Genomic DNA, 143,651 nt, shown 5'->3' with positions numbered 1-143,651 from the left:
ACAAAGGAGGCAAGAATAATCAATGGAGGAAACACAGTCTCTTCAATAAGTGGTGCTGGCAAAACTGGACAGCTACATGTAAAAGAATGAAATTAGAACATTTCCTCACATCATATACAAAAATAAACTCAAAATGGATTAAAGACCTAACTGTAAGACCTGAAACCATAAAGTCCTAGAAGAAAACATAGGCAGAACACTCTTTGACATAAATCAAAGCAACATTTAAAAAAACCTGTCATCTAAGGCAAAAGAAATGAAAGCAAAAATAAACAAAATGGGACCTAATTAAAATTAAAAGCTTTTGTACAGCAAAGGAAACCAAGCAAAGCAAAAAAGACAATCTACTGAATGGGAGAAAATATTTGCAAATGATATGACCAATAAGAGGTTAATACTCAAAGTACATAAACAGTTCATACAACTCAACACACACACACACACACACACACACACACACACACACACACACACACCCCCAAACAATCTGATTAAAAATGGGCAGAAGACCTGAATAGACATTTTCCCAAACAAGACATACAGATGGCCAACAGGCACATAAAAAAAATGCTCAACATCATTAGTCATCAGAGAAATGCAAATCAAAACCACAATGATATACCACCTCACACCTTTCAAAATGGCTATCATCAAAAAGTCTATAAACAACAAATATTGGTGAGGATGTGGAGAAAACAGAACCCTCTTACACGTTGGTGGGAATGTAAATTGGTGCAGCCACTATGGAGAACAGTATGGAGGTTCCTCAAAAACCTAAAAATAGAACTACCATATGACCCAGCAATTCCACTCCTGGGTATATATCCAAAAATAAAAACCAAACCAAAACCACTAATTTGAAAAGAGACATGCACCCCAATGTTCATAGCAGCATTATTTACAATAGCCAAGAAATGGAAGCAACCCAAGTGTCCAACAGCAGATGAATGGATAAAGAAAGTGTGGTATATATATATACAATGGAATACTACTCAGCCATAAAAAAGAATGAAGTGTTGCCATTTGCAACAACACGGATGGACCTAGAGGGTATTATGCTTAGTGAAATAAGTCAGAAAGACAAATACTCTGTTACCACTTATATGTGGAATGTAAAAAACAACGAATGTACATAACAAAACAGAAATAGACTCACTGATATAGAGAACACACTAGTGGTTACCATTGGGGAGAAGAAAGCAGGGAGGGGTGAGATGGGGTAGGTGGTTAAGAGATACAAACTATTAATGTCTAAAATAAATAAGCTACAAGGATATATTGCATAGCGCAGGGAATATAGCCATTATTTTATGACTATAAATGGAGTATAATCTATAAACATATTGACTCACTGTGTTGTATACCTGAAACTAATATAATATTGTAAATCAACTCTACTTCAATAAAAAATAAAATAAAATGAACGTCTTCAAGGCAAAGAGAGACACTGCTGGCGTATTAGCCAGGGTTCTCCAACAGGGTATATAGAGATATAGGAGATTCATGCTAGGAATTGACTCACGTGATTATGGAGGCTGAGAAGTCAGAAGTCCCACCATCTGAGAGGCCCAGGAGAGCTGGGGTGTGATTCAATCCAAGTCCAAAGGCCTGAAAACCACAAGCACCGACGTCTGAGGGCAGGAGAATATGGACGTCCTAGCTCAACAGAGAGAGTGGATTCCCCTTCCTCCACCTTTGGTTCCACGTGGGCCCTCAAAGAATTGAACGTGGTCCATCACCTCGGGGACGGGGGTCAGCTTTCCTCACCCACCGATTCAAATGTGAATCTCTTCTAGAAACGCCCTCGTAGCCACAGGCAGAAATCATATTCTACCAGCTACCTGGGCATCAGTCAGCCCCATGAGGTTGACACCTAAAATCAACCATCACACAAGCTGAAGTAGCAAGAGAGAAAAAGGGTCAGGGTTGGGTTCAACGGTCACCCTGTTAGATTCCAAGACTTTTCACCCTTGGCTGAGACAGGCCGGTGGTGATGCAGGAGGAAAGAGTTCGGAAAGGATGTGATTCTCTCCGCGTGGATGTGAGTTGTGTTTTTATGAAGAAGCTGTAGAAACACTCAGCGTCTCAGAGGCAGAAGATCGGGGTGGGGAGCTGAATCCCTTCGTGGCTTTTCCAACGCTTGTAAAAACAACTTCATGGCACCTCAGACACGCCAGCATCCCTCCGAGGTTGGGGTCCCAGGCCCATGTTTCCGCGTTTTAATAATCCCAGCCGTTCCCTTTGCTGCCTCAGCCTCGGGGATGATACTGTCAAGTTCTCTTTACCTTTTGAGTCGCCAGCATAGCAATTTTATACCTTATGTAACTATATGTATCGAATCTTCTCCATTCGCGTACCTGGCGTGGGCTGTCTTCTGTCTGAAACACGCCCTGCACCTTTGCAGTTTGTGGGTGTGAGCGAGTCCATCCTGGCCTGGAGAAGTGGGGAGGGGAGCCCAGTGGAGGCTGGAGGATACAGGTCAGCGAGGAGGGAGTCTGGAAGGCAGTCTGCGTCACTCCTGCTGCCTGAGGCTCTGGGGCCACGTGTGATCAGGGGCCTGGGTGGTGTCGGGAGAGGGAGGAATCAGGAGACCTCTCCTCTCTCAGTCCTGGGCTGCATTGGGGGCTGCATGTTGCATGCTTCACTGCCTCTTCTGGCCCTTCTGTGTCAATGTCCCTGCAAAGAGCCAAGTCACCAGAGCAGGTCTAACTCCCGATCCCACTGCCTGCCACCCGCCACTGCCGCTTGTTCCCCGGTGACTTCAGTGGCCCTTGTTAGGACTGGGAGAGTGGCTCTGGGGTCTGGCCTGGGAGAGATTGAGTTCCTCCATGCCCGGTGCCTGGGTCCTGTCCTGACCACCAGTCCTCAGGGAACTCCAGGTCCCTTCTGCAAACCCACGCCCCCTGGACTGCCCCGACCTGTTCTCTTGGCAGCTCTAACTGGTTCTACAGGCTGAGGCTGCCTGGGCTCAAGCTGGGCCCTAGGGAGGTCTGGAAGCTGCCAGAAAAGTGAGGGCCTTGTGGGAATGAGGCAGGCTTGGAGGCTCCCTGTTATGTGCCCCCGAATTCCCATGTTGAAGCCCTAACCCCTCCCCCAGCACCTCAGAACGTGACTATTTGGAAACAGGGTCTTTACAGAGATGATTTGTTAAAATGAGGCCCATAATCTGGCTGGTGTCCCTATAAGAAAAGATTAGGACACAGGGAGAAGCCAGGAGTGTGTGTGCCCAGAGGGATGGCCACGTGAAGAGGGTGGCCGCCTACACAGCAAGGAGAGAGGCCTCCGAGGAGACCAGCTGTGCTGACACCTTGATCTCGGACTCCCAGACTCCAGACTGAGACAGTGACTGTCTGTTGTTTAAGCCCCCGTGTGGTGCTCTGGTATGGCAGCCGGAGTGGACTAAACCGGTCCCCAGCATCTTCTCCAGCTGATTTGAATCCTCCTTGCGCTGGTTTCCCTCTGTATTAGTTTCCTGCGTGTGACAAATTACCACAAACTCAGTGGCTTCAAACAACATAGATGCATTCTCCGATGGTCCGGGAGATCAGAAGTCTAGAACCAAGGCTTTGAGGGGCTGGTTCTTTCTGGAGGTGTCGAGGAGAGTCCGTTTCCTTGGCTTTTTCTAGAGGCTGTGCAGTCCCTGGCTCATGGCCCCTTCCTCACCTACTCCACCATCTGTGAGCTCCTGCTGCTGACCTGACCCTCCTGCCTGCCCCTTGGAAGGAAAAGCTGGTGGTGTAGTTTCAGTCCAAACCCGAAGCAGGGGAGCTGCTGTCCGAGGGCAGGGAGGATGGAGGCCCATGTGCGATGACCCTGTGGTCACACTGGCTATAATCCAACCGCATAACCCAGGGATTCTCCCAGCTCAAGACTTTTAGTTTCGTCATATCTGCAAAGTCCCTGTTGCCTTGTGAGTCCCAGGTCCTGGGGATTAGCATGACGTCTTTGGGGAGGTATGGTGTGGTTCAGCCCCACTCCCCTCTCCATTCCGGCTCCCTAACTCATGCCTCCTTACAAATCATCAGAGGCTGCTGGGGAAGCAAAAGATAGGAGGTGTCCCGGCCTCCCACCCAGCCACTGCTTCCACATCGTCCCCACTAGGCCTCCACAGTGGGGGGCCAGTGAGAAGAAAGGCCTCGTCCTGCTCTGCAAGTCCATCCGCTGTAGCACAGAAATGCTGAACGGCTAAAAGCAGTGACTTAAAGTCAGGCTCTGGGCATTGCCCTCTGAGTGCAGGTGCTCAGCCGGCAGGGGCTTTCACGGTGCCCGAGAGGCCCCGCAGGGGAGGGGTGAGTGAGCTGGTTACCAAGTGGCTCTCTGGCCCCTTATCAGCGGTGGGAGCTTGGAGGAGTCACCAGAGCCCTAAGCCTCAGTGGCCTCATCTGGAAAATGGGGACAACGGTGCCTACCTTACTGGGTTGTCATGCGAATTAATTGGAAATTTCTTTTTTGCATGGAAAGAGCTCAGCAGAAAGCCGAGCACTTACTGAGGGTTCAGCGAATGCTGGTCATAATGAGGATATTCAGAAACTCTGCTCTTTCGTCTGTTCAGCCCTGCAGCATTCGGGGAGCTGACCAGGCCGTGCGGCTGCTGTGTGAGTGTGCATGTGTGTGTGAGCATGTGTGCGTGTGTACAAGGATGGGCGCTATGAGGCCGTTGAATCTCCCAGTGCGGTCCTGATTTCCTGCAAGGGCCCCTCACAGACCTCTGCCCCAAATGTGGGCTCCTGACAGACCTTCCTTCCCTCCCCCTTAGTTCAGGCACTCCACTCCGATGAGAGGATACTGCGTGAAGCTGACTTCATCCCTCCACCCCGAGGCCCCCGTGTATCCTCCGGGTTGACCCAGCATTAGTCACCCTGCGTGACTGCTGAGCTGTGCACCGGCCGCGACGCACCCCACGTGCAGACAGAGGCTCCGCGCTCCTGGAAGGTGCCTGGGTGTTAGCGCCCCGTGGTGCGCTGGGAGGGGTGTGTGTGTGTGACTGGGTGAGCGGCTGTGTGTGAGTGCACATAAGTGTGAATATATGAGTGTGAGTGAGCGTAAGAGTGTGAGTGTGCAACGGGCAGGCTGCGCGGGGCCAACCCCCCTCCGGCACCGAGTGGAAGCAGCCCCGGGGCGGGGGCGTGAGCAGAGTGCACCGGGCTCACAGCACCTGGAGTCTGAGCGTGAACCTGCTCTCCTCCCCGATGCTGGGGAACCGACCCCAGTCTCAAGTCACTGAGACGTAATTTCAGGCTCCGCTATCCCGCTGCCTCCGTGGAGGCCCCGGTTTTGGGTTTGCGAAGGATGAGGGAGGCCGGGACTTTCTGGGGAGCGGACGGCGCCCATGAAGGAGCAAAGGCCACGGGGTGAGACTCACCTGGTCCGTGTGGCCTCCGGCAAAGGTAGGCCGCCCTGCGAGCTTCGGTTCCTGATGTGGAACCAGGCCGTGGTTCCCGCCTCCCTGGGCGCAGGAGAGGATTCAGTGAGGGGATGTCGGTGGGTTCCCATCACACAAGAAAGGGCCCAGCGCCCTGCTTGCTCAGCACTCAGGTCCCTCGCCTGGCACAGCACCTGCAGCCCTGCTCTCCCCCCACGCCCATCCCGTGCTCCCCTTCCCCTCCCCCTCTGCAATCTCTGCACGAGGAGGCCGGGAGAAAGTCCTGCCAAAAAGCTCCCTCAGCAGGGCGGAGGCGGCCCGGCCAGGTTCCTGTTTGCCTGAACCAAAGCCGCAAGGCCTTCAAAGGAACCTAGCAAACCCGGATGGAACGGCTTGTTTTTTCCCACACAGAAGGAGAAGGAGACAGAAAAGTGTGCGAAGTCAGGCTCCACTAAGCTCACAAAAGGCTTTTTGTTCCAGCTGAGACGGGTGAAAAAAATCACAGAATTGGGAGAGGGTGTGTGCTTGTTTCTCTGCTTTTAGTGTTTAGGTAAAACCACCTGGCTTCCCTCCCCATCTCCCACCCCGAGTCCTCTACCAATTAACCCTCTTCGTCTGCCGTAGAGAACGCTAGAGCCACGCAGCCAGCAGGGATTTCTGAGGTCTTTAGTCCAGCTGAATTTTAATTTTCCAAACAATGATACGTGATACTTATTAAATTATATAGCTCTGCAGTACTTGTGCATGTTTTGTATTGTTGGGAGTGATGCAACTTAAGGCTCCTGCCTCAGGTTAACCAGCTGGTCCCCGGCTGAGCTGGGGCTGGAAGCAGGTCACTTGGGACTCAGGTCGGGCTTAGCCTGGGATCCTCCACTGTCATTTCTGAACTGATGTGGACAGTCTGCTTGTTCCCGACCCTTCTGTCTACAGTAAAGAGAAATCTATATTAAGGTTTGTTTGTTCCCATGAAATCATAAATCCCTCTAGGCAGGTCACTGTATGCCCGGCACCCCTGAAGTTGTGCAGCGCACAACCTGTGAGAGGGAACAGGGCGGGCCTGCTTCCAGGGTTAATCCAATAGTGTCAATTCATCCCTCTGACATGCATGGAACAATGCCCTTGGGGGGAAATTATGCCTTTGCTCCTGAGACTGGAGCTCATAATGCACATAATCTAGTATAACTGGGCCCAGCCGTGTGGAAAGAAACGAGGAAGTAAGGGCTTCTCAGTCCCAGACACCCTGGCTGGGGAGGCCCTTGTGCTCTTAGCCAGGCTGGGCTTAGGGGGAGGTGGGTGTGTGGACAGGGGAACCATCCTTAGGGGGCAGACAGGAGAGTGTTTCTGGGGGGCTCTGATGGGGCAGAGCTCTCAGGCCCAAGGCAGCTAGAGAAGGAGGAATTCAGTAGTTTCTGTCTTGACTCAGAGGCAACCCTGTGAGTTTATGAGCTCTCCTCCCTCTCCATTATAAGCTCCGTTTCTTCATCTGTTAAAATGAACAGAGCTCTCCTCGGGCTCATGTGCAGGCCCACTGTCTACTGGGCCACGGACGAAGGCCCTGGCCTTGTGGGAAGAGTCTCAGAAAGGCAACCTTGCCATGGCCGCAGGACCGAGGGCAGAGTAAGGACTAATGGTGAGAATTTCTGGAGGGCACATTTTATCCCAATGGTGGGAAGAAGTTTCTATCAATAATAAGAAAACCCTACAATCGAGGTATGGACTCCCTGGCATCTCGGCCCTCTCTGTCCCTCCCTAACTGAGCTACTGCTGGGATGTGTGTGTGTGTGTGTGTGTGTGTGTGTGTGTGTGTGTGTGTATAGCTTAATGACACATCAAAAGTGTGCTGTGCAATCACATTCATGGTAAAAAAAAAAGGAAGCTTTTTTGTCCTCAGGTTCTGTTAAAGTAGATATATCTTGAGCCAACCAAACACTGACCCCTGACTACCGAGTTCCACCCCAAAATCAAGGCTCAGTGGACAACCCAGTTAAGCAGCGCTTCTCTAAAAGTGATCCCTTGGCCAGACTCACTCGTGTCTGGGTATGTCCACATTGGAAAAGCATTCCTACACCGAGTTGCTACGTTGATCTGCCAACATTGAGTGGGGTAGGCAGACGAGCGTTAACTTCCTTTTGCAAAAGAGGAAATAAATACCTTCCCGGAGGTTGCATGGCCAGCAAGCAGCAGGCCTGGGAGAGGAAGGCGGGTCTTCTGGTTCCTTCTACTAAGCCTTGTCCCGGAAAGGAGTGGGCTGCCTCGGCAGTTGCTGCAGCTCCAAGCAGATAACTGTGGGACCAATCCTGGAAGAACCTCTGGAGCCCGGATTTGTACTGTCAAAGTGTCCTCCTGCTCTGGTCGGGGCAGAAGTTTGAGGAGCATAATTTGGCACTGTGCATGAGAAACTTGAAAGATGCGCTATGATTTGACCAGTTATTTTCATGGCTAAGAATGTACCTTAAAGCAATAATCAGAAATGGACACTAGGTTAAAAAGTTAGACATAGGATTACCATATGACACAGCAATTCCCCTCCTAGGAAATAAAAACATACGTCCATAAAAAAAATGTTATATGGGAATATTCATGGCAGCACTGTTTATATTTGCCACTCAAATGAAAACAAGCCAATGTTCGTCCGCTGTTGAGTGGATAAAATGTGACATATTCATACAAGGGAATATTATTCAGCAATAAAGGGAGTGAAGCCCTGACACTTCCCACAACACGGATGACCCTGGAAAACATTCAATGAAAGAAGCCTCTCACAAAAGGCCATATACTGTATGATTCCATCTATATGAAATGTCCAGAACTGTCTCTATAGGGAAATTGATAGAGACGGAAAGTAGATTAGTGGTTGGTTAGGGCTGGGGCAGGTGAGCGGGGAGGAACAGAGATGGGCTGCTATGGGTATAGGGCTTATTTTAGGGGGAACAAAAACATTCTAAAATTAGATTGTGGTGATGGTTGTACAACACTGAAAATACTAAAAAACATTAAACTGTACACTCTAAACAGGTGACTTGTATGGTATGTTATTTGTATCTCATTAGAGCTGTTTTTAAAAAAATGGACACCAGGATGCTGTTCTCAGCATTTTAAAATAATAATAGCAAAATATTTAAAAATAATCCAGATCCCTAGGAAAAACAAATAATTAAAAAATTATAATATATCCATAGATGAAATATAAGCAGTCAACAAATATATATATATTATAAAAAATAAAATATAAAACATATGTAAAGCATGATCCCAGTTTTATCTAATTAAAAAAAATTAAATGTTTTATTTTGAGATAATTGTAGGTTCACACTCAGCTTTAAGAAATAATACAGAGAGGTCCTGTGTACCCTTCACCAATTTTCCCCAATGGTAATGTTTTGCAAAACTATAAATAGTACAACACCACAACGGATACTGACATTAATACATAAGGCACAGAACGTTCCCATCGCTGCTAGGATCCCTCAGGATGCCCTCTAAGGGCTATGCCCGCTTTCTGTCCCCATTCCCATCTTAACTCCTGGCAATCCCTAATCTGTTCTCCATATCTATAATTTTGTCATTTCAAAAATGTTACATAAATGGAATTGTACAGTATACAACCTTTAGTGATTCAATTTTTTTCACTCAGCATAATTCTCTGGAGATTCATCTAGGTTGTTACATGTATCAATCATTCATTCCTTTTTAGTGCCACGTAATAGTCCATGGTGTGGATGGACCGCATTCACCCAGTGAAGGACATCAGGCTGTTTACAGTTTTAGAGCATGACAAAGCTACTATAAACATTTGTGTACTTAAAATTTAAATATAAGTTTTTATTTCTCCGGGATAATGCCCAAGTGTGCAACTACTTGGGTTGTATGGTAGTTGCATGTTTAGGTTTTCAGGTTTTTTTTATTTTTTATTTTTTGCGGTACGCGGGCCTCTCACTGTTGTGGCCTCTCCCGTTGCGGAGCACAGGCTCCGGATGCGCAGGCTCGGCGGCCATAGCTCACGGGCCCAGCCCCTCCGCGGCATGTGGGATCTTCCCGGATCGGGGCACGAACCCATGTCCCCTGAATCGGCAGGCGGACTCTCAACCACTGTGCCACCAGGGAAGCCTGGTTTTTAGTTTTTTTCTTAAGAAACTGCCAACCTGTTCTCCAGAGTGGCTGTACCATTTTACATCCCTGCCTACAATGCATATATGATCTAGTTTCTCTGCATCATTGTCCATGTGGTGTTGTCACTCTTTTTTATTTCAATCATGAAGATACATAATGATGTCTCATTGTGGTTTTAATTGGCATTTCCCTAATAAATAATATTAAGCATCTTTTCATGTGCTTATTTGCCACCTGTGCATCCTCTTTGATGAAATGTCTCCTCATGTTCTTTGCCCATTATTTGCTGATTGGATTTTTTTTACTGTTGGCTTTTGAGGGTTCTTTACAGATTCTAGATACTAGTCCTTTGTCAAATATGTGGTTTGCAAATATTTTCTCCCAGTCTGGAGTGGACATTCCTGACCTTAGGGAAAAGCACTCAGTCTTTCACTGTTAGGTATAACGTTAGCTGTAGGCTTTTGCAGATGCTGTTTATCAAGTTGAAGAAGTTCTTCTCTACTCCTTTTTTTCTGATGGTTTTAAAATTATAAATGAGTGTTGAATTTTGTCAATTTTCTTTCTGTATCAATTAATATGATCATGTGAATTTTCTTCTTTTGCCTATTAATATGGTGAATTGCACCAATGAATTTTTTTAAATTTTAATTTAATTAATGTTTTTATATCCACCAATGGATTTTGAACATGGAACCAGTCTTGTACTTCTGGAATAAACCCCACTTGGTAACAGTGTATAATTCTTTTTAGATATTGTTGAATTCTATTTGCTACTATTTTAAAATGGATTTTGCATCTGTAGTCATTGAGGATATTGGTCTATAGTTTCCTCTTTATTTGTGCACTGCTTTTGGTGTTAGGGTAGTGCTGGTTCCATAGAATGAATTGGGAAATGTTCCTTCTCTTCTCTGTAAGAGATTGTATAGATCTTCTGGATCTGTAGATTTATTTTGGGGGGAGTTTTAAAATTACAAATTCAATTTCTTTGACAGTTATAGGGCTCTTCAAATTATCTATTTCATTTTGGGTAAGTTGTTGTAGTTTGTGTTTTTCAAGGAATTGGTCCATTTCGTCCAGTTGTCAGATTTATGTGGGAGAATTGTTTGTAGCATTCCATCAATATCTTTTTGATGTCTCTAGGGTCTGCGGTGGTATTTTATTTTATTTTGTTCCTATTTGTAATTTGTGTCTTCTCTTTTTATCTTTGTCAGTCTTGCTAGAGGTTTGTCAATTTTATTGATCTTACCAAAAAACTAGCCCTTTGTTTTGTTGATTTTCTCCATTTTTCTGTTTTTAATTTAATTGATTTTGGCTTTTCTCTTTGTTATTTCCTTATTTCTGCTTTCCTTGGATTTATGTTGCTCTTCTATTTCTACGTTCTTGAGGTGGGAGCTTAGGTTATTAATTTGAGGTTTTTCCTCTTTTCTAATATATTCACTTAGTCCTATAAATTTTCCTTGCAGTGCTGCCTTAGCAGTGTCCCACAAGTTTCAAAGTATTGTGTTTTCATTTTCATCCAGTTCAATGCGTTTCTTTAAAATTGACTTTGAGACTTCCTCTTTGACCCATGGATTGTTTAGATGTGTATTTAGTGATTGGAGGTTTTCCTATTATCCTTTTGTTATTGATTTCTTTTTGTTATTTGATTCCATATGGCTGGATAACATATTCCGTTAAGATTTTTCTGAACATGTTGAGATTTGTCTTCTGGGGCAGAATATGATCTATCTTGGTATCCATATCTTGGACTATAAGAAAATGCGCATGGAGGTACTGTTACATAAAATATATAAATTATAAAATGTATGCACAGTGTGATCCCAGTTTTATTTTTTAAATATACACATATCTACATGAGAAAAATCCTGGAAGGCTATACACCAAATGTTGACTGCTCTTTATTTTCTTCCTTATCTTTTTCTGAATTAAAGTTTAAAAAAATCTCGCTTTTATGATCAGAAACTTTTTTTTTTTAATAAAAAGAGCAGTGGCTTGTGTATAGGATATAGGTTCAAAACACTGGGCTATCATTTACTTAACACAGCAATCCAGCCATCTCAGTTATTCTTACTGCGCTTCATTTTCAGCATCTATAAAATGGGAATAATAATATCCAAGTTGTTATATTAAATAAGCCAGAGCCAGCATTTGTTAAAGCCCTTGGCAAATGCTAAGAACTGTGTACATGTTACAGTGATGTTCTTCTCCTCATGAGGGAGCTGGGCTTTTTAAATCTCTTGGGTCACTACAATGATTTGCTTTTAAGCGTCCGTGATTCTCTCACTGAAGAGCAAATAGAAGGACAATGGCATTAAAAGGAGTTTGAAGTGTGCTGTGCCCGTGGGTAAGGTTCTGCAAAAACTGCTCTTCTTCAGGTATTTCTGGAAGCCTTTGCATATAATTGGGATTATTAGGTAACTAATTTGGATTTTTTGGGAAAGTTCCAATTTGTTCTTTTAGTGTAAGAGTACTTACCGCACCATGTAATTTCATTTCCGGTGAGGAAAATATGGATATTAAATCCAAAGATTCACCCGAAAGGGGAAGACAAATCCCCGGATGTCTGCCATACACCTTCCTCCGGACTCTCCCCCTGCCTTCTGGGTCCGTAATCCCCAAAGCAGGTGGCTGTAATCAAGAAGTTCCCAAGAATCAGGATATCAGTTGGATTTTATAACCCAATTTCCTAGTGGCCGGAAGGGAGTGGAACCTGCAGGTGTGTCAGGGAGGGACCGAGAGCTCTGGGGGTGAATGGGTTCCCTCCACTACCACTTAATTTAAAGGTCCTTCTCCTCGCCTCTCTGTGACTCCCAACCCCCCCACCCCTGCCCCGAGCTGGCTCCCAGGGGACTTGCTGCCCTGTCTCTCACTGTCTCCTTGGGAACCTCCAGTCCTGAGGCTCAGGCTGGGTTCTCCCTTCCCTGACCTACACCCGTATGTTCAACATTGTACATTTTATTACTTAGATGACTATTTATAGGTGATAGTTTTGTGTCCATAGACCCTGGACCGTACATTTCTTGAGGACAGGGACTTTGTTTTCTCTTTATGGCTCATAGAGGGTGTTCTAGTAGAACCTGTTAGTGGAGTGGTGAACATATAGGTATAGGTTTCCGTAGAAAGTCAGACAAAAACAGATAGAATTAGAGGGAATTAGAGAAAAAAACAGAGTTAAGAGGGATTTCCAACTAACCGACATGTTCTTCTCCATCATGTCTGAGACAGAGGACATCCCAAGAAACCCTTCCCTCTAGGGCAGTGCCTGCAAACACAGGGGCGAGGGGCCCTGGACCAGCTCCTGCTGTTCCTGGCCTTGCTCCCGTCCTGCAGCCTGAAGGGAAAGGCTGCTCAGGGCTTTCAGGCCACAGGAAGGAAAAACAGACTGCAATAAGGCTGTGTCCCGAGAGCAAGTTCTTAAACAACTACTGAATAGAGGGGAAAAATATGTCAGGATGAAGTGGAAGTTGGTTGTATTTGGAAAGAAGTGGAAGCTCCAGGGAAAGATGGGGGCGGGCGGGAGAGTCCAGAGTGGGATGTGAAGACCAGAGACAGAAGTAATTGAGGGAAAGCTTAGAGTAAAAGGAAGGAGGGATGGAGGGGGCAGATCTTAAAGTAGAGAGATGCTGGTGACAGCAGGGGAGAGGAAGAGAGAGAAAGAGACGGAGGAGAGAAGACAGGGCAATACAGGTCTAAACGAGGGAAGAATGGAAAGAAAACGATGAGAAGGCTTCGAAAGAGAGTTAAACACATCGAGAATCAGAAACAGAAAACCGACAGCACGAGAGGTGTGGCAGAGAGAAGCCCACACATCAGGGGATGGGGGGGCATGGAGGGAGAGAGGAAGTTAGATCTAAAAACAGGGTACAGGATTGGCATCACCACATCTTTTCTTGGCATTTAGGAAGAGCCTGATTTAAATGTTTGCGACTCTTGGACACAGACCCGAGGTGACCTGCGGGGCCGAGAATCTCGACCGCTGAGATGACTTCTCGGAACATGTAGACCTTCCCCCAGACCTGCACTGACCTTGAGGAAAAGTAGACTCAAGCTTCTGCTTCTGGACCCTCGTAGGGCGACTCCCTCCACAGCCCGGGAGTGTCCCTGCAAGGTGCTTGTCTGCACAACAAGGTGTTTGTCTGCACAACAGCAGAGACCAGTCCTGATGAAGATGCGATCCCAGATGAAGGAAATGTCCTTTTCCTCACCTACCACCTCCCTTCCAGCAGGTCGACGAAGGTTAGAATTGAGAATGTTGGTGGGGCCGGATTCCAGCATCCAATTTCCTACGCCTTGTTGAAGTCCCCATGTTCTAGGTTAAAGAAATCTTGTTTTTAGCCAGTTCTTTGGAGTTTCCTGACGTCCCTGCATTTTTTTTAAACAGAGCGCTTGCCTGTTGCAAAACCTCTTTGCCTGTTTTTGTTCCCTTTCAGTGGAAACCTCTCTTTGGCGCCAGAACTGAGTTTCCTCACAGGTTTTGGGTTACAAAGAGTCCTCCTCCAGTCCCGGAGCGTCTCCGCTGGGAACACTGTATTATTTTTTGAAATTGTGACTGTGCAGAATCTGAGACTTAGATGAGGCCACAAAGCCTCCAGATCCAAGAACTGAAAATTTACTTTCAAAATTACGTAGAGGACTTTGGACCCAGATTTTTGTTTGGAGAGCCTGGTTCTTGGAAATGCAGCTGGTATCTCTTGGGATATCTTAGAAAAGCTTTCATGCATAACTTCAGGCGTTTACTTACCAACCACCTATGCAAAGCCTGTGAGAGGGGCTTCGTGGAATACAGAGACTCCCCCCACGTAGCCGATGCACCTGCACAGGTCAATTTTCTCATTCGGTGTTCTCTGTAGGTCTCTCAAGATCTGTGCTATTGTGAAACTCTTTTTCACCCCTGATCAAAATCTTCCCTGTGGATGTTTAAGACCATTTCCTGTGGCTCAGTTCTTCCTGGAAAGGAAGACTATCTTGTTTTTGGCCATGCTGCACGGCTTGTGGGATATTACTTCCCCTACCAGAGATCAAACCCGGGCCTGCAGTGGAAGTGCAGAGTCCTAACCACTGGACCGCCAGGGAATTCCCAGAAGACCATCTCTTTACCAGCTTCTGCCTAATCCCCCTCTTTCTGAGCTGAAAGACCTTAATCCAGTCCCTCTGGAGTATTTTCTTTCCCTCCTTTGGTGGTGCTGATGGTGATGGGGGAGGGGTCCGTGGGGAGAAGTTACAATCTCAGCCCAGGCTGATGACACATTCTGGGCTGTTAGCACCTGTTTTCCAACCAGGTCTGTCGCCTTGGCTGCGATGGCTCAGGGAGAAGTTCTGGGGCTTCCAGCCCGCTACAGAAGGGGTACTGAGGATGGGGCCTGAGCTGGCCCGGCTGGAGACCTCCCCTGCAGGGGCGAGGAAGTCCATGGGGATTGATATCTTTAGGGTGGTCATTTCCCCCAGTCAGGGTGTAATCAGTACCAGCAGCGCTTTCTGGAGAAAGAAGCTCCCCAAAGAAAAATCCGAAGTTGTGTCAACGGGCTGGGTGGAAACAAACATCAGCCCCTCATCAGAGACCCTGCTTTGTCTTCAGTTTGGAAGGATGGAGGGGTCTGAGTGGAAAAAGAGTCTGGGAATAGCAGCCACTCCGCTCGCTGGTGGGCACTGGCCTCAACTGGCAGGACCGCACGCCTGGGGGCCAATGCTCTCCCATCCTCACTGTGGTCCAGGGCAAAGAACCCAGGGACGCACCTCCCCTCTGAAACCCTCTCCTCTGCTTCCGCCACTCTGCTGGCTCCTGGCACCTCTTCCATCCGACCACATGCTTCCGTCTCCGTGGGCACCTGGTGCCCACCATGTTGCAGCCCTGCCCTAGGAGTGAAGGACAGCGTCGGGGGCAGGACTGGGCACGTGGTTCAGGGGGCCCAGTGCAAAACGAAAATGTGGCCCCTGATTCTTAATAATTGAAAAATCGGTAGGAATTTCTGAGAAGGGTGGCGACAGCCTAGCATCGAACTAAGCTCGGGGCTCTTCTGAGCGTGGGCTCTGAGCGATGCCTTGACAGCTTGGATTCTGTCTCCAGCCTGTTTCTCCCCACACTCCATCCTCTCCCAGCTGCCTCGATTCCTGCGGCTTTCTAGGGGCACCGATGACCCCCAGATCTTCCACCCAGCCTGGCCCCAAACTCATGCTTCTGGAATGAGTTTGGAAGGCCCATTACCTGAAAAATCAACAAGACGGAAAAAAAAAAAAAGGAGTTTATTATCTTGTCCCTTCTCCCGTGTCCTCCAGCCGTCAAAATGAAACGGAAATCCTTCTCTCTCTCAATTCTCACTTTCAGACAAGGATTATGCCTTCAGCCCAGGTGCCCGAGTCCTTCTGGCCTCTTCCTTTCCTGAATCCCACCAAGCTCTGTCTAGTTATCTTCTTAACCCATTTCCCTCTTTCTGCCATTCACTCCCTGTGGCCACTGCCTCGTGTCACACCCTGTCCTCTCTCGCTTGGGCTGTCACCCAGGTTTCATGACTTGCTTCTGTTTACTCCACCTCTAATCTTCATCTTCAAATGGCCACCAGCATGTTTTCTCCCCCAAATCAATCCCCTGCGTAAAAGTAACCCTTGCCTCCCCACTGCCTGCGGTGTGAAGACCAGACCTCTGAGAAGGGTGGGCAGGTCTTCAACACCTCACCATCCTGCCTCCCCACAATGAGCTCCAGTACCTCTGGTTGGAACACACTTGGTGTCCCCATCCATCCATCCATCCATTCATCCTTCCTTCCTTCCTTCCTTCCATCCAACCTTGCATCCATCCATCCATCTATCCTTCCTTCCATCCATCCATCCATCCATCTATCCATCCACACACTTGCTTTGAACAATGGCCCTCTGCCAGTTCTCTGCGAGGCATTCGGAGATGAAGTTGATGAACTCAAAGAGGTGACAGCCCCGTGGGGAGATCACAGATCATGACAATATCACAAGGTAAATGCAGAGGTCACAGGTCTGCAGCAAGTGTCACAGAGGACAGAGCGAAGGGATCTGACCCAACCTGGAGGGATTGGAAAGTCAGCCTTCCTGGAGGATTGAACAGGATTAGAAGGAAGGACAGGAGGTGATCGCTCCTTTGTGCCTCTGTGCCTTCTCCCATGCTGTACACTCAGCCTGGGAAGAGCAAATCCAGGCCTGCTTACCCCCCCACCCCATCACACTGCCTGGCTGCTAACAGGACTCAGCTGGTGAGTCACCTGTGTGTAGTCCTTCCCTGCCCTCCCCTGCCCCTCCACTGGCTGGACAGCCGAGGCATTTCCTCCTCCACACATCCACTTTCTCCTCCACCCCCCGGCACTGTCTTGTAACCACTTCTTTACTGATCTTCCCTCCATTTGTGGTGAGGTCCTGAGTCTTAATCATCTTTGTGTCCCTTGAAGTCCAGCACGTACACACACGCACACACACGCTCAACAATATTTGTCAGATGAGCAGCATATCACTTGCGCGCATGTCTGGTTTGACCAGGAGCTTCATTCTTAGAGGTGCCGTATTCAGCACAGGGAGATGTGGCCCCACCGCCACAGGCATTGGTCACACCTGGCTAGGGCTCAGTGACACATCGACAAGAGAGACTTTGAAACGCTTAAGCATGTCGAGAGGTGAGGCGGCCTGAACGTGTGTCACATAAACTCTGGAGGGAATTAGAGCTACTTTGCAGAGGAGAGAGTGTAGGGCAGGACCTGATGGTCTCTATAGCTGTTTGAAGAACTGACAGAGAGAAGGCGTTCATCATATTTTCTGGGGCTGTGGAATCTACCCAGGATGTAGGTAGAAGGAAGAAAGACACATTTCAGACCCACATAAGGAAACACTTTCTAAGGATAAGAATTATCCAACTGTTGGCCAATTGACCTTGAACTCTCTGATGGACACTTTCAAGGAGATGCAAACCAGCCGTCTCTCCGGGGCGCTGTCATATTTAGGCCTTTCATCCTGGGTGGGAAATCAGGCCAGATAACTCCTAAGGCGGTGTACAGACCCAAGATTCTTCAAGTCTAAAATTTTATCTCTACCTCAGGCTCCCTGGTAAGAACGTCACGTTGCATTCAGTCGGGGGGATGGAGAGATCGCACCCTCAGGTTTTGAAGCACTGTGCGTTGTCACGCCGACTCCAGTGACTGTTTTACTTCTCAGAGGCGCTGAGATTGGGAGAGGTGAGTCTGCAGTACCAGAGTCCGGGAAGCGGCAACAGAGTGCATCAGAAGGTGTTTTTCCATGTGGCAAGATCTCTTTTCTCCTCGGATTCTCTCAGAGTCTAGTGTGTATGACTCATGAAATCAGAACTGGACCAGGAGAAAACCAGTTCGGGGACTCAGACTAAGACAAGAATCTGTGATACCCCTAACCCCGCCTTATACAGGGAGTATTGTGCACTTGTTGGGCAGCTGTAACCAAGAGCCACAAATTGTGGGGCTTAAACAACAGAAATTATTCTCTCCCAGTCCTGGAGGCTGGAGGTCCAACATCAAGGAGTCAGCAGGGCTGGTTCCTCCTGAGGCTGCTCTCCTGGGTACTAGACGGCCGTCTTCTCCTGGTGTCCTCACGTGATCGTCCAACTGTGTCCAAATTTACCCATCTTGGGAATTCCCTGGCAGTCCAGTGGTTAGGACTCTGCACTCTTGCTGCCCTGGTTTGGGTTCAGTCCCTGGTCAGGGAACTGAGATCCCACAAGCCATGTGGCATGGTCAAAAAAATAATAACGAAATAAATAAAAACTGAAAAAACCCTCCACAAATTTCCCCTTCTTAGAAGGACGTCAGTGTTGGGACCCAACCTAATGGCCTCACTCTAACTTGACTGCCTCCATAATGACTCTATCCCCAAATAAGGTCACACCCTGAGGTTCTGGGGGTCAAGACTGCAATATGTGAATTTGGGGGGACATAATTCAACCCACGAGGACATGAGTCTCTTATGATTGCCCATCATCACCCCACGATGTGAGTCTGGGGGGAGGCAGCATTCTCCCACAACAGAAGCTTGGAGGCCCAGACATTCCCGAGCTCCTCTCTCCAGTGACAAAGGCCTGGGCCCAGCTTTGGCCAGAGGGATGCCTGCTCAGCACTGCGAACTGATTGGCATCTACTGTCACGAAGACATGGGCCAGGGCAGAACTCTCTCCTGGTGACGGCGGCCTCCTCCAGTTCCTTGGGGCAGCAGGTGCCCCACACTGCATTGCCCTCCAGTGCCTGGGCAAGGGTGGGGGGCCACGCGGTGAGGACCCCATGCAGGGCCCAGGGCTGTGGGAGGCTTCACAACACTCCCTCTGCAGCCATCCAGGCGCTGGCACAGCGGCTCTCATGGCTCCCTCAACACCAGCTGATGTCTGTCTTCTCTATGTGTCCTGGCTGCCCACACCCTGCCCAGCAGCTGTTCCCACTTGCAGGCCTTTCCCATCGACGTGCCTTTTGCAGCTCTGCTGGAGCCTCAAGACTTCTGCAAGGTCAGGCTGCCGTCAGTCTCAGGCTGCTTGCTCCGAGAAGCTTCTCTGTGATGGGGGGAAGGATGCTGGCTCTGGAGCTGGTCAGACCCAGGTTCAAACTCTGATTTACTAGATGCGTGATTTGGGGGAAGCTATTTAGACTCTTGAGGCCTCAATTTTCTCTAAAATGGGCTCATTAAAGCAGCTGCCACACTTGCTTGTTTTGAGGATTTAAGGAGCTGAAAATGCAATGCCTGGTGAGCAGTTCACACCGTCCGGTCTCGGCATGGAAGCCTGCCTTCAGTGAGACCTGAACATCTATCCTGGGAGCCCTCCAAACCAGCCTGCAGGGCACGTGATGGATGAGAGATGGGCCAGCTCGGTGTCCAGGGAGATGAGCTTTACCCACGGGCTGGCAGTGTTGCACGAGGTACATTTCCCCGTGGCGGGTGGGGGAGGGTGGGGTCCCTCCACCAATGCTCAGCTATCCCAGGCCTGCAGGGCAGCACCAGGTGACCAGCCAGGACATCCTGGGCCCACCTGACGCTAGACTCCAGATGCCACCCCTCCTTCTGTACCAAGGGCCTGGCTCCTTCCCCTCCCTGGAGATTCTGAGGCCATTAGAAAGGTGGGAAGAGTAGAGGAGGTGCTTAGGGGACAGTGTGAGATTCCTTCACTGACTGTCTCCACAGGTACTGTCTCCCCGGGCATGGAAACCCGCCATCCTTTCTAGGTCAATTCAAGCGCGTCTCCCAGGACTAGCCCCAAGACGTTTCCGTTCCCCACGCTTGGCGGAAGGTGCCCCAGCCCCCCAGCCCCTGACACCTGATCAGAGGGCTAGGGGAGGCCTTTAACCGGTTGCTTCCCCTCTGGGTGGGGGGACGGGGTGTCCAGGCACCTGAGAACCTGGTTGCTATAGAAACAACCACCCAAAAGGCAGGATGGTGGGGAGGTTGGCAGGTGAGTTGGGCCCAGACCTTTTTCACAGACAGGTTTTTTTTTGCTTTGTTTTTTGGTGGAGAAACACATCTTGTATTCCTCATTCATATTCATCGTGGGCAGCCTCCACCCCACACGTGAGTTTTAATTTTAAATTTCTCCAGGGGAACAACGGAGTCATTTTTAGCAGGCTGGTTTGGGGAGACTTTGAGCGGCCCCTGGAATCCGCAGGAGCCTGCGGGGCTGAGCTGTATTTGATTTAAAATTGGAAACAGGAGGCAGAAGAGTGGCTTTATATAGCCTGGGAGGTCCAGGAGCCCTGCACTGATTTATGACAGGCCTGCCGAAAGCACATGGAAGCCGAGGTAATATTTATAAATTCCTTCCCCAAGGATGGATGGAATGTTCTGAGCTGCAGTCAGAAAGCACCTTTTTGGGGGATGAAGGGAGGTTAAGTCCAGTTATTCGTGGACTGAAAGGAAAAGGGAACTTGAGCATGGAGGGGCTGCTCCAAGTCTGTTCCGGAAACGCGGGCTGCTCTGCAGGCCTGGACTCCTCCCTCAGGTCCTCAGGGCCCCACTCCCAACCTCCTCCCTCCCCACTGCCCCGTCCTACTCAACGAGGCCAAGGACCTACACCTGGCAATTGCGGTGACCGCACTTTACCAACAAAACGTCTATCTAGGTGTCTGGGGACAGCACAAGTCCTGGCACTGTGGGGAGGGAGAAGGAAAAGAAGATGGAGTGTGGCGGGTGGAGAGGAGGCTGAAGACAGACGCGGGTGTGGCCCAGGAGCCCGAGTCCCTGGCCAAGGCCCAGGTGTGACGGGACACCCGGAGTGGGAGTGGCCGGTGCCCGGCATGGAGGTGGGCACTGTGAAGGGTTCGCCTGGCTGTCAGCAATCGTGAAGGACTTGCACCCACTGCAGTTTGGACACACCGACCAAGGCAGGGGACCCCCAGATTCAGAGAGCGCCACCCTCTGTGTGCCCCTTGGCTGGCATCCCTGTCCCTAACCTAGCAGTTTGGGAGAGCGTCCAGCCACGTGGCAGAGCTGGCTGATGGCCTTGCTTGAATGAGAAAGGACAACAGAAAACATTAAAAAAAATTGTGTCAGGAAAGTAAAACCCAGGGGGGCACATTCAGCTCTGTGGTCCCCTCAGCCTTGATGCCTGATTCCCATCTGCACGCAGAAGGGAGGCCCGTGTATCACTAACCTGTGTGTGCCAGTCCCCCATGGGATGCACTCCCCCCCCGTGCTCCGGGTCACGAGAGCCAAGCTGGAAACTGGAAACAGCAGGCGGTGGTCTGAGGGGCTCTGCTGTCCCTGGGGTCGAGGGAGAAACTGTCATCTTGGTTCCAGTCTATTCAGACCCCTCATCCGCAGCCTGGTTTCTGGGTGTCACCGGCACACCCACGGGAGGGACAGGAGGTCTTTCCAAAACCAGCTGCGTTCCTGCCCTGGCCCCAGGGGTTCTCATGACAGGTTCTAAAGCCAGTTAAATGCAGGCAGGGTGGTTCCGGTGTGATGCCAGGAGGCCGGACAGAGATGCAGAAAGACACCTCACCCCTTCCAGCTTAAGTGCTGGCAGGCACACAGGTCCCCATACTTCAGGGCACCCACCAGGACAGAGGGGATTGAATGCCAGCTCCCCAGCCAGGCCCACACTGGCAACTGTAGACCCGTGGACACTGTGCTGGGAGACCTGGAACCTCCCCTTCCTTACCTCTGAGCACACGATCCATGAAAGACACAAGGTCCCTGGGGATGACGTCAGTGCTTCTTTTGGCAGATGGGACCATGATGCACATCTGAGCCTCTGAGATGACAACGGGCTTGGTTCTCTGCTCATGGCACCGGGGCAGCCACGTCCATGGCACCTAGACGTTCCGTCCACTCTTACGGGCTTGCTCCCAAGCCTGCACCTGCAGGAGTTCAGCCACCCCCGACTGTTGAGGCTATGGAAGGATGAGCCCAAAGAGGCCGAGCCTGCAAGGCCCCACGGTCAGAGCACTGGTTTCTTTTCCTGCACAAAGGGGGCTCTGCAGCTGCCCCGCCGGGGCCAGTTCCCAAACCAGACCCCGGCTTTTCCCTTGGACTGTTCCGACGGGTGGAAATACAGAGTGTTGGTGCTGGAAGGATGATAGCAATGGTAGCTGTCATTTATTAAGCACCTACTGCATACCAGGCATGTTAAGATGATTTCTGATCCTCACAAGTGCTGGAGGAGGCGCGATTCTCATCATCAGGTCACGGTGGAGGCCGTGGAGCTCTAGGGAGGCTGTGAGTGAGATCAGGGGCACAGACCTGCATCCAACTCCAGCTCTGCCCCTTACCAGCTGTGGGACGGGTTGCTTTCTTAAGCTCTCGGTGTCTCGGCTTCCTCATCTGTAGACGGGGAAGCTGCAGAGGGTGGCCCCCTGTAGGGTGGTAGTGAGTCACTGCACAGGCAGTGTGCTCACAGCAGGGCCCGGCGCCCAGGAAGGGCCGCCAGAGTGTCAGCTGTCACCATGGGGAGGACGAGTGATTTGGGCCCAGTCGGCAGGGCAGCAATAACTACATTCCCAGTCTGTCCGGCCCCAGAGCCCATGCTCTTCCCTTTACATATGAGGAAATGTGCATGGTGGGGAGGGTGTCAGGAAAGAGGACTTGTCAAGATGGGCCAGCTGCTCTGTGACTGTCCCAGGGCTGGTAGCCCTCTCTGATAACCCCAGGTGTAGTGTCCACCCCACGAAAACACTGAAATAATCTCTGACAAGCCCCTTCGGCCTTGGGGTTATCTGATGCCACCTCTGGGAGCCAGGGTTTAACGCGGGAAGCACTGTCTCTTGCTTTTGCACCACACGGGCCCTCTCCAGCCCTGACTTTCTTCAAACCGCACTTCCCAACAACTCGATCATGAATGTAAGAAATCCATGAACACAGACCACTGTTCCTTCCCCACCATAATCGACTCAGATCTTAGAAGCTCTACATGGATTTTTAACCACCCTTTGCTGCCAACTTCTCCATTTTATTTGAAATAAATATTCAAGATTTACCTTGCCTAGACTCCTCTCTGTTCGCTACGCCCATCAATACAAGATTTCACCACACTTCCAAAAAGCACAAAAAGAGAGATTCCTGCCTCTTTTAAACCCTGAACTTAACAAGGATCATTTCCACTGGAACCAGAGAAAAACAGACGTTTTCTTTATTCCCCTGTGGCCTCTTTCTCCCTTTCAAATTTCCCTCCAAGAAGGTGAATACAAACGTGTTACAACTGACTCCCAGCTTTAAGAGACAAATCACCTCGCCGCGGTTTGGCACAGAGACAGAAGGGAACAAGAGAGCGCAGGGGAGTCGGGGGCGGGGAAAGGAGGTGGTGTTTCTCAGGAGGCCAGACCCTGGTTGTCAGCCTCCAAGAGTGCCCCTCGCCCCAGGGCCCTGGTCCGCAGCGGATGGAGGTACCGGGTGCGCTTTAGGGATCCCACGTGGAGGGCTCCCGGAGGGCACACCGCGCCCTCCCTGGGGCATGAGCGGCCAGTGAGGCTGTGACCATCCTCCTGCCCTGGTCGGTGCACAGGGACATCCCTGAGCTTCTGCTCCCGAGGGATGGAACATTTGGGGTTTGCTGGGCTTGGGAGCGGCCTGTGTCATCCTGCAAGGAGAAGGTGGGGAGGTAGGCAGGAACGAGGAGAGGAGAGGAAAGGGGGACAGACAGCTGGATCAGGTCCACCAGCGGAGGAGCAGTGCCCGGAGGGGCCGGGGGAACGGAGGCAGGTCCTCCGGCGCCACGTGCAGAGCCCGGACACCCTGGGTGGGGATGGGGGTGGGGGTGGAGGTGGGTCTGTGGCCGCCCTTGGAAACCAGCAAGCGCATGAACACCTCGTAGCGTACCAGCTCGTCCCCGTCCACGTCCGCCGCCCGGATCATCTCGTCCACTTCCTGGTCTCTCGGCTTCTCGCCCAGCCGGGTCATCACGTGCCGCAGCTCGGCCGTGCCCATCAGGCCGTTGCCGTCCTTGTCGAAGACGCAGAAGGCCTCCCGGATCTGGTCCTTGGCGTCCCTGCCCTTCACCTTACGGGCCATTAGGCCCAGGAGCTCGGGGAAGCCCACGGTGCTGCTGCCGTCGCGGTCCAGCTCGCCCACCAGGTCCTGGAGCTCGGCCTCAGTGGGTTTCTGGCCCGGCGATCGCAGGACGGTGCCCAGCTCCCGCGTGCTGATGGCGCCGTCTCCGTCCTCATCGAAAGGGGAGAGGGCCTCCTTGAACTCGGCCACCTGCTCCTCGGTCAGCTGCTTGGCCCTGACCGTTGCGGGGAGGAGGTCCTGCACACGGACGTGGCCGGGCGCCGGGAGGTGGCCGGGTGCAGGGCCGGCGGCTGGTGTTCTGGCCCCGGCTTGACTTGCTGGCGCTGAAGAAGGAGCTGGGATGCCCCTCACCGTGCACGCGCCCGGCCCTGCGGTTGCCTGAAGTCCAGGTCCTGTTGGAACAGGAGTCCAGGCCCAGGCAGTGGGCCGGCCGGCTAGTTGCACTGACGCCAGCAGCTCTGGGAAAGGCTGGGCTCTCCTCCCCACCGCCCAGAGTCCCCGGGACCAGTGGGGACACCTCCAGAGAGGCTGGTAGACAGCCTCTAGAGAGATGAGTTCTGGGTTTGCCTACCGGAATCCCCCCGCCCCCCCGAGTCTTCACACCCTCCACTCAGTGAAACCACTGGCTCTGAGCTCTTCCCTGCCTGCAGCTGAGGGTTTTGGCAGGAGGAAGAACAGAGGTTGTCTTTGCCTGAAAAGAACTCCCTTTCCTTTTCTTTGGTTTCCGAAGTCTGAAAACCTTAGGGTTCCCAAGAGGGTTTTCAGAGGAGGAGAAAAGAAAAATATTTTTTCTTTAGATAGAAGCAGGCTGTCCCCAGATCCTCCAGAGGCTCATATGTATTCCAACCACAACACAGCTAGTTAGCGAGGAAACTAACAGAAACAAGCAAGATAATGAGATACTTTCAATAAATGCTATCAAGGAAATAAAGGGTGGTGATGGACAGCAGGTGGGGAGGTTACTTCTGCAGCGATGGTTGCGGAAGTCTTCTCTGCAGAGGTGGCACACAAGGGTGACCTGAGGGGGAGAAGGGGCCTTCCAGGCGGAGGCCAACAGGTTCCAGGTCCAAAGGTGGGAGAGGCTCGGTGTGGCCAAGGGACAGAAAAGAGGCTGGTGCAGCTGCAGCCCAGGGTGAAGGGGAGAAAGCGGGAGATGAAGAAAGGAAGACAAGCGAGATTTGTCAGAGGCGAGACGAATTCACGTTTATCCTCCAATGCATGGGAACCCCTGCACATTTTAGCAAGGCCATGGCTGAAAGTCTGAGCTTCTGGTTTCGGGAATGGGAATGGACAGAGCTGAAGAAAGGGGTGTTTTTAAGAGGAGGTTCTCGAGAAGGTGAAGTGGGATGCCCACCAGGCACACACGCTCGGAGCTCGACTCCCAGGAAGCCCGGGGAAGGACCAGCCACGGAGTGAGAAGAGGTGGCTTTGCCTGTGGGAATCCATGCAGATCCAAAGTGGTGAGACCCAGAGGAGCCAGCGAAGGACGGAAGGGGAGGAACGAGGCCGGATGCTGCCCGACTTCGAAACTTACTGTCGAGCTGCAGCGATCCAGGCAGTGTGGTGCTGGCTGGAGAGCAGACAAGTAGATCAGTGTAACCAAATAGGGAACCTAGAGAGGGACCCCTATCAAGAGAGTCACCTGAGCTTCGACAATGGAGCAAAGACGGTCTCTTCAACAAATGGTCTGTAGTTTGAGTTTGGGTTGGGTTTAGATGATGACCTGTGAAAGAAAGAAATGACAAACTGAATGCTTTAGTCCTAATGTGTCTCCCCTCAAATTCGTATGCTGGGGGGATGTATTCATGAAATGCTGCAAGGGCAGGAGCAGGAGAACCACTGGACAACGGCGTGTAGCTGACAGCGCCCTGGGGAACCAAGGGCCAGCATCACGATGAAACTTGTGCCTGACACTGTCCCACTGATGGACTGCATCCTGCCTCACCTACGAAGGGTAAGTGGACAACAGGTATCTGCAGGTTTCTGGGTCATGGCCTGTGTTCTTCAAAAAGACACGTTGAAAGGGAGCTCAGTAAGGGTTTTAAACAGAGCTGCTCATGACTCACAAGGCACAGGGCTGTGACAACTAAATTGTTGCAACTCGCTGGTTAGGAAACTATGACAGAGGGAATGTTTTTAATTTGCTAGGCTTCTGTATTCTCCCCCTGCGGCCTCTCAGTGCACTGATTCCTTTCCCTCCAGCATATACTTGTGGTCTTAGGACCTATTTAAACATTTCAAAATTACTGGGGACTCTAAAGAGCTTTTTAAAATGTCTGTCAATATTTACTGGGTTTGAAATTAAAACTAATAAAATTTTAAAATATTTAAATATATTTTTATGTATTTATAACTTTTAAAAAACAAATTAAAAAACCCATTACACGTCAATACAAATAACGTAGTTTTATAAAAAAATTAATTACACTGTATAAAAAATAAGAGTGGTACCTAAAAACATAATTTTGCAAATCTCTTTAATGCCCGGATTTATGAAAGCATGTCTGCTTCCGCACTTGATCTGTGGGAAGATGTTTTGATGTGAAGTGCATGATAATCCAGCTTCACACAGCTATGCACAGCTGGCAAAGGAGAGAGCATTTAATGACCCTTTCAGGTAACTGTGGTTATTCTTCGTCGGTACCATATCAAAATTTGACAGGCGGTAGCTTCTTAAAGGTTGGTTGTAGTGTGAACTCTGAAACCATGCCAACGAACTTTTCATCCTGTTCCATTAAAATCCATCGCTCACTCCTGTGCTTTGAATGGATCTTTTACTCATGCATGATTCTGTGATGCTATGCATTGGTCATTTGGAAAATCCTGAGTTCTGCAGATCTTCTGCATGTTGAATCATTGCATGTATAATTTTAAAAAATCACATTCATTAATATTACCACCAATCCCATTAGAAAAGTCTTTAAGTATTGGGAAGTCTCAAGCTCACAGTGGCAAATACAAAATCTAGAAAGTTCTAATTTTCATTTGGATGCTGAAATTTTATTATTGCAACAAATACTGTCAGTTATTTTCCTTGAAGTGCTAGGCTCACTTCATCGCTTTTTGAGAAAATGCCAAATACCAAGTCTGAGTAACCGCAGTTTGTCTATCAGCTGTTTTTTCCCAAAAACTGGTGTTCCATGAAAAAAGCTTACCTTGTGACTTACGTATGCACACAAGTGCTTTTCTTACAACAAATCATACTAGACTACGCCGCAGAGTATTAAGGATGTGCATGCAAGGGTTGAAATAATAATTTTACTACTTCTGCAAGAACGTCCTTAAATGAAGCTGGCTTTTTAAAAACTTGAGACCATGTGGCGGTGAAGGCTATAATGACTGCTGGTACAGGAGCCTTGATTCTTGCTTAGGGGCTGGTGATTTCACCCACCAGTGCTCTGAGCTCAGTGCAAAAAGCTGACACGGTGAAAGTGGCAAACCGTGTCTGGTGTTACGAGAATAGTTGTGACCACCCAGGCTTCCTGAAAGGGTATTGGGGACACCCTCCCCTCAAATGGACTCATGGAACACACTTGGAGGACCACAGTGGTAGAGTTGAGAATCAGGAGTGAACCCGGCGTAGAATTGCCTGGGCTGGAGGTGAGAGGCACCGAGGATGCTGGGATCCTGGTGGGAACAGCGGAGTTGGCCTCACAGAGTATAGTGTTAATAAGGACCTCAACAGACCCACAACAGGGGAGGGCCTGCTGCAGCTATTCCTTAGAAGAGCAGATGACCCAAGGTGCTGCCTTCCCCCCTGAAATGGTGCTACTACAGCTTCTGTTAAACAGAATTTGTGCCTCTCCTGCTGGGCGCTATAGAGAAAGATATAGATTGGGATGCTTAGTCTTTTCAACCAGCTCCATTCCTGTGCCCTCCTAGAATGGGTGTGGCCACGGGCCTCTCTCTCTCCTTCTCTCTCTCCCTCTTTTTCTCCCACCCCCCCATTTCCATACAGCCACTCACCAGCCCTAACATTTACTTATCTACTTCCTTTCCCCCCAGCAAAATGCAAACACCTTGTCTTAGTGTTATCATGTTGCTATAACAACATGCCACCCCCTGGGGGGCTTGTTAACAGCAGAAACTTATTGCTCACAGTCCTGGAGTCAGGAAGTCTGAGGCCCGGGGAGGCCTGGCGGGGAGGGGGGGGCCCTCTTCCAGATTGCAGACTTCTTGTGTCCTCCATCACTGGATGGAAAGGACCTGGGCTCTCTCTGGACTCTCTTTAAGGTCACTAATCCCATTGATAGAGGATCCACCCTCCGGAACTCATCACCTCCCAAAAGCCCTGCCGACTAATACCATCACCTGGGGGTTAGGATTTCCACATATGAATTTGGCGGGGGCACAAACACTCAGAGCATAGTACACCTTCCCAGTGGAATATTTATGGGTCAACTGCCTGTTCATTGGGCAGTTACTCTGTGGCAAGCGTGTATCAGGCACTTTCATTCCTATTGTCTCGTGCCTCCACGTTACAGATGAAGGATGTGAGAACTAGCAAATGCCTGAAGGTCAGATGACCAGCAGGCTGAAAACTCAGGAACTAGACCTTCCAATTCCTACAGCTCCCCGCCTGTGGCTGTTTTCTTCACGGTTCTCCCCAACTCAGTCTTAGACCTTCTTACTCGGCACCTGGAAAACCCACTCGGGAGGCGGGGGACTCACACGCAGTAGGTATCCTCCATTGCGGGAAATGTTGGGACACACCTGCTGGTGCAGAGCCCTCCTGCCAAGCTCCTTGGGGACCCACCTGCCAACTGAGCCCCTGCATTTGATGTTTGGAGAGACCCTCAAAGTTAACATGACGAAGTGGAGCCGTTGGTCCTCATCTGAACCTGCTTCCCCTCAATCTCCCCATCTCTTAAAAAAAACCCGTCCGGTTGTTCAGAACCAAACCCAGAGCCACATTCCTCCCTTTCTCTCACACCTCATACCCCATCTTTCAGCTTCACCTCGACACATCCTCTGCGCCAGGCCGCGTCATCTCCAGGCAGGACCACGGCCCCAGCCTCGTAATGGGTCTCCCCTTTTGTGGTATTCTTCAGTGATGTCATTTTCTGCTGAAACGCTATAATGGGCTTTCTTTGGGTTTCAGTAGAATCCAAACTCCCTACGGTGGCCCTCTTGGCCACATCACCACAACACTCTGCTCCAAGCACACTGGCCTACTTTCTGCTCCTTGAACGCTCCCATCCTGATTTCCACCTTGGTATCTCTGCACGAGCTGCTCCATCTGCCTGGACACTCTGTCCCTGACCTTCAAGCGGCCGCTCCCTCTTGTCACTTTAGTCAAAAGTCAAATATCACTTCATTGCCAAGCCTTCCCCAACCGCCCACTTCTAATTAACCACCCTCCTCCACCTCATCCCTCTCCTGTCTTATTCTTCTCCTTTATTTTCTTCATAACTTTTACTTCTACATTGATCTTGCCTGTGGACCTGCTTCCTTTCTGTTTCTTCCCATGTAATTTTCACAAGAGGCAAGGCTGCTTCTGATTTCTTCCCCTGCCAAGCCCTCTGCGGTTAGGATGGCCCCCGCGCCCAGGAGATATTTGCTGAATGAACAGAGTACAGGAGGGTCCGCCTTGCCGCCACCTGCAGGAGGATTGGACCCGTGTCTCTCTTCAAGCCCTTCCCTGTGGTTCAAACCCCATGGGGTGCCTCAGATGCTCTTGCCCAGGTGCCACTTTATCCACTGTGTGGTCTGTCATCTCCCCTTACTGTTCGCAGGTTTGCCGAGTGGCTCTGTGGGGATGGGTGGCCTCTGTGTTGACCCCTGGGAGCAGCTGCTGATGCTTTACCTTCTGTACCTCCACCTGTGGCTTCTCCCCAGTTTCACAGCCCTGCACTGATACTAGAAAGGTACACCCCGCCCCCATGCACACAGTCGTGCTGTCTGGGCCTCAGGAGGATGGACTTACCTCCCAACTCCCTGCAAGCCGTCTGCTACCTAGCACTTTTGTCCGACTTGCTCTTTATTATGGGATGCTGGCCTGGCTCCTTAGAGAGGCCCGAGCACAGTCAGGGTGATGAGGCCTGGCAGATCCAGCGGAGAGCGGACTTCTCCCCTCAAAGCCGAATGTCCGACTGGCGTGAATCTAGAGGGACCAGGCGGAGGAAGGGCTCAGGACGGAGGTGGTAGGGGTCCTGGGAAGCGGAGCGTGGCCCAAGGACCTGGGGTAGGGCCTCCATCTTCTCCCCTGTGGCTTTAGGGACAATCTGGAAACTCCCAATAGCTCCTTAGGGTCTCCCCGATTCCAACCCACTCTTCCCAGGGTGAGTGCAGGGCTATCCCTCATCTCAGGCTGTCTTTGGGGTGTTTGGTCTCAGCAGGTAAAGTTCCTACCTCTGACTTTCCATCCCTAAATCTCCCAGAAATGATGAGACACGCCTGGGTTTGTGGGGGGCATGCAGCTTGCATTGCTGTTCTGGGATCTTTACAGTTCAGTCTAAGAAGCAACAAGACTGACAAAGACAAACACGGGACGTGGTGATGAGACACCGACAGTGGAGTTCAGGCTCACCTGGGGACAGCGGTGGCCTCTGTACCGCGCACGTATTCTTGACCAGCTCCTCTACTGCTTCTTACTTTTCAAGGCCGGGAGGGGATGGCGACGCTTTGCTCTACTTTCCGACTTCCACTGACCACGGGAAAAGCAATACTTTCTTAGTCACACTCGTTGCCAGGAGAGGGTCTTCTCAGCTGGGGGGATGGGGGGGCTCCTTGTGTGGGAACCAGGGGTCCTGGCCCGTTCTCACCTCCCACCGAAGGCCGTTCCAGCCTCAGAGCCTGAGCCAGCTCTGAGAATGACGTTTGCTCAGTCTTGGTCTTGTGTGAATCATCAAGATTCCTCCAGGCCTGTCCCGGGCTGGGCTGCAGTTTCAGTTCAGGGAGGAGACCACTGATCTGGGATCGGAGCTGTGCATCGTTGAACTGAAGTCTGACAAATAACCAGGTACGTCATCTTCCAGGACACAGGCACGGCCTTGTGCCTCCTACTCAGGGATCACACGCTGCCGGGTGGTTCGCGTTTATGATTCGAGGCCTCACCTGCGGAATGAAGTCCGCCGAGTGCGGAGGCAGCCAAAGGCCTGGATTGTTCTGAGCGTTTCCTGGGTCTTCCTGGGTTGGCGGGTCCTCCTGGCAGGTCCTGCTGCTTTCTCCAGGCGTCTGGTCTTCAAGTCAGCCTCCAGGGTACACCCCGGGGCCCCACCTGCCTTTAATCCTTCCACCTGCACCCTCAGTCTCTGGGGGCCTCATCGTGCTTTCATGCCCAAGGCGACACAGGGACATAAAGTGGCCTGTGTTTAACTGCTGAGAGCCACTTTGGTTAATTCAGGATTAAACCATCACCCAAAACCTAAGCACATCGGTGCTAAATCTCACAATAAAAGTAGCCGAACAAGTCAAAGTCTGCTTTCCTGGGAAAAGGACAATGTTTTGTGACTCCTGAGGGCTCAGTAATCTTTCCCAAGTAGCTCGTCCTGCAGTCACTCACTGCCTGCCCTGTCCGTGGGCAGGGGAAGGGGTTCCGGGCTGGCCCCGGGGCAGAGTCCAGAGGAGAGCAGGCTGGAGGGGCCAGGGCTCACGTGTATGACCCGCGCGCCTTTCAAACTTGTATCTGATGTTTTGAAAAAAATTGACAAACCGAAACGATTACCGGGACTGATATTGCGGAGGCGCTAGAACTCCGTGCTACAAATCTTTTGATATCAAGACGCACTTGGTAAGTGGTTAAGGAGGCCCGTCTGTTCCTCTAAGTCCCCATCGCCAGGGGGTGGGTGGCTGGGTGGCGGTGGTGCTAATTACATTGAGGAGAACAAGCTGCTCTCCCCCGAGGGATCTGGGACTCACTAAGAGGCTGGAAAGGTGTTGGTTCCAAGTTCCAAGCCTTTGAAGTTTACGGTGGTGATGAAAACCTTTGTGTTTAATACAGGAAGATGCGTGTGCGTGCGCGCGCGTGCGCGAGGACATGCACGAGGCTCAAGCCTTCATGTGTGAATGCGTGTACCTAATGGTGAGCCCGTGAGGTGTGGAGGAAGCAGGAGGCTTGGGGCGTGAGCTGGGCACCTGGACAAGCCATCAGAAGGAGCAAAGTGGCTTGGAAAATCACAGTTCCAGCTCCCCTTGAGGTCATTCATCCAGTGGACTTGAACTTGGTCTCGGAGACCCTTGGACTCTGCAGAGGTCCTTCCAGAGACGCCAAGGAAGCAGGAGAAGGTGAAGCGGAGCAACTCGATTTCCTTCCTTTCCCCACCGCCAAGCAGGAAAGTCTGCTTTTAACTGCTTCATCTGTGTTGGGCAAATTGCAGCTCTCTGGTTCATGGTTCTCACCTGTAAACTGGGCGCAGCGTGGCCCAGGGCACGGTGTGTCAATGCGTGGAAGGTTCAGGAGGGTAGCTGGAACAGTAAGAGCCCAATGAATATTAACAATTATCTGTCATACAAGTAAGATTTCATTTGCAACGTGGCTCAACTGCTAATGAAATTCTGAAAGCTACCATCCAGTGCAACACCCTCATTTTCCAGACACTGTAACCCATCAAGTGTGAGCAGTTACCCAGGTCTGTACTACTGCTTAGCGAGGGACAAAAATGGGCCTCGCAGTAGGATCTCCTGGCTCCAAGGCAGGTCCTCTTGGTGCTGCCCAGGACGGCTGTCCTTGGGGAATGGACCCGAGGGCATCTGCAGCTGCAGAGGGAATCTCTCTCCAGCCCTGGTCTCCCTGGAGGAAGGGAGAGTGTCTGGTCACTGCAGGCTCTCGAGGTCCAGCTTGGCTCCGGCACATCTGTTGAATGGATGACAAAGGCTCTGACCAAGGTCACACGGCTGTGCTGGGATAGAATTCAGGTCTCCCGGGACGAGTGACCGACCGGAATTGGGTGAAGGTGGGGGTGGGGGGGGCTTGGTGCCACACGTGGCCTGTGTGATGGGGAGGATGGGGCGAGAGGGCTTATGACGCTGTGTCATCAACTGTGTGGTGGCAGCATCCCAGGGAGAACCAAGGTCCAGTCCTGGCTCTGAGAGCCACCAACAGAAAGCCCTCCATGTGCCCACCTGGGGACGTTGAGACAGGAGGGGTGAGCTCAGTGCAGGGTCTGTCTGGGGACCTGGCACCCCACCCTCCAATACCCCCTCCATCCTCCATTTCCTCACCCAGACCACAGGCTTCGTGCCTGATCTGAGTTCTTGGGAGAGAAGGGACTAAAAGCTGGAATCGCTATTTTCGCTAGTGGGGCACTAGCAGAACCAACATTTGTGCGGTCTCTGTAACCAATTGGATGCAGGAGAGACGGGCCTCCTGGCACCTGGGAAAGCTGGCTGCTCTGTGGTCAGCTATGGAGAGCATCCCCGGGCCTGGGCAGCCCCTGACCCCTAGACCTGATGGCGTGAAGGCCAAGGCAACCTTTCGGAGGGAAGCCTTGGGAGAGAAGACCCTGGGCGGGCACTGTTTTCATTCCAGAAAGGACATGGACGATGCATGACACGTGAAGTGCTGGGGAAGGGGAAGGTGCTCTGGGTTGGGAGGGAGCTCTTCATGGTGGCCAGTAAGAGAAAGGGCCCCCCAGGCTGTGCCCCAATCCACCCAACACCTTACTAAAAATGAAACAGGGTATTCCAAAACTGTGGCTTCTAGATACAAATAAAGTCCACTTGGAGGAAGGAATTGCAAATGCATCTCAGGGGAAAGTGGTGTAGCTTGAGGAAACAAACAAAAAACTGTGAACCCAATATTTAGAACTGGTTTAGAGCACTTTTCACTGTAAATGATAACAGCTTGGAATATACTCCAAGGGAAATGGGCCAGTATAAATGACAGGCTCTACGAACAAGAAAAAGAGAATCACGTAACAGCAAACACCTGCCTTTTCTGATCCTGCGCGCTGTGGAATCAAGCAGGCGAGTCAAGCCAGGATCTGGGGGAGGGCGTGGAGAGCAGGACAAGGAGAACTCCGGCCAGGACAGAACAGAAGGATGTTAAAATTATAATAAAACGGAGGACCAAGGAAGGAGAAAAAGCTCCGCTCTCTTTTCAAGATGCCAGAAAGTGGTCAGGCATGCTTTTAAAAAGTGAAGAAAGCTATGAAAGGAGAGTTAAAGGCTAGAGCTCTTCAAAACACCTGCATTGTTTCCACCTGTTCAGCAAGCACAGCCATTACTAACACGGGTGAAGAAATTGGAATAAAATTAGGGGAAAAACCTCAAGTTCAAAGGAATCGGCGGAGCCAGAGACGAGGGTCTCAAGATAGGAGGTCAAGCTAGAATGAGAGGGCAGCTTGTCACACAATGTTCCGGAAGATAGGAGAACAGTGGTAGACTTAATGAGTACTGACGGCTGCAGGTGAGGCTGAAAGGATATTGCAAAATGACGGCGTTCTCGGTAAAATTGTTTCCAAGGGCTTCATAGAGAAGTCCTGAGAACCGCCTGTGTACCAAATCCATCGACCCAGTTAGCTAATTTAAACTGTAAAACTGACTCGAATCAGGTAACCAGCATCATCTGGGCTGTGCCGCCCAGCCAGGTACTTGGTGAGAGGCAGAGAGCGGGGATTGAAACACATCTCCTTCAGGCTCGTCTGTGGTCTTACCATCAATCCACAGCCCCCGCCCTTCTGCCAGAGCAAAGCCAGGCCCCTGAGCAGAGCTGTGCCCATGCTTTGCCACGGTTCATGCAGTCAGGTGTTGATGGAGTGGTCGAGCCTGGCTGCCAGCTCTCACCAGGGCTCCAAGGGCTGCGGGGGCAGGGCCTGGCTGTCCTCAGCGGCTGGCGTGTGAAGGTCGGTTATCAGAAGCTGAGCTGTGCCGTGATGCGTGATGCGGGACAGAAGGGGTTGGGCTCTGCAGTCAGGCAAACCCAGATGCAAATTCCCGGCTCTTCCATGAACCTGTTTTGTGACTTCTCTGAGCCTCAGTTGCTTCATCTGGAACATAGGAATAAACAGTGAGGACAAGATGAGATCACCCTTTAGAGCCCTTTGCATGGCACCTGGCACACAGGAGCTCAGGTGTGAATATGAACGTCACCCTCTCCCCCAGATAAATGGGGCAGAGGCATAGGCGTGGCTCTACCAGGTTAGGCAATGAGGTGTTGACAGGCGGGGATGGATGTCCAAGGAAAGGGTAAAGCTGGTGACAACTGACATAACTGAACACAGATGCAGAAGGTCCTCATCAACCCATCACCGAGGGTGGCAGAGTACCAGGGGCCGTGTTGTATCGTGTACAGAGCTCTTCCTCACTGTCGACCAGTTAAAGCTGATACGAGGCTCCAGAGCAATTTCCCTAAAGAAAGAAGCAGTATGAGAAACACATTCTGTTTCTAGGAAACTTGGTTGGCTGGACAGGATTGTGGCAGAGAGACCACAGCTATGGTGGCATAGAAAGGACTCCTAGGGTCTTATGATGAGGGAGGATGGAAAGGAGACACACCAGCTGTGTAGATAAGACAAAAGCCTCAGGGCCACTTCTTAGAATGTAAAAGAGTTAAAAGAGTTACGAGAGGAGGTGGGTGTAGGAGTGAATCCCATCAGAGGAAAAAGAAGGCTGAGATTCGAGTTAGGGGTGAGAGGTAAAGGGCGTCTGGATTGGTGAGACCGTGAACCACGGCCGTTGGGAAAATTGCAGTGATGGATAATCACTGCAAATATGTAGATGGTTTTAATAATTAAACATCTGTCCAAGAAGAGACCTGGAAACGTATCTGTGGCTTATGTACAGGCTTTGGAAGCAAGATGCTCAAGGGACCCAGGGCGGTGGTGCTCAGACGCGGGATAACAATAAGGGTGGGTGAGCTTGGGAACCATGAGATGGCTGGTGGGAAACAGGACCCGACATCTACCACAGGGGAGGCGAAGTTACCTGCCCCAGCCTTGCGGGGAGCCAGCCCCGTACCCACAGCTTCCTGGGTCCAAAGGCAGTGATGAACCACCTGCTCTGTGGCCTCGGTGGGAGCCCTGTGTTCAGGGTGCGGGCCCAGCAGGGCTCCTGGGAGGGCAGCCCGATCACCCGCCATCTCTACTGGCCTGAAGAAGGGCGCGGAGCCAGGGTTAGTCTCCCGGGACGACAGCGACTCCCACACGGTGTCCGCTCTCGCTTCCCGGGGTGGATCTCCCTGGGCAAGGGCAGGGCAGGGCCGTCCCCGGGGAGACTGGCACAGGGGGAGGGACGGGCAGGTCCCTGCAAGTCGGGGGAGGCAGAGGAGCCTCCAAGACCTGTCCTGCAGGTTCCTCGGTATTTCACCCACAAAACCCAAACAGCAGTGGACGCACTGGCGTGTATTCCCGGGTCAGAGCCCTGGGAAGCTGAAGCCACCTGCCCTCGCGCTGGCTCTGGAGGCCTGCACACCTCCCACCAACACACACTCATGCACACACGTCACTCTCACACAGACACACGGCTACTGCACGTGAAGCCTCTTCCGCCCCAAGGGCTCACCCAGCCACCCTGGAGGGGGTCACCCATCCTGTCACAGCTGCAGGGGACTCAACATCCTCCAGGAAGGGGATACCCCTCTTCCTGCAGGGTCCCCACGGCCCGAGCTCTTGATCTAAACTCTGCTACACAGAGCAGTGGGCAGAGATGAAACAGGTAAGACCGTGGGTCCAGGGAGTTTCCTAAACGGGTTTCTGCGCTTGGGGCTGACTTAGTAAACCCACGAGCCAGGCCAAGTTCACAGCTTCAGCCACCCGATTCTACATCCTCCCACCCCCTGGCATCTTCAGGGGCTGCCTACTCCAGCCCAGTGCTTTCCAGTCTTCCCGCAGCTCCCAGGCAGGACCCCTCTGAGATCGTAAATGAAGGGTCCCCTCCTTCCTGGTGTCTCTGTAGAGAACCCTGGTCTTAAGAGAACGGAATCAGAGAAACTAGGGAGCTAAAGGAGGAGTATTCTGCAGGGACAGGAAGCCTTCTCCTCAGCTCTGAAATCACACTTTGAACATTCAGTTAATAAACAAGTCTCAGCACCACCTGTGCACCAGGCTCTGCGTGCAACTGGCTCCCCGCTTTCCCGAAGCAAAAAGGCAGGCAGCCGCATCCCCGCCTAAGGATCTGCCAGCCACACTGGGCTGGAGGGCGATGACGCCCGCAGTGCCATTCTGGGAGAATCCCACTCAATTCTACCACCATCTGCCCTCCACCAGCCCCGCCCCATGGGATGAGAGCTGGCCAGCAGCCCCGAGAGAGCACAGGAACGCTGGACACAGCCCTTCCACTCCTCCAGTGTCTGCCATGTCCACTGAGGGAGGCTCCTCTCCCCTTCCCACCCGTCTCTAAAATTGGGAAAGCCCTCTTGAGCCCCCCTCCCCAGCTTGGCCAGGGTCCCTGTGAGAGTCACATGGGCAAAAGCCTCTGGGGTGCCGTGGTTGGCCATCGGGAGTAGGTGAGGCCCGGGGTGCCTGCCACCTCTCCTGGGCAGACCGGCCGCTCCAGTTCCTGCATTTCTCGGCTGTCCCTCCCTAGGAGGAGGATTTCACCCTAGGACGTGGGGTGGGGAGGGAGTCTTCTTGCTCCCTTTGCTCGGATTTTCAGAAAAGGAGAGGTTCCCATCCTGTGGCAAGGCTGCCGCTGGAGCTCTGTCCTCACGCCGACAGAGCCTCGGTCCCGCCGCTTGTCCCAGCTCTGACGTGAGCCCCTTGGGCGGGTTGGCAGCAAGCTCTGTAGAAGGTGCGAGAGACATGGCTGAGCAGCTGTCCAAAGAGCAGGCAGCCGAGTTCATGGAGACCTTCCACAGATTCGACAAGGACAAAGACAGTGCCATCAGCACCCAGGAGCTGGGCGCCGTGATGCAGGAGCGGGGCCTGAACCCGTCAGAGGCCGCGCTGAAGGGGTTCATCGCCAGGGACGATGCGGACGGGGATGGTGTCATCAGCTCCCAGGAGTTCCTGGCAGTGATAGCCAAGGGGGTTCAGGCCCGGGTCAGAGCGGATGAGCTGAGGACAGCCTTCCACGCCTTCGACCTGGATGGCGACGGCCACATCAGCATGGATGAGCTCAAGCAGGCCATGGCCCAGCTGGAGGTGTCCCAGGAGGAGTTGGACATCATGATCCGGGAAGCTGACGTGGACCGGGACGGGCAGGTGAGCTACGAGGAGTTCGTGCGCGTCCTCATGCTGAAGTGAAGCCTCCCGACCGCCGCCCCCTCCTGCCTGACGCCGGGCCTGCTGCGGGGTCCGGCCCGGCTTCTGAGCCGGGGACGCCAAGGGACAGTCTAGGTGGTGGGTGGGTGGGAGGGGCCTCCCCGTGGGGACCCCTGGCCTCTCCTGGGCCCGGGGTCTGCTCTCTGTCCGGCGAGACCTCGTGTGCTCGTACGACGGGGGTGCTCCGTACCTCGCAGGGCTGTTGTGAGGACCCCAAAGTGACGTGGTGATCGGAATAAAAGGGACCTGAGCTTTGAGGTGGTGATGCTGCGCTTGAATGGGGGGTGTCCAAGGGCCCCAGACGATGGGGTTCTGTTGAGCCTCTCCCTCTTTCACTTGGCCCTAGTGGGGGACACGGCCAGTAAACCCCCTTCTGATGCCCGTGGACGAGGAGGCTGGTGAGCACCACGGGGTGGGAGGGGGATGGAGGGGGATGGAGGGGGATGGAGGGGGATGGAGGGGGATGGAGGGGGATGGAGGGGGATGGAGGGGGATGGAGGGGGATGGAGGGTCTGCCTAAGCTTCTGGTCAGGACCTGAGGCTGGAGCCTGGACCAAGGGCTGGGACATACCTGCACCACAAACGAAGTTTATCATCCTTTGCACGTAGCCAACTGTTCTTCAGACTCGAGCTAAAAGAAAAAGATGCATGTGTGCATGCGTGCATATGTGAGCGCGTGCACGCACGCGTGTGCTTGTCCTGCCTTTGAGACATGGGATCTTCTACAGTGAAGGTGGTGGCCCCGGAGGACCGGCCCTGCCCCACCTGAAGGAGGGCAGGACAGGTGGGAATGGGAAGGACGAGAGGTGCTGTGATGGGTAAGGGGCAGAGGGCTGCACTTGGGGGGGCGTTTCCCAGTCAGATCTGAGGAGGACACGGCTCAGGGAGGAAGGAGCCCCCCCAGACCCCTTGGCTGCAGCCTCTCAGGGCCTTTCTGTGGTGGGGGGCTCTGAAGTGGCTCCCAGGCTGGGGAGCGCCCATGGAGGGGTGGGGGGAGTCCAGAACATGGAGATGGGAGACGAGGGTCTGCCTGCAGCACTGCCCCCCGCGTCAAGCTGAGGTACCATTTGAACTTGGGCTTCTGTGCTGTTGCTGTGTTTTTAAAAAACTCTCTTAGCCGGGGAATTCCCTGGCAGGCCAGTGGTTAGGACTCTGTACTTTCATTGCCCAGGGCGTGGGTTTGATACTTGGTCGGGGAACTAAGATCCTTCAAGCCGTGCAGCACGGCTAAAAGAAAAAAACAAAACAAAACAAAACACAAACCAAAAAAAAAACAGCAACGAAAATCATCCTAGCCAGAGCCAAGGCAAAGGTTCTCAGCGCAGGGTGGGGAGAGGCAGAGCCCGCTTACCTGAGGAGTTATTGCAAAATACCTGCCCAGCACTTTACCATCCCCCTCATTCCGGCACGTGGGCGGGTGAGTGACAGCTCTGTCCCAGTGCAGTGGGAGCGGTATCACGCTACCCAGGTGCAGCTATGGTATCGATGAAGTTTTTCCATTTGGGGACATTTTCAGTGGGTCACTCAGCCTCCCGTGACCTCACAGAGGGCTGCCCCATCCATCCTAGCCCTGACTCAGGGTCTGGCCGAAGTCCTTTCCTCGGGCCTGGGTTGGAGGGTGGGGAGACAGAGAAGAAAGGCAGGAGGCTCCTGTCCCTGAGGGTTCTGGGGGGGAGGGGCTGGAGCATATGGAGGAGATAAGACGGGAGACAAGAAGTGGGGCACAATCAGAGGAGGGGACGGTGGCAGCAGCAGGCACCCATCCTGGATGGGGGTGGTTCCCCCGGGTGCTTCCCCCCCCCAAGAAAGTCCCCATCCTCTTAGGGACGCAGGTCATAGAAGTTAGTTTCTAAATGAGAGGTTCCTAAATGCCAGGCCGGTCCAGGAGGAAGTGTTCCAGGCTCTGTGTGGAAACAAGAAAAATAAAGACGTTTTGACGAACCTAATGTATTCAGTTTCTTAAATTCTGAGAATATGCTCTTTCTATAGTTTGTGTTAAATGTCCTTTCTTTCATGAAGTGACTATGATGGTAAGTGAGTTTTGTGAGTTTTTTTTTCTTTCACGTACTTCCTCTGAAGTGTGGGGAATTCCACAAGTGCCCAACATTAATTTTGACATCTCACTGTCCCGTGAGGCCCAAAGCTCTGAGGACAGTGGCTCAAGTCTGTGGAGTATAAAACTGGTTTTCTTTCCTTAAAAACACTACTCAGTAAACTCCAAGTTCAGGACTGGTGCTTCCTCTGGAGGGGGAGGAGGAGGGATCCGGGAGGCTCTTGATCAATGCCTCCAGGTTTTGCTTCCTAGGCTGCCTGGTTCTAGGATGCTAATACAGGGATGTTACTTTATTCTCCATATTTTTGTGTGTGTAAAATACGTTCTACTGAGAACAATGCAAGCAGTTCATGGACGGTTAGAACTTACAGAGGGAAGGAGAAAGGTAAAGCCACCAGCAGTCCAGGGAGGTGGAGGTCAGGCTGGGGTGAGAGGTGGGACCCCTGAGGCTCATCCCTGCCGAGCTGTTGCCGAAAAGTGTTCGATGGGGCCACAGGGCAGGAAGAAAGCAGCAGAAATATCTCTTCATCTATTGCCTGGGGAACAGAACGGGAATCTGGGGGTCTGGGAGAGGAAGTGACTTACTTCAGGCCTCGGATGAGAGAAGGACCTGGATGGACCGCAGCTGCTTTCCAGGGGGCGTCCCGGTGGGCCCACCCTTGGAGGAAGGAGCCCTGGGGAGGGGTCTGGTGGGGACCAGGGCTTCACCATCTTCTTAAATCTGCCGGCCTGTGTTTTAGTGACTTTCTCTTTACACCGGACACTGCAGGGGACAGAAAAAGAGCTTCACGTTGGCTCCAGGTGGCCTGGATGACCTTGGTGGTGGTGAGGGGGTGGCCCAGGTTACCTAGCCCCTAGTCCTGAAGCTTCCCTGCCCCATCTAGACCCCAAGAGGATAAGGAGAGCGAGCTAGAACCCTCCCAGGAGCCAAGGCGGCTCGAAGTCACATCAGGAAACCGGGGGCTCCGAAAGCCACCTCTGAAAATCCATTTGCTGAGACTAGCTCTGCAAATGGTCCGCTTGCTGGTATTTCCCAATTTCCCAGAAAATTATTTCTAAAGACACTTCACAGGATTACAGGGTTCACATTGGATAAGATGTTCTTAGCCGTTGTTGAATATTTCTCTGAAGTTTTGTTTAGTTTGATATTTCAGTTTTTAGTGTGACTGTGGCTTGGAAATTGTTTGAGTTGCTGTCAGTTCACCTAAACATCGAACGATAACCTGACAGAGATGAACAGTCGCATTTCATTGCCAGGGTGGACGCAGAGCGGAGCTGACCTGTTCGCTGCTGTCCTGCAAACAGGAGCCGACACTCACCCCGAGCGCCTGGAATGTGAATCACACACAAAACTGACATTTGGCTAAGCAGAACTGAACTGATGCATTTACGGGAACTGGTTGGGGTGAAACCACTTTGGTGAAAACAAAACTAATCTCAACTAAAGCAAAAATTCCTCCAAATCCTTCCAGGCATTAATTTTAATGAATTATGCTACCTCTGGTCAAAACAGATGTTTCAAATTCCATATACTAAATAATACATTTTCTTCACTGAATTGTCCCTGTATCTTTTAAATCTTAATTTATATCTATTCCTGACAGGCCTGCTAAGGTCCATATCAAATGCCTCCTCCTCCAGGAAGCCCTCCCGAACAGGACCTAGCATGTTGTGGATCCTTAACATATACCCTTGGAGTGAATGACTAAACATCTCCTTCTTAGTATGAGTCTCTCAAAGTGCATCTCGTATTGTAATTCCTTGCGAACAAGGCCAAGTCTCCTTCCTCAGGACCCCACATAACAAAATAAAACTCATCAACATTTACCCTAGATTGTAAACCCACTGAGCTCAGGGCGTGTGGATTTCTGGATTGGGGTTGGTTTAGTACAAACCCTCCCACCATCTGCACTAGATGCCCGGAGACCTGGCTGGCTCCCTCCCACACGAGGCATGACCTCTGCAGGGAGGAGGTGGCTCCCGTGCTGCCGATGGGGTGAAAAGGAATCTCTACAACTTCACACTCGACGGGAAGATGCGTGACTGGAGAGAGAGGGCACCTTATGCCCCGGCTTCTAAGAACCATGAAGACAGTCCGCATATGATCATAACATCCCAGCTGTTCTGTACTCGGGTTCTCCAGAGAAACAGAGCCACAGAACCGGTAGGGTCTGTAGAGACACGAGGAGGTTTGTTATAGGAATCAGCTCATGCATTACGGAGGAGGCAGAGAAGCCCCAGGACCTGCCTGCTGTGGGTGGAGACCCAGGAGACCTGCGGACGTAGTTCAGTCCAAACCAAAGCCTGAGCCTCGGGAGCTGACAGGGTAAGTCCCGATCTTAGTCTGAAGGCTCAAACCAGACCCATGTCCGAGGGCAGGAGAAGGTGGATGTCTCAGCTCAAACCAGAGAGTGAACTTGCCCTTCCTCTCCCTTTTTGTTCTGTTTGGGACCCTCAGTGGATTGGGTGATGCCTACCCACAATGGGGAGAGAAATCTGCTGAACCCGGTCACATGCTCATGGCTGCTGGACACACCCTCACACACGCACCCATTAACACTGTTTCCCCAGCTCCATTTAGCCCAGCCAAGATGCCACATTAAAGTTAACCATCACAAAGTTCTTTCCCTCTCGGTGTAGGAGGGAAATAGATTCCAGGGCAGGTAACTGGTAGGACAGACAACGATTTAGATGTCAGGCCACTGTACCAGTTGATAAGATTTCAGATCAATGCTTCTCTCTTCACAGTACCCCACTCCCCCCCAAAAAAGAAGTTGTTAAGTGTATGTTCTCAATAGATACAGGCTATGCCCTAGATTCTCAGGAACAATCTAGATAAATTATCCAGCCCCATTTTCTGTCAACCTGTTCAGGTTCTGAGTTTGAGGGTCATGAATATGGCTGCCCTACCCCTCCCCTTCACCCAGGACTCTGCTGGGTGGTCACGCTCCAGAGGGAGCAGCCCACTCCTGGGAAACCAGGGCCCTCCTCCCCCCCTCCCCCGGCATTACCCAGCACAGGTGACCTCACCTGCCCCTCGTGTGCTCTGCTCCGTTATTACCACAACTTGGGAAAGGGCCCGAGTGCCTCTGCAAGCTCGGTCTTGCTCACCTGCCGCTGTTGGCTATCTCGGGCGCTTGGGTCTCTTTCCCACTCAGATGACCCCGCCCTAGGGCACTGGCACGAGCTTCCTGCATCACCTCTGCCCTTCCAGCCCGAGCCTTCTCTATAAGCTGTGATTCTCACTCCTGGTTGCCAACTAAAGCACCTGCAGAGCTTTTGAGAAAGGCCATGTGTGGGCCTCCCCCTCCATGATGTTATGACCCTCTCCTTGGTCCAGGGATCCCGGGCTAAGCCACCTGCTTCATGCTCCCAGGTGCTTGTATGGCCAAGGTTGAGAAGCCAAGAAGAGTATGAAACCCTTACCTGCCCCGAAGCCATGGTTCTGCCCAGTGCCCCAGGCCTGAGCCTCCTCTGGCCCACTAGGAAGGGGGCGCAGTGCTGGGGGGTGGAGCAGGGTGGCGAGCACAGGCTCTGCAGCCCACACTGGGAGGCTGCTGTCACCCAAGTCCAGTCTGAGTCACTTTGGGAACAGACAGTGCTCTGCTGGGTGACCCACGGCCCCCCACCTGCTCTGCCCCCTGAGAGCCAACATGGAGCCCCCACCTTTCTGACCTTTGGCCCAGAAGGAAGTCAGTTCTCGGGGAGGGGATGCCAGTGCTCTCAAGGAGTACTAGTTTTCCTGCATCCAGACCCGTGTGGTCACGACAGCGAGGTGGTGATGGCGGTGACATTCACTCACTCATTCATTCCTCCCACAGTGTTTCCTTGAGCCCCACGCCTCCCCGTGGGCCTGTGAGGATGGGGGGAAGGTCACAGCAGGCTCAGGGGGAGATGGGAGCCGCCCGAGTGTGCAAACAGGAGCCGACACTCACCCCGAGAGCCGGGCTCCTGCTGGAGCTCAGGGACTCCTTTGTCCTTGCATCTTCCCCTCCTTCTCTCTTTTCTTCCTTCACCATTATTTCCTGACACAGCGTTAGGCGCTGGTGATGCAAGAAAGCCTCCACTTTGAAAGCTCCCTGTATTGGGGACTAACGTGAGCACAGATGATCACTGCTGGGGAGGGGGTGCCCACTGGAGAGCTGGTACCCCCTGGGATGGGGACTCACCCTGCCGGGGGCAGAGGCAGCTGGACATGACGTTTCAGCCGGGTCTCTCAGTGTCCAGGGCTTCTAAGACCATGTGGGTAGTGGGCATTTCAGGCCCAGGGAGAGTTCGGGGTTCACTGGAGCCAGGACTGCAGAGCCTGCCTTTTAAGCACCCTCTGTGCCCATCTTTAGGCTCGTGGTTCGTCCTGGTCAGAAGCAGCCTCATACCTTTGGGGAAGGCACCAAACACCCGGACCCCGTGCTTGTCCAGAGAAGTGTGGGCTGCCTAAACTGCTACATAATCCTCTCTCCTCGAAGCCACTGAAATTCTGGAATCTCTGTCTTTAAGGACGAGCCTCCTTCCCAGGGCGATGACCTTGGATGGGCCTGCACTGGCTGAGCTGCCCCTGGGCTGGCCCTGCTTCAGAGGCACCTAAGGTCTGGAGAGAGAAAGGAGCTGGTGGGGCCTTTGGGAAGGGGGTGTGCAGGAGGGGGGCTCTGCTACCTTAGGGACTTTGCCTGAGCTGCTATCCTTGTCATTGGATCTCAGCCCAGAGCGCCTGCCTCACTATTGACGGTCGTGCTTCCACTCCAGGGAGCATGGCTCCGCTCTGTCCCTTGCTTGTTCCTCTGCGTCCACCATTCCTCCCCCCGCCCCCGCCAGAACATGAGTGTCAGGACCGCTGGACTCCATGCGTCCTGCGCGTTGCTGTTATCCCAGCGGCGGGGCTGATTTCATAGGATGGATGAACAGCATAGACACGACCATTGCTTTCATTTCCAGGCGCCTCACCTTCTCGGTGAAGGGTAGAGATGGACTGGAACCTGCCCAGAGAAGGGTGACAAGGAAGACACTGCAGGGGGGGCGTTCAGCCCAGAGCAGGAAGACCCGAACAGTGGCTGCTGCACAGCTGAAGAGCCGCCCCTGGAAAGGGGTTCGGACCTGCTCCAAGCGGCCCCAGGGCCGGCATGTGTGCTGGGGGCAGGGGGTGAGGTGGGGTGGGGAGCCTGACGGCAGCTCAGCAGGATGACGCTCCCGGACCGCAGGGCCACCCGAGGGGTCTGGGGCTGCCTCGGGAGACGGGGGACAGAGGAGTTCCCTAAGATGCTCGGGAGACATTTGGGAAGGACTGTGGAGGAGTCTCACCCATCCCGCGGGTCCTGGGCTGGATGGACGTTGATGTTCCTCCCGTTTCTGAAGTTCAATGGTTCTGTAGTTTGGGAATCGTTTAGAAGGTGGGTCTAAAGATCCTTGTTTTATTGGAAATACTGAGTGTTACAGGCTGCATTTTGTGTCCCCCCAAATTTATGTGTTGAACTCTAATGATGTGTGAAGTTTTCTCTGGGAAACAGACCCTGGACAGAGTGGGGAAGGCCAGGGATGGAAGGGCCTCGGCACACCTACAAGCCAGGTGTGCCGAGGATGCAGACAGCCACCAGCACCCCAAGAGGCAAGGAGGAGACTCTCCCCGGAGCCTCCCGTTGGGAACCAGCCCCGCCTGCCCACAGACACCTGGCCTCCAGATCTGTGAGGACAGAGCCACCAGGTTTGCGGTCACTCATTCCAGCAGCCACAAGAGACAAGTATAAGTGGGTAAAAAGTGTCCAGTACTTGCTCACAAATGCATGTCGAGGAAGGAGTTCCCTGGCTCTCCAGGGCATCGCCCAGCAGAGCCAGCGAGTTTCTCCTGATGCTCAGCGACGTCTGAGCAGCTCCGCCCATCTTTGATCACATCTGGAAAACAAATGATGCAGCAACTGTGGTTTGTTGGGTGAAAACACAGTTTGGGGAATAGCAGGGGTCCGGGGTGGGAGAAAAGTTGGGAGGCGTCAGATGCGAGATTCTTGAAGACCCTCCACTGCGAGGCCAGAGCAGGCGGGGGGACAGAGGTCTCCTAGGCTGTGGGGCAGCCACACGCCAGGCCCTGGAAGTGAGAGCCAGGGGTTTGAGAAGGGCTGGGGGGGGCACCCACCCCCCAACTCCCGAGGCCGAGCCCCCCAGCCCCCAACTCCCGAGGCCGAGCCCCGTTAACCCCGGGCAGAGGGGTTGGGTGGCGGGTGGTCTTTGACGTGAGGATGCAACCCTGTAACTGAGGCCCAGCTGTTCCCTGGGGCTATGGCCCAGGCAAGGACAGGCGTCATGGTCCCTGAGGGGAGAGAAGGCAGGACAGGGCGCCCTATCACCAGGAGAGGAGGCCCAGGGAAGTCTGTGGGCATGGCGGGGTGGGCTGGGGGCACCAGGGCAGAGGCCGACCCAGACTCTCCCCCTACAGCTGCTCAGAACACACAAGTGGCCTCGGGGTTCGGGAAGGAAGGGCGATACATTTGGTGAGGACTTACTCATGCCCACTGTGGGTGCGGGAGCGAAGCTGACCTTGTTAGATCTCTGGCAGAGCTCTTGGCCCTGGTTTGCTCGTTTGCAAAACGGAGGTAGCAACAGCTCTTCCTCTGCGGGCTTTATCAAGTGGTAGTTGGACTCCAAACCAGCTCGGATCTGGTAAAACACGGTGCAGAGGCAACCGCATGGGGCTTCGGTGGTGTGTGTGTGTCTTGTCGCAGGCTCCCGGGTCCCTGCAAGCGTGTGCAGAGCCCATGGGCTTCCGGACCCGAGAAGATGGGCTGATTTCACTCCAACATCTTGGGGTGGAGCCTGAACAGTCCTCGCGACTCCACTTCCTCCTCTGGGTTTTCCATGAGGCAGAGGGGATTTCCTGGCAGGAACCACCACGGTATCTGTCAGGGCCAGTGGGCAGAGATATTGGAAACACAGCCTGTTATCGCTCCCCAGACAATGCTGGTGTCTTGCTCCGTGGTTGGTGCTAGCAAAAAAAGAACAAAAACAAAAACGCTTTTTTGGCATACGTACTTTTAGACCAGAGGATTGTGTTTGCATGTATGTTATGATTATTACGGGGTGGGGGCGGAAGAGAGGGGAGAAAGAAACAGAAAAGTAACTTGTAGACTTTTTTTCTTTTAATTTTTTGGCCATGCTGCGTGGCACGTGGAATCTTAGTTCCCTGACCAGGGATCAAACCCATGCCCCCTGCAGTGGAAGCGTGGAGTCTTAACCACGGGACTACCAGGGAAGTCCTAAACTGGTAGATCTGAAAGGGAGTCCGTTGTTGACTAAAGTTTGGGGCCTGATGGTACCTGAGATGATTTTAGGACTTAACCTGGCAAAGGTAACAAAGGAGAGAGGTGACCTCCCTTTCAAGGCAAGAGTGTCTCGGGCAGGACTTACCGTGTTGCTTTCAGGATGGTGATTGTTATTGTTTCCTTCTGGTTATAGCGAGGGAAGCTGGTTTTCCACTTATAATCACCATCTTTTAAATACACTTACTAAACGCAGAATGTGTCGATTAAAGAATAGCGGGTAGAGAATGGTTAAAAAATGCAGAATTGTGACTGTGGCTCTAAATGACTGGGCCTGGATGTGCTCCAAACCTTCCATTATACTGAGGATGGGCTGAGGCCACGGAAGGGGTGGGCTTGAGCGAGTCCCAAGAGGAAAAGATGAGTGCCTTGGAGAATGAGAAAGACAGAGGATAAGTGACAGTGAGGGATGCAGGAGAGAACTTCACCTACATAGACTCTTCCAGGGGGAGCCGGGGGCAGGGCAAGCGCAGGTGGGGGCAGAGGAGCCCTGGGCCTCGAGCTCCTGCAGGTGCAGCCAGCCTGCCTACCTTGGCTCTCCCCCTGGGGAGGGGGCACAGCACAGGCACTTCCTGACCCTTTCTCAAGACCAGAGGGAGCTCAGAACTCAAGCCAGGGGCCAAAATCTGGCTGCAGCCACGGGGGGACCTTTTTAAAGATTCAGCTTTCAAAACTTCTGATTCATTTCCAAAGGTTTGCAAAAACTCCCCGAGGTCTCAGAACTTGTTTTTGCTCATCAAGAAGAGCACCAGGGACCACTTCCTGCGTCGTGACCTGTAGGTTTCCATCCAACCCAAAGGGAGGCGGAGAAGCAGGGGGTGGGAGGCGGATGGTCACTGTTTGGTCTGAAGTGAGGAGAGAAGAGAGAGGGCTTGTTCTTCGGGTCCAGGGGAGGTGGAGAACGAAGGGCCAGTTCAGTAACTCCAGGAGGGAGTTCGGAAGGCATCCAGAAAATATTCTCAATACGAATGAATAGGTGACAGTCGGCAGGTCATCTGGTAAACCTGCCCAAGCTCTGAAGCCAGGGGCCTAGCCAAGTCACTGCTGGAAGCTTCTAGTGTACACAGAAGTCTGGATGGAAGGGTAGTGAGGAGGTGCAGAGAGAAGAGAGCCTTTCTGAGACTGCCCTGCAGGCTCTCCTCTGCATCTCATTCTCCTGCTGGGCCTCCCAGCACATTGGGGACATGGCTGCAGAGGCTGGGAGACAGCCCTGCTTCTGAGGAAAGGGTCTCTCTGGAGACTGAAGAAAGGACGTCTCCAGGGACTGGGTGGCGAGAGTCCTGCCCGGGCCTGGGGGTGGGTGGGAAGCTGTGTAGCTGAATTTAAGGGGTCCCCTGGGGAACACCAGGTAGAACCTGGAGGAGATTGCAGACACCGCCCAGGCTGGATGTTGAGTTACCGCCGCAATTAGTGCAAGAGCCACCAGAAGCATGAAGGACAGGCCTTTGGGGGAGTGACTACCGTCCTGGCCAGTAGGCGGGGGCAGGTGATGCGTGGGTGAGGGAGGCGATCAGCCTTGAAGCCAGTCCGTGGGGCAGTGCAGCCCGGAGCAGCTCGGCTGGAGTCAGAGGAACGGGGCGCAGCTCTCAACGCAGCAGACAAGTCAGTCCTCCGCTGTAAAGTCAAAAGATTGAGTAAGACCGGGGCTTTCAAGGTCAGCTTGTTTGCTTTGTCCAGTGGGATGCAGGATTCAGGGACAGAGGGCAGCAGGCCTTAGACCACAGCTGCGTCTGGTTGATGTTTATGACCTACTCCCCTGTTTGGGGCCCCGGGAGACGAGCCTTGGTTTCTCTTCCTGAGGTTTGCACTAACCTGCTCTCTCTGGTTTGGTCCAAATCCCAGGGCCTATGAGCCCCCTCGGACCGGGCTCTCCCCAGGTCTCCCCACGACAGCTCCAACCCAGCTCACCTATCAGGGTCTGTACTTACCTATCACTACGATAAGAAGTTCCGTAAAAACTGTTACTAAACCTGGCTCAGTTTGCGTAGCAGCCAGACACCGAGGCACTGAGGTTTGCAGCCGAGAAAGAGCAGAAGCAGCCGGACGACTAGGCTGGAGAACAAACCGCAAATCTACGTCCCCGAAGGCGAGGGCCTGGGGTATTTATGGGGTAAGGAAGCAGCGTAGTCTGAGGCGTGGGGCGTGGCAGAAAGGTGATTGGAAATAAGAAAAAGGTGAGTTTCATTGTTGTTCTGAGCAGGTGTTAAGCTGCAGGCTTTTCCACGGGAGCTTGTTCAGAAGACGGAGGAGTTAGCAGTTCTGAAGGTGGCGTTTTGGGATCCTGATGACAAAAGGTCACTAAGCAGATACTTGTGCATGCCCAGTTGGAGGATCAGTGGTCCTAAGAAGCCTTAAGTGGCTGGGGCTTGAACTAGACACAGCTGACTCCAAGTTCCTGGAAAACAGCTAGGGCAAACATCTTATTGTTTGGGCTCCGTGACATGTGGAGGACGTTCAAGTCTTTCGTGGCAGCAATGAAAGCGAGCTTCATAGGTGAGGGCAGGTACAGGTGCAATGGACTTAACTGGACGTCACCCTCGGCTTCAAAACCTTCATCAACACACACAATCTCACAATTTCTCCAGGAGCAAATCAAAGAGTGGTTCTGGCCCAGCATCTTTGATGAGGTTGCATCATCCAAAGGCTCGGCTTGGGGCGCGAGGTCTGCCCCCCACCCCGTGTCTCCCTCACGCGGTGGGCAAGCTGGTGTTGGCTGTGGGCACGTCAGTTCCTCCGCCCGGGGGCCTCTCCACAGGCCAGCATGAGTGTCCTCACAGCATAGTGTCTGGCTTCCTCCAGGACCGAGTAAGGCGGAAGTGGCTTCAAAGTCACATGCTGTCATGTCCATCTTATTCTGTTGGTCATGCAGACCAGCCCGGATGCATTGCGGGAAGGGGCTGGAGAAGGTCTGAATTCCAGGATGGGGGCTCATCGGAGGCCTGGCTGCCACAGGGCCCTCGCAGGGCTGGAAGTCTTCAACCAGATCGTTTCCTGTAACACTGACTCTTGCTGAGGCAGAGCTGAGATAATTTAGCCTTCCTGGTTCATTTAGCAAACACGTCCGAGCACTTTCTCTACGTCAGGAGAACTGGTGGGTAGGACACAAAGACCAGTAATCTTATAGACGAGTAGAGAAGGTGATGCTCACACTGGAAAGTGTTAAATGTCACAGGGGTAGCCACAGACCCCCAGTGCGGTGGGGACGCAGCGGGGGGATGGGTCTACAGGGGTGTCAGAGGCCTGCAACAGGGGAGGCCTAGCTGGGTCTGAAGGATCAAAACCGAGGGTGATCATTAACTAACTCCATCGCACCTGCCTTTACTAATCAATGTTGTTTTAATTGTTGCTACAAAAAACTTGCTTGTTCTCCAGGCCGCATGGAGCCTAAACAATAAGATGTTTGCTCCATTTTTTTCCAGAAAGTTGGAGTCAGCTGCGTCTAGTTCAGCTGAGCGAGAGTCAGCTGTGTCCAGTTTGAACCGAGCTGGTTAAGACTGGGTGGGACCACTGACCCTTCAACTGGGCAGGCGTGCATGTCCACGTGGTGGGTGACCTTTTGAACGTGCAGAGGCCTGTAGCTTAGTTACGCCTGGGCAGAACGACCATCACCACACCTTTTCCCAATCAGCTCTCCCCACGCTCCCCATGCCTCAGATCACCCTGCTTCTTTAGTCCTCATCCCTTAAGTGCCCTGGCCGCTTGCCTTCGGGGAGCCGGATTGGAGATTTGTTTTCCTATCGCCTCGCCTGGCTGCCTTGCGAATAATCCCTCTCTTTGCTGCAAACCTTGGCGTCTCAGCATTTTGGGTTGCTGTACACGGGGCAAAACAAGCCTGATTCAGGATGAGTAGGAGGTCACTAGACAGAGGGAAGGAGAAAGAGGGGGAGGGAGGGGGGAACAGCTTCCCAGGTTGGGGAGCCAGCCTGGCTGCTGCAGGGGAGGGAGGCTCAAGGTGCCGGCATTTGCCGGGTTAGGGTGTCACTTTTCACTGCTCTGATTTCGGCACCTTATTTCGCATCCCTTGGACCCATGCTGTTCAGCAGGCACATGCCAACAGCTGCACTTGTTTGTTACTGCAACAAAGAAACTCACTGCACAGTTCTCAGAGATCCAGCCCCAGAGGACCTAGCCTGTAAGTTAGAGCAGCAGAGAATGACTGCAGAAATAGTTTCCTCTTGTGGAAAAGATTCACGCCCCTGCCGTGCAGGCAAACATCATTTTGTGCTGCAGGGACTCTGCCCAGTTGCTCTCAGATGGGAGGTGCGGGAGTGTGTATTTACTTGCCTGCGTGTCATTTTCCTTTGTTTTGGGCAAGTGCGCTGCCCGCTGGGATCAGGCACGCGTAGGTCTGAGGGAACACACCTGACTCAGGCCTGCCGGTCCCCGGGCCGCGTGAAGGCGGTGCTGGGTTTCCAGCTACCTCTGCTGCCCTGTAAGAAGCATGTACCTTTGACGCTACGGAAACATCACCTGCTATTTGTCTATCCCTGTGGTTTGTGACGTTTGTCCCGTGTGGGTTTCACTGCTGGCTGTCTTGGGCCACATGTTCCTTTGGGGCAGAGACTCTGTGCGAAGGTGCACCCCGCCCCCGTCCCTTGCCTGGAGGGCACTGAGTACAGGCCCTGGAAACGGGAGAAGAGCAGGAAGAAAGTGGGGGCGAGGGCTCCACCCTACACCTCATTCGCCTGTATCTGCAGCGTCGACCTCAGGGAACTGCCTGCCCTTCCCCCTCCCTCTCTTCCCCGTCATCACAGCTTCCACGTGTTTTCTCTGACAATTGGGTGAAGAGCCAAGCCCTGAGCATCACACCTGGAGATGGCCCGAGATGAACATCCAGGTGGGCCCGCGGGGGTGCCTGGTAGGGAGAAGGCGGACCAGCTTGAACTCGATGCTCCACGGTTGGCGAAGGTGCGCGATGTCAGCTAACAGCCTTTTCCCAGTCCTGGGGCAGTTTCTAGGAGCGGAAGGGGGCCTGGTGCCAGCCTCTCAAGTCACGTTCAACGGGCAGCTATAGCCCGAGCCGCTGGAGGGGAGAGAATTACTTCAACCAGAGGGCTGCAGCCTGCTCCTTCCTCATCCCGTCCCCCAGCGCTGCCGGGGAGGGGGCGATTGGCAGCCCTGGGCCTCTGCCCACGGGGCACGGAAGAGAGGCCCCGCTCGGACTCCAGGCGGAGACACAGAAGAGGCAAGGGCTTCTGCCCGGGGCTGGTCCACCCCTGCTCAGCTGGGACAGAGGCAGCTCCAGCCCAGACTCAACAGGGGTGGACAAACGGCAGTTCGGAGCCCCGCTCACCCAGACTGCGGGCACCCCGGGCACATGCCTGCCTTAGATCCTGACCCTTCAGGAGCTGGAGGTGCGGCTGCCCTGGGTGGGCGGGGCCTGCGATTAGAGCCTGAGACCTGGCCTCTGGGTGCACAATGTCCCCGAGCAGCCGTGGGCTGAGAGCGAGGGCTCCTGGCCCGGTCGTTCAGGCAGACGGGTCTGAATCACTGTGCTAGGTGCTCGCCGGCAATGCGTGTAGAACGTGTGCTCTGTCACCCCAGTTTTGATCTCTGTAGACAGTCTTTGAAGGATGTGTGCTCCTAGTGGCACATTGGGACTGGGTAAGTTTTTTCTTTCTCTTAAAAAAAAAAAGACTTAATTTTCTTAGAGCAGCTTTAGGTTCACGGCCAAATGAGGTGGAAAGTGTAGAGTTCTTGCATCCCTCGGCCCTCATACCCGCGGCCTCCCCCCCCATCACCATCCCCATCCCCATCAGACGGCACATTTGTTAAAACTGATGAACCTGCATGGACACGTCATCCTCACCCAGAGTCTACTGTTGACATTAGGGTTCACTCTTGTGTTGTATATTCTGTGGGTTTGGACAAATGTATAATGACGTGTATCCATCATTACAGTAGCATTCAGGGTAGTTTCACTGCCCTAAAAACCCTCTGTGCCTCACCTATTTATCCCTCCCTCTCCACTAACCCCTCAAAATCAATGATCTTTTTACTGTTTGCATAGTTTTGCCTTTCCCGTAACATCAGTATAGTTGGAATCATACAGCATGTAGCCTTTCAGTTTCCTCCCTGTCTTTTTCATGGCTTGACAGCTCATTTATTTTTAGCGTTGAATAATATTCCACTGTCTGGATGCACTGTAGTTTATCCATTCATCTACTGCAGCACATCTTGGTTGTTTCCAAGTTTTGGCAATCATGAATAAAGATGCTGTAAAAGCATCCATGTGCAAGTTTTTGTGTAGACATAAGTTTTCAACTTCTTTGGGTGAATGCCTAAAAGCATGATTGCTAGATCACGTGGTAGGTTTTGTAGTTTGGTTAGACTGCCAAAACTGTCTTCCAAAGTGGCTGTACAATTTTGCCTTCCTGCCAGCAATGAATGAAGGGTTCCTGTTGCTCCACAGCCTCGCCAGCATTTGGTGTTGTCAGTGTTTTGAATCTGGGCCATTATGATGTTGAATATCTTTTCATATGTTTGCCACCCGTGTATGTTCTTTGGTGAGCTGTCTACTCAAGTCTTTTTAAACTGGTTTGCTCATTTTCTTATTGCTGAGTTTTAAGAGGTTCTTTTTAAGAGTTTTTTTGTTTGTTTTTTGGGTATATTTTTGGGTAACAGTCCTTTATCAGATGTGTCTTTTACAAATACTTTCCTCCAGTCTGTGGAGCCTGTGGGGTCTGAGATGAGGGTATTCTCATTCTCTAGAGGCAATTTCTTTTTTATACTTTCCTGAGTTATCGAAATTTTCCATGATGAACATGTATGATTTTATTTATTTTAGTTTGGGCTGCGCTGCTGCGCTCGGGCTTTCTCTAGTTGCGGCGAGCGGGGGCTGCTCTTCGTTGCGGTGTGCGGGCTTCTCATTGCGGTGGCTTCTTTTGTTGCGGAGCACGGGCTCTAGGCGCACGGGCTTCAGTAGTTGTGGCTCATGGGCTCCAGAGTGCAGGGTCAGTAGTTGTGGCGCACGGGCTTAGTTGCTCCATGGCATGTGGGATCTTCCCGGACCAGGGCTCGAACCCGTGTCCCCTGCACTGGCAGGTGGATTCTTAACCACTGCACCACCAGGGAAATCTGAAACTGTACGATTTTTAACAACAGAAAAAATTATTTTTAGAGCTCTAACATTTTGCTTTGAGATATATACATATATATATATACATTTTGAAGAGCAAATATCAATTCTCAGAGGAAATAGTTAAATCTTCTGGATTGAAATAAGGACTATGCCACTTGAAACTAAATGTGAAAACAAGAGCAAGGAGTTAAAAAAAAGAGGATGTTTGTGCCTTACAAATAAAAACCACCCAGAGGAAGACCAGGAACGAACAGGAGAGTAAATGTAAGGACTAGGATATACAGCTGGCACAGACTATCACTGACCTACTTAAGGAAGACTATTACTGTTATCTAGGGTAGAAACATGACCTTTACATTTATTATAAGACTTAGAAGAGAGCCTTATGTAGGAAATTTACAGTTCAGCCCATCTCCAATTTTCCTTTCTTCGGGTACCATTCTAGCAAGTTGCTAAGATGTTTTGAAGGTGCGTTTTAAAGGTTTCCCTTAAAGACTTAGTGTTTAGGATGATGGCCTTGTTGTTTCCATGAAGTGGAGTACACAAAACCAAGAGATTTGATAACTTATCATGATCTAATTCTTTAGAAAGATCATTCTGGTTGCTGTATGGAGGGTGGATTGAGAGTGGCGAGGAGTGGAACGTAGGGACCAGAGTTTACTGCCCCTCACCCTGGGTGGGATTCTGAATGTGATGTGAAGTCAAGGTGACGCGGCTCAGAGAGTGAGTGGTCATGGCATGTGAGTGAATTAGAGGAATCAAGGGTGGATGGACGGTGGTGTCATCTACTGAGATGGGGGAAGGTTCAGGGTGGCGGGGGAGAGGATTAGGGGTGGACAAGCAGTGGTCCTCTTGGGTCACGTCAAATGTGAGATCTTAGATTTCCAAGTGGGCACATGGGAGAGGCTGCCATGCCAGGTGGCGAGGCTGGAGCTCACAGGAGGGGTGAGGGCTGGAGGTGTCCTTTGGGAATTGTCAGGCACTGGGGACAGTAAAGTCATGGGAATGGATCAGGTTTCCCAGGAGCATAGAAGAAGAGGTCTGGGGACCGAGCCCTGTGGCTCTCTGCCATTTCAGGTCTGGAAGAGAAGGGCCCAGAGGAGAGAAGATGTGAGGGAGGGAGGACTAGGGGAATGTGCTGGCACGGCAGCTGGAGGACGAGGGCCTTCAGGAAGGAAGGTGGTGCCCGCTCCCAGGGACCGAATCTGGAGAATTAACCCAGAGGGCGAGGCCTACCGGGGACGGGAGGGATGGTGGGTTTAAGTTGGCTCTTCTTAGAGGAAGCTGAGGGGTAAGGCACATGCTGCTCGGGGCCACATGGGCCTCAGTGCGAGCTCCAGGTGCTCAGGGCCAGCGTGAAGGGCGGACGAGGCCTGCCAGGAGGGGACCCCAGACAGTGGGAGCCATGGGGACGGACGCATATGGTCCTCGAGCTGTGCCCGCTGGTCTGCCGGGGGCGTGGGGCTGATTTTGCAGAGTGCTGGGAGCACAGCAAGAACGAAGACTCTCAGGGCCCGTGTTTGGGATTTGGCAGAGTGGGGTTGGGGAAGCGCTGGAGACACCCTCTACCGGGAGTGGCTTGTGTCCTGGAGGGAGCAGGCTGGGGGGAAGGCAGGCTGGGTGGGCACCAGGCAGCAAGTTGGGCCTGTATTCAGAGGGACGAGGGAGCCACCTGATCACATAGGTTGTGGGTAACACAGCGGATGACACCAGGCGCTGGTCAAACCTGAGGGTGCGGGTCTCTAAACGCACAGAGAAGCCGGTGTTTGAGGGGAAAGAAAGGGAGACAGAATGTCCAGTTAAACCTCTGCTTCCTAGTTTAGCGGGGGCAGCACCCTGGTTGGAAGGCTGGGACCAACAGGCCTTGAGGCCTCGGCACAAGCAGAGAGCTTAGAGGCCAGGGCCGTGGAGCCCAGGTCAACCCACCCCCCATTTTCTAAACCAGGGAAACGGGGTCACGTCTTTTCTTTCCCTTCACTCCCAACACTTCTGCCAGCCCTGCACCACCCTCTTCCCTTTCAAACTGAAAGAGCACCTGTGGCCACCTGGGTGGGGGGACACCGACAGGCCACCCTCTGCCACCCCTTCCCTGCACCCCAGCTTTAACATCCCCCCACCCCCAGACCTCCTGGGACAGCAAGTTGTGAACACAGTGAGTGGAGTAAACAGCACCAGCAGTCCGAGCCCAGTTTCCAGCTCCATCTTTGTCACCTGCCAGCTATGAGGCCCCGGGAGATGCTTTGACTCTGAGCCTGCACCTGCATAACAAAGAAGATGGCACTCAGTCTGAGAAGTATAAGACATCAAGGCTGGAGAGAGCTCTGGTTTCTGGTTTCCGATTTGAGAACAGTGTCAGCTCCTGGGAACAGAATGAAACCAGTTTCTGCAGAGCTGTGTGAAGAGGTGAACTGACCGGGGTTGTACCTGCTGCCTATTGGAACCAGACACGAACCTCTGCTGTGGTCACTACTCATAACACACTCGTTTCCAAGGTCTGCGGGAGTCCTCCAAGGCGGGTCCTCTGAACCTCCGTGGGCTGGCAGCAGAGGCGGCATCTTCAGGGGACACACACAGGCCGGCACAGGACTTTAACCTCAGCTCTGCTACACACCCGCCGGCTTATCCTGGGCGAGTCATGTGATGTTTCCAGATCTCAGATGCCTCAGCCGGTGAAGAGGGGATCAGACTAAACTCTGTGTGAGGTTCCAGGCCTGACTTTATTGATTTGTCTCTCCTGGCCCTGCCCAGAGAGTGAGGGAAACAAGACCCCCACCCCTGCCCCCAGCAGCAGCTACAGAGGAATCTGAATTCCGTGGAAGGTCAGCTGAATTCTTCGAAGGTAGCTGATTTTGTCTCACTTTCTGGGCTACTCAGCAGCACAAACATTACCAGAGATTGTAATGCTGTCTCCTCTCTTAAGGGGCAGAGATGTAGTTAACCAACTGGCCCTTGCTGGAAATTCTCAGGGTCAGGCCGCATGGAGTCACTTCACTGGGGACCTGGGAACATCTTTCTCACTGCCTCAGCTCAGGGTGGAAAACACGTTCGTGTGCCTGGGAAAGCGGGCAGGTGAAGGAAGCAGATGATGGTAGAGGGAGACATACAGGGAAAGGAAAGTAGAGGGAGGAAAAGGCTGTGTGGATTAAACCAGAATCCAGATTAGTCTGATCCTGTCGCCAAATTGTAACAGAGGACACAAATGTTGAATTTAGGCAAAAGGTTTGTGTATCTGTGAGAGGGTAGAGAGCAAATCATCTATATTTGATAAACATTCTGCCTTTATTTTGAAAAGTGAAGACTGGGGGTTCAGAGTGGGTTAAGAGACTGAGAAGTTGGAAACATTAGGATCCTGGAATTTCATTAAGTTCTTTTTCTTTTTTAACTTCTGCTTTTTTAGTGAAAAATGTCACTTATCTTCAAAAAGATATGCAAAGAATATAATGAATTCTCATGATCTCTCATCCTGTTTAAGCAATCCTGAACTGCTGGCCAATCTGGTTTCATTTTTATCCCTAACCATGCTCCTGCCCTGTAATTTTGAAGGAAATCTCAGACCTCATACAATTTTATTGGCACAGTGGCTAAGAATCCTCCTGCCCATGCAGGAGACACGGGTTTGAGCCCTGGTCCAGAAGATCCCACATGCCGCAGAGCAACTAAGCCTGTGTGCCACAACTACTGAGCCTGCGCTCTAGAGCCCACGAGCCACAACTACTGAGCCCACGCGCCTAGAGCCTGTGCTCTGCGATAAAAGAAGCCCCCGCTCGCCGCAACTAGAGAAAGCCTGTGTGCAGCAGTGAAGACCCAACACAGCCAAATATAAATAAATTTATATATAAATAAACCCCCATATCTAGGGGACTTTAAATATCCAGTCTATCCTGGATATTTCAGATTGTCTTATTTAAAAACAATTTGATTTAGGATCCAAGTAGGTCCATACATTGCAATGGTTTGACATGTCTCTTAAGTCATAGATACCTCCATCTTTCTCTTTCAATTTTATTTTGTTGAAGAAACTGTCATTTGTCTTAATTTCCTGCAGATGCAACTCAGGCTGATTTTCTTGGGAAGACTGCTTAGGTGGTGGGGGGCACCACTGTCAAGAGGTATGCCGTGGCTGGTGGTCTTTATTAATGGCTGAAATCTAGATCCATCAATCCACCAGGGCTTACAAAGTGGTGATATTCTATCATGCCTTCTTCATTGATTAGCTGGGCTACTGCTATAAAGAAAATCTTCCCTTCCTCAGCTGTTCAGTTACCCTGAGATACAGTTTGTAGAGGAAAAGGCAGAATAAATGCTTGATTTTTTTAAAATCAGTTCTCAAAGGAGTAAGTTGGTTTCATGAGATACTCCAAAGGCGATTTAAAAGGTTGTGCTTTTTCTTACAGACTCATTTTGAAGCTATGGATTTAAACATTTATTTGTTACCCTAGTGGATGCTCCCATTGTCTCAAAGCGTGCATGCTAAATAAGATTATGTACCACCAGACCTGAGGAAACCACCATATCTGGTAAGTTCCTCAGACTTGCAGTTGGTTCTGGAGTTGCTCAAATATGCAAGCAAAACCCCAAACTCCTCTGATCTAGGAAGTTCTAGACTCTAGGACTGAGGGAAATTTACTTTGCTAGGATATTCCTCTCATGGGTATTAGCTTCAATGGACAAAGGAATGCGATTCTTTCAAGGGTGTTCGCTAATGCTGATTAAGAAAAGCCCAAGTTTGCAGGTTGAGGTATCACCTACTTTGAATCCCAGGACTTCTAACCCTAACAGACAATACTACCCACCAGTTTCCCCTTTAGGGACAGGCAGGAGTTCTAATAAGGAAGAGAACTGGAGAGATGCCCCCTTTGGTCTGTATCTCAGTCATCAAGACTGACAGATGGGAGCCTTAGCCAGGCATTGGCAGATGGCTGTAAAATGAATTCAGTAACATTAGCATTAGCCATACATATACTGTAGAAAACCAAGTACTGTGCTGGGTCTGCATGTTTACTCAAGCACTAAACATAAAGTAGAGCTAAGCCAGCACAAGAGTGGCGAGTCGCCTCCCGGATCAGCTGAGAAAATGCCAGTCTTAATAGATTCAAGGGTGATTTAGTGACACTGGTGTCCCACTGGCTGACAGTTAATCCAGATACCCGAGCTTCCCCTCCCACCTGTATGCACACATCCTAGGTTGAGCCCTCAGTTCAGAGAGACTACCCTTTGCTCAAAATATACAAACATGCTCATGGAAAGAAGTTAAAAGAAAAACTGTACTTACCTCAACTCAGACTCTGAAGAGTTTAAAGGTAAACTGAAAAGCTAATAGATATATGTCAGTACTTACTATATAGCATTTACATAATGGCTACTGGCTAGATCAGTGATTACTAAGTGCTGACCCAAGGAATGCACTGTATCAGAATCACTAGAGGGGAGTGTTTACAAATATAAATTACCAGCCCTCTACTCCCACCCCCCAGATACTGACTCAGTGAAACAGGTGTAGGAATTGGGGGAGGGGAGCTAGGGGGTGCGGCCCAGTTACCTTTATTTTTTTCAAAGTACCCCTCGTGACTCTGATGCCCAAACAGGCTTGAGAACTACTAGGCTAAATCGTCAGATGTTCTCAAATATAGATGCAATTTATGAAGAGTGTCCATTCTACACAACTATTCAGTTTCTGGGTCTTATTTTTTCCCTTGAGTGAACCCAAGGAAGCTAGAGTTTTCAGTAAAACATCATTTCATTAACAATATTAGAACTACTATTGTTTCTACAACTTGAGGCTGATCAAGGTAATTCTGGAAGAGACTGTATCTTATAACATCTCTACAAATGATTAGAAATCTGCTGATTTTTCAGATCATAACCACTGATATAATCTACACTACTGACTTTGAATTTCCAGAGTTAGAAACCTGAGATACCTAAGTTAAAATCTGAAATTAATCAAATTAATGAGGATGCTTTGCTAATAGCTTTACTATTGTATCCAGAAAGTGGCCAGATGTTCAGCTGTCTTCAATTCAACTGCTATTTCTGATTATAATGTGTTCTAAATGGTTTAATAAGATTCAAAAAACTTGACCTAATTGAATCTTTTTCTCTTACTTTTCAATGAATTTCAAAGGTGTAAGTATTTATGACTTTTTAAAGAACTTTGTGAGGCTTGCCATCACCCCCTTTGCTATACCAACGCATTCTGGCAAACGTCCCCCAAACATCCACCAGCCAAGAAACCTTTAAGGGTGATTATGTGTGTGACTTTCTTTTTTTAATTGTATAATTCATTTATACAGAGAAATCATTTGGATGTAACTATTTACAGTCTTTTTCAATTTTCATTTCCACTGGCCAAATATAGTTCACATAATAGTCAACATTTACTTGAGCTGATCACCATTACAAATGTGCCATGACATAGGGCTTTTAGCACCCCCGCCTTAAAGACTACGATCTCATTTGAACAGAAACATTTCATAGTAAAAGATTCACCAGTCTCTTATGAATACATCTGCCAAAACTGATCTCATATGGTCAAATTTTCAACACATTTTCTTTTCAAACCCATTATTTGCAAGTATTGTAAACCAAGGCAAATACAGTTCACTTCCCTCAAGCCTTCTACAACTTACTACACACTCTCAAGTTTAGCTTTTACTATCTTTCATAAATGTCTGATACAACCAGACATTTTTTACTTTAAGACAAAACTACACTCTTTTTCCCTCTTTTTTTTTTTTTTTAATACTTATTACCAGCCAACTTCCTTCCCTCTTGCTTTTCAGACAATATTAACTTTCCATGAAATCCTTAAGGTGGTTTTCTTTCAGTAGTCCAGAATATACTGAGTCATTTCATGTATGTTCTAACCCTGAAATACTACACTTTAAAAACTGCAATTTTCTTAACTGGCTCAAAAACAGTATGGCTTGATTTCACTTGGTAAAGTTAATATGATTTAAAAAAATACACACACACACACACACACACACACACACACATTTTTAATCAAGGAAGAAAAACACTTTAAAGACATGCCAATTTGAAAAGGCATCAAAGTAAAAAAATAAAAGCAAATACTAAAAACTACTTTACAATGAAAAAATTAAATAATTGGCAGGTTAAATCAATGAAAAATGAGGAATGTGCAGTGAAAAACAAACTAATAAAAAGCATTCCAGTTGTTAAAATGGAAAACCTATTAAGTTTTGTTTTTCCAAGGAACTTATGTTTCAACATAAATTCTGAAATATTGCAAACATATATTCCAAGTAGATCTTAGATGCTGATGTTAAAATTTCAAATTCTGCATGCAAAGTTTATCAAATAAACACTGGTAAAATCCTTGTATTTGCAAAATTTTAAGCTTTGGCCAATATTATAAACATCACAATTGGTATTAAAAAGTGATGGGGCTTCCCTGGTGGCGCAGTGGTTGAGAGTCTGCCTGCCGATGCAGGGGACACGGGTTCGTGCCCTGGTCCGGGAAGATCCCACATGCCACGGAACGGCTGGGCCCGTGAGCCATGGCCGCTGAGCCTGTGCGTCCGGAGCCTGTGCTCCACAACGGGAGAGGCCACAACAGTGAGAGGCCCGCATAACGCAAAAAAGAAAAAGAAAAAAAAAGTCACGATGAATGCAGAATGAAGAGAAAACCCATTTCATAAGTATTTCATTTGATTAAAAATACCAGACTTACATGTTCTAGATGATCTGAGAAAAAAAAAAACACTGCAGTTTAACAGTAATCTGCATATATATCTTTAGCTGCCATTAAAAAAAATTAAAAAATAAAAAACCACCACCAAAACCCAACCAAAAACACAGAAAATGTGAAGACTGGTATTAAGTAACCCTGCAACGCTCCCATACTCACATTACAAGAAAGAACAACTGTACACAGTTATAAATAAAGTCTCTCCCCCGGTTACCACAGAGCTTCCTTTACACCAGTGTCTCTTTCCGCTTGCCACCGACCTGGGCTTTGTCCCTGGCTTTTCGGAGGCCAGCCTGGGCTCGGGGCGCTTTTGTGCCCTTAGCATTGTCTGCTGTGTGCACCGGGGTGCCACTTTCGGAAGCGTCTCCATCAACTTCCACCTGAGTCACGCTGGATGCCGTGGACGCCCGTCTCTGGGCCCTGGCATTGCTGGCAGGGGGGCAGTTCTCTCCGTACTCCTCGTGGGGCTCCGGCAAGCCCTGCAGCTCAGAGGGGCTGGTGGCCTGTCGGGAAGGGGCCATGGCAGCTCGGATACAATTGAACCACTGCTGCTTGTGGAACACATCATTGGCTTGTAGAGTGTGGGACTGGCCTGGAGAGGGGTCTTGGAAGCGAACTCGAAAGATATTTTTAGCTAGAAAAAGAAAAATTAAAAAATGGAAATCAGACTTAAAAAGTTTATTCTAGATAAAGTGAATATGGGTGCTGGTATTTATACAGCATGCACATGTTAGGCAGATACATTACATAGTGCCTAGATGTTACTTATTAGGTACATGTGCTGGTGTCAGAGCAGCACAGCACCTGCCAACTCAAGGAGTGTAATAGGTATAGGATGATGGAACCCATTTCATTTTTAGTTTTTTGTGTGGGGACAGAATTCTTATAGATTAAAACTGAGTTTATGATTATTGAAACTATTTTAAAGCGTGTATTTTTACCTTTATCTGAATTGCTGAAAGCCCCTCGAAAGGACCCTCCCATCCTCACATCTCCATCCTGCAGGTCTTCCAAGACCAGCTCCTGGATTGGGATTGGCTGCCGGTAAACCTGGTAGGAGTGACGCTCGTTTCGTGTAACAGGCCGAGTCAAAACCAAGATGTCTTGAAACAGGAAAATGTAGAGTTTCTGGAGAAATGAGAAAAAAAAAATGCTTCCTAAATATGGAACTTTGTGACGTTAAGTTGACTGAAATCCATTGTAAAAACAACTTGATTTGATCTTACTAATTTCATCAAATTGATTTACTAAGATCCCCCTTACAAATGACTTCATAACGATGGTGATTTTAAAGTTATGCATGTTCTCCTCGGAGAGCTTTTGTCATCACAGACTATATGCAACTTTTTTATCCGTGTGTAACATTAGATTCAGCAGCAGCTGAGCAAACGCTATGCACCACAAAGACCTGACTGTCGGTGGTAATGTGACTGGAAACACCAGGACTATACACCACAGTCTTCTAACAGGGTGAGAATTTAAAAATGTAAGCTGGTAAAAATGTTAATTGTTCTGTTTTGTCCCACATAAATTTAAGCTTTTATAGAACAATGAGGCCTCATGATAGAAATCAGAGATGAAAGATTAACTCTTTTCCAAAAAAGAACCTCAACTTACAAATTGGGCTTCTGAAAAGCACGTAATGAAATAAAAATACCATCCCATGCTTATACTTAGTTCTAGCAGGTAACTTTGTAATTAAGATTTAAAAAATAAGTTTGCTCTCATTCAATCTGCTACAAAAATTTGTTTAGTAGTGCTAAAAACTACTTCTATTACTATAAACTCTGCAAAAAATTTTTTTGAAGGATATGCTTTTTTATTAAACATCATAAAACTAATAATTTATTTAGAAAGGAACCCCTAGCCAAACAAGTTGATTTATGCTTCAAAACTAAAAAATAAATGATTACTGATTCTCCACCAAGACATTTAACTTATTCGGTAATGACAGAAACCAAATGTTTGCTTTACCAAAGCTGGTAACATAAAATCCAGTTACCTTCTTTCAGTATGTGATGAGTTTATTTTATAAACCTGCTTCATAATCAATGTGGAAAAAAATTAAACAGTGAGAAAAGGGCAGTAACTGCTCACTTCATATGTTAGTGTCCAAATGCACTTACATGTCCATTTTTATTTTTCAGTTCCCCATGGCAAAGCAATACTTTGCTAGCTTCAATTCTAGGGTCCTTCTGCTTTTCATCCAGATACTCCAGCTTGTCAATATAATACTGGCATTCTGATTCACCTTTCTTCAAGTTGATATCAGAGAGAACTCCTTGTATTATCAATATCTAAAAATAATTAAAAAAAATCAATGTAGCATTTTCAGCATATTAGTTTATCCTGTTTGCCTACAGGACTAAAATGTCACATTAAAATGATAAAATGTTAAAGCTTGAAGGGACTCTAGAAATCGGGTAATTCAGCCGTCCCTTCATTTTACAGCCTCAGCCAAATGGGTGATTTGCCCAAAGTCACACAGCTAGCTGATGGAAGAGATCAGATTAGAATCCGGTCTTCTAACTAAAATATAAATATAAAATGTGTTATGTATTACACATCTCTTTATTAGTGCACAGTGCAGTAACATACGAGAACTTAAAACGACTACAGAAAACTTCACTGTGCTGATTCAACATGCAGACAGTGTGAGAGTATCATTGTATATCTTTCTCAGGCAAGCTAATATGTAAACTTGAAAAACGTAAGAATCACTTATTGGACTACTTACAGCTTCCTCCAGAAGCTGAATATCAGAGTGGTCTTTTGGAGTGTGTCTAAGAATTTCTTTCAACAGTAAAGGGTATTTAACGAGGCGGCTTCGAGGAATATCTAGGAAGCTCCAAAGATCTAGTTTTCGACTGAAGGGAGACTCAAGACATCGCTGGAGGAAGTCTTGGACTCTTGGATCCTGTTTCTTTTGATCAAGAAGAGCTTTGGCTGCCAGCTGGTTACTGCAGTAGCCTTTGTAGGCATTCAAGCCTGGCAACTGAAGAGTAATAAGAGAAAACAAAGTATAATGAGTTCCTGTTACAATTTAGTCCATTAGTAAGACTGTGGACACAAAACAGAAAACTTATAGCTATTCTTTTTTTTAATCAAAAGCTTATTATATGATCCTTTGAGGTTTATCACAGTAGTTCAGAATCAGTTTAACATTTGAAAAACCAACATAATTTACCATAGAATACTTATAGCTATTCTTGAAAGTTTTAACAAGCTGTGAAAATTCTCCTGCAGGTGATAATGGGGGTTGGATAGTATTTCGGGCCAATCTGAGAATGCCCTTTTTCAATTTCCCTAATATGGCTAAATCCAAACAAAGACTCATGCCTCCTACTTCCCCAGCCTCAGTTACATGCTGGTCTCCTGTATTCCCAGGACACCTGAGCCCTCCTCTCTCACATTCTTCAACAGCCTTGAGACTGGTTATTTACTGCCTGTTCTCTCACTTGACTATAAATGCAGAGACCATCTTTTATCACTGAATCTCTAGTCACCCCTCCTAGAACAGTGGCTGGCATCTGGCAGGCACTCAAATGTTAACTGAGAGAATAAAACAGATAACTGATGGTATATAATGTGGGAATTCTGTCTAAGGAGGAACATATTCTTAAAACAAATGAAACTGCATCATTCATGAAATATTTTTTAAACAGAGACTATAACTTCTACAGCTATGTAAATTTGTTCAGTTTTAACGCCTTATTTATCTGATTTTAGAATCCAGTAACTGGATCAAATCAATGTGATATTGATCATAAATGACAAGTCTGGCATATCTGTATAAACCTATCTGAAGGCAACAACTTGCTACATACCCAGTTCACAAGAATGTGACCAATCTGCTCTACTGTTCCACCAGGCTTGGTTGCTTCTCCTATTCTTGCCAACAAATCTGAAGTGTAAAGAAGCAGAAATGCCAATAGGTTTATTTAAAAAATAATTCAGGGAGGAGCAAGATAGGGGCAGGGGATTAAGAGGTACAAACTACTGTGTATAATATAAATAAGCTACAAGGATATATTGTACAGCACAAGGTATATAGTCAATATTTTATAGTAACTTTAAATGGAGTATAATCTATAAAAAATCTTAATCACTATGCTGTACACCTGAAACTAATATAATATTTAAATTAACTATACTTCAATAAAAATTTAAAAAATATTCAGCACTAAGTTAGAAGTTTAGATTTAAAATTACTTGTTACTGCTGTTCAGAATCCTATGAAAATTAGGTAGCATATCTTACCTTCATGCAGGGGTATATAAGCGTCCAAATCACCAAATATCTGTGTGAGTTCCTCTTCTGACATAATAGACAACTTTAACATGGGGTCATGGTAGGCCTGTCAGAGGGGAGAAATGTGTCACACAAAGAGATCAAGCAAATAAAACATGATGAGAGATCTGTACTTGAATGCAAGCATGACGAACTATGTAAAACTAGTGTGGATTCTATTTTATACATAAAAGAAATTAAAGTATATGTTAAGCCCAAAATAGACTTACTGATATTCATATTTGAAGAGATGCATCTAATAAACCTCATCTAAAAGAAGTATTCACCAGTAGATATTCTCTACTTTTCAACTTCTAAAGGTAAGAAAATCATCCTTTAGAATTTGTGAAATGTAATTTTTAAAAACTATGGCACATGATAGAAAGTTATTTACTGACCTTTCTTGCAAGCTTGAGATCCTCAATTAAATCCTGTTCACCTCGGGACATTTCATATATTGCCTAAAAAAAAATCCAGCAAACATCATAGATCACTCCTCCCTTTGAGAAACAAAAATTACATACAACTGGTATTTACCATTTAACTGACGTTTTGAACGGCGCTTTTTAAAGTGATTCCGTCTGAAAACTAATGCAGAATGGAATCTCAAATTAGCGGATGCCGTAGGTTTCATAATTCTACCCCATCCGAGTTGTTAAACTGGATGACCATCCCCCATCTCAGGTGCTGCTCAGCATGTGTTATGAATGGCATTCAAGTATAAAAATGCAAGTTTATCTTGCCATAGGCATTAGTTTGCTATTCTTCTGGCAAAACATATGTTTAAGAATCAGGGTCGGGGCTTCCCTGGTGGCGCAGTGGTTGAGAGTCCGCCTGCCGATGCAGGGGACACGGGTTCGTGCCCCGGTCCGGGAGGATCCCACATGCCGCAGAGCGGCTGGGCCCGTGAGCCATGGCCGCGGAGCCTGTGCTCCGCAATGGGAGCAGCCACACAGTGAGAGGCCCGCGTACCGCAAAAAAAAAAACAAAAAACAAACAGAATCAGGGTCTATTTTTTTTTAGTTTAAGCCAGTACACATGGTCTTGCTACTGAGCATGGCACACCTCCTGACGTTTGATCTCTCTGGAGGTTAAAGACTGCTTCATGTTGACGTCTAACATCTCCGACCACAGGGCACTGCTTCTCCTTTTGGCGGGCGCCGGGACTGTAGATCTGCTGGATAACTTCTGGGCAGAAGCGGGGGATCTGTTGTCACCACGAAGGGTAAATGACTGAAAAGAAAAGAAAGAGGTGAACGAGAAGAAGGTTTGGAGGATACAGGAATTATTACTTTTTTTCTTAAAAAAAAAATAGAAAGACAAATTAAAAGCAAGGTTCTGAGAATTTCTCTATGCATAAAACAATCATTTATTCAAGCTTCTATCTAGCAGTATTCTAAATATTTATCAGTCAAAATTCTCTCTGGGAATAAAAACTATCAAAGATCTTGCTTTGATATAAGATACAAACTAATATAATGAGGTTATATAAATATTGTTCTGGCAACAATATGCCTTACCAGCACATTCCAAAAAAGGAATGTTATGTTTAAGTATAATAGTAAAAACCTGTTTGTATGACTCAAAGAAAATGCAAATTTTAGGCTTCTATAAAAAGTCCCCTCACTACATTACTTGTCCCTACCTGTATGGTTTGACCAAATCGTCTGACGGCTCCATTTCTTACAGGAGAAATTAAATTTGCCAAGGATGTGACCCGAGCTAGAGGCCGAACTCTTTTATTGCTTGGCTCCTGTGAAAACAAAAACAAGTTATACTAAATGTGTGTTTAGGTGTAATGATTTCAAACAAGTTTGGACAAAGTTAAGCCCTCTCAAAAACCAGATATTTGTACAGTATAAAACGCAGAAACATGGAACTCTGAAAATGAATGTTGTTTTTCATTGTTGAAATACAAAGAACACTAAAGAATAACAGTAATTTATTAAATAATAAATGGTATAAGAAAGGCCAAATATCTGAACATCACTCTGAGAACATAACATACTATCATTAAACAGAAAAAAACCCAAAATTAAAACAAACAATTAGATTCTAAAAACCTTTAGAAGCTTTTAGCTTAATATAGAGAGTAACTTTTAAAAAATACCTCCTTGTTTAGAAAAATTTCAAACATACACAAAAGGGGAGAACAGCATAATGGACCTCATGTACTTAATCACTCAGCTTCAGCAGTTTTTAGTATAACAATTTGTTTCATCTCTGCCTCTACTGAAATATTTTAAAGCAAATGCCAGACATTCTATCATTTTACTCCTGAATACTTCAGTTAGAGAATAGCTTTTAAATGAACACATCTGACATTGGAATGGGTCAGCTAGCTCTAAAGGCAGTGAGGTAGGTCCCTGTTGTGGAGGTATTCTAGCACAGTTAGGACAGTGGTTAAGAGGACACTCCGCCTCTGGAATCAGACTGACTGGGCCCAAATCCTGGTTTGGACACTTGATAGGAAACATCCTCGGTCCCAGTTTTCTCATCTGTAAAATGGGGTTAATATTAGAACTTCTCTTATAAAGGTGTCATGAAGATTAAGGTATGTTTAAAGGGCTCAGAACAGTTCTTGGAGCATACTAAGTTTTACCCATTACTAACATTCTTTCTTAGGAATATTTCCACTTACTATGTAAATGTTGGTATTTATAAATAATTAGATCCTCTTTCATACATTTAATTAACTTCAAGGAAAAATATATACAAATTCAGAGGACATATTATTTTACATGTATTGTTTTTAAAATAATAATAGTATAGCAAACATCATTTATCATTCAAAGACCTCAAAATTTTACAAATTTTTTTATTACTCTAATTTTACTGCTAGGAAAATGGAGGCATACCATTAGGTGACTCACACAGCTATTGAGATAAAGAAGGCCAGATCACAGAACAGGCCTATCCTTTATGATGTCTATGGAGCATAATTATTTGTTTATATTTGGTGCCTTTGACAATTGTGGCATACTTGACAAAATAATTTTAATGAGACTTCAGAAGGATATACGATAAAAAATTATATAAAAATTACCACTTAAAAATGACAGATAAAAAAGTTTTTTTCCTAAGAATTATTTGATGTGACCAATCAAAGAATTGATCGGTCATAAAGAAGAGATGAGGAAAGTGAGTAAAAATAATTCCCTAAGAATAATTCAAAAGTAAAGTGGCAGAAAGGGTTAAAATCCTCTGGAAAGAAACTTAAATGATTTGAATATTCAAAGAAGCAGTTAGACTTATTAAAGCTCCTAAAGGTATATACACATATGAGGAGGGAATGTGACCCACTAAGGTAAGAAGACTTTGTGGACAACCAACAGAGTTCAGGCCCCTGAGTCCTTAAGAGGTGGTGCTGTAGACCAACCCTCCCCCGCCAAAATAATTAACTCCAAAGTAAAACTATGACTATAAAGCCACTAATGTGCCAATGTTAAATGAACCGAAAAAGAAGGCTCCAGGATATGTAGTAAAATGACACTGTGTGGCCAAGGCCATGTGTGGATGCCTTTACCAGACCCATCTGTGCGAGACTGAAGCGACACATGCATGGGCAGAAGGCGGCAGAAGGCATTCCTTTCTCTTGAGTAAAGACAGGACAAAGACGCTTCTGTTTGAATGGGGATATAATTACCTCACAAAGTAAGATATGCCAACGCCAACTAGAAACAAAGCAGTTGTCAGAAAGTTCTGTTCCATAGTTTGGAAAGAGGTTAATTCCTCTTCCTTGTTTAGATCATAACCCATTTGACTTCCTAGTAAATCATAAAATATTTAATTTCAATTTAAAAGTGTTTGGAAAGGTGCTCTTCCCAGTGAATTTGAAAGGAAACGTTAGTTTAGCTGGAAGGAAAAGAATATTTGATATCTAATTTAATACATAAAATCAAAAAATTCTTATCTTTGGATCAGTACAACTATTAATTTCCTGGTAATTTAAAACTGTGATATTTAAAATAAAAACTACAGAATTTAGATTTAGATAATTAAGTGTAAACATATCTAAAGCACCTTTCTGAAACTAAAACTCTGAAATGTGGATTTTGTCTCTTTAGTGTGTCAGGATATAATGCTAATAAGCAGTATTTTGTTATTAAATATGTTCCACAGTCCTTTAGAAACCCACCTATAATCTCACTTCTTCACAAAGAGATGTTAGTCTCAGGGCTGTATCTAATCTAAAACGTCTGGTAAGAGCGCCTGGCTAGCTCAGTCAGTACAGCATGATACTCTTAAATCTCTCTGTACCAAAGTAGTGCTGAATCAGGAAGTACATGGGGGAGGGGATGGGGTGGGAGGACACCTTGTACTTTTCACACAGGCTTTTAAGATCCAAAAGTAACTTTCCTGCCTTACTAAAAGTTCATATGTGATGAATGTTTGGCAGACACAACACAAACTTTTAGCATATATATTTACTTCAAAAGTATGAAGAATTTTAATGAATAAAATAACTCAAAAAGTGTGACTGAAATGTAAAGGCATAATACTGAATATGGCTCACGAATTTCAGGATAAATACATTATTTGAAAAAAATCATACAGACAGCTTTTGTGGAAAAGTGTTATGAACTACGCATTCACAGGTCACCTATAGGGTAGGGACAAAAAATTGTCTCTTTATTGATTAGAATTTGGTTCATGTGAGCTACAACCAAAAGCAGTTTTTCTTTAGAGGTCTAGACGAGCCACTTTATTTTGGTTTGGTGTTTTGAGAGCTGGGATTCCGCCCACCTCTGCCCCTTTGCAGACACAATGCAGGTACAGGGTCTGGAGGTAAAGAAGGAAGAGAGGAGTAGGACTCTACCTATCTTACCATCACCCAGAATAAGGCTTTCATAATGGTTTTGCTGCCGTGGTTGTTTATTTTTGTTTTGGAGCATTGTTAACAGCATTATGGTAAATACAAGAAGCTTAAAGAACGAGTACAGATACTGAAACTACACACCCTCCTCAAAAGACAATCTGAAAACTTACGGGAATAGATAAAGAACACCAACAAGTTGTACATACTCAAGGAACTTTTTCTACTGTAGGCAACCTTTCACCAGGGCTAGAGTTCACTTTACGAACTGTAATATTCATTTATGTTGTTTACTTAGGTTACCTTTTAACCACACTATCTAGTTTAGCCAGGCAATCACATGCATTGTTATAGGGAATCTGACTTGAGACGAGTTTTTAATCAATCTATTTATTTTACTAATCCAGTTGTAGTCAGATTTTATGCCTTAAAATATTTTCTGGATATCTATAAACAGAAAATTGTTAACATCAATTTCAAATCTTTTACTGGAATGTACCTTGCACATAAAAGCAACAACATGGAAAAATTCTGTTGTGAACCCGGTTTTTTTGTAAAACGTTTTTTTTCTCCTAATGATGTCACATAAGAGAATATATTCCAGGAGGGTCTCTTCTAGAGTCAACCAAATCAAGACACACAAAAAAACATGTGTCTGGGTTTACTCATTTGGGTTACTAGATAAATAATTTTCTCCTCTACCTGGCAAGAACTTTAAGAAGAATGAAAAGAAAAAGTTATTTATAAAAAGATAAAGATGAGTTATCTCACAGGATGTCTTCCCTTTCCTCTTAGTAATAGAAATAGTCAAATTTAGTTATTTATTTAAGGCTGTGTTGCTAAAAACCTGACAACATTCCTGGTGTTTTTAATCTTTGGAATAAAGGTATGCCAGAACATGGCTGGTGTCTGATACCAAACAAAAAGACTAGTTCAAAAGACTAGTTCAGTTTTAGTATTTACACTGATGACCACTTTTGAGAAAACAGAAACATATAAACAAAAGCCAAAACCAAACAAATAGAAAAACAATGCCAAATCACACCAAATAAAAGCATACCTTTGAAAGACGGCAGCTATTCTAACTACCAAAAGGTGTGCGTATGTATGATACACAGCTATACTGAGATATACAACACATTGCACATATTTAAAATGTATAATTAGATAATTCTGATATATGTATACAGCCACAAAACCATCACCCCAATGAAGATAAGAAATATAATAATATAGTATAACCATGGAGTGTATATATATTGTGGTGTGCTATATAAATAGAATGCCCACAATTAAGGCAACTATCAAAATTAAATAAAATGGCATAAAAATCACTTATTTTGATAAATGTTCATAAAGACTTTAAAAAAGTACGACTTACGTAATTAAAGCAAGGAGGGCAGAAGCACCTAAATAACGGTTTGTTGGCTGAAATATTTTAACACATTTTGCTTTCTTAAGAACAAAAGTCACACACAATGAACTTATTAGACGTGGAAAGAAAAATGAACACTAGGTCAGATGGCATTTTGTTCACTAGCACTAACTTGCAAGGAAGGGATTCTTATTTTCCTACTCCACAAAGCAGTTCTTAAGACTTACTAGGTAATATAAATAAATGCAGGTCAAAACCCCCCCAAAACCAAAAAACCCCAACCAAACAGAAAACTGTATTAAGCATCAGAAATGTGACCAATTTAACCAAACTGAACAGCATATACATTTAAAATGTTTTTCTTTTGTATAAAAGTTTGTGTACACTCAAGCTACACTATGCATAAATAGTTCCTAAACACATTTCAAACCTGCATGTATATCAAAGTCATACGTTTTAATACTCAGTGAGATCAAAAGTTAAGTTTAACAATATACTGTTAATAAACTGTTAAACATCGTTCAAGTTCCGTGGAGTTAGAAACCTTCCTTTGGCTTTTCAAGTCTCACCTCCTGCTCTCTGAAAGACTGGTTGTTCACATCGAGGACTCGTATAGTCCTTTTAATAGGTAGGAGACCTCCGACCTCATCGTGCGCCACCATGCTTTCCGAGTACCTCACGCCCCCAGCCCAAGTCCTCCCGGAGTCGGCAGCCTGCAGGGAAGTTCCCGGCTCGGCCCGGCTCGGCTCAGCTCGGCTGGGCGCTCAGCTGCCCCGCGCAGCCATCACCCAGCGTCTCCGGCGTAGCGGCTTCTGCGGGCGCTCGAGACGCCGGCAGCACTCCAGGCTCTGTGGGCGGGGCCGGCTGGGCCGGGTCTAGTGGGCGGGCACCCGAGGGACACGTGACAGCCCTTAACTGACAGCGGGGCACACCTAGGCCTCTCCGCTTTCTCTGCCAGAGAAAGCTCTTTATCAAGAGGTTTGGAATTTCTATAGTGAGACCAGAGGGGAAAAGGAAACTGGGTTACTGTAAGGCTTTTCCTGATTTAAAAAGCATTCCCAAAGACAAATGAATTGCGTATCTAGGTTACCTTTCTTAGTACTTAGCTGCACACAGGGATACTTTTTCTATAAAACCCTATTTCCTAGAAAATAATTTAGAACGGACAACTTGACAACTTTAAGAAAATTGTAATTCAGAGTTAAAAAATGTATATACTAAAGAAAAGCCTAATTATCCAGGAGCCTTGCTTTTATATTACGTAAGTGCAATTTCTAGTCCAAAGCCTTGCATCTATGAAGCAACCCTACTTCTGTTGGTTTGGTAGGCCTGCAACAAAGCAGAGTTTCTTCTTTAACAGTAAGTACTGTATTCTATTTCGAAAAGTAGGATTTCCTCTTAACCATATGCTACTATGAATGATATGATGCTGATAATTTGCAAAAACATTTCTATTAGGATTTATTAGGGTCAGAGAAATCTGAGAAATCTATGTAAAAGGCACTATTCTAGATGCTATGGGTGATAGAAAAAAATAGGTTTCATATACGCTCCTAAAGCGCTAACAGACCATTGTGTAAAGCTAGGCCACACGAAGAGATAAGTAATGCAAGACAGCTTTTGACAAGTCCAAAATAAGCTGTACAGCTAGCAAGGAGTTCAGGAGAAGAAACCAATTCTGGCAGATGAGATGAGGGTGGCAAAGACACTAGGGAAGAGGCTGTAACATGTTGTTTCAGTACCTTGAAGGTCATGTTATTTTTTTCAAAGGTCTGAGCAAGGGAAAAGTGCAAGGCTTTCCCAAAGGAGCATGAAAAGCAAACTCACAGCCTGACGTCTCAGGCTGTGGGTAAAGACAGACGAGCAGAGGGCTTTACTGAGCACATGAGAGAGATAATGAGAGGTATGTTGTAAGGTGGTGTTTAAGATGGCTTGAAAGATGGCTGGAACCATAATGCAAAAATCACAGTCAGGGATCAAGAACTTTGCCTAAGGTAGGACCAGTGGGAAAGGAAAAGGATATATGCAAGAAGTCAAAGATGCCAACAACTGTAAAGTTAGGAAGGGTAACTGTTAATGCAAATAAAGAAATACAGAGGAATAAGCTTTGAAAGAAAATTCTGGGTTTCATTTTAGATATACTGAGTCTTGGGTGGTGGAAAAACATGCAAATAAAACTATTGAGCTAGAACCTGGAAATGTTGGACAAGGACTTGAAGAGGTCAGAGGGTGGATTTAGACTGGGGAGTCGGAGACACAGGGATCAGAGTTGAAGCTCTGAAGTGAATGAGATGCCTGGGGGAGAAAATCTGGACAAAAAGAAAAGAGGCCCAAGGATCTAACTTTGGAGAGATGCCAAGGGAAGAAAAGGTGTTAGTTACGACAAAAAGATTAAGATGGGTAAGAAAAGATTCATGGATTTAGTGATTACAAGTTTAATGAAGACCTCAAGTGTGCTAGTTCAGCAGAAGACAAAAGAGAAACCACAAAGGTTTGAAGAGTGAATAGAGCAGAGTAATAGTGGACATAGACTATAATGACAAATAATCTATAAAAAACAATTTACTAAGGTTCGCAGGACAGTGTTACTTCTTGCAGGAAGAAAGAATGCTGCCCTTACATAAACATCAATGTGTTTTGCATTTGGGATGATGTTCTTAATTTGTCTTTCTGCTTTTAGACTTTTGAAAAAAGTAATGGTGATTGGTTATATTTCGTCAACTATTCTTTATTACCAGGTCACACCTGGGCAACATGCGTGATGCAGTTGGCCTTGAGAGGCTGTTTGTGGTAGGTAGTTCCACAGCATTAAAGTGGAAGCACCTTAGAGATCATGGAATCCAGTTCCGTAATTTTACAGGTAAGAACGCTGATCCGCTTAAGCCCTCAGAGTTAATAAGAACCCAGTAGTCTGGTTCAGTTAGTTTCATCAGTTAAAAGATGGTTGCAAGTAAGGCCAATACTTTATGGCTACTTAGTTTCATAAGGGAATAAAGGACTTATGCAGAGTGGGAGTGAGGAAAGAAGTTGCTAGGGCATTCTCATGGTCTCTTACCTGATGTCTTTCTCCAAACTATGTTTTTCTATTTAGTTCTGATAGAGGTAAGACCACGGTAACGAGGGGAAAGGATATCTTTCATTTCTCTCCTTCAGTAAGGATCCGAAGGGTAAAGGTAGAAGTCTTAAATGCAGAAATACCCTGCAAAAACCAAGTAGGGTCTAATAGGGAATAGTCCCAGTAGAAAAATCCCAGCTCACCAAACCTAAAATCTTAGTTTCATTTTGGATGTTCAGGTTTGTGGTCTAAATATAATTCAGACAACTGTAGACAGCATCTATAAGAGCAACAATGGACAAGGAATGTTCAGTTAGCACTCTGAGCCATGAGCCTGAGAGAATCTTGACTCTAACAATGCTCTATAAAATACAAGGGCTGAAAAGGTCCTTTGTGATCATTAATTCATCCTCCTCAGTTTTCTTAGGAGGAAACTGGATAGTGAGGAAAAAGAAAAAGGAAATGTGAGTCCTTACTCTGTGCCAGGAGCTTTATGCATATTATCTTATTCAACCAACTTTATGAAGTATGTATTATTACCTTCATTTTACAGATGGAGGAAACTCAGAAAGTTTAAGAAACTTGTCCCAAGTTGCATGGGTCATCAGTGGCTGAACAGGTTTGAATCTGGTCTGCTCAACTGTGGCTGCAACGTCTCTTCCCCGTGAGACAATCCGTGTACCACCTTCAGCACCGGTCTGTACAGCTCAGTGCTCAGGCACTGCTAGTTGTCATTCTACGAGTTAGGAGCAGAGCTGGGTTTAAAACCCAATCTCCTAGTCCCAGGCTAGTTTTGCTAAATAACTGCCAACATTTTATAGAGAAGGAAAGCATAAAACCACAGTAGAGAGATTACTTGTATTATAGGCAGGTAAATAAAAAGATAGTAACAAAATAGTTCCAGCTGCTTAAGTTTTAGAAGAGATCCTATTTCAATCAATGGTTTACTTTACTGATCATGTTATTAATAGCAATTATTTATATGACTTTCTACAATTGAAACACAGATTGGTTGAGTGTCTTTTCTTTGTGTAGAAAATCTAGAGTTTATAAACTTAAAAACATAACTGTGTTATCTAAAAATAATAATGCAGCTTTGTTTAAGAAATCAAGTTTTTGATAAAATTACTGTTTTCCAAAAACCAGGTTTAGTTATAGCCTCTGTTCTTCTGTTTGTATGGAGCCTTCAATGCTTCCTTTCCTAAAATTTGAATAAGGTAAAGAGAGAGATGTTTCCTTCTCTACAGAAAAAGGACTATTACCCTACTTACCGTTTTTCTCCTTTTAATGTGAAATTAGAATTCTGGAATTTAGAAATAAATTAAAGCTGAAGAATAATCATTACTTTTTTTGGTACAGATATTTGTTTTTATTTACTTTTGTCTGGAACAATAACAAGCAATTGGAACTTAGGCTAGGAAAGCCTTATTATGGGTAAAGAAAAAACAAAAATCTAAGCTCTCTGCTGCCCTCTACAAGGGATATTGTGAAATGCAATTGCCAACCTACTTTTTTCCACTTTATGTTTGTAAGGGCTTATATTGATAGTAAAATTTTTATCTTTAGCCCTATGTAGCTCTCATGTTTTATATTGATAAATTAAACATATATTTTAAAATTGTACAAGTGTATAAAAAGATTCCACAGTTCACAAGAAATATTTTAAGGACTTTTTCTAAATATAAAAAAACGATGTTCCATTTTAAAACTCTCGAGTTCAAGATTACAAATAACTACTATGTATCTCACTAAAAATAGGTTAGTTAAAAACAGAATTTCAAATCTTACTAAAAAAGGAAACACTGATTGAAATATTAACAAGATGGAACTTCTGAGGAATCAGAGTTCTAAAATATCTAGTAATAAGTTTAGAAACAACACTAAAACAGGCAGTTACATTTGGATGAGATGAGTATGAAAGAAGTTAGTAATGAAGTTGTACGTGGATTTGAGTTCTTAAAAGTCATTTGGATTAAAATTTCAGTATGTCCAAGCTTTACTAAGAATTTACTTTGGGAAAAGATCAACTCAGATCAGTTAATACTATTAGAAAGACTAAGAAGCTTGGTGTTATCAAAACCATGGTTCTTTTTGCAATGATAATACAAGCAGCAAATAAAACTGAGTATTGGTGCTGTTAGTGGTGACTTTTTATTTCAAGTACACAGGGATCTTCCAGTATCATGTAAAGATCGCTTATACTTATGTAACAAAATGTTGAGTGGGATTTTCTGCCTTTTTCCCCTGAAACTCAGCTAAGGTCAAAACCTGACGACCAACAACACTGTCTCGCACCGGTCTCCTGTTTTCTCAGCTCATTTCTTACTCCAGTTGTTGCTGCAGCAACCAGCCCCGCCTCCAACAGGTCCTGGCCTCAGCTGCGCCCCTCTTGCTTTCCACCCTTGGCTTCTCGGATGCCGAGTGTGGCATTTACACGTGTAGCCTGGAAGTGTGAGGGATTAACACCCCATGGGACAGCCATTGACTAATGGAGCACAGGAGCTAGTGGATAAAAGCCCCTCTTCAGACCCTTGAGAAGACAACTGTGTGGTGTATTTTACATGGCTCTTTAGAAGGTCCCATAATTAGATGTGTGCATGAGCTGCCTCCTTGTTCCCTGGCACCACACCTGAAAAGAGACTACCTGTCAATTATCTCACGTCTCAGGCTCTGATTTCTGGAGGGAACACCGGCTAAGACACTGACACTGAGACTGGCACTAGAGATTAGACACACCGGATGGGATTCTGGAACTGGTCACTCATTGATAAAATGGTGATAAGGACCAAGATATGAATTGGGTACAGATGGAGCAGTGAAGCAATGACATATGTATAGCAGTGGTGACAAATGAACAACATGGGGGCAACAGTAATTGTAAGGATTGCAGAGGTGGCTGGCTTTTGTTAATTGCTTTAAAAGCCTGAAAAAGTAGGTGGTAACCTTCAAGTTCTCAGAGTCATTACAGAGGGAAAGGCCAAGTGGGAGCCCCTGAAATTTCACCCCCTACACCTGGGCCAAGGTAATAAACCGAAGCAATATTGCACACCGAGAGAAAACGCAGAGATGGCCATCAGAATTACAGCAGGTAGGAGTGGTAGTCTCTACTGTATCTCCATTCAGTTGATCTGTGTGCCTCCTGCAGCGAGATGGCCTGTGATGGCTAACAGTGGACCACTGAAAACTTAAGTGGGAGCTTTAATCTCAACTGTTGTGCAAGATGTAGAACCTTTACTGGGACAGATCAACACATCTCTAGTATTTGGTATACAGCTATTAATCTAGCCTGTGTGTTCTTTTCAATAACCATTAGTAAGGAGCAAACGTAGTTATCTTTTACGTGGTAAAGACAGCACTCTACATTTCATGTCCTGAGGCTGTTAACATTTTTGTTCTCTGTCACAGAGTCCACAAGGACCTTGACATCCCATAGAGCATCATGTTAGTCTAGAATACTGATGACACCATACTAACAGGATGTGGTGAATGGGAAATGACAAGTATTCTGGACAGTCTAGGAAGTCAAATGCATGCCAAGAAAATTCAAGGGCTGCCATATTAGAAAAATTTTAATAGGTCCAATGGCCTGAGGCTTTCTGGGATCTCCCCTCCTGGGTAAAGGTCAAATTGTTGCACCTTGCATCCCAGCACTAAGAAAGAGGCATGGCACTAGGTTGAAGAGAGCAGATACTGCACATGGAAATTCTGCTCTGACCCATTAATGAGGTAATCTGAAACGCTCACAGTTTTGAGTAGGATCCAGAGCAAGAGAGGCCACTGTAGCAGGTCCAGGCTGGGTGTCAGGTGCCCTGCAGGCCATGTGAGCCAGTGTATCTGATCAAGTTTGAGATGTCTATGGTAGACAAAGATGCTGTGTGACGTCTTTGGCAAGGCCAGGAAGAGAAATTCAATGCAGATTCCTAGGGTTCTGAAGCTAGGTATGCTTTCCATGGCAGGAAACCACTTGCTGTTTGAACAGCAGCTCCTGGTGTGCTAGCAGCCATAGTAAAAACTGAGGACCTGCCCACGTTACATCATGTGACTAATGCAATTAGAGCCGCCCCAAATGAACAAGGCCAAGTATACCAACTGAGTCACAGGATTGGCCAGGTACCATGGAAATGGTCATTTGGAATCAGGCCTGAGCCAGTCCAAAGGGCATAAGTAAATTACTGAACAGATTGCCATGTTACCCGGTACATTACACTGAAATTTCCCCTTCAACTCCTCATCTGTTGGTGGGGGTGGGGTGGGGTTCTCAATAATCAACTAACATAGGAGAAAAACTTGGCCCTAGTTCACGGGTGGATAGCTTCATCTGTTGTTTTGAGCACGATTACGGACCCATTTAGGGATGGTAAAGCTCTACCCAGTGGGTAGAGCTGTAGGCAGCACATGTGGCTGTTCACTTTATACAAAGGGAGAAAGGGCATGAAGTACTGATCCATACAGGCCCCTGAGAAGTGGTGAATGGTCTGGCTGATTGGTCAGGGACTTGGAAGGAGCAAAATCAGAAAGATTGAGACAAAATATTTTGGAGAAGAGGCATGCAGATGGACCTTCGGAGTGTGCACAAAGTGGGAGAATCCCTGTCTCATGTTAATGCTTATCAAGAGTACAGAGGTGCTAGTATTCTGGAGGCATTAGTTAAACAGGATGATTTATCTCGTGCATATCAGCAGGTCTCTCCCTGGGACTATCCCAGCAAAATAAGAAAAGGCCTGAGAAATAAAGCTGTTGGTCTTTGGGGCCCTGCACTTTTCATGGAAAGAGATTATTCTCTCTCCTTCTCAAGCCCTCCATCCTTTAGGGACTCTCAATAGCAGAGAGGGCCAATATGGCACTGACTCCACATGAGTTTCCGGTTCTACCAGTATGAGGAACAGAGAAGAGACTGGGGAGATGGTCTTACTGGCATGGTTGCATCAGGGTAGGCAGACCCTACCCTGGGATGGTAGTATGCACTGGAAGGGCTGTTGGTATGATGCTTGCTAAGGTCATCAAAAAGATGTGGCTAAATCTTGCAAGAGACTACCAATACCTAGGGGAGTTTCCCAGAATGGATTCCTCATTAGCCATCACTCATTCTCATTGATCCCATAGAGGGAAATTTAGAACAGAAGTTACAGCCAACAATGAAAAGGATTGTAATCTCATCCAGTAAGGTGACTATCTTATTTCCAGTCCTTTCTCCCTGCCTAACATCCTGGAGGAGACTGGGTCTTAAGGAGGTGAAGAGAGGTATTCAAAGACTAGAATACATGTCTCCCCCACAAATTTCTAGAGTCGCAGACAGCTATAATCTATGACCCCAATAGGATGTAAGCTTCATGAGGGCAAAGACTGTTTTGCTCTCTGTGTCTGGCACATAGTAGGAGCTCCAAAATATATTGATAGAAATGAGTGAGTGAATGAATGAATGAAGATCGAATATGCTGGGGAGTGGAGAAGAGCTACGAATGAAGTTTGAGATTAAAATTTTATCTTTAAGTACAGATAACAGAGGCTTAGAATGGCTATATAAGTTATACAGTCAAACAACTAGTAACACACAACTGTTAAGTCCAAAAGTTAGAGTTCATAACTTCTAAACGAGCTTCACTGGCCGTAGCATAATTTCATTTGATTTATGGCTTATTTTATATTAGTTAGTAGAGCAAATAGGAGATGTTAAAAGAAATATAATTAATATCCCCAGAAACCTAACAGAGAAAATATATTAATAAAAAAAAGACTATTATGAGAAAACAAAGAACTAGAGATTGTGGAAATTAAAAAGAATTTGTCAAAATAAAAATGTCAGTAGTTAGGCTAAATAGCAGAACAGGCACTAATGAGAAATTAGCACATTAAGGAATTCTCCCAGAAAATAGTACAAAAGACTAAGAGATGGAAGAATTAAAAAAAAAAAAAGAAAGAAAAAATGGAAGAATAAAAGAGAGTAATAAACATATAAAGTAATTCAAGATGTTCCAGATATGCAAAATCTTCTGAATAGGAGTTTTAGAAGCAGAGACCAGAGAATAAAAGGATGAAAATAAACTAAAAAACAAGAAAATTTCACAATGCTGAATTAAATATTAATCTTTAGATTAGGTAGGTTGGTAGGTTGTGTGTTTCTAGAAATTTGTCCACTTCATCTAGGTTATCCATTCTATTAGTGTACAATTGTTCATAGTACTCTTGTAATCCTTTTTAATCCTGTAAATTGGTAGTAATATCTCCACTTTCATTTCTAGAATTTAGTAATTTGAGTCTTGTCTTTTTTTTCCTTAGTCATTTTACCTAAAGGTTTGTCAACTCTGATCTTTTCAAAGAAACATATTTTAGTTTCATCGATTTTTCTCAATTTCTCTCTTGACTGTTCTATTCCCTATTTTATTTCAGTCTACTCTAATCTTTATTATTTCCTTCATTCTGCTAGCTTTGAGTCTAGCTTGTTTGTCTTTTTCTGGTTCCTTAAAGTGTGAAGTTAGGTTGTTGATTTGAGATCTTTCTTTCTTTCTTTTTTTTTTTTTTTTTTTTTTGCGATACACGGGCCTCTCACTGTTGTGGCCTCTCACTGTTGTGGCCTCTCCCGTTGCGAAGCACCGGCTCCGGACGCGCAGGCTCAGTGGCCATGGCTCACGGGCCCAGCCGCTCCGCGCCATGTGGGATCTTCCCGGACCGGGGCACGAACCCGTGTCCCCTGCATTGGCAGGCGGGCTCCCAACCACTGCGCCACCAGAGAAGCCCCTCTTTCTTTTTTTTTTTTTTCTTTCTTTTTAATGTGAGCATTCAGAGCTATATATTTCTCTCTTAGCACTGCTTTTGCTACATCCCATTAGTTTTGGTATATTTTGCTTTCATTTTCATTTGTCTCAAGGTCTTTTCTAATTTCCCCTGTGATTTCATCTCTGACCCATCAGCTGTTTACTAGTATGTTGTTTAATTTTTACTTACTTGTGATTTTTCCAGTTTTCCTTCTGTTACTGATTTCTAGTTTCATTCCACTGTGATTGGAATAGTACTTTGCATAATTTCTATCTTTTCAAATTTATTAAGACTTGTTTTGTGGCCTAAAATATAGTCTATCCTGGAGAATGCTCTATGTGCACCTGAGAAAAATATATATTCCTCTGTTTTGCAGTAAGATGTTCTGTATTTGTCTGTTAGGTCCAATTGGTTTATGGTGGTGTTCAAGTTCTCTATTTCCTTATTAATTTTCTGTCTGGTTGTCTATCACAACAATTGGAAAAAGGTTTTACATATTAATAAAATCCAGGGCTAACAAGAGTATAGGGATATGTTTATTATCATAGACTGATGGAGAAGTGAAAATCTATCAAATTTTTCTGGAAGGCAAATGAATAGTATTATCAAAACTGAAATTTGCAACCCAGCAATTCCACTTCTGGGTAACTGTATTAGAGACATAAGCATGGTCCCTCCTTTGTGCACAAGCAAGAGGTACATTAAGCATTATTTTTAATGTGGAAAGAAAAGAAAAATATACTAAAGGGCCATACTTAAAGGACTGGTTAAGTAGACTATGGTACTTTAATAATATGGAATACTATTAAAAAAAAAAAAAGGCACGAGGTAGCCCTATATGTAGTGATAAGATATAAATAGCAAAAGCAAGCTATAGCATAAGTACAGGATAATCATATATATGTCACCATTATACACCCTGTGTGAAAGTAGGTAAATAAACAGAAAAGGACCTGGAACACATAAAATAATAACTGGTTGCCTCAGAGGATGGAGGTGATAAGAGGGGACTTGAAAAAGTTGCTTTACTTTTGTACAAGGACAATGCATTTGTGTGTTACTTTTACAATTAAAAAGCACACAAAAGTATTTAGATGCACATAGCAGTCTAGGAATGATTCATAGCTATCTAGGAATGATTAAGTTTAAGGATAAATAGCTCTGGATTAATGGCTTTTTAGAGCATTATCAGGAATAATTGTTTTATATTTAATTTTTATATTTTAAGTTAAGAGGAACCATTTTGATATACCTTTGGTTTCTCTTAACTTTTATCACCTGTACCAGCAGTTGGCTTTATTTTCTGGACTTTTGTCACAGAGAAACAATGTTTTATTATTTTACAGGGCAACCAGTAGAGATCACAAGTTATATCAAAATGCAAAGTGAAGGGCGGTAAGGTAGCCTTGTTCAACAAGTTATATCAAAATGCCAAGTGAAGGGTGGTAAGGTAGTCTTATTCATAAGTTAAGTCACCAGCTTTTGTGTGTCAGCTAGCTTCAAACTTTTCAAATCTGTGCCCCAGGAAAATAACCAATTACCTGTCATAGTTATTAAGGAATAAAATACATAATTTAGTATTAGGCTTAATCTAAAATTGCACAGTACAGCAATACTCAAAATATAACACTTCAATAGGCTATTTAACTTTTAAGAAAATGAGATCCCCAAATCTGAACGTTGAGAAAAAGAACGAACCGTTCATATATTTTACAAGATTTCTTCTGAAGTGTTTTGGTTTGTTTTTTGATCACTGACTATCAGAGTTAAAGAACTTCAGTCATAAAAATGACTCAGTATTACTCATCCCAGTATTATTTCACATTAACAAAGTAAACAGTCACTTCTGACTCTTCCTATCAGAAGAAAAAGGCAAGGTTATGGCTGCTAGGAAACAGACCTGAGAAACACCTTTGGAATGTGTTTTTTTTTTTAAATGAATAAACTTATACATACCACAGTAGTAAGACAACCTGATAAAAGCTAGTGCTGAAATTTTACTTAGAGACAAATTTGATAAGCAATCACAGCTTCATAGCCAATGATGCATCACATGATAATTCAATTAAGACTAAATTCTTCATATAAGATATCCTAAGTCAAAATACATAACACAATGCTCATGTTACATCCTTACCCAAATCCAAGGTCTTATTTCATTTATTTGACCAATATTACTTATCTGTTCATTCATCAAACAGATGGCTATGAAATATAGAGGTAAATAAAGTGAATGATTTTCAGCAACAGGCATTAAATGATCATACGAACTGATTACATTTAGCTTATTACATACTAACTATTGTACTTAGATGAAAGCCCACGCAAAAAACGGGTTGGGGAGTCGACATAGTATCTATTTTTGGGGGAAGGATAAGTTTAAGAATGCCATACTCTAACTCAGTAGTTTTCAACCCTGGCTATAAGCAAGAATCACCTGGACATCTTAAAAACAAACAAACAAAAAAACCAAACAAATTCCCTCCTCCCCAGATGTTCCTAGGTCCCAATGTCATCCACCCTCATCCCTTACACCATCACCCCACTTTCACATAGTCTGGGATAAGGCCCAGCAGCACATTTCTTCCCCTAAAAGCTCCCAGGTGACTCTGACCTGCCGGCAGGGTCGAGCACTCTGTTTTGGCCAGTCATTATTTTCAAGGTATATATACAGCTTAATGCTACTGTGAACTTCATTGCTAACTTCTTTCCTCCTCATGGAATCCTAACTTGCTCCTTCCCCATTCAATTCTCCCTACCAAGGGGCATATAGGAGAAGTAGCCACCCTAGACGGGTGGGGGCATGAAATACACAAAGAGAGGTAAGACTCTGGGAAGGGCTCCTGGAGATAATGCCTGAATAGCGGATAAAGAGGCATAAGCCAGGTAAAGAAAGGGAATGAGGATGTGCAAAGGAAAGGGAATAGGAAGTATGATACGAAAAATTCTGGAGCGATGGAGTAGGGAAACTCATCATAAAGGGGTTTATATGTTAAGTGAAAGATTTGATTTTTATCTTTAAAGCAATAAACAGCTTCTGAAAGAACTCAAGCAAGGTACTAAAAAGACCAAGTTGTGAAGAAAGATCAATATGGCACCATAAAGAGGCTATAGGCAGGGAGGCCAGTTACAAACCCCTAGAAGCAATTGGATAAAAAGTTCTGAACATTAGGACTGTGATCTGGCTTAAGGATTCAGACTAGGAGTCATCAGTTTTAGACAGCAGCATCTACTGACTGAATGAGTTCTCCGAGAAGGAAACTAAGAAGAAAAGATTGATAAAGATGGAACCTTAGGAATGCTGTTTTCATTTCCACAGCCATTACTCCAATTCAAGGCCTCTAGACTATACCAGACCATTACTAACCTATACCAGACCATTACTAACCCATACTTTCTATACAGATGGAAAGACTATACTTCAGAAAATCATTTCAAGAATCCAGAATGTTGTTTCTGTTGATTTTCATGTGAGATCAATAAATTCTTCAGCCTATCATTTATAGCCTTCAACTAAGTGGCCAATTAACCTTCTGTACTTCATTTCTTCGTTCTCCTATATTTCTTTGACTCTTTCCAAATCATTTGTTCATCATTATATTAATATAACTGATTTTAATTCCTGGTATTTGTAGATGCCCCTTCTCTATCTGGGTTGGTCTTCCTAAGTTCACATTTGCTTTCATAACAACCCAACTCCAAACCAAGACCTGCAAAATATCTTCTATTACTCTCATTCCTCCTTCTAATACCAACTTAGATTGGTATTAGAAGGTACTTCTGCACAGTCTATTGTAATCTATGCAGGCATGATTTTGTCAGAGGTTCTTGTTTCCTGTTTGTATATAATCTTATCTCTAAGGTCCAGTATGGTGCTTGGAACATTGTGGGTGCTCCATGAATGTTTGTGGAATTTAAAAAAAAAAAAAAAGAGGGCTTCCCTGGAGGTGTAGTGGTTAAGAATCCACCTGCCAATGCAGGGGACACGGGTTCGAGCCCTGGTCTGGGAAGATCCCACAGGCCGTGGAGCAACTAAGCCCTTGCGCCACAACTACTGAGCCTGCACTCTAGAGCCCGTGAGCCACAACTACTGAGCCTGCATGCTGCAACTACTGAAGCCCACGTGCCTAAAGCCTGTGCTCTGCAACAAGAGAAGACACTGCAATAAGAAGCCTGCGTACTGCAACGAAGAGTAGCCCCTGCTCACCGCAACTAGAGAAAGCCCATTTGCCTAGTTGGTATTAGTTCATAATATAATATCTACCCTAAAAATTATAGTAATTCAAATAATTCCAGTAAATTCAATGTCAATAAAATCTGCTAAAATTACATTAGGTTTAGAAGAATGCTGAATTTGCCTTTCACCACACTGGGAACAAAATAACATGAGGCAGAATTCTGGGAATAAGGTGGTGGCAGTGGTACAGTTTTACAATTTTTCCAAATCCTTCCATAAGGACATGTAGAGCAAGTACAGCAAAACCAAAACCCAAAGTCAATATGCACAGCACTCTGTAACAAGATATACATCTCCATGAATCCAAAAATACACATGGATACACAAATACACAACTAAGCCAGTGTGCCACAACTACTGAGCCTGTGCTCTAGAGCCCGTGAGCCACAACTACTGAAGCCCGCGTGCCACAACTACTGAAGCCTGCGCGCCTAGAGCCTGTGCTCCGCAACAAGAGAAGCCACCGCAGTGAGAAGCCTATGTGTTGCAACGAGGAGTGGCCCCTGCTCACTGCAACTAGAGAAAGCCCACGCACAGCAACGAAGACACAACGCAGCCAAAAAAAAAATAAAAAAAAAAAAATAAAGGCATGGTAGAAAAACATACTCACAAAAACTATAATATTCCAAAATTAGCTATGAAGGGACATAAATCAGAATTAGAAAGGCAATAAAATTAAGGAAAGAATGAGGCAGAAAATACCAAAACTTGAAACCAGACAAAAAGGATGCCTGAATGCTTTTTCATTAGATTATCTCATTTTCTAGGGCTATGTACCTTTTGCTTGATTCACTATTTGCTATTAAGGTTTTTTTGTTACAACTCTGTAAGGGTAGATGTTAACTCTGTAGGGACTGATAGCAATGTAAATATATTTGGTAGGCAGACATGTAGATGAGGCTATTAATCTATTTTGTATCAAATTTAGCAATTGTACTCCACCATTCCTTATTTCAGTTATTAGAATACTTCAGTGTTTCCTATAGCTCTTTGACCAGCTTTACCATTCTGTTGGCTTACTCATCAATACATTAATACACTAATCTTTGACAGGTCTTCACTCTTTAAAGAAAAAGAAAAGGCAGATAGAGCGACTACCATAGCAAAACAGAAAACCCAATAAACACCAAAAATGAGAGTGCTTCCCCCCACACCTTTTGTTGGTCAGATGGAGGCAAACTGAACAGCTATGAGACCCACATGGTTTCAGCATTTGTGCACAGAGAAGCAAAGGGAAGGCAACTGGGCTTGTCTGATGGCCCCAAGAATAGGGGAACCCCCACAGTGGTGCACTGCGAACAGTGGTCTAAACTGGGAAGGATTCCAAGGACCAAAGCCTCACGCCATGGGCAAGAGCACTCCCAAGTAACAAGGTTTATTGGTGCTGGAGCAGTCTGGGCCACAGAAACTCTTGAAACTAACACTGCACTGAGAAAAATTTCTAGGAGTAGGATCCAAATTGAGCAGAACAGGTTAACAGAAGCAAAGACAAGAAACAGTCCAGATAAAAGAGAAAGGGAGCAGAAATGAACGATTTCAGAAAACATGAGGCCATACTTTTTTTTTTTTTTTTTGGTAGGCGGGCCTCTCACCGTTGTGGCCTCTCCCGTTGCAGAGCACAGGCTTCAGACGCGCTGGCTCAGCAGCCATGGCTCACGGGCCCAGCCGCTCCGTGGCATGTGGGATCTTCCCGGACTGGGGCATGAACCCGTGTCTCCTGCATCGGCAGGTGGACTCTCAACCACTGCGCCACCAGGGAAAAGCCCCATACTTTTTTTTTAATAGATCTTTATGGGAGTATAGTTGCTTCACAATACTGTGTTAGTTTCTGTTGCACAACAAAGCAAATCAGCCATATGCATATACATGTCCCCATATCCCCTCCCTCTTGAGCCTCCCTCCTATCCTCCCTATCCCACCCCTCTACGTCATCGCAAAGCATGGAGCCGATCTCCCTGTGCTAATGCTGCTGCTTCCCACCAGCCAACTATTTTACATTCGGTAGTGTATATATGTCTATGCTACCCTCACTTCATTCCAGCTTTGCCCCCGCCCACCCCATGTCCTCAAGTCCATTCTCTATGTCTACCTCTTTATTCCTGCCCTGCAACTAGGTTCATCAGTACCATTTTGTTTTTTAGATTCCATATATATGCGTTAGCATACGGTATTTGTTTTTCTCTTTCTGACTTACTTCACTCTGTATGACAGACTCAAGTCCATCCACCTCACTACAAATAACTCAATTTCGTTTCTTTTTATGGCTGAGTAATATTCCACTGTATATATGTGCCACATCTTCTTTATCCATTTATCTGTCGATGGACATTTAAGTTGGTTCCATGTCCTGGCTATTGTAAATAGTGCTGCAATGAACATGTGGTACATGTCTCTTTTTGAATTATGGTTTTCTCAGGGTATATTCTCAGTAGTGGGATTGCTTGTCATATGGTAGTTCTATTTTTAGTTTTCTAAGGACAAAGGAGGCAAGAACATACAATGGAGAAAAGACAGCCTCTTCAATAAGTGGTGCTGGGAAAACTGGACAGCTACATGTACAAGAATGAAATTAGAACACTACCTAACACCATATTCAAAAATAAACTCCAAATGGATTAAAGACTTAACTGTAAGACCAGAAACTGTAAAACTCTTAGAGGAAAAATGGTCTTTGACATAAACCACAGCAAGATCTTTTTTGACCCACTTCCTAGAGTAACAGAAATAAAAACAAACAAATGGGACTTAATTAAACTTAAAAGCTTTTGCACAGCAAAGGAAACCATAAACAAGACAAAGAGGCCATACTTTTAAAAATCACTTGTGAAAACAACACAAGAGGGGCTCTAGAGTCATGAAGCTGAAAACAGGCTACCATGGCCCACTCCTCTCACCTAAAAATACAGGAAAGGAAAACTTAATGTACTTCATAAAAGAATCATGAAACCCATTTAAAACTACTATAAGAAAACAAAATGTGGAGTAGAATAATGTCTTTATAGCCTAAAATAAATGAAAATTATAGAAGCTATGAAAGAACATAAAGTTCAGAAATTAGGTAAGTGGAGAAAGGAGGATTTGAAATGAAGTGATAGAAGGAAAGAATTAAAAATAAAATTATTTCAGAATGAAAAAAAACAATGACTAATGCATTGAGAGAAAAAGAAGGTAAAAAAGGAAGATGAATTTAAAAATAAAAAAGACAAAAAAATGTTTTGAAAGAAAGTGATAAAAAGATACAAAAAGAAGACCCAACCTAAGTATAAAGGGCAGGGAGGAGAGGCAAAAACAATAGAAAAAATACCAAAAACTATAATTCAAGAAAAAATGCTCCTAAAACAAAAGATGACTTGAAACTATATTATTATAACTTTTCAACAGTGGCACTTTATACCAGAAAACAATGGAGTAAAATATTTAATATATTCAAGGAAAGAAAATATGAGCCTTAGATTTCATATTCATCCAAACTAACCTTCAAGTATAAAGGCTGCAAACAAACTGATATGAACATTCAATAACTCAGGGAATACTGCTCCCATGAACACTTCCTCTGAATTTACTCAACTCTAGAGCAGGGGTCAGCAAACTTTTTCTGTAAAAAAAAAACAGTAAATATTTTAGCCTTTGCAGGTCACATGGTCTCTGTCACAACTATTCAACTTCTGCCACTGTAGTGTTTTTAAAAGCAGCCATAAACAATATGTAAATAAATGGGCAGGTCAGATATGGCTTGTGGGCCACAGTTTGCTGACCCTTGTGCTAAAGAATGAGCTTCAGAAAACCAAAAACCTAAAAAGGTATAGATATAAGGACTGGTGCTGATCATTAAATATATACTTACCTGTAGAACTAAGTCTAAATGGTGGTTATCAGGGTACACAGCATAGTTTATAATGGCTGAATGTGCTAACCCTGGAGATAACAGCAAAACTATTTTTTTAAAAATGGAGAATGATGAGTGTACATGAAAAGTAAAATAAGCACTTATTACTTTAAATATATTAACTTAGAATAAAGAGAGATTACTTCAGTCAGAGGAGAGGAGAGGAGAGGAGGGAGAAGAGGTGCTAGTTAATTAAAACAATGCTCACAGGAATGAACAAATCTACAATAGACAAAAAGAGAGAAGTGAAGGCATCATAGAAAGATAACCAATAGAACAAATACATGAATCTTCCTAAACACTGAAAGATATAACAAAGCTAAAACATACAAGTAAAACAAAAAGGAGAGAATAAAACAGAACACATAAGGAAAGATAACATGCTATTGTTTATCCAAGAAAGTGAGATATAGAACATATGCAATTACTTATAATTTTAAAAAGTGGAAGGATAAACCATGAAATTAATAAAAGGAAAAAAAAAACATTTTGTATAGAAGAAAGAAGTAGGGTAGAAGAGCCAGGGATAGAAACAAGAATCTTGTAGAACTGACTTTGAAATTCTACACAATTTTGTTACATGGTTATAAGAAAAATTAAATTTAAAAAGCAGTATTCTTAAAAATTGCAAATAAAGTGAGTTGGCATAACTACACATAGAAGAGAACTAGTTCAATAATTTTAAAACATAAAATTTATATATCCTCACTATAACCTATATATAAAAAACAAAAAATGTGAAACATAAAATTTTTTCAGTAATTTTATCATTTGTAGTAATGTGGTAGTAATTTGTAATAATGTAGATTTGTCTTTGAACCAAGGGTAAATCAAGTGAGTAATTATGTCAGTGTCCCACAGAAACCAGATTTTCGGTGCAGGTGAAAGAGATCTAGACAGTAAGATTAATGAGATTAAGTAAAAGATCCTTTAGCACTGAATTTAAAATATCAGTATAAACTCATAATTTATTTTATCTTAAAAAGTATATATATATTTTTAGCTCTGTCCATTAAAAAGGCCTAAAAACAATGATCAACTGGTAGCAACAAGTGTTCAAAATGCCCAGATTTTAGCCTCTAAAATCAGGGCTTTTAGAAATGACCGATTCCAGGTATGGAGCAGGAAAAAAAGAAATGTACAAGTTGGCTTGGAATAACCTGTCATCCAGGAAGAAAAGGAGGCCATTTAGCCTCTAGATATAAGGTGAGGGTCATGTCAAAAGGACATAGGTAATCAAAACGTTGTACACCTTAAATTTATACAATGTTATATGTCAATTATATCTTAATAAAGCTGGGGGAAAAGGACATAGGAGCCCTCCTGAGGCAGCACCCAGAGACCGAAGATGGGAAAATTTGAGCATAGTAAGAGTAATAACTAAAATGGATCAAAACACAAAAAATGTGTTCATATCCATAAGTTCATAATAATATTAAAAAGAAAAATCATTAGTTACTTTTAGAGCATTTTAATGAATAAAACTCATTATTTTTGAAAACTGATAAAGGAAAGGAATCAAACACTTGTCCTACCTTTATTATAAATCAGTACCTTTGAGTAACCAAGGCTGATGAGGGGAATTTTCTCTTTACAGAAGTATTCCAGTTAATAAACAAAGGACTGATAAAGGCACAATATAACCCCTTTGCAACCTCCAATGAATAAATGGATCTAGGCAATGATAATTAATGTTGGGAACATCACAAAAAGACATTACATACCTTCTGAGGGAAGTACATAATAGCCCCAAACACTCTCTAGATCTAACTACCAATTTATCAGAAATACAGAGAAAAGAGGAACACAGGAAATGATACCATGGGGATGCAGTCACAACTTTTCAGGCTGTGGAAAGCTCCCCAGGAAAAAAGACATGGTTCCCTCAACAACAACAAAAATTTGCAAGAAAACAAAGAGCTAGAGAGGAAACCTATATATCAAAAGATACTAAAGAGATATAATCAATCCCCCTGTATGGACCTTACATGAATTACAATTCAAACAGATAAAATGAACAAAAACAAAACAAAACATGTTTAAGACAATCAAGGAAAGTGAGAACACTGAATCTGATGATACAGATGAAATAATACAATGTCTAGGATTTGCTTCAAAATAATCCAGGGGAAGGTAGGTGAGTGGATAGATGATATGAGACTGATCTGATGGTATATTAATTATTGCTGAAGCTGGGGTGAAAAAAAGGAGGATTGTCTTTAAGTAGATCTGACCATGGATTTTATTGTGGCAAACTCTTATTTCTGCATATGATTTCATTTGAAGCATACCTAAAAATACTCAGGGTTGCCATTCACACCTTTTTCTTTCTTTGAAAACAAGATTTAAAAAATGTAACTAAAACTGTTTTGCAAACAGCCTAACACTTAAAACACATAATTCTTCTATAAAGACATGTACACATACCCACAAAATCTGGATTGCCAGATTTGCTAAAATGTTGATGGGCAGACCTATAAAAATTTAATTTTTAGAAAATACCTTGTCTTTAAAAAGAAGCAGGGACTTCCCTGGTGGTGCAGTGGATAAGAATCTGCCTGCCAATGCAGGGGACCCAGGTTCGATCCGCGGTATGGGAAGATCCCACATGCCATGGAGCAACTAAGCCTGTGCGCCACAACTACTGAGCCTGCGTGCCATGACTACTGAAGCCTGTGCGCCTAGAACCTGTGCTCCGCAACAAGAGAAGCCACCGCAAGGAGAAGCCTGTGCACCACAATGAAGAGTAGCCCCCTGCTCACCGCAACTAGAGAAAGCCTGTGTGCAGCAACGAAAACCCAACACAGCCAAAAATAAATAAAAAATTAAATCTTAAAAAAAAATTTTTTTTCCAACCCTTTAAAAAAGAAAATAAAAAGCAGCAGCTGCCATCATTAAACGTGATGTCAAACATTTTTTTAAAATCTTACTTTAAAAATGTATAACTTTTCCATAACAATCTTTTTAAAAAGGTTCCTTAAAACCAAGATGGTTCTGTAAGACTTGCCAACTGACAAAAATGAAATAAGTAATTTCAAAGATGCCAGAGTTTTGGACTTAACTACAATTTTACAGAAGAGGATTATTTGGGGGGGGGGCAGTTTTTAAAAATATTATTACATTTTTCTTATTCTTTTTAAAAATTTTTATTTGAGTATAACTGATTTACAATACATTATTAAATATAATTATTTACATAATTAAATAATTAAAAATAATTATTACAATTATTAAAAATAATTATTTTTAAGTTTGCACTGGGTTTTAGTTTATCATAGATCACACATTGGAAACCCCTGGGCTACATCTGGCTTGTAGACAAGTTGTTTGGCTTGCATAGCTTTTTAGGTTTGGGGGCTAGAGCAAAGGAGCAGCTACCTCTCTTGAGGAGAGGCATGGTGCCCTTCTAGTTCACCACAGTCCCCCACCTACTCCTTTCTCTGCATAGACTACAGGCCTGGTCTCCTTAGGCATGTGAGTTTGTGTTCACTATTATTCTGAGGGAGGTTTTCTACTTGTTCTTAACCAAGAAGTAGAACAGAAAAAGGAGGAGATCTGTGACAGCCAATATTATTCAGTTTTGCACTTAAAAAATGCAAAATGCAAAAACCCCAGCATTCATTATTTTTACAGCACAGAAATAAAATGCTATCTGCATACTCTCAAATGCTTTTCCTTGCCAGAGCAGTAAGGCTTACCTTCAGATCAAGGCTGCTAAGGCTTATGACATCATCATCTTTTGCTCTTCGTTTTCTTTTCTATAAAAAAGAAAAAATTTTATTCTTATATAGAAGGCATGCATGTTAGTCCATTAAACAAAGACCACATACAACTAGAAAAATCAGTTTTAAAAAGTGAAGTCTTAGGCTGTATTCATAAGAAAATTATTTTTGTGAGGGATGCCCATAAATTATCGCCAGCACATACTATATACTTTCTAAAAAGTCCCCTCTGACTAAATCATCCCTTGCTGTGAAGTGATTCCACCCTATTAAAAAACTTACTTATCTAAAGTTTTTCAGAACAGAACTCTTATGTAAGTCAAGTCTATACTTGTTAGAGAAAAAGTAAAATATGTTTTATATATAAAGATAACAAATTTCTTAAAAAAGGAACACATATTATTTATCCTATGGGGGGGTTGATTTCACTAGGAAAAAAATATCCTTTTCTCATGGCCCAAGTAATTAAGATTTGTTGCCTGAAGCAGGATTTATCAGGTGGAAAATGAACATGCATGTACCGGGAGTACCTTCCAGTTATCATTCATCACCTTCATTCAGCCCTACTGGTGCCAGTAGTGACAAAACTGTGTATATAGCTTTAAGTTCTGGTCCTTAATCAATACTGAAAAAGAATCCTTAAGTAACGTTTCTTCCCTTAAACCTCAAAATAACTTTTCAGGTTACTTGTGATACAGCCTAGCTCTTGTGAACTCTCAAAACTGACAAGCCAGGGCTCCCTTCCAGGACCTGGCCCCACCCTGAGGAGAAACTGTTGAGAGCAGAATCAACATAGAGCAGGATGGGGGCAACTGAGAAAAGGAAAGATAAAGTCCAGATAGAAGTGGGGGAAATATATGGAGCCTGGAAGTCTCAGAAGCAAGCCCCATGAAAACAACAAAAGAGGGAACTCTATGAAGTTAGAAAAGCTATCTGCACCAAGCCTCTTTGTAAAAGTTCAGGAAAACTAAATTCATATTAAAATGAACAGAAAATTCCCCAAGTCAAATTCTACACAAAATAACTGTAAGAAAAAAGAGAGAGAATAAGGGGCAGAATAACATCCCTACAGGGAATGAAGTCACCTCAAAAGGAAATGCTCACAGATGCAGAGCAAACCTATAAAATACTATTTCGAACTTAGCTAAAAAGACATTAAGAAAATGATACAAGACATGAAAGAACAATATAAATCAGAACTGGGAAAAACTAAAAAATGAGGTGACAGAACTCAAGAAATCTCTATTGATTCTAAGGTTATATCCAGAAGATGCAGCAAAGTATGAATAATATGATCCTAATTTTGAAAAGCAAACTAAACAAAAATCCTGCTTATGTGTATCTTATCTGTGAGGCTGTGTATTTGTGAATAATTATATGAGCAAAATATAGAGGGATACATACAGTGTTGGTGACATGGGTTAGCGTGGAACTGGGGGAATGGAAGGACTTACATGGGGAGAAGAGAGGAAAGGGGGAAGAAACTGCCAAGCAAAAAGAAGATTGTACTGAGGGAAAAAAAGCATGTACAGGATCATACTTATGTATTTATATAAAATCTACACATGTGTGGGCATATGTATAAAGAAATTTAACAGATTGTAAAACATTCTACTGTATTTTCTTTTAACTATTTTAAAGTTTCATTTTTCATATTTGTATATTCAACCCATCTAGAATTTATTTTTGTATGTATGTGGTATAAGGTAATTTGGCCAACTGTCCCCACCCCTAACATCATTTGCTGAGAGCACCATTCTTTCATAACGCCTATGATACAATAAGTTCTCATAAGTCGGTTTCTGGGTTCTCTATTTCACTCCAACTGTCTATTTATCTACACTTGCACCCATATAATGCTGTGTAATTTCTGTACCTTTGGAGTGAGTCTTAATAGCTTATACGCTCAGTCATAATGCTCCCTGATGGGTACACTACTTTCCCGGTCCTGGGCCTTCTATTTCTCTGCATGAATTGGGATCTATTACATTCTAATGAGATTTCTATCAGAACAGCATTGCCTTTATGAATTAATTTGGGAAGAATGGACATTTTTATGCTATTGAGCCTTTCCTTGCATGAAATGGTATATCTGTCCATTTCATTAGGTGTCCTATGTTCTTTACTAATGCTTTCCAGTTTTTCCCATAAAAGTCTCACCCATCTTTTCATAGATTTATTCCTAGTTTAAAATTTTTTTATTTCAATAAAAGCACCTTTAAAAATTACATTTGTTGGGCTTCCCTGGTGGTGCAGTGGTTGAGAATCTGCCTGCCAATGCAGGGGACATGGGTTTGAGCCCTGGTATGGGAAGATCCCACATGCCGTGGAGCAACTAGGCCCGTGAGCCACAACTATTGAGCCTGCGCGTCTGGAGCCTGTGCTCCGCAACAAGAGAGGCTGCGATAGTAAGAGGCCCACGCACCGCTATGAAGAGTGGCCCCCGCTTGCCGCAACTAGAGAAAGCCCTCGCACAGAAACGAAGACCCAACACAGCCAAAAATAAATAAATAAATTTTAAAAAATTACATTTGTTTGTTACTAACATACATACGTGCTATTGATTTCTTTTTATAACTTTTATGGCCTTGCTCGAACTCTTATTAGTCCTAATAGTTGCTATTAATATTCTCTTGGATATTCTATGTAGACAATCATATTGTCTCTAAGTAATGAAATCAGACTGTCTCTTCCTTTCTAATTTGTGTACCACTTGTTTTCCTGTCCTACTGTGTTGGCTAAGAGCGCTAGTACAATGCTGAATAAATATGATGACAGCATGCTTTTTTCTAAATTTAAAGGGACCGTCACTATCATTTTATCATTATGTATGTTGTTTGTGGTAGGTCTCAGGCTAAGGAAGTTCTATTCTATCCCTGGTTTGCCAAGAATTTTATCATGATTGGGTGTTGATTTTATTTTTTCCACTCTTACTTCTCCTCTTTTCTTTGATTTACTCTATTGTTCTTTTTCTCACCTCTTGAGTGCTTAATTTTTGTTCTTTTCCCTTCTTAAACTATGTATTTAAAAAGTTATAAATCTCCCTCTTAGTATTCCTTAATCAATCACATTCCAAAAGTTTTAATACATGAACCGTTAGATATTTCTTTTGTCACAGAGACCTCTACACAAGTGTTTTCCCAAGTGAGATGCATCTGTCCCAGACGATATGCAAGGTAACTTTCCTGGAATACAGGAGGAAAATGTTAGAACTTCATTTTTATGTATTTCTTAATCCTTAAAAAATAAGCTTTACTAAAATTTAATACACAGATGATGAGCTCATCATCAACCACATTTAATGTGAGTTAAAGATAATGGCAATCTTATCAAATCCATTTTAGAAGCCAGCCCCAAACTGAAATTATCCCGACTATTTGAAATATACATTTATGTCCACTATCATTAATCTCACCCTAAGTGAGTACTGAGCTTTGAAATATTAGCTAATAAAGTTGCTACATACCTAAAAATTATAAATAAATATATCAGGGGTAATGCTCAAAATATTTTTGCTGATAGTCTTGCAAAATCAAATTTGGAGACACTTCTCTACTAGTTTTTCTGTTTAAGTTTAGGTTCTTCAACTAGTAAGGGAAAGGGACCAAGATGAAAAAAGTTTGAAAGGAAAATGTGGAACTGCATTAAAATCAGGAGACTCTTACCATGAATGCTTTACTGACCACTTAATGTATGTAAATGCTATTATTCACAGAAATCTCGAACAGGAGTCCCCAACAGAAAAACAAATTAAATACAGCAGAACAGAATACAAATGAAATGGCACATCCTCAATACATGCACATACGTAAAGTTTGGCAAACTAGAGGCAGAATCGTTTTTGCTATTTCCCCCAAATAAGAAGAGATAAGAATCATGTTCTATTTGTACATATTTTATTTATATGAGTATTGTGAAGTAATGAGTATTTAATTATAAAATCCCCCAATTTTCTGGTGTCACTTTGCACAAGATTAGATGCCTCTGTAAAGTCTCATTCTAAAAATAATGGAGTCCCTCTATACTAAGATGACTAATAAAAGATTCATTCATTATATATATTATCTACAAGCATTTTTATATTTTTCAACCAAGAAAAAAGCTGTTAGAGTGTGTGCATAAAAATAGCCTCACGTTTCATTAATATAGTCTCTTAAGTTTAACACGGGTAGGGATGAGAGAAAGAATTGCATAGAGTTAAAGATGAATAGATCTGATACTTTTCAAAATATATTTTATATTTAATTGAAATAAAAATTTCTTTCAGTTTGTTAGCAGAAAAGAATTAAATTAGGCTGCCAAAGATGGTGATAGAAACTCTGTACTTCAAGGTTTTCAGAGGTATAGACAACTGAGCTGTACACCAGACTGAAACACAACCCAGGAATTAACTAATGTCTTGAAATAAAAAACCTAGGTGTCTACTCACCAAAGTGAAGTCCCAATGGGGGCCAGGTGTTAAAAATGTGAAGGAGCTACCTCTCTGAAGGGAATATCTGTTAACAGAAAATTCAAACAATAAATACACTGAGAGTAACTTCAGTAAAATAAAGCACTAGACAGATAAAAAGCTATCTTTTTCATAGTTTCAAAACTGTTCAAAGTAGCCTTATTAGTCATTCAATTGTAGAAATAAGAGGAAGGGTATGTAAAAAAGAAACCACAAAAAGTAAAAAATCAGGGTATAGGTTCTGGTCATTTTCAGAAACTTTACAAAAATGAAAGGAGCTTTATAAAATTAGTGAACAGATTAAGAGTATTTAAAGAAAATAATTCAAAACAAGCAGAGTTTATTCTAGGAACATACACATGGCTCAATAATATGAAATATATTTATACAATATACTGCACTAATAGGTTAAATAAAAACCAGTAAATGATGCAAAAATTACTTGATAAAATTCAGCATTCATGCTTAATATTTTAAAAATAAGAATAAAAGAATACTCTTAACATAATAAAACCTAAATGCATTTATTCTGTATTTCATGTTTAAATCTCTTCCATGTACTGATTTTTTTAAAAAAATTATGATTTAATAAACCAAATAAAAAGCTTTGAATAACTATATAGGAGACAAAGGTCTCAAGTAAGATTAAAATTTGACTAGGATTTTTTCCTTTACTACTAAGTGATACATTTTTATTCTGTGTCATCTTGTCATTCAATGTAAAGAAACAAAATAATCCTTATGACAAAAATCTGTCTTCACCTTTATAAAATATAAACCTCTATGTTTATAAAACAAAATGACAAAAATCTGTCTTCACCTTTATAAAATATAAACCTCTATGTTTATAAAACATGTAGAAAATCACGAAACATAGCTAGCACATGAAATAAATTTTATAAACTATACTTATGAGAAAAGCAAAGGCTATTTATTCAGAGCTTGCTACGGCAAGGGAGATGGCCACCATCACTTGCGTTTAGGCAGACTCAAAGGCAGGCTGAGCAATGAGAAAGCTTTACAGTGGAAAAAAGGGAAGGCTTCTGGTGTACCCTGACTGGCAGGGGGAAGCTGTAGGCAGGCTAACTAGGACTAGGGTATCCTATGTGATTTACTGGGTGTAGATTTGATTTGCTCTAGTTGGTTTTAAGTTGGAAGCAAGGACAAAAATTAGGGAAGCTGGCAGCTACTGATCAAGTCCTGGCCATCTGGGGCTGATTATTACAGAAATTACTGCACTTAGCTTCCTGCATTGTCAGGCCATTGTCCACTTGTATATTCTGTCTCTCACCCTTGACCCTCATAAGGGGTCTATAAGTTACAGAAAACCACAGATGGCCATTATTTCTACAAATATTTAGAAGCTTAAATCAAACACAAAAACTTTTATAGTTTTCTAAGCTAAATATAAAGCAGAAGTTTATTTGACAAGGAACACAAGTGAAAATGGCTACAAGGAGAAAGAGGATAGCAAAATGGCTTCACAGAAGAATTAATACTTAAGTAATACTAAAGCTGAATCAAAGAGAAATAGCAATTAGCAAAGCATACAAGAGCCAGGAAGGCTCTGTGGGGAAAGGGAATAGTACATGTTAAGGGGGAGTGAACTGAATTATATTCAGGAAACTGCAAGTAGTTCCTTATGTTTGAGTATCAAAAGAAATAAAAAAGGGCTAGATCATGATAAAAGGCCTCACATACAATCCTTAAAGAGTATGGACTTGATCTTGAATATGTACGGCAACTGTCAGCAATTGAGTTCTAAGAAAGAAGAAGGCTGGATTGGAAGAAGGCCACACTGGTCAGGAAGACAAGTTAAGAGGCAGTTCCAATATTGCTTACAACAGATGGTAAGGGGCAGAGGGGCAGCAGCAAGGTTAGAGAGGAAAAGCAGACCAGAGAGAGGGCTCAATGGCATAACTGGATGGAGAATTCTTTTCCTCCCTAGGCCTGTTCAGTTACTATTAAGGTTCCTGACATAGCGAAATAGGATGACACTAATAATAATTAGAAACAGTTGCACAAAGATCTTAAGTTTTTTTTTTTTTTTTGCGGTACGTGGGCCTCTCACTGTTGTGGCCTCTCCCGTTGAGGAGCACAGGCTCCGGACATGCAGGCTCAGCAGCCATGGCTCACGGGCCCAGCCGCTCCGCGGCATGTGGGATCTTCCCAGACCAGGGCACAAACCCGTGTCCCCTGCATCGGCAGACGGACTCTCAACCCCTGCACCACCAGGGAAGCCCCCAGATCTTAAGATATTTAAAGCAAACATTTCCTAAATAATTATTTGGAGCTCAAAAAAATTTTTGAGGGCCTCTTTAGTGGAGCAGAATAACCTAAGGAACTGATGATTTCTTGCCATTGCAGAAAAGTCAAGCAACAATGAAGAAAATAGCATGATTTTTGATAAAACACTAAGACATCAGCAATAAATTATAATTCACATGACTAAAGAATACATGGGGGGCTTCCCTGGTGGCGCAGTAGCTGAGAATCCGCCTGCCAATGCAGGGGACACGGATTCGAGCCCTGGTCCGGGAAGATACCACATGCCGCGGAGCAACTAAGCCTGTGTGCCACAACTACTGAGCCTGCGCTCTAGAGCCCGCGTGCCACAACTACTGAAGCCTGCGTGCCTAGAGCCCGTGCTCCGCAACGAGAAGCCACCGCAATGAGAAGCCCGCGCACTACAACGAAGAGTAGCCCCCGCCCGCTGCAACTAGAGAAGAGCCCGCACACAGCAACGAAGACCCAACGCAGCCAAAAATAAAAATAAACAAATAAAAAAAAATAAAGAATACATGGATATGGTATTATAGTATACATAGATAATATCAATAATATTATAAGCAAATGCCAAAAGATTACAGGGAAAACAGGACCTTCATACCTTATGAGTCCACAGAGCACACTTTTTAAAAACACTCCTCTAGGTAAGTGCTATCATATACTACACAGTTAAAAAGAGCCCCAGTAGGGACTGGGTTGAGAAGCAACAATTATGATTTCCCAGATTATCTTTAATGTAATACAAATATTCATTACAAAGTAGTAATCATAGTGGCACTTAAAACAGTCAATAAACACTTCCTTTTGGATATAAGACAAGTATTAAGGAGAACACAAAACCAAAGCTATTCATTTCTTTATTCCCTAGAATTGTCCATACTGACCTCAGAATGAATCTGATGTTTGAAAGCTGGAAAGAATTAGCTGTTCGGAATTTTAAACAGGTCAACAAACTGGAAAAATATTTCCAATTGGATGGCAAGATTCTTTCCAGCACCAGTTGTAATCAGCTTTACAGTAATGCTATTTTTTCCTATTTCAGTAACAAGTACCTATTTATTTTGAAAACTCATGTAAAACAGGAACCCAAAAAACAAATTGTGCCCTGAAAGCATGTGAGTCAGTGCCGGCTTTCAAAAATCTTGGAAAGATATATAATCATTTTTTCACAGGGGTCAGACTCAAAATGTAATACAGCTATTTTAAATCCTTGTGGGAAAAATTTTTGATTTCATAAAACATTAAAAATGGCCTTTCTAGAAGATACCCAGTACAGTCCATTTAAAAGGGAGCTCAAAGGCTGAAATAAGAAGTGACAGTTCTTCATCTTTTCAAGAATTTTTGTCCAATCCTTTTTTTCATATATCCAAATAATTATAACATTTAAAGCATAAAATAAACTAATACCTAAAGGAACTAGCTTGGTATATTAATTGTGTTTCCTACTAACCCCATTGTGATTATTCCTTGGCCTCTAACACATTTCCTTTTGTATCACTTGGTGTGTTTTCAAACTATTATTTTTACACTAAACTAAATTTAGTCTAAACAAAGCGTAATTAAAATGGCAAAGTTGATGTTCAAAAGAAAATCATCCTGTTATTTCATTCTTAAACCGAATTGTATTTTCAGAGATTATGACTTGTGTCACTGTCCTCCTCTATCATGGCAGGTAATTAAGAGCTGAATTGGATTTATAATGGCAGATTTATAAATGGCAACATTTTCATAAAGTGTACCAGACAATATAAGTGACTATTCTAATTAAAAAGGAAAATAAACCACAAAAATATAAAGATACTGGCTTATAATAAGATAGGTATTTAAGGTTTTACAATGAAAATAACCAAAATGAGTTAGCAAAGTAATGTTTTTTAAAAAGCAAGCTAAATAGAAGGGCTAATGATAGGAGTATAGCAGAGTAGGTCACTGAAATTAGCAAAAAAGAAGACTTGAGGCATAGGGGCATTTGAAATATGACAAAGTATAACTGAAAAGTTTTTGGATGCCTCCAGATCTGTTAAGAAAAATTACTTCCTATGTGAAAACAAGAACACAGTATTACTGATATGCAGCTGTTGGGTGCAACTCAAACACATTTCTCAGCCTGATTACAAACAACTATACGTAACTCACAGATAGCTAAATTAAAAATGTAATCTGTAAATGCCAAAGGTACCATGAATGCATCAATCTTATAGAATGAATGGTGTAAACTATTCTTTATAGATAACATTTGTTGGTATTTAGGGTGCTGAACTACTCAGTGTCTCAAGTGCTTTGCAAATTAGACAAACAATGACAAAATTCACTTATCTGGGTTTAATATCTGAGGAAGCAGACATCTCCTACTGCTTTGACTGCTTAGCATCTTAAGGGATTGTCTCCTCTCCACTTCGGAAAGAGCCTGGTGGAGCTGATAATCATGTAGACTATCTCCTCTACCACACTGGGGTTTTCTCACCTGTATCTGAGAGTCCCAAGTAACAGATACATCTTGGAACATCTCTAGTCCAGAACACAGCTGAGCATCTAGAAACCAGCATGCACACACATTCCAGACATCACAACATCCTACACTAATACTCAAGACTAGCATTCAATGCCTTTGCGTTACGAATTTCTAATATACTTATCAGGTTGCCTTGCCCACAGCATCAGATTCAGGAGACAGGGTACAGGGGATAATGCCAGCAGCAAGTAATAGTGAGGGAAGAGAAAAATATCTAAAAGCTACTTCGTTAAAAATCTAGTAGCCTTTGGAAAACAGTTTGGCAATTCCTTAAAAGGTTAAACATAAGCTTACCATATGACTCAGCAATTCCAGTTCTAGGAATCTACCCAAGAGAAATGAAAACATATGTCCACACAAAGACTTGTATGTAAATGGTCACAGCAGCATTATCCATAATAGCGAAAACTGGAAACAATTCAAATCTCCAGCAACTGGTAAATGGAGTAACAAAATGTGGAATATTCATTTCATATAATGGAATACTATTTAGCAGTAAAATGGAATGAAATACTGATACATGTCATAATATGGACAAACTGCAAAACATGCAAATGCAAAAGATTATATATTGTATAATTCTATTTATAAGAGATGTCCAGAAATAGACATTTATAGACATGGAAAGCAGATTAGTGGCTGCCTAGGTCTGGGGGTAGGAGCAAGGACAAACTGCAAACAAACTTGAGGGAGTATTTGGGATGATGAATGTTCTAACAGTGAACTGTGTCTATAAATTTACTAATAATCACTGAACTGCACATTTACAATGGGTGAATGTTATGACATGTAAATTATATCTCAATAAAACTGTTAAAAAGTACAGTCATTTCAATGTGGGAGGAAACAGCCTTAGGAGCTAGGTGGGGGCATCCTTTTATTTTCAGCAACTAGTAATATAAATAGTAATAATAATGACAATCCGGGATTATCAAGGATTGGCTCAATTTGTGTTTATATGCCCTAATTTAGTTTTTTAAATGTTCTGAAAAATAGTCCATCCAAAAAGTTAAATTCCCTTAAAGGCAACAGGAATCCTCAGCTCTAAGTTAACAGAACAGCTAGCTTGGCTTAAGAATATACCTTTAACCCTGGATGTCCATTCTACAAATTCATCAGTTTCACTAGGAAAACAAAAGTCAAAGATCTAGCATTGTGCTGTTACCAACTATACTGTACCACCTCTACAAAAACTGACAACAGAGGTAATTGCTAAATATTCCTTGATAGAGGGTAAGTAAGTTATAGCTCTAGTGCTTCCTGCAGAAAACGAAAATAATGACACAAGATTTCTGGAGTATTTGCTGTGTCTAGGTACTATTCTAATGTTTTACTTGAATTACCTACCATAATTTTCACAACCTTATGAGACAGATACCATATGAAGTGAGATTTAAAGAGATTAATCACAGCCTTATGAGATAGATACTAATAATGAGCTAGACACTATGAAGTGAGACTTAAAAGAGATTAAGTCCTCAAGAGCAAGAGTTTGAACCCAAGGAGCCTGACTGTAAAGCCTAAACTCTTTAAACGCTAATGTTTTATTTGGCTGTGGGTCACAGTCTCAAAGAGTGTACATTCCCAGAGAAAATAATTAGCTGAGTCAAAGCTGGGGCTAGAACAAACACAGTGTCAGGAAAACTGGGCCAGAAAAGCAAGCCGCCTTCTGAGCTATGGGCTGCGTGGTGGGGCCCAGGGCTGCCTGAGGACAAGACCCTGGCCTATTACTACCCAGAACAAAAAGAGAGGGACGGTGGCGCAGGGGTTAAGACTCCACGCTCCCAATGCAGGGGGCCTGGGTTAGATCCCTGGTCAGGGAACTAGATCCCACATGAATGCCACAACTAAGGAGCCCACCTGCCGCAACAAAGACCCTGTGCTAATTAATTAATTAAATGAAAAAAAATAATAAATAAATAAAATTTTTAAAAAACAAAAAAAATCAAAAAGAGAGGGACGGAAGAGGAAAAAGGGGCCAGAGGCCTGCCACGTAAGAGGCAGCTGCACAGAAAGCTTACACCCCAGTGGATTCCAGACGTCTCCACTCTTTTCTCCCTAATTATCTTGCCCCTGCCATATCCTGTAGTAGTCATCACACACATTATGTTCAAAAAAATTTATTTACACGCAAATGTGTGTACACATGTACGTGTATACACACACACACACACACACACACACGCTGCCTAGTTTCACTATGAATTCCTGACCACAAATTTCAAGTGATCCTCAGTTCTGCTCAGCAACGCTATTAGATTTCCCTTGTCATTTCCTCGCCTACCCTCTGAAATAACTATTTCAAACCTTTCTCTCTTTACTCTTCCAATACTCCTTCCCCACCCCCACCTCACTAACAGCTTTGACTCTGCACCTTATTATATTATATCCTACATATTTACACTGTCCAGTCTACCAACCATAGACCTTTTCTTCTCTCTTGTTATAGTGGATAAGCTCTATTATTTAAGGCCAAGCCTTCCACTTGTACACTGGGTCATATCCTTGTTTCTCTACTCTTAAAAGCAGTCAGAGACAAAGAATAAGAATTAGATATTAAATATAAATGAATCAAGTGTAACGATACAAATTCCAGGAGAATATCCCTTCTGAATAAGGGAAAATGGCCAGTGTAATAAGGTTGTCTTGAGGAAAAGCAATTGTGTGATCAATCAGGTTGTGAACCAAATTAGCTTTGCAGAGAACAATATTTTTACTTGAGAGAATGACTAACAGATAAACTGTCATTTGGACTTGAGTATTTTGCGGACATTTATCTATAATGAAGTATTGCTGCTGCCAATGATAAAAATTTGAGCTTTCAAATGAAAATCAGAATTTTTTGAAAACTGTACCCATCACTATGAGCATGGCATCCTCCCAATACTTAAAAGCTTTCACATGAGATTGGTGGTACTATTAATAATTGTGATTTTCTGATAGCATGTAACAGTATGTATCAACCTTTAGAAGATTTGCTTAACTCCCTGTGCCAATATTTTCCAAATGACAAATGCATAATGTCACAAAATCAAGGATGGGTAAAATAGATCTATTCAAAGTTTTAACAGACCAATGGATTTTAATGTAACAGAGAATGAAAAATTCATTGCTATGGTTTCAGATTCTAAATTCCAGCCACCTGTTAAGAAACTACCACTTGTCAAGCTCTGGTATATTATCAAAGAATATCCTCAATTACCTGAAAAGCCTATTAAAGTACCCATGCCTTACTGAACTGAAAATCTATGTCAGGGCAGATTTTCTTTATCTACTAATATACTTCATTCTTTATATACTTCAACTTTATACATTGCAACACATTATATACAAGGCGATATAAGAATCCAGCCCTCCTCTGTTAAGCTAGATTATCAGTGATGTCAAACTTATAGAACTGCTGCCCTAGAGAAAACCTGCACAGATACACAGAGGAAATGTACCAAAAACAACAACAAAAAAGAAACTAAAAACCAAATATACTGTATACAATATACCAAATAAACTCCATCTGAATTATGAAAAGAGATTTTAAAAACTATTATAGCTAATGATATTTCATTGTATAAAAGTATAATGTATTTAATTTTCTCGTTTTTTCTAAACTTATTATAAAAATGTGTTGTGATATACTTCCTTGTACATACATCTACATATGCTATGCAACTGCTTTCTTAAGATAAATCCCTATAATTGCTTGGTTTAAATATACACCTTATTAAAATGTTGTTTTATCTACCAGATTTCGCTCCAATATACATGCAGTGAGAGTACCAGAAGGAAAGGAGAGAAAGGAGCAGAAAAAAATATTTGAAGAAATAATGGAGCAGCAGAGCGGTGACAGGAGGAGGCAGAGGAGGGAGACCTCTAGGGAGGGTCTGCCCGGCACCGTCCCCCTCGCCACAATGCCCGAGCTGCCGCCATGGCTGCTGCTGGAGGAGGAGCAGAACATGGCTCTACATTCAATATTTTGCAATAAACAATAATGGAAAAGAATCTGAAAAAGAATATATATGTATAACTGAATCACTTTGCTGTACACCAGAAACTAACACAACTTGTAAATCAACTATACTTCAATTAAAAAAAAAAAGACAACCCACAGAATAGGGGAACATATCTACCTGCAAACAATGTATCTGGTAAGGGACGTGTATCCAGAATAAAGAGTTCTTATATCTTAATAATAAAAAATATAAATAACCCAATTTTAAAAATGGGCAAAGGATGGCTCACTAAAATTGGCCACATGATTCTATTCATGTGAAATGTCCAGAAGAGGGAAATTCATAAAGACAGACAGTAGATTAGAGGTTGGGGTAAAGCAAGAAAGGAGTGTTGGGGAGGGGGATGAATAACTAAAGGGTATGGGTTTTCATTCTGAGGTGAAGAAAATGTTCTAAAATTGCCTGGTGATGGTTGCACACGTCTGTGAATCTATAGGACAACAATGAATTATACACCTCAAATGGGTGAAACTATAGTATGTGAACAATGTTTTTAAAAAAGGTGATATTTTCCTGTATGGTTTTTTTTTTTTTTTTTTTTTTGTGCTACGCGGGCCTCTCACTGTTGTGGCCTCTCCCGTTGCGGAGCACAGGCTCCAGACGCTCAGCGGCCATGGCTCACAGGACCGGCCGCTCCACGGCATGTGGGATCTTCCCGGACTGGGGCACGAACCCTGCATGGGCAGGCGGACTCTCAACCACTGCGTCACCAGGGAAGCCCATCCTGTATGTTTTTTGTCTTTCAAATCAGTGTATAGTGAGTTTGTCTAGAAAAAGTTATAATATTTACATTGTCATATACATCAATCTTTTTCATTACGATTTCTGGATCTGATGTTATGCTTAAACAGTTGTCTTGCCCCACTATTAACTGACACTATCTTGTCAAACTTCACATCTTCTTGTAGATGATCTTACATTCTCTCCCTCCAAGGTTCTTCTAACTTCATTACTCTCCTCATGCTGCCTTTGCCACCATCCTTTTCTCAGCTGACACCATTTCCAACCTCACACAAAAAATAGAACCCTGGTGGGAAAGCCCTCAAATTCCTGCTTACAACATACCCCATCCCCCAAACTTACCTAGCTCTTAGCCAGGCTAGATTCTCTACCCTTAATTTGGATTCCACCCTTTTCTGCCTTGCTGGTCACTTGTTTCATCATCTTTTCTCTCTTGTCTCTTCAACCTCTCCCTGTACTTGCTTATTCCCCACCGCCCCCACCCCATATCAAGTTTACCCCTTCTTAAGATTCTACCCCACAAGCTTGCGTTGCCTCCATTATTCTTTCTTGCTCTCCAGTTGCAGCGAGAGTTCTTCAAAGTGGAACCCACACTTAGCGTGTCAAGTCCTCCTATCTCATTGCCAGCCATCAGATTCAAACACTCATCTAGGCTACTGCAGATAGAGTTCCCACCAATTCATCATCTTCACTTGGGGATTTTTAACTTGGTATCCATAGTTGGGCTGCAAGGGTCCACAAATCTGAAATTTTATGTATATGAGCACTTTTTAGGGAATAGTTTTCCTAAGATTTACTGTCATGGCATACAAGGTCCCTTGATGATGCGACTCTTACTTCTTCAGTATAATCTCTCATCACTACCTCCTCTGGGTCTGAGTCCTCTCTCCTACACAACTAGCGTCAAGCCACAGTGAACTAGTTACGATACCTAGAACTCATCATGCTCATTTGCTTAAGGGCCTTTTAACATTTAACATCCTTCCCCCATATGTCACCCATTTACACCTACGGTCTAAACTGGTCCTCCAAGACTCAGGGATTACTACAGGGAATCATCTCCTGTCCTCTCCAGTCAGGGTAAGTTCTCCTTTTATTTGCATCTATGGCATCATATATATACAGCTATAGTAACTGTTGTCATACACTATTATAATTATTAACTTTCTTCCCTATATCATTATAAGTTCTTCCAGAATAAGGACAGTTTTTTCCATCTCCATACTCCTAGTGTCTAACGCTCGCATATTTCCGGAACAAATCACACTGCATTCTCTTCTCAACCCACTACAAACATTCTAAATTCAATATTTTAACTGTTTCATGGAAACTATCCGAGGTCAATATGCTCTTCTCATTAGCAGATTTAATGGTCTTTTCATTCCTTATCTAACTAAACTTTCCAGTCCTTCCTTATAAGTCACATTTGACATAGTTTCCCATGTCCTTTCTCAAAATCCTTTCTTACATTTGGCGTCCTGGATCCTGAGCTCACTTGGCTCTTTCTTACCTCACCAGCTGTTCCTCTGAGCATCCTCATTACCCCGACCTTTAAATGTGGGGAGTGCCTCAGGGTTAAGTCCCCAATCTCTTCATTTTTTAAAAATAAATTTATTTATTAATTTATTTTTGGCCACGTTGGGTCTGCCTTGCAGTGCGTGGGCTTCTCATTGCGGTGGCTTCTCTTGTTGCGGAGCATGGGCACTAGGCGCGCGGGCTTCAGTAGTTGTGGCACGCTGGCTCTAGAGCGCAGGCTTAGTAATTGTAGTGCACGGACTTAGTTGCTCCGCGGCATGTGGGATCTTCCTGGACCAGGGCTCGAACCCGTGTCCCCTGCACTGGCAGGTGGATTCTTAACCACTGTGCCACCAGGGAAGCCCCCCAATCTCTTCTTTATTCAGACTCACTATCTAGATGACTTCGCAATGCTGTGATTTCAAGTCTGCTTGCTGACAACCCCCCGATTTATACCTGGTTACACAGATGCATTCACTTTATGAAATTTCACTGAGCCAAAAACATTTATGATTCATGCCCTCCTTCATTCGACTGTTACACTTCAATAAAGCATTTTTTTTAAAAAAAGAGAAAAAAGCAGAAAAAGAGAAAAGAAAAAGGAAAAAAGAAACTGGTGTGATGAACTCCTTAATAAGAGTCTTATAACATATCCCAAGGCAAACTCCCCAGGTCTTTCCTTTGTAGGAACATGGAAACCCATTCTTCTGGTGCTCAGACCAAAAACCTTGGAATCATTCTTCATTCCTCTATTTCTCTTAACTCCACATTTAATCCATCTGCAAATCCCGTCAGCTCTACTTTCAAAACACATCCCAAATATGAATATTTTCCACCACATCTACCACTCGGATGTTTCAACTGCAATGGCCTCTTAGCTGGTCTCTCGGATTCTATCCTTGCCACGTAACAAAGTGATCCTCTTAAAAGACAGATCACATAATTTCCTACTGCTTCCCAACCACGGATTCAAATTTAAAGTCCTTTTGGCAGTCAACCATATACTACCCGATCTGGCCCTAGTCATCTCTCCGACCTCATCATCTACCTTTCTGCCCTCTGTTTCACTCCACTCTAGTGACCCTGGCTTCTCTGCAGTCCTTGAACATACCATATAGATTCTACTTGCACTTACTGCCTTTCTCCCCAAATATTCACATGGCTTTGTTCCTTAATTTCTTCAGATCTCTGCTTAAACATCATCGCTATCATCAGAGAGGCTTTTCCTTGTGATGTTTTAAAAACAGCAACATGACCCTCTCCTTATCTCTATCCCCCTTAGTATGCCTCTTCACAGCAATGACCACCTGATATTTTATTATTTATTTCATTATTGTCTTTCCTCCCCAAGCAGACTTTAAGCTTCAGGAGAGCAGGGAGTTCATCTGTTCACCAGAATTCCCAGTATCTACAACAATGTCTGGTACTAGGTAGGTGCAATGAATTTAACACTGCCCCACTTGATGTTTTTGAAATTCTATGTTCATTTTCCCTTAACTAGGCCTTCCTGATTCTTTCCTGATTCTCCTATTTCTCAGTCTCAGAGATGATGACATCTCTCTCTCTGCTCTTTCACTTCTTCTTAAACTAGGCTGTAATCAGTATAAAAGTTTCAGGCAAGGGTTATCGTAAACTTCAAAATAAAAATCAGTATCTAATGAAAGATACTGTTCTCTCTGCATGATAACTTACAATGAGTTTATAAATGCCTTGTCCATGAAAGTAAGGTGTTTTCCTTTCTCTCAAAAAGGGATTGGCGGACCTCCCTGGTGGTGCAGTGGCTAGGAATCTGCCTGCCAGTGCAGGGGACACAGGTTCGATCCCTGGTCCGGGAAGATCCCACATGCCGCAGAGCAACTAAGCCTGTGTGCCACAACTACTGAGCCTGTGCTCTAGACCCTGTGTGCCACAACTACTGAGCCTGTGCTCTAGAGCCCCTGAGCCACAACTACTGAGCCCATGCACCGCAACTAGTGAAGGCTACGCGCTCTAGGGCCCATGCTCCGCACGAAGAGAAGCCACCGCAGTGAGAGGTCCGTGCACCTCAATGAAGAGTAACCCCTGCTCGCTGCAACTAGAGAAAGCCTGCACGCAGCAACCAAGACCCAATGCAGCCAAAAATAAATTAATTAAATAAATTAAAAAAAAAGGGATTGGCACATGCAGGCATGACTGGAATGTAAATTATGTAAGAAACTGTAGTTTATCTCAAGTAATAATGTGAAGTGGACCACAGTGCTTCTGAAAAGATGGAGCAGAGGTGGAATTATAGATAAAAATCAACAAATAACAGTTAACATTTGTTGAGAGCTCTCTGTGTATGGGGTTACACACATGACCTCACTGAATTTCACAACTTACAGGAAGTGGGTACTATTATAATCCCAGTTGACAGATGAGGACACAACTTCAGGGATGTAAGGTCCAACCGCCAGTCACTGGAAACCCACCCCCTGCAAAACCGTGAGGGGAAAGCCACGCCTTTAGCACTTTTTCACCCTCTCCTCTTGCAGACACAGCCTCTGAAACCCTCGGCTAGTGTCCTTCCTTTGTAGACACACGGGACAGAATGTGAAATGTGTCAACAGCTAAAAAGTCGGCGACCATCCTCTTTGCTCTCTTTACCCAGGAGGCTGGGGCCGTGAGCTGCGCTGAGCACCGACGTGGCCAAGGCTCCAAAGGAGAGACTCTGACCTCGGCAAAACTTTTCATATTAATGCTCGTTTTTAGGCTAAAAGTTTGCTGTCTGGTAGAAGTCCTCTGGCTCCAGGGACGATTCCCGTCCCCCGACCCCGCAGTTCCCCGGGGGCATTTAGGAACCTTCCCAATTCCGGCCCGAAACCTGATGGATGTTTAGAGGATCTCCAAGGCCACCTGAGGGAGGTGGGGAAGGAGACTGGAGGGAGGGGGAAGGGGAGAGGTAGGAAGGAGAGGAGTGAGAAAAGGAAATAAAGGACCAGGGAGAAGATGATAGGAAGAGGGGTAGGAGGGTGAGAGGAGGGGGACGAGGAGGAGGAAGGAAAAGAAGAGGGAGGAGAAGGAAAGGGGGGGAGAAGAGGGAGGGGGGAGAAGGGGGAGGAGAGTAGGCAGCCCGGCCCTCCCCTGCCCCTCCCCTCCTCCCACCCCCTCCCCAACCTCGGACCCAACGCTAGGGGTCCCCAGGCGCCGCCGCCCCCAGCGCTCACCTGCCATCTGGCCCCGGCCCGGGGGTGTCGGCCGAAGGCTCTGCGGCGCCGCCCGCGCTGAGTCCCGAGGCCCGGCGGCTTCGCCTCCGCGGCCGGCTCTGCTCCTGGGCCGCCAGCTCGGGCTCCATGGCGTGAAGGGGGCGGCGCGGTGGCCGGGTGCCCGGGAGGCCCGCTGGGAGCCGCACGGCGCCCGGCCGCTTCGGCCCGGAGAAGGGTTCCTGTCAGGAGGGCGCCGCCACCGCCGCCGCCGCCATCGCCATCTTCCGGGGTTTGAAAATGGCGGCCGCGCGGCGACCAGCCAATCAGGGGACGGCGTGCGGTTGCTAGGAAACGTGGAGTCCCGCCCCTCTCCTCCTACCTCCAGGCGCTTAACTTCATAGAAGCTAGAAGGGGAGGGTAGCCGAGGGGGTCACCCTGCTGAAAACGCGTGACCTGGGATTTAGTTCTGACTCCATTCCTAAATCCCCAAGACCCGATTAGTAGTTCACAGTTCATTAGGACTTTCACCACAAGCCAAGGCAAATTGGAAGCATTTTAGAACTTTCTTAGCATGTGGGGAGAGGTTGAAAGTAAAATGAGGTTTGCACACGCTGAATTATTCATGTGAGATAAATCCCCGGTCACCAAAGGTATTGGAAAAATGTGTTCTCAGGGCTCTCTCTAGGAAACCAGTAAATCTGATTATGAGACCTCCTGTCTCCAGAGCAGAAGAGTCCAAGTGCCTTCATCCTCTAATTATAAGAAGGCACTACAGCACGTAAAGGACCTTCTCAAATAAAAAAGAAAATTGTTAAATAGCACATTCTTTGGTTTAAAATACTGCTTTCTTTATGTCAAAGGCTTTAAAAATCACCTCCCCTTTCACACTCTGATTCCCTTTCTGGGAATCTATCCTAAGAAATAAAATTGTATATACATTGAAGGGTAGCAATATATGCCACCTTAAACATGCTGCTTTGGAAGGAGGATTATTTTTAGCTGCAGGCACTTGAAGAACACCAGGTGCAAGAAGGGCCTTCTGACCTCCCCCCTTCTTCATGAAAGCAGGAGATAAATCTCCCCTGTGATAGCGGCCCTCCCCATATCAGGAGGATGGGGGGAGTCAGAGACAGAATTCTTTACAAACAGAAATTGTTTAAATAACTCTTATCTTCCTTTGGTCTCCCCGTGTATTTTACTTACTCTTCCACAATTCCCTCTCATTGTCCAACCTCGTACATAAGCACTAAGGTTTTGCTCCTTCTTTGGGTTTTTATTTTCCTATGGAGGATCCTCTGTACATGTAAAAATCTGTTTGCTTTTCTCCTGTTAATTCAAATTCTTTTTTTTTTTTTTTTTTTTTTTGCGATACACGGGCCTCTCACTGTTGTGGCCTCTCCCGTTGCGGAGCACAGGCTCCGGACGCGCAGGCTCAGCGGCCATGGCTCACGGACCCAGCCGCTCCGCGGCATGTGGGATCTTCCCGGACCGGGGCACGAACCCGTGTCCCCTGCATCGGCAGGCGGACTCTCAACCACTGCGCCACCAGGGAAGCCCCTCATACATTCTTAATACAAGAGGAGGATTCTTTCTTAAAGACATTTGTTATTTTCAACCTAGGTATACGTCGCAAGCAGATTTGGATAAGCTTTAGAGAATTCATCGGTAGTTGTGCACAGACTTTATCACAGGGTGTTCAGGTAGGCCCATCACAGCTCCTCTGACACCAGAGAAGTGAAAAACTGAAAAGAGGCTGTGCTGCTTTAAGTGTCTCAGCCCTCAGGTAGAGTCACTTCCTGCCCTTTGATAAAGCTTACCTGGGCGGCTCCTCCTGTCAGTACCACTGGGCAGTGGGGCACCTGCAGATCAACATGGTAAGTGGCTTCTATGTTGCTGACAGTGTTGCTGTCAACAGTTGTAGCAAATTTTTTTCATCATGTGTGTCTCTCTTTTCCCCCACCAAACAATTCTTCATGGATTCCTGACACAAGAGAAGAAATTTTTAAAGAGGCATTTGTTTCTTTAAATATCTGTGTTTGGATCAGATTTGAATCTGCTCTGAATCTCATCTATTCATCTATAATTCTGCTGCTTTTAGGACAAGCTTTGTTGATTTGCAGTGGTTCACTGCCTTTAACGGAAGCACTGAGGCAAGATCCTCTCCTTCCTTTAGTTTTTACATTTGCTTTAGACTGAGTGTGCTGGTTTTTCTGTAGAAACCAGTGGCTTCGTTTTTAGTAATGCTTTCGGAGTTTCTGGGAACTTCAGACCCAGGTCACCGTTGCTGAGCTCATAAATGTGAGGCTGGGTGAAGGGCAGGGATCTCTATGTTGTCCTCTCTTGAGTCTAGTTCTTTGAGGACAGTAATTAATACAGTTACTTACAATAATTCTGTTTGGGGACCACCTCTTATGATCCACTTTCCTTTCACTCTCGGTTTTTTATTTCTTTTTTTAATTGACGTAGAGTCGCTATACAATATTATGTGTTACAGGTGTGCTATATAGTGATTCACAATTTTCAAAGGTCATACTCCATTTGTAATTACTATAAAATACTGGCTCTATTCCCCATGTTGTACAATGTATCCTTGTCACTTATTCTATACCTAATAGTTTGTACCATTTAGTCCCCTACCCCTAAATTGCCCTCCCCCCTTCACTCTCCCCTCCGCTAACCACTAGTTTTTCTCTATATCTGTGAGTCTGCTTCTTTTTATTATATTCACTAGTTTCTTGTATGTTTTAGATTCCACATATAAGTGATATCATACATGTTTGTCTCTGACTTATTTCAATTTTTCAAGTCCATCCATGTTGCTGCAAATGGCAAAAATTTGTTCTGTTTTAATGGCTGAGCAATATTCCATTGTGTGTGTGTGTGTGTCTGTGTGTGTGTGTGTGTGTGTGTATATATACCACTTCTTATCCATTTATCTGTTGATGGACACTCAGGTGGCTTCCATGTCTTGACAATTGTAAATAATGCTGTTATGAACACTGGAGTTCATGTATCTTTTCGAATTAGTGTTTTTGTTTTTCTCAAATATATACCCAGGAGTGGAATTGCTGTTTCATATGACAGTTCTCTTTTTAGTTTTTTGAGAAACCTTCAAACTGTTTTCCACAGTGGCTGCACCAATTTATGTTTCCACCAACAGTGTTATTATCTCTTATGTTCCAGTCACAGTAATTTTTAGTCTTAGAATTTTTAATTCTTAAATGAAAGCAAGCATTCGAATTGCTTTTTCATCTTTGATCTTCTCACCCCATTGGACTTTCTCTCCAACATTTTAAGGATGTTTATTTTATATTGTTTTGCTCTTAAAAATTATGCCTTCCTACATCAGGGATCCTTGCAGTAATGGAAATGCTCTGTCTTGAGTGTATCAGTTTTGATATTCTGGGTGTGATCTTGCAAGATATTTCCACTGGAGGAAAACAGGTAAGGGATCCATGAGCTCTTTCTGCATTATTTCTTATAACCACACATGAATCTACAATTCATATTTATCTCAAAATAAAAAGGTAATTAAAAAACTGTGCTGTCCTAGTAATTCCCAATAAGCTTTAAAGCAGCATTTATGAATGTGCTGTGATATCACTACTGATATTCAGTGGGCATTTGACAGTCTTTATTTTATGTAGTGACTAATATTTTAACAGATAGTTTGGAAAGGAGGAAAAGGCTAAGAATAAGGTGGAGATAGCCTTCTGTCCCCGGGACACAGTTATGAGATAAACTCAGCTGCTTCTCAAACCAGGATGGGCAAGATTGGTCCTTCTTGGGCCAAGTATTCCTGCCAAGTTCAAAAAGCTGTTTCCCTCCTATGTCTGTATCACTTGGGAGAACAGTCCCCATGAAGATCAGCAATTGTTTTTCATGTTGGCGATTATTTTTACTGTGAATATTAAGAGCAAGTACCCTGTGTGCATGACCTGTTGGACTGGGTGGAAAACAGCCGTGGAAGGATGTTGTGAGAGAAATCTACATGCAAGTGGTTTTAATGACGCAGAAACAAGGAATTCGCCGCCCCCCTCCACCCCCTCCACCCCCACCCCTCCGCCACTTTTAAGTTTGTACCTAAATCTAGGAATTGGGGTAAGTTTTGATCTGATCACAGTAGCTAATGTACTGAGATCATCTTAAGTCCTTTGGGAGGAGAGAGGATTGAAGCTGTGCTTTACAGACTCAGGTGTTAGAAGGCTGTTGATGATGGAATATGTTGTTTTGATTTTTCTGTGCCAGATAGAGGTTGGAAAAATTGGTTGGTACTAAGTGAAGTGCTTTGTAAATTGAGTTCACTTCCTTTGTCGTGAGAGACATGGTTGCATACAAAAGAAATCAAAGGGAAGTTCTACTCAGGTAATGAACTTGAATTCCTCGTAAAGCACAGAGTTCTGTGTTATGCCCGTGACTCAAGGAGACAAAGTACAGGGTTTTTATGGCTGAGCACAAGCAGAGTGAGCAGAGTCTGGGTCAGATGGCAGGGCTGTGACTGGCCACAGAGACCTCCCTCCCCTCCTCCAATCGGTGGTCTTTTTGTGGTTGAATCTCAGACCTTGGGAAAGTGCAGCCACGGACAGACAGAGGAGGGCAGTGTTGCCTATCAGCATATCAGGCAGACAGCCTGAAGGGTCCTGATGATGCAGTAAACAGACTTCTCACCCTGTAAGACCCTCTGCACAGACTTGTTCCATGACCATTGACAATCAAAACACAACGATATTAAAGCCAGCAATTGCTGTCCCTTTAGATTTTTAGGATTTAACTTTTTCTCCCCTCTCTTAGATGAGTAGATATTTAAATTACAAAAAAAAAAAGTTATTTGCCTTAAAAAAAATAAAAGTGAATGGTAATTTAAAAGTGGGAGAGGAGAGGGGAGGCTAATGAGGGTGAAGAAAATAGGTAAGTTTAAACAGGAAAAAAAATTCTACCCAGATGTAACTAGAGTTAATATTTTGATGCATTTTAAAGACTTTTTTTCTGTGCTTATTTTTACTTTTATTTTATTTTATTTGTTTATTGATGTATAGTTGATTTACAAAGTTGAGTTAGTTTCTTGTGTACAGCAAAGTGATTCAGTTATACATATATATATTCTTTTTCATATTCTTTTCTATTATGGTTTATTACAGAATGTTGAATACAATTCCCTGTGTCATTCAGTAGGACCTTGTTGTTTATCTATGTTATATGTATTTATATTTATTTCTCCCCTCTTCCCCTTTGGTAACTGTAAGTTTGTTTTTTATGTCTGTGGGTCTGTTTCTGTTTTGTAAAGAAGTTCGTTTGTATCATTTTTTAGATTCCACATATAAGTGATATCATATGATATTTGTCCTCCTCTGACTTACTTCACTTAGTATGATAATCTCTAGGCCCATCTATGTTGCTGCAAATGGCATTACTTCATTCTTTTTTATGGCTGAGTAAGCTTATTTTTAAATGTATTTGACATCATACTTTATATACAATTATATAACATACGCTTTCACGTCACATTTTAACATAAGTATTTCCCATGTCATACAATTTTTTGGTAACTGTTGAAGGTTTGCATAGCATGCCATTGTATCGATGTACTTTCCTTTAAATGCCCAACAATAGGTAAATGGTTAAATAGATTGGTTCTTGGTTTTTACTCTTATAAATAATGATACTGTGAATGCCATTGTGCCTAAATCTTTGCATTTTAGATCATTTCTTTCTTTTGTAATTCATTTGTTTATGTCATTTTCCTATTTATCTAATAGATGTCTCAAGTATTTTTTAATTGATGTATATAAAATTGCCTTATGTATAGCTCATATATGAAGGGCTATACATAAATCCTTTTTTTTTTTTTTTGCGGTACGCGGGCCTCCCACTGCTGTGGCCTCTCCCGTTGCGGAGCACAGGCTCCGGACGCGCAGGCTCAGCGGCCATGGCTCACGGGCCCAGCCGCTCCGCGGCATGTGGGATCTTCCCGGACCGGGGCACGAACCCGCGTCCCCTGCATCGGCAGGCGGACTCTCAACCACTGCGCCACCAGGGAAGCCCATAAATCCTTTTTTATATACATCAGTATTTTTGTTTGTTTATTATAGTATGGAGTTTTTACATTTTGGGGTTATTAAATCTATAGCATGTTTCCTTGGTAAATTTTGCACTACTTTTAAGCTTAGAACATCCTTCCTTATTTAGAGCACATATGAACAGTAAATGTAAAATCTCAAGATATGAGATTGACTGCAGTGGGTTTTAACATATATCAGGCTGTACATTGATTTTGGTTTTATTCCTTTCCAATAACTAATTTTTTTTCTGGGTGAGAAAGCTTGATTTTATTCATATATGATATGTCTTAACTCATCCTTAGCCCATTACACAATAGATGCTCAATTTATGTTGTGTGAACTGGAGTCCTTGGTTTACTTGTTCCTGAAGCTTACCTGTACCTTGGTTTTTGGTTTCCATGAGACAGTTTTCATTAGCTTTATCACAAAGTTCTCTTGCTGGCATACGCTAGCCTGCTTTCTCTCAGCCCTGATTGGACCTGCTGAGTGATGTAGCTCGTATTATCATGTTAGGAAGATGCACAGCTGTAACTTAAATACTACGGCTCATTTCAGAGGGAGTGCCTGTCTGTCCACATTGGCCAAGCTGGCGTCCAGATTGGGGATGCCTGTTGGGAGCTCTACTGCCTGGAACACGGAATCCAGCCAGATGGCGTTGTTCTCGACGGCAGGCAGTATCCGCAGGCACATGCCAAAACGGAGCCTATGGGTGTATCTTTCGATTCCTTCTTTTGTGAGACCAGAGCTGGGAAGCACGTGCCCAGAGCACTCTTCATGGACCTGGAGCCAACTGTTGTAGGTAATGTACATTTTACGTTCTAGTGTGTTTAACCGGGTCCACAACCCAAACAAGCAAGTATCAGTGGGTGGGATCATCAGATTACATGAATCTATCTGAACAGGATCATATGGCCCTTTCCAAATTTAGAGCATCTCTCAGTGGACACTTAGGGTGATCAGCATGACAAACAAACCCAAAGGGAGGACTAGCTTAGCCTTCTTTCTCTGTGTGATGAAAAGAACAAAAACCTTGTTAGTTTCTCCACACAATCGACTGTAACAGAACACTAAATCTTTTCCTGGGTTTGAAAGCCAGTTGCTAGAAGCTTCTGACAAAGAATCTGAAATTTGGCATTACCTGCTTTTAGAGAATAGAATAGTTGAACATGATTCCAAAGAAGGAAGGAGCTAAATAACTCTTCTAATTGTGGGGAAATGATGATTAATGATTATAAAATGATTACTTACGATTATTAACAGCAAATGTTGTAGTATCTTGTGCAAAAACACTTGAAATGGAGCTGGCGAAATGCTGGGGAGAGAAAGGGTCTTGCTGACTTCAGAGAAGACTACAGAGGAGGGTGGGTTTGGGTTTGGTACTCTGTATCAATTATTTTCCGCTGTGTAAGAAATCGCCTCCAAACTTAGCAGTTTAAAAGACCAACAACCATTACTTTCTCCATGAATCTGCAGTTTGGACAGGGCTCAGAGGACAGCTCCTCTGGTCCATATGGTGTCAGGAAGGTAGACTCAAGTGGGAGCCAGAAGATTCACTTTGAAAGTGGCTCACTCGCTTGGCTGGCGAGTTGGTGCTGGCTGTTGGCTGAGAGCTAAGCCAGGGCTGTGGGGTCTCTGTGGGCTGCTCGTGCGTCCTTGTGGCATGGTAGCTGGGTTCCAAGAACAAGCATCCCACGAGGACAAGGCAGAAGTCCATGCCATTTTTATAACCTGGCCTCAGAAGTCACATTGTGTCACTTCAGCTGTCCTCCATGGGTTGAAGCGGTTACAAAGATCCATCCTGGGAAGGGATATAGACCTCACCTCTTGATACAGAAATAGTGAGGTTCTAGAAGCACAAGTGAGATAGGAAATATCATTACAGTCTTCTCTGGAAAATACAATCTGGATTGGAGTTCATTTCCTCATCAGAACGAAGTCTGAATCAAGTAACAAACTGATGGAGAAAGTACGTTGATGTCAACGTGAGGGAAAGGATAGAAAGGTTTTTTAAATTAATAGGTGGAAGTTAAGAAATGTCAAGGCCAAGATTTATATTGATTCAGTATTACTCTGCTAAATGTTGTGAAAGAATTAAAAATAAGGAGCTACTGATGGCTTCAAGAACAGGCAAGACTAGTGTGGAACCTGAGAGAGGCAGTCACGTCATATTCTGACTTGAGTTATAAGTGCCCTAAGAGAATATCTGAATTTTCATTTCAAACAAACGGGAGTTTGCAACTGTGAGCTTTAGCTGGAGTCTGGTGTGCCATGATCCTGGGCAGGGTAGAATACGTCCCCAGAGGACCTTGGTAAATGTGGCTGAAGGAGCAACGTGAGAGCCCACACCCCAGCATTGTGAATATTGTAGCAGATATTTTAACTTGTGCTAATCCAAAGACCTAGGCAAATAGGAGGACCCAGGATCAGAAGCTAAGCAAGCTGGAGGAGAGACAGTCGGCAGGCAAAGACCAGAAGAAATTCCCCAATCCTCTAGAACTCAGCCTGGAGGGAGGGCAATTTTGAGGATCTTGAGCTGGTCCAAACAAAACACCATAAGCTCCAGGGTTTAGAGAGGAGGCACTGATTTTCCTTGTTTTATTCAACAAATAAAAATGCCTCATATGGCCAGACACTATCTTGACATTGGAGAGATATATAGTATCAGTCTTCCTGGAGCTTACATTCTAGTGGGGAGCAGACCTATAAAAGCCAAATAGTGTGTCTGGTGGCGATCGGAGCATGGGGAAAAACAAAGCAGGGCCATAGGGGAAGGGAATATTGCGTGTGAGCTATTTTTCAAAAGGAAGGTCAAGGAAAGCTTTACTGAGGAGGTGGTGTGTAGGAATCTGAAGGAAGTGAGGCCTGAGCTTTACCTCTATGGAAAAGATCAGAAAAGACCTTATGGACCAAGTGATAGTTCCTCTGAGTCTGGAAGACTGGGCAGGGGGATTTTAATAGTTCATAGGTGAGAGAGATGGAAACCATGAGCAAAGACACATCCAGACACCCGTGAGTGTTGTTTCAGCTTGAAAATGAGGAGGACATTGATATAGGGGAGTCCTAGAAGGCTTAACCTGGAATGGAGGTAAGGAAGCCAAGGAACCATCAAATAATAATCATGTTTAAAAACCACCAAAGTCCCTGTGGATGCTGGTTAAGGATGCTGGGCCAGGTACATGGTCTCTGAGCAGGGTGGAAACATGGCAGAAATTTGTATACTTGTGAATGGTGGTGCTATATCACTGATCTCCCAGAAAGTGGATTTTACTGAAGGAATTTATGGAACTAACCACCCTCAAGAACTCAATTGGACATTGTCTTGAAGAAGCAGGCTTCCATAGATTCCCTACTTAAACTGAACTCAGCCTTATTGCTTCAGGTGAGAAGCAGGTAGTCTACCTGGAATTATATGCCCACTTGTTTGTAAATATATCTTTAAAACGTCCCAACTTTGGTGGTTGTTTTTTGGTGTGCATATGTTAGTTAAAAGTAATTTCAACTCAGTTTTATTAAATTTAAACATTTAGGGGTGTACCAAATTGTGGTCATATACATGGTCATACACAGGAGAGCAAGGTGTACTGAGGGGACCACCTTGCTCTTAGAAAATGAATGCTTTTCCTCTTAGGCAGGAGCTTCTGGGTATCTGATGCCAAGGCCATTGAGGTACATCTGCATAAATACATGACATGAAGCCATTATCATTATTATTTATAATTGTCATATGGGCCATGCATCATGCTCTGTGGTCTTTAATCCTCATGATAACTCACTGGGGTAGGTCTTGCTATCATCCTTATTTGTGAGAGGATATAACTGGGGCTTAGAGACACTAAGTAACTGCTCTATAGCTAAGTGAGGAAGGCCAGCCAAGCACCCAGGGAATTGATTCTTGAGCACATGCTCTGAACTGCTATGCAATGCGTATCCCACCCGCTATAACCAGGGCAACATTCCCAGAGCCTCCCTAGCCCTCAAATGCCGCTGCGTCGATCTTCAGGAATCACGCTGTTTGGATAATTCTAAGGTAGGTGAGTGTGACCCGGCCCTTGGACATGCTGTGTCTTGATGTTTTCTTGGTTTAAAAGGGAATGAAACCAGCAAGGGTTATGCTTGGTTGTATGGAATACTGACATCTTCATGCTATTTCCCTGCTTCAGGCATTTGTGTTAACTGCACCAAGTGGTGTGGGCATTTGAGTTTGCATGCTTCTCTCTTTTTTTTTTTTTAACATCTTTATTGGAGTATAATTGCTTTACAACAGTGTGTTAGTTTCTGCTTTATAAAAAAAGTGAATCAGCTATACATATATCCCCATATCTCCTCCCTCTTGCGTCTCCCTCCCACCCTCCCTATCCCACCCCTCTAGGTGGTCACAAAGCACCGAGCTGATCTCCCTGTACTATGAGTCTGCTTCTCACTAGCTATCTATTTTACATTTGGTAGTGTATATATGTCCATGCCACTCTCTCACTTTGTCCCAGCTTACCCTTCCCCCTCCCCATGTCAAGTCCATTCTCTACATCTGCATCTTTATTCCTGTCCTGCTCCTAGGTTCTTCAGAACCATGGTTTTTTTCTGTTTTTTGTTTTGTTTTTTTTAGATTCCATGTATATGTGTTAGCATACGGTATTTGTTTTTCTCTTACTGACTTACTTCACTCTGTATGACAGACTCTAGGTCCATCCACCTCACTACAAATAACTCAGTTTTGTTCCTTTTTATGGCTGAGTAATATTCCATTGTATATATGTGCCACATCTTCTTTATCTATTCATCTGTCAATGCACACTTAGGTTGTTTCCATGTCCTGGCTATTGTAAATAGAGCTGCAATGAACATTGTGATACATGACTCTTTTTGAATGATGGTTTCCTCAGGGTATATGACCAGGCGTGGGATTGCTGTGTCATATGGTAGTTCTATTTTAGTGTTTTAAGGACCCTCCATACCGTTCTCCATAGTGGCTGTATCAATTTACATTCCCACCAACAGTGCAAGAGGCTTCCCTTTTCTCCACACCCTCTCCACCATTTATTGTTTGTAGATTTTTTGATGATGGCCATTCTGACTGGTGTGAGGTGATACTTCATTGTAGTTTTGATTTGCATTTCTCTAATGATTAGTGATGTTGACCATCCTTTCATGTGTTTGTTGGCAATCTGTATATCTTCTTTGGAGAAATGTCTGTTTAGGTCTTCTGCCCATTTTTGGATTGGGTTGTTTGTTTTTTGATATTGAGCTGCATGAGCTGCTTGTAAATTTTGGAGATTAATCCTTTGTCAGTTGCTTCATTTGCAAATATTTTCTCCCATTCTGAGGGTTGTCTTTTCATCTTGTTTATGTTTTCCTTTGCTGTGCAAAAGCTTTTAAGTTCCATTAGGTCCCATTTGTTTATTGTTGTTTTTATTTCCATTTCTCTAGGAGGTGGGTCAGAAAGGATCTTGCTGTGGTTTATGTTGTAGAGTGTTCTTCCTGTTTTCCTCTAAGAGTTTTATAGGGTCTGGCCTTACATTTAGGTCTTTAATCCATTTTGAGTTTATTTTTGTGTATGGTGTTAGGGAGTGTTCTAATTTCATTCTTTTACATGTAGCAGTCCAGTTTTCCCAGCACCACTTATTGAAGAGGCTGTCTTTTCTCCATTGTATATTCTTGCCTCCTTTATCAAAAATAAGGTGACCATATGTGCGTGGGTTTACCTCCAGGCTTTCTATCCTGTTCCATTGATCTATATTTCTGTTTTTGTGCCAGTACCATACCATCTTGATTACTGTAGCTTTGTAGTATAGTCTGAAGTCTGGGAACCTGATTCCTCCAGCTCCGTTTTTCTTGTGAAAGCCTCTTTTTAAGCATATAACTAATCATATAGATTGGTATGCTTTTCCAGCACACAGCTGGCTCTTTATCTTAAAATGCAAAAGTACCATGCATGTGTGGTGGGTTGAATGTTGTCCCCCCAAAACTCTGCACCCACCTAGAACCCTAGAATATGAGTTTATTTGGAACTGGGGTCTTTGCGGATGTACGTAGTTAAGATGAGGTCATACCAGATTAGGGAGACCCTATGTCCAATGATCTGGTTGGATATATGGATGATATATGGCCCATATAACAATTATAAATAATAATGATAAAATTGGCTTGATGACATGTATTTATGCAGATGTACCCCAATGGACTTGGCATCAGATACTTAGAAGCTCCTGCCTAAGAGGAAAAGCACTCATTTTCTAAGAGCAGGGTGGTCCCCTCAGTACACCTTATGAGAAGAGAGAACACACGGACAGGAAAAGGGGGCATTGTGATGGGGGCAGAGATGATGTGATGTAGCTGCCGGCCAAGAACTCCAAGAACTTGTATGCAGTCACCAGAAGCTGGGAGAGAGGCATGCGGCCATTTCTCCACCAGAGCCTCCAGAAGGAACCAACCCTGTCGACATCTGGACATTGAACTTACAGCCTCCTGAACTATGAGGCAATAAATCTCCCTTGTTTTAAGCCACCAAGTTTGTTGTACTTTGTTACAGTAGGCCTGAGAAACTAATAAAGGGTGTATGACGGAAAAACGTGCTTTCAATTTATATGGGGATAATTATACCTTTTCCTCAATTAAGAAGGGCCAGTTGGGCAGTTTAAATCCATTTCTTTATAGGACATTAGAAGAGAGAAAGCGAGTCAGGGTACAGGGCTGTGCAAGAGTTAGGGGTGGGATGGAGTGGACTGCACTGACCTCCTTTCCTCTTGGCAGATGAGATCCGTGCAGGCAGGTACCGCTCACTCTTCCACCCGGAGCAGCTCGTCAGCGGAAAGGAGGATGCTGCAAATAACTACGCCCGTGGTCGCTACTCTGTGGGGCCAGAGATCCTCGATCTGGTGCTGGAGAGGCTCCGAAAGCTGGCAAGTGGCTCCTCTCTCCTTCCACAGGCAGTGCCTGTGTGCCTGTGATCCTGCGGGACCCGCCCAAGCAGCACTTTCTACCTACGCCTCCATCACCACCCAACCTCTCCCCTGGGAGCCTCCTGCGCATGCTCAAAGCTGGCTGGTCCTGATGTGGGCACTGACTACCTTCCTTACTAGGCAGGGGAAAGAAGCCTTTGCACTTACTGTACAGCCCCCATCGACTATTTTGTTTTTCTTTTTATATTTATGAGGAAATATTTTATCTCCCCCCGTTTTATTGAGGTATAATTGACCTATAACATTGTGTAAAGTTAAGGTGTACATCATCGTGATGTGACACAGGAATATATTGCCAAATGATCACCACAATCAGGTTAGTTAATACATCCATCCCTCACATAATTACCTTTTTGTGTGTGGGGACGACAACATTTAAGATCTGTTCTCTTAGCAGCTTTCAAGTTTACAACACAGTGCTGTTAACTACAGTCACCATGCTGTACATTAGATCCCAATAACTTAATCATCTTATAACTGGAAGTTTATACGCTTTGAGCAGCATCTCCCACCCGACCCCAGTTCCTCACAACTACTATTCTACTCTCTGTTTCTATGAGTTTGGCTTTTTTCGATTCCACATATAAGTGAGATGATGCAGTACTTTTCTTTCTCTGTCTGACTTATTTCACTTTGCTTAACTGCCCACAAGGTCCATCCACGTTGTCACAAACAGCAGGGTTTCCTTCTTTTTAGTGACTAGCCCCCATCTACTCTTGCTTCTGCTGACTCGTGGCATATCTTTTTATCAGAGACTTCCAAAGAACTCTAAAACTTGTCATTTTCCAATAGTTACTAAGATCTGTAAAGTTAACAGGAGGCACATCCTACCTGGAGATCAGTTACTCTTTACTGACAGTTAATTCTTCCCTAAGGACCTGTGTCTGGAGAATCCTTTGTCTAGTAAAAATTTTGATGTTTGGCATAATCATTAGGGAATACAGTACCTTTTACACCAGCACAGTAGATTGGGTATGAAAATGAAAGGTACTTCATCTACTGGGGGGGGGATTATATTACTTCAATATTTTGCTTGTCATTTTCTTTGTTATTGGTAAAGACCTTACTTTAGACCACATACAGATAAATTCATCAGGGGTAGCAAAAGACAGTTGAATATTTATGCTTTGCTTACAGTAAAACTCTAAGCACTTCCCCCACTCCAGAAGTAACTTCTCAAGTATGTTTCAAAGTAAATATGTTTGTGATGAGTTAGTGATGGTAAACCAGTTCTTTCTGAAAGTTTCTGTTTGTTTTGGGGTACTAGTTGTGTCCCACGGTTACCACTGCTTCTGGGTTTATTTGGCTGAATTCTTATGTCCCTTTTACTTTCCCTAGGCGGAACAGTGCAGTGGTCTTCAGGGATTTTTGATTTTCCGAAGCTTTGGAGGCGGCACTGGATCAGGATTTACGTCTCTCTTAATGGAGCAGCTCTCCACAGACTACAGCACGAAGGCTAAACTGGAGTTTTCTGTCTACCCAACCCCCCGGATCTCCACGGCTATAGTGGAGCCTTACAACACCATCCTCACCACCCATCCCACCATAGAGCATGCGGACTGCACCTTCCTGGTGGATAATGAGGCCATCTATGACATATGCCATCGCAAACTTGACATTGAACACCCCTCTTATGCCAGCATCAACAGGCTGCTGAGTCAGGCAGTATCTTCCATCACTACTTCCCTCCGGTTTAAGGGGGCCCTGAACGTGGACCTGACTGAATTCCAGACCAACCTCGTACCTTACCCTAGAATACACTTCCCCATGACCAGCTTCGCCCCCATCATCTCTGCGGACAACGCCCACCACGAGGAGCCCTCTGTGTCAGACATCACAGCTGCTTGCTTCGAGTCCTCCAACCAGCTGGTCAAGTGTGACTCTCGCCTGGGGAAGTACGTGGCCTGCTGCCTGCTCTACAGAGGGGATGTGGTCCCCAAGGACGTGAACACGGCAATTGCAGCCATGAAGACAAGGAACTCTGTCCAGTTTGTAGATTGGTGTCCAACTGGATTCAAGGTGGGCATCAATGGTCATCCCCCCCGGGCAGTGCCGGGAGGGGACCTGGCCGAGGTCCAGCGGGCTGTCTGTATGCTGAGCAACAGCACGGCGGTCGTGGAGGCCTGGGCCCGCCTGGGACACAAGTTCGACCTCATGTATGCCAAGAAGGCGTTTCTGCACTGGTACATTAGGGAAGGCATGGAGGAAGGCGAGTTTGTAGAAGCCAGGGAAGACTTGGCAGTCTTGGAGAAGGATTACGAGGAAGTGGGGCGAAGTTTCTGATGCAGAGCTGACTGGTGACAATGAATGCTAAGCTTAAGTGTCACGCTTTACACTTAAAGGCTAGAGTTCCCTTGATGAGCAGAAAAAGGAAATTAAGTCAAGCGAGACCCCGAGTTCCAATCAAATGGGTCCATATTAATAATGAGCCCACATTTCCTTGTCTGTTAGTGTCACTCAGCACTGCACCCTGTGAACCTTCTAAGATTTGGAGTCCTTTGAATTTCTGGGGCTCATCTTTTTTTTTTTCTTGTCAGAATGGAAACCTGGCTTTCTTCTTTGCTTTTTCAACCAAGTGACTGTGAAACCCTAAAGTGAATGCTCTTCCTTTCCTGTTCCTGAGATGGAAAATAGCATGTAATGATTATTAATGTTATTTTCCCATATATATATTTTGTACATTGATTAAATAATGAATATTTTCAATATGAGTCTTTTCCTTCTTCCAAGGCCTTAAGGTCTCAGTTTGCTTTTTATACAGACAAACAAATAAACAAACAACAAGAATATTCTTGGGTTTTTCAGAAGTTTGAATCTGTGTGTCCTGCAGGTCAGAAGGTGAAAGTGATTTCTTTCCGCTCCTCTGTCCTTGAGGATGTGTTCTGGAAGCATGGCCAGCAGAACCCTGCATGGGAGCCATTTAAGATGTTGAGAAAAATGGCAGATTCTTGAGCTTCGTTATGGACTTGCTAAATGAGAAGCCCTGGGAATTGGAGGGAGGGTCATCTGAGGATTTAAGTTCAAAAACCACTTCATGGAATTAACTTTGGGTATTAAACTGACTCATGTTCAAACAGGTGATAATTTAAAATGGACAAAACAGCTATAAATGCATTAAAACGACTAGCTAGATTTTAAAGATCCATGATGTTTAGTTTACTAGTTGGAAGTAAGATAAGACACTGCAAAGGTGCTCGCTTGGGCTTAGGTGTTGCTCTCGAGCTGATTGTAGGTAGGTTTCAGGTGCCTCATTCATCTACAGCGCTGACCTTTCAGCCTGGGCCCTCCAGTTATGCTCTCTTGGTCTCCACGTGGTCTGTGCTTTTGGTCCGGCTGGACAACTGAAGGTAACAGGCTCTAAAGCCTTGGCTGGAGGCCTAACGTTGTGGTTCTTGTTGTGAGATTTATCAAAGTGCAATGCTACCACCTTCTTTTTGCGTGTGCCACCTGGACCCGAGAACTGCCGCTCCATCTTTAACACTTTCCTGGTAGATGCTTTTACAAACCAAAATCACTGCGCTGAGATGTGGCCTTTAAGAGCTTCATTCCAACAATGTACCATTTTGCTTATTTTCAACTCACACTGCTGTCACCACGGAGGCTAATGACTGCAGTTTGGTGGAAGTATTGTTTAGACACTCTTCACCATGTTCACACGCATTCCTTTCAAGCTACACCGCTCACCCCTTCCCAGCACGTTTTTTTTCTTTTCTTCCTCTCTCCTCTGCCTCTGCTCCTTCTCACTACTTTCTCTCTTCTTTCTTTCTGTGACCGTGGGGTGTAATTCCGACTTCAAACCCAGATCAGACGTCACCTGTTGCCTGTGGCCTCTTGGGAATATAGGGAGAGTGGAGATACACTATGAGGTTTCTCACTATATTGAAAATACTGTAGTAAATTCTCATTGATGAAATATATTTTTTCATGTGAATATCCTACATAGTAGTCTGAACGTTTAGTAGGCTTTTACTAAGAAAAAATATTCTTTTATGTACATGTGTTATTCCTCTCTTTGGACACTGGAGGGCGCTAGTGAAATGCTTAAATAATTGCCGTTCGTTTTTTTTTTTTTTTTTTTTTTTTTTAGTGTTCTAGAGGGCACTTGCATATGTGTGTGTGGGGGGGCGTGTGCACATGTGTGAAAAGACATTTAGAAAACTCAAAAAAGAACATTTAGAAGTTTCCTTTTGTTTTTAAAAATTAATAAACTACTAAAATTAAGATTAAAATCCTAAATATTTCTTAAATTTTTAAGTTCAGCTTGTAAATCTTATTATTTCTAAGTTTAGCAAAGTTAAATAATCACTTTTAAAGGGAATATGTTTGAATTTTTGGTGCCCTTTGCAATCTTAGATAAATGCTCAAATATTTTAGGTTGTATTTATAAATTTATTTTATTTTAAGAATTTTAATTGTCTGACAAACTTTCCCAAGTACTCTAATTCTTTTAGAATTTGAAAAAGAATAGATACATGTATATGTTAACTGAATCACTTTGCTGTACACCTGAAACTATCACAACATTGTTAATCAACTATACTCCAGTATAAAATAAAAAGTTAAAAAAATCTAATTCTTTTAAAATCGAACAAAGTAAACTATAAATATGGTGATTAGTATTCCTATATGTTCCAGACTGTCTATAAACTAGTAAGATTTTTATTTAAGATCACAGGTGTAAATTATTTACTCAATTTACATATTTTAAATTGGAATTATCAGGCTGACTATGATTCTTTTAGGACAAATACTCTTAAATATTATACATACTGCACTTTAAATGCTAATTATACACAGATTCCTTGTCACAAGAACTTTAATAATCCTTATTTAATTAACTCATTCACCAGTTATTTACTGAGTGCCTGTCATGTGTTCCTCATTATTCTGACCACCGGCGATAAATATTAAGCCCTCCCGCCCCACCCCTCAAAAAATCCCTGCCCTCATGGTTTATATGGTAGTGAAGGTGGGGTGAAAGATAATAAACATGTTAAATAAGTAAGTTATATTGCATGTAAAAGGTGATGGGTACAATAGTGCACAAAGGAAATAATAGAGCCTGGTAAGGGGAAAGGAGGTTGCAATTTGAAATAGGGTGGTTACTAAAGGCCTCAGTGAGAAAGAGGCATTTGACAAGGAGTTGGAGGAAGTGACACAGGGAGAATGCAGATGCCTGGAGGAAGAACATACCTGGCAAACGGAACCTGCAAAGGAGACTCAGAAGGAGGGGCTATTGAGGAACGAGGGAAACAGAGTATGATGTCCTGAAAGCCAGGCTGGAAACAAAGTGTGTGCGGGGGGCAGGTGGTGGTTCAATGGGTCGAGTGATGCTTACAGATCAAGAGGCGTGAGGGCGGAGGCTTGACCACTGAATTCAGCAACGTAGGGGTTCTGGCTGACCTTCGTGAGCAGTTTCAGTGGAAGGATAGGGATGGACGTCTGACTTCGAGAATGAGAGGTAAGTAGAGGGAACTTCCAAGGGAGCGCTGTCAAAGGGAGCAGAGGGATGGCCACCGCCCGGAAGGGGTCAAGGGCTTGCAGGCTGTCGTGTAGGTTTCTGTGCCGAACCAGGCAGCGGGTGGGGTGACACTGACGACGTGGGAGGAAGAAGGGCCAGTTGTTGGCTCAATATCATAAGCAGGCGAGAGGGGATGGGAAGCTGGTGCAGAGCACAGCGTGGCCCTCCACCAGGAGCGGCTGGGCGTGTGGGTTTCTAGTGTAGAAACAAGGGCAGAGTGCGTGAGTCCAGGTAGGTAGATGTGGGGTGGGATTGTGAAATTTTGCTTCTGAAGCATCCAATTTCCTTGGTGGAGTAGGAAGCAAGGTCACCAGCCGAGACTGGATAGGGAGGATCTATGAGAGGTTTGAGGAAAGAAGAGGAGGGAGAGTCTAGGACAGTAGGCAAGTGAATGGTGTAGAGAGATGTGGCCTAATTGCTGAACAGCTTTAAGAGCCCATTTGAGGCATCTTGTCAGGATTTTGAAGTGAGATCAATCAGTGGTGTGTGTGTGTGTGTGTGTATGTGTGTGTGTATTAAGCTGTGTTCAGCTTCAAGGTGCAGGGGCGGTATGGTGGAGTGTTTGAATTTCTCAGTGTTTAATGAATTAGGCAAAGCAAAGGTGGAACAAGAGAATGACAGGTGTCTACAAAAAACAATGATAATGATTGACCACAGCGTTTAAACTGGTAAAGCGTGAAGAGATGTTATGAGCAGAGGGTGAGGGACAGTGAAAAGGTAGCAGGATCAACGGATCACTGGTCTCAGTGGGACTGAAAGACCATTGGAGTTGGTGTCCTAGAGAAAGTGAGCTGGAGAGACAGGAGGGGCCGGTCCTACGGTGTATGATCTGTGAGGATGAAGTCTGGGGTGTGGCCATGGGATCGCGTGGCCGAGAGATGGTGTTGGACGGGGTCAGGGAGTAGACCTGAGACCCGGGATGTGGGGCAGGTCATCTTATGCATGTTAAAATCACCAATTGTCAGGGTAGGAGGGGTGTCAGAGAGGTTGGTGAGCTAAAATGATCAGGAACTGAGGCAGGCTGACCCAGGTTCTGGTAAAGAACAGTGTCAACAGGGTGGTTAGGCTGATTCGATCCTAAGACATGAGGTTCAAGCTGGGGGATGATGATTTAGGGAGGAAGGAGACAGGACTATCTCCTGGGGTTAAAGATGCTCGCCCCTTAAGAAAACACCATGTCATCCCATAGGCTTGGGGTTACCTTCCCAAGATAACTTTTTTGTCTTTTGCCTTCCCAGCTTGCCGAGGCTTCTAAGTGATGCTGACTAGGCTGTGACAGGATCTTGGCAGCTCTCATGGACGTGCTGAACCCTAGGCAACAGTCCATTACAGAAACTTCATTAATTAAAGGACGAGGTGGGATCATTGTGTCCTATGCCTGAAACTAATATGACGGTGTATGTTGATTACACCTCAATAAAAATACATTTAAAAAAGAACGAAGTGTCCCATAACGCACCCTTAGATTTGAGTCTAACTAACTAACCTTACTAAGGTTAGTTTTCAAGTCTGATTCCGTCTGTGTTTCTTACTAAGGTAGCTAGCTACACCATTTGATTAGGTTTTGTCTTTCTCTGGCTCTTAATATATAATCAATGTCTTTTAGTTTAATACTACATACGTTTGAGCTCATGTACCTCCCAGTTCTTGGAATTACATAAAATATCTGATTGAATTCTGGATATCACTCGGCTTTCCCTGATTATTTGGTTACAGCTTCCAAAATTATTCCACTGCCATGAAGCAAGCACCGTTGTCAGCTGTTGGTATTTGTTTGCGGGGTTTCTTGTTGGGTAGAACATTTGGAGATCCTGTTATGCATGCACTTGTCTCCTTGGAGAAGGTTCACTTGGCGTTTGAGCCTCACTTTATTTTGAAAAGAGAGCTTAAACCCATTTTTTCAAGAGAGCTCAACACAGTTCTCCCCCTTCCCCGCCCCCCGCCGCAAATGATTTTACAAAGTGAAATCGAGAGTGAATCTTGGTTTTACAAGGTGAACTCCAGGGTGGCAGATGGCAGCGGTAGTGATCTCTGGATGTGGCCTTCTCCCTTCTCACATGTTGATGTGACTGTGACGGGGTCCATTCTGGGGACTGGAGCTCGGTCAGCAGAATGCTGGGCTCAGCAGGAGCCCCCGGCAGGAAACCTGTGCTTTCCCACTGTTCTTAGTGGGTCCAGCTTTGGCAAATATTCCTTAGTTTATTAAGCAGATGCTTCTGTTCACATTTAAATCACCTGTAAGGCTCTGAGGGCATTCTAAACACCAGACCCACCTGCTGAAGACATAATAAGTCCTAGTATCTGTGTGGGGCTTTCCCAGCTGCTTCCACGTTTGTGGTTCACTGGGGCTCGTGCTAGCCCTGTAAGGCAACAACATGGTTCATGTTTTTATGTCCTTTGTACACGTGAAGGGCCAGCTCTGCATGGAGGGATGAGCAGAGGCTTTGTGGCCAGAGAGATCCGTCACTTACCAGCCGGGAGACCTTGGACAGTTCCCTCACTTCTCTGGGCACCAATCTCTTGCTTCAGATGCAAAGCTGAATCCTCTAGGATTCTGTTACATATGCCATTCCCCTTCCCCTGCCAGTAAACCTCACCACCTCAGATACATTTTAGCTTATACGTGATGGTGTATTTGCAAAAAGAGCAAGAGAAAATCTGGTATTTGCAATGATCTGTGCCCTCTTTTTTTTTAATCACCCTTTTGATTGGAGCTTTTGTGATATAGGTACCGTCATTCAAAACAAAGCAAAACAAAACCTTTTAAAGCTGCTTATCAAAGTCCGCTAGAGGCTGCTGTTATCAAGGCTTTGTTCACCTAGCCAAAGGTCCTGAGGAGACAGCTGTGAACTTGGGCGTGCCTGGGGGTACCAGCTGCAACTTTTAAGTTCTCCTAGTTTTCGGTTGTTCATGGAAATGTCACACCTGCTTGATTTTTTCCTTAGCCAAGCTAATCTCCTGCTTCGTGTCCTTTGCACCTTTGGCGTGAACAGAATATGCATTATTAAAGCAAAAATAAATATTAAATGCAAATTTTAAGAAATCTACAAAATGGAAAAAAAAATAGTTACTTTAAAATATACTCATGAGAACTCCATGAGGTCACATTCATAAAGAGATTTCATGGGACATCAGCACTGAGGCAAGTTAAAGGGTTTGCTCAGAGGCACATAAGAAGAGGAACCCAGACTCAAGGTAAGTATTCTGAGTCTCGGGCAGGATTCTTTCTGCTCTATCATGAGGGTTTCTTTCCCAGGATGGAAACAACAGTTGCATTTCGGTTTTTTGAACATTGGTTCTGTTAAGAGATGGGGTATTTTTCACTTCAAGTTTAGCTTAACATTTCAATAACTGCACAGTTTCGCTTTTGCCAATAATGTCCACCAGAAGCAGGATTGTTGAGTTAAAGGTAAAGTGAACTTGTGATTTTAATAAGTATTTCCAAACTGCCTCTCAGAATTTATATTCCTGCCAGCCAGCAGTGGAGGAGGGTGGCTTTTCACCTCATCAATCACCGTGTGGGCCAATTGTCAAACAGGGACATTTGCCTATTTGATGGGTGACAAATTCTATATGAGTACAGGTTTAATTTGTTTTCTTAGCAATGAAGTTTAGCATCTTTTCATACATTTAAGGATCAATTTGTATTTGTGTGTGTGTGTGTGTGTGTGTGTGTGTGTGTGTATGATCTATTCATGTCCTTGCTTATTTTGGGGGGGGATTGTTCTTTTCAGTTTTTAGTAGCTCTTTATATATTTGATCAGTAAGCCATCTGTGTTTTACATGAGTGGCAAACATTTTTCAAATCTGTCATTCATTTGTCTCTTTCTGCTGGCGGTGATGGGGTTAGTTGCTGGTGTGTGTATGTGGTTTATTTTACCATGCGGAAGTTCCTTTTATGTATTCATGACTTGTCACCATGCAGAAGGCTTTGCTGCCAGAGGCCATCAGAGTTCTTGCTGATGTCCATGTCTAGTGAACTTATACTCATATTAAACCTTCTCATCTTGCTCTAAATTCCTCATTTTTTTTTTTACACTAATTGCTATCATGTTGCCGTTCATCACTTATATACTCCCCAGTGGTATCTGCTTCTTTTCAAATTTTGCTTTTGTCTGTTCACTTAGACTGTTGAGGCATGGAGAGCAGAGGCCTTGCCTCCCACATCAATATCCCCCACTGGGTCCAGCACTGGGCTGGACAGTGACCATGGGTTCAAGAAGCACCTATTAAAGATTGGTAGCCCAATCCCTAGCAAGCATGGAGGAGCTGAGGATGTCTCCCATTAAACCCAGGGGCCCACTCGGTAGCAGATCCCAGGCTGTGTCCCTGGGTGGGACCAGGCCATGTAGATGGCTCTTGATCGAACGACAACCGGCACAGTCCTGCATCTTGGCCTTTCCCAAGCTCTTCTTCAGCCCCCCTAAAACCTCCAGGAACCATTCCTGTCCTGGGAGAGTTGGAAATGGACTCACATGTAACCTCCCTCACTAGCTGTCCCCTTTCCAAGCCCGGAGGCCTGAAAGCAGCCGGCTGAAGGAAGAGGAATTGAAACCAGCCAGGGGTTCAAGAAGCCATCGGTTTTAATGGGGGTGAGAGGGGAGGGGAGGGAATGCTGAGTGCCCTCATCTTCTGGCCTTGTCTGGGGAAGGTGGGTGTGTGGTGGGGAGAGGGGCTCTGCACGCCCTCTTCTCAGGCATCGGGTCACGAGGGAGCAGCATGGAGGGCAGGAGCGCATGACCGTTGCCTCTCATCGTGGGGAAGAGAGAGGAGATGCAGAATGTAGGTGGAGACATCAATGGCCTGGTATCTGTGAAGCGGGGACTATACTGCATTGGTGTGTGCAAGTACAGAGGAGCAGGGAGCTGGGCCAGAGGCAGGAAGAAGCAGAGGGGTTGAGCAGTGAAGCAGCCTGGAAAACAGGGCAGATTCTTCCAAAACGAACCAACCCTCCCCTCCACCCTGACCTCTGTCCCAGATGGGCCGCCCTCCTGCTGGCCTCTGCTTCTACTTCTTCCGCCCAATCTGGGCCATCAGGTGGGCGTTGGCAGCTGCCTTGGCTCGTAGGTTCTTGGCCTTGGCAATGTTGAAGAGGATGTTCATGATGTTAGTGGGGACATCGAGGGAGAGCGTGAACTTGGTGCGTTGGTCACTCTTGGCCTTGTCCTGGTACAGCCTCCGCCGGAGCTGCGCCTGGGACGGGTATTTGTGCCGGGTGCTTCTAGCCCCACCGCCACCCCCAGAGCCAGGGAAGGTCCTTTTCTCCTTGTCTTTCTCCTCCTCCTTCTCCTGGTCTTCTCCTGAGAGTGAGTCTTGGCTGGGCAGGGTGGGGAAGCTTCTCTTGCTCAGCAGGGGCGCATCCTCCAGCTGGCTTTTCTTGTTGAGGCAGCTGAAGATGGGCTCGGCTTTGTACAACTTTTGGGAGAGGCCTGGGCTGGGGGCCCCTAGGAGCAGCAGCAGTAGCAGCAGGAAGTGCGTTGGTATCAGCATCTCTCCCTGTAGCAGAAAAGAGCAATGTGGGAAGAGGGTGTGAAAGGGGGCTTAGGGCGCAGGAGGAAATGGATCAAATCCAGTAGGGCTTTGTTCATGTTCAACTTCACTGGTTGTCAAAGTGTGGTCTCTGGACCAGCAGCACCATGTGGAAATTTGTTAGAAATGCGAAGAATTCTCAGGTCTTGCTCAGAGCTAGTCAATCAAAAACTCTGGGGCCAGCAATCTGCACTTTCACAAGCCTGATGATGACTGATCCTTGCTTTAAATAATCCAAATGTATGAACTAGCTGCGTAGCATGCAGGGAAAGCAACACAGACTTGGCAATTAGTCAGGCGTAGGCTCAAATTCCAACTTGGTCCTTATTTGCCTGAGGGCGGTGGGCAGATTGGTTACCCTCTGAGAATGTCAATTTCCTCATCTGATAATTGGGGATAATAATAACTACCTCATAAAGGTTAAGTGAAAGATTAAATTAAAATGGAAAAGCTCCTGGTCTAACGAAATACTTAATGAAGACGGTTGGTTCATAACTATTTATATATAAATCATCTCCAGGTCCTATTAGGATAAGATTCAGTACACACACAGCCATCTCAGAAGTGATCTGTCTATATCTATATATCTATAAATTATATAAATAATATAATATAAATATAAATTATACCAATTATATCAATATAATATAAATATAGATATACAAATATGCCAGGTAATTGGATCCTGCAGACCAGTATCTTTGTTGGGTTGTGCTTTTGGCTTTTCCGTTTTTTCTATACACCATTTGCTCCATCCTAACCCAGACAGGCTCTCCTTGCCTTGAACTCATTCTAAGTCAGCAGTTCTCAAGCTTCAGAGTGTTTAGAATCATGTGAATGGATTGTTCAAACACCAGCTGCTGGGCCCCATTCCAAGCATTTCTGAATCAGTAGGTTTGGGGTGAGGCCTGAGAGTCTGCATTTCTAACACATCCCTAGACGATGCTGATGCTGTGGGTTCATGGACCACGCTTTGAGAACCACTTTCTCAGTGTTCCAATCCATCTCTGAGCTCCTTAGAATTGTGTGTCCAATTCCCTGAGAACATTTTACAGGGATGTGTGTTGACTGTGGAAAAGTGGACTTTTTTCCCCTGTCAATATTGTGTCAATAACCAGACTTCCTGCTTTATCATTTACCGAGGAGCTCCTTAGTTGTTTTGCATAATAGTAGCATGAAATGTGGCTTAGCTTAGAATTAGCTGCCTCACACCTTGGAGGCATCTTAAAGCCTGGAAGAACTTTCAAAGGGCTTGTTAAGGCTGAAAAGATTTAAAAAACCAAAAACTAATTGACAAAGAAAGGGTTAACACAGGGTGGGGAAGTTGTTTTCTCTGTCATTCTATCCCTTTGTACCCCGCTCCTTTCACGGACCAGACTCAGCCCTGGCCTCCCACTAACTTGCTCAGCAATTAAATGCTCTGGGTGCCTGTATTTCCATCTTTGAGATCAGGGGATTGAGTTCCAGGCTCTTCCCTCTCTCTCTATCTCCTTGTTTAGTTTTGTTTAGCATTTGCAGCATAAAAGAACAGAAATGTCATTTTCTCCTCACTAAAGTCTGATTCCTAAGCAAGTTTCTCCTCTTATGCTCTTTGGATTCTTTTGCCGTTACCCTAGTGCAACAACACAAAGGTTTAAGATCTCCCTCCTACCTGCTCTGAAAACAAGTGGTCCCCGCCTAGTTAGATTTAAGAGATAAAGTTCTACATCTTTATTTTTATCATTTGGATACCTGAAACTGAGCCATTCTTTGGGGTTATTATAAGCAGTGCTTCTCTGAAGATACACACTTACTTCTGAGAGCTGTGACAGCCACGTCACGCCCTAGGATGAGAGGCACTGAGGAACCTGGGCTGGCCTGAAATTCAGAGCACCTGCAAGGGAGAGAGTGCTTGAAGGAAAAAAGTGAAGCGAGAAGGCAAATGTACAACTCTGTGGCTTCGCCCAGTGCCAGCCCCGTTTTCTAGCAGCGAGGAAGGCGGAGATAGTCCCCATGTTACCCAGCTCGTCTGCAAACACTGATAAGATGTTGAATTAGAAAACACTTTATAAAACGTAACTGCTGAACCTAGGGGGCATTAAAGCATTTCAAAATGTATTATAGTAATGAGATGTGGACTCGTGGAAGCACTTATGTGTCACATATACACACACAGACTTCCAAGCAATTCACCCTCAAGTGAGCAGAGAGGGTTCACTCATGAAAGACCCTTCCCCCCAAGAGGGAAGAGCGGCCAGGAGAAAGTTGACATGTTACAGATAACACTTGTCATTGGCAGCATTCGCATTCATGTTCTTACTTCATTCATTCTCAGAAGAGGGGTGTGCACGTGTGTGTGTGTGTGTGTGTGAGTGTGTGGGTGTGTGTTTGCTGGATTGCTATGTTAGAGGAGAACATTGCAGACAGGATTTCTCAGAAGACTTGGACATCAGATGGAGACAGCAAACATCCATCTTTATGGTCCCCCCCTTCACAGGTGGCACCTAATCATTACAGACATCTGTCCCCTCCCTCCACTGTCCCCAGTATAGCCAGGGGAAAAGGGTTCTAGGCTTTGAAGGCAGAGGACTTGGGCTGGGAAGCTCCCCTACCCTCAAATGCCTTCCATCAACCACTTAACCTCTCAGTTGTCGCATCCTAAAAAGGAGACATTACCTGCCTCACAGGTTCATCGAGAGAACGAAAGGAGATGCCCTTGGTAACCAATAAATGCAAGCATCGTCCGGCTCGGGCGGGCAGCGGGGCATTGTACCCTGAAGTCTCTACCCCACGCCTTCCCCCATCCACTCCATTTGTAAACACGATTTTCATATTCACAACTAGACTCTGTTCAGAAAAATACATTTGTAAGAACACATTCTGCCTCCAGTCTATTACCTTTTGCAAAGCAGGTCTCTCTACCAACAAAGGGAGGATCATTTTGCCCCCCCTGAGAAACTTCCCCATGGTCCCTTTAGAGCCAACTTCTTATTTAAAACACAGACCTTGGCGTTCAGCACGGTGCCCCCAGGGGCGTTTGCAACTCTCATCTCTTACCCCATCCAGTCCCCAGCATCTCCTGCCTAATTTAGGGCAAATCAATTTATCGTTCATAAAGAAGTCCCCAACCAACACCTTACCCGTGAGTGGACTTCCCTCCGGAGTGGAAAAGCGCAGTGAGATGTGCAGCAGCTTCAGGACCGGGGGATCTGCCCCAGGACCATCCCCCCGAACTTCTGTCTATGCTGGGGTCGCTGACTCCTTTTCTTGTATTGTTCGTAAGTGGGCCGTGGTATTTCCTCTCTATGGAAACCACTCCACTCCCTCGTGTGTGTGTGTATATAAAAGTGACAGATCACGGGGTGGATCGTAAATCCAGACGCAGTGTCTACACTGGGATGCGATTCCGTTTAAAATACAACCAAAGCAGCTGTCCGCGTCATGGAGATGACAGGCTGCCGGCATCCTCGACCCCTCCTATCCACCTTCCCTCCCAGCCCTCCCATCACTTCCCCCTGCCCTTCCTGCCCTAGCAACTCGATTCACTGATAAAAAGGAAAAACACTCTGTTGAACTGAGAAGCAGCTTCTTTGAAGAGTTTTATTACTCACCTTAGTTCTCATTAACTTCAGCTTTCCCGCATCCCTGTCTCTCTACCCCTCCTTTTGGAAACCTGGCACCAAGACCTGCTTGAAAGTAGAGAAGAAAGGTCCTCTGCTGTCCTGTGATTCTTGTGGGTTCTGACTTGCAGTGTTCTCTCTGGTTGCTTACAAGGCTCTAGATGTTTGCGTGCATCAAAGGGCACGCAGAGCGGGTAGACACCTACCTAGAGCTTTTGGTGGGAAATCACTGGAACTTTACCCATTTTTATTTATCTATTCATCCAATATCTTTAGAGCACCTGCTGTGTGCCAGGTCTTGCAGGACCCTCAGGAATTCAAAGTGAATTAAGACCCCCGTTCTTATAAGGCATCGGCAGTTTAGAAAGATATGTAAAAGCAGGATAATTTCTGTGTGGCAAATGCCATAGCACGGAAGGGAGCATCCCTGTCCTGGAGACTCGAGACAGGTAATGTACCAGAGCAGAGCAGAGGGACTGCAGACAGAAAAGAGGCCTGGGATGGAGAACGCAATGCAGAGAGGGACCCGCAGGAGGCAGGTGGGCAGGAGGTAGGGGCGCTGCATGTGGCAGAGGCCGGGCTCACACTGGGAGGTACTATGAGTTGAATTTTACTCTAAATGTGATGGTGTAGGTGTAAGGGGATTTAGGCAGGTGACCCCCTTATTTCACAGCTGAGACTGTGAGAGAAGTGACTTGTGGGGATTACACAGGCGCTTGGTGACTGAGAATCCAGGTCTCAGGTGGGCCCAGATCTCTTTTCACATCCACCTTGAACCTCGGGCTTAACCATCATGAAGGGCCGTGCAAGACCACGTTCTCTCCAGGTCTCCAGGCCAGACCACAGCTCCCATCCTGGATGGGCACTTTTAGATCTTGAAATTCCTCTATGATGATGAAGAGGTGAGTGGACTTCTGGAATTATCAAAACTCTTCAGTGCTCACAGGTATCTGTGTGAAACACATGGAAAGCCCTTACCCAGAAGGACCCCAAGCTCTGGCAGCTTCAGCCTTCATTGTGGCTACGTGGGGATTGGACCTCATTCGCGCTCCTTCTTTTGGAGCTGCCTGTCTCTCTGGCTGGCCTCCTCCTGAGGTTAGTGGCAGCATGGAACTAGGAAATCTAAATTCATTCTTTCGTATATTCTGGTCTTTGGGAGAAGGTTGTTGTTTTTGTTTGTTTGTTTTTTCCATTTCAGATCCTGAGGCAGTCATGGAATTTGTGTAGGTTGAGGGGTAGAGAGATGGAAATCTGAGTTTCACTCCCTCGTCTGCCTTTCTGAGCTCTGACATGCCAGGAGGGCAGCCTTGTGAGGATACCAGACGCTGCTCCCCTCAAGCGGGGATCCTCAGCCTTGGCCCTCCTGACGTTTGGGGCCAGGTGATGTGGAGGGGCTGTCCTGATGTTCGGCAGCTTCCCTCTAGCGACTTGATGAAGTATCAGCCCTCCCCTGCCCAGCTGTGATGACCAGAAATGTCTCCAGAAATGTCCCCTGGGGGCAAAATTGCTCCCTGCCCCTCTCCCACGCCATGAGAACCACTGCCCTAAGGTATGGGGTTTAGGAGGAGAGACAATGGACGTTGCCTTCTCTTTTTGTGATCTGCTCTGACTCCTCTCAACTTCCTAGAAAACCTCCCCACTTGACGCTGGAGCTCCATGGCACCAAACCATCTTTGTGTCAGGGGCTGGTGGCTGTCTGCTGAGCCTGCCAGCCCGTGTCCAGACACAGATGGGCTCTTGTGTTCCCACTGGCCCATCCCAGGTCATCTTTGGGATTGGCTGATGGCTCCCAGGAGCTCTGAGGGTGTGAGCAGGCAGGCTCCGGATGGGATGCTCACAGACCTGGGCAGTGGGGGAGGGTCCTAAAGGTACTTTTCTTAGAGAAGAACACTTCAAGAAGCAGTCTGTTTGCTTTATAGCTTGTAAAGTGCTTCCGGCTGCATCTGAGGGAGGATTGGGGACAGTCTAAGAAAGAGGACGATTAGTGAGCAAAAATCGCCAGCGTTTTGGTTCATATAAATGATGATTTCCCTTCCCACCCTTCTCTGAAGTGCACACGAAGCATTCTGCTATGCTGGCCCATTTCTCTGGCCTTGGTGAGCCATTGGTATTGAAGCCGAATCCAGCCTCTGTACCCTGACACCGAATTAATTCTCAGAGCAGAGTTTTGCGTGAAGTAGAAAAGAATAGCTTTATTGTTTTGCCAGGCAAAGGGGGCCACAGCGGGCTGATGCCCTCAAAACTGTGTGTCCCAACCTGGAGGGGGTAGTGAGGAGTTTTATAGTAATGGTTCAAAGAGGGCGTGACCAGCTTGTGGACATTCTTCTGATTGGTTCGTGGTGAGGTAAGTGGGAGTCAGCATCATCGACCTTCTGGTTCCAACCGGTCTGGGGTCTACGTGCTTGTGGGCAGCACACAGTTAACTTCTCCCACCTGGTGGGGGCTTCAGTGTCTGCAAAACAGCTCAAAGGTATTGTTATGTGTATCCCTTGAGGGGGAACCAGGACCCTGCCCCAGAGCTGCACTATTGTTTCTTGACTGCTCCTCCCCTGTCTCCCGGTCCCCTCCCTTCCCAGATTAGCATCTGTTTGAACCTGCCCCTTGGAACTCAGGGAAGGTCGTGGAGGCTGAATGAAGCCTATTTCCTGTTATCAAGAAATGGGGGACACAGAAAGGCTTTTGTGCCTAGGAGCCCCACAGGGCCCTGCTCGGTATCGGTATCGGTATCTTCCATGAATTCATCTCCATGAATGAGGGATGTAAATACTCAGTAGAGAGTATGTGGAGGGCCCAGGTGGGGAGAAAATCTGATCAGCTTCATATGTAGATAGAAATGGCTCTTACTTATAAAGCTCATTTCACCAAAGTTCCCAAAGCACTTACACATAATAACATAATTATTTTCTTAACATCTGAGCTAGGCAGTAAAAGAAAAAGATAAGAAAAAGGA

General features: G+C 45.1%; 5 protein-coding genes across 6 annotated transcripts; 2 read left to right on the top strand and 3 right to left on the bottom strand.

Annotated features, from left to right (window-relative positions):
• Window positions 1-23,045: 23,045 nt before the first annotated feature.
• Window positions 23,046-25,521, bottom strand: LOC132418959 (calmodulin-like; the record flags this gene model as incomplete). The annotated part of the gene is made up of 3 exons (XM_060003060.1): window positions 23,046-23,504; window positions 23,744-24,327; window positions 25,470-25,521. Coding segments are annotated over 3 exons (816 nt in total), but the record flags the coding sequence as incomplete, so codon positions are not given.
• An 11,673-nt stretch (window positions 25,522-37,194) lies between these two features.
• Window positions 37,195-38,324, top strand: LOC132419870 (calmodulin-like). Its single transcript, XM_060003754.1, has one exon. The coding sequence runs from the start codon at window positions 37,615-37,617 to the stop codon at window positions 38,056-38,058; it is 444 nt and encodes a 147-aa protein (XP_059859737.1). The 5' UTR covers window positions 37,195-37,614; the 3' UTR covers window positions 38,059-38,324.
• Window positions 38,325-60,757: 22,433 nt separating this feature from the next.
• On the bottom strand, window positions 60,758-113,306 carry NET1 (neuroepithelial cell transforming 1). 2 transcript variants are annotated; one of them, XM_060005984.1, is made up of 12 exons: window positions 113,059-113,306; window positions 98,789-98,855; window positions 94,336-94,395; window positions 68,161-68,268; window positions 67,581-67,748; window positions 66,914-66,976; window positions 66,486-66,582; window positions 66,053-66,129; window positions 64,963-65,220; window positions 64,352-64,522; window positions 63,167-63,353; window positions 60,758-62,859 (listed from the first exon to the last, which is right to left on the bottom strand). In XM_060005984.1, exons 1-12 carry the CDS (start codon window positions 113,184-113,186, stop codon window positions 62,453-62,455), a joined length of 1,791 nt encoding a protein of 596 aa, XP_059861967.1. In that variant the 5' UTR covers window positions 113,187-113,306; the 3' UTR covers window positions 60,758-62,452. The 2 variants fall into 2 exon arrangements, with proteins under 2 accessions (XP_059861967.1, XP_059861966.1); XM_060005983.1 differs by lacking the exons at window positions 94,336-94,395; window positions 98,789-98,855; window positions 113,059-113,306 and adding an exon at window positions 73,276-73,500.
• Window positions 113,307-119,870: 6,564 nt separating this feature from the next.
• TUBAL3 (tubulin alpha like 3) lies at window positions 119,871-128,335 on the top strand. The gene is made up of 3 exons (XM_060003049.2): window positions 119,871-119,895; window positions 125,844-125,992; window positions 127,391-128,335. The coding sequence occupies exons 1-3, from the start codon at window positions 119,871-119,873 to the stop codon at window positions 128,333-128,335; spliced, it is 1,119 nt and encodes a 372-aa protein (XP_059859032.2).
• Window positions 128,336-136,580: 8,245 nt separating this feature from the next.
• On the bottom strand, window positions 136,581-137,063 carry UCN3 (urocortin 3). The gene has a single exon (XM_060003753.1). The coding sequence runs from the start codon at window positions 137,061-137,063 to the stop codon at window positions 136,581-136,583; it is 483 nt and encodes a 160-aa protein (XP_059859736.1).
• Window positions 137,064-143,651: the final 6,588 nt, after the last annotated feature.

The sequence above is a fragment of the Delphinus delphis genome, chromosome 2 (genome assembly GCF_949987515.2).
Source record: "Delphinus delphis chromosome 2, mDelDel1.2, whole genome shotgun sequence".
NCBI classification, from domain to species: Eukaryota; Metazoa; Chordata; class Mammalia; order Artiodactyla; family Delphinidae; genus Delphinus; species Delphinus delphis.
This window is presented reverse-complemented; position numbering and strand designations above follow the sequence as displayed.

What these genes read in the sequence shown, in the direction of transcription:
- NET1 (XM_060005984.1), bottom strand. Translation starts at nt 113,186, where the DNA reads ATGGAGCCCGAGCTGGCGGCCCAGGAGCAGAGCCGGCCGCGGAGGCGA. An exon ending in GGGCCGGGGCCAGATGGCAG is followed by an intron (nt 98,856 to 113,058) that starts GTGAGCGCTGGG and finishes TTCTGTTAACAG; the next exon opens with ATATTCCCTTCAGAGAGGTA. An exon ending in GTCACATTCTTGTGAACTGG is followed by an intron (nt 65,221 to 66,052) that starts GTATGTAGCAAG and finishes ATTACTCTTCAG; the next exon opens with TTGCCAGGCTTGAATGCCTA.
- UCN3 (XM_060003753.1), bottom strand. Translation starts at nt 137,063, where the DNA reads ATGCTGATACCAACGCACTTCCTGCTGCTACTGCTGCTGCTCCTAGGG.
- TUBAL3 (XM_060003049.2), top strand. Translation starts at nt 119,871, where the DNA reads ATGGACCTGGAGCCAACTGTTGTAG. An exon ending in CCTGGAGCCAACTGTTGTAG is followed by an intron (nt 119,896 to 125,843) that starts GTAATGTACATT and finishes TCCTCTTGGCAG; the next exon opens with ATGAGATCCGTGCAGGCAGG. An exon ending in TGGAGAGGCTCCGAAAGCTG is followed by an intron (nt 125,993 to 127,390) that starts GCAAGTGGCTCC and finishes TACTTTCCCTAG; the next exon opens with GCGGAACAGTGCAGTGGTCT.
- LOC132419870 (XM_060003754.1), top strand. Translation starts at nt 37,615, where the DNA reads ATGGCTGAGCAGCTGTCCAAAGAGCAGGCAGCCGAGTTCATGGAGACC.